Source organism: Cinclus cinclus, chromosome 7, assembly GCF_963662255.1.
Source record: "Cinclus cinclus chromosome 7, bCinCin1.1, whole genome shotgun sequence".
Classification (NCBI taxonomy): Eukaryota; Metazoa; Chordata; class Aves; order Passeriformes; family Cinclidae; genus Cinclus; species Cinclus cinclus.
In genome coordinates this window covers 4448586-4592764 of record NC_085052.1, presented here as the reverse complement: position 1 = coordinate 4592764, position 144179 = coordinate 4448586, and the positions used below count along the sequence as shown (strand labels likewise).

The 144179-nt window shown below is 40.2% G+C and overlaps 2 protein-coding genes across 3 annotated transcripts; both read right to left on the bottom strand.

Annotated features, from left to right (window-relative positions):
- Nucleotides 1-29874: 29874 nt before the first annotated feature.
- ATE1 (arginyltransferase 1) lies at nucleotides 29875-96230 on the bottom strand. The gene is made up of 12 exons (XM_062496324.1): nucleotides 96120-96230; nucleotides 95400-95463; nucleotides 95009-95071; nucleotides 94423-94526; nucleotides 93391-93663; nucleotides 90691-90920; nucleotides 88911-89039; nucleotides 78151-78183; nucleotides 72701-72882; nucleotides 69744-69843; nucleotides 45624-45744; nucleotides 29875-30367 (listed from the first exon to the last, which is right to left on the bottom strand). Exons 1-12 carry the CDS (start codon nucleotides 96220-96222, stop codon nucleotides 30189-30191), a joined length of 1581 nt encoding a protein of 526 aa, XP_062352308.1. The 5' UTR covers nucleotides 96223-96230; the 3' UTR covers nucleotides 29875-30188.
- Nucleotides 96231-97281: 1051 nt separating this feature from the next.
- Nucleotides 97282-106045, bottom strand: NSMCE4A (NSE4 homolog A, SMC5-SMC6 complex component). Of its 2 annotated transcripts, XM_062496332.1 has the most exons (11): nucleotides 105591-106045; nucleotides 104345-104425; nucleotides 103679-103809; nucleotides 102552-102700; nucleotides 102112-102211; nucleotides 100783-100873; nucleotides 100171-100265; nucleotides 99360-99408; nucleotides 98618-98706; nucleotides 97972-98063; nucleotides 97282-97461 (listed from the first exon to the last, which is right to left on the bottom strand). In XM_062496332.1, the coding sequence occupies exons 1-10, from the start codon at nucleotides 105775-105777 to the stop codon at nucleotides 97980-97982; spliced, it is 1056 nt and encodes a 351-aa protein (XP_062352316.1). In that variant the 5' UTR covers nucleotides 105778-106045; the 3' UTR covers nucleotides 97282-97461; nucleotides 97972-97979. The 2 variants fall into 2 exon arrangements, with proteins under 2 accessions (XP_062352316.1, XP_062352317.1); XM_062496333.1 differs by lacking the exon at nucleotides 97972-98063.
- Nucleotides 106046-144179: the final 38134 nt, after the last annotated feature.

The window sequence follows — 144179 nt, the reverse complement described above, 5'->3', positions numbered from 1 at the left end:
AATTGCTCCTAAGCCTTGGAGACCATAGGGAAAGAGAAGGAACACGTTCTGTCATCTGAAAAACCAAATTAAGTGAAATGCTAAAACCACAGGATTTGTTTACTACAGGAAGCACTTACATTTCCAGACCTGAGAGCAGTTTTTTCACAGCTCTGATTAAAATTACTCATCAAAACATTACACAGAATTAACTTCATTTCATATGGTGAACAATTATGCAGCTTGGGTGGAGTGGAAAATCTCCAGCGTGTTATTAGTTGTGTTTAGCAGAGGCATGTGGTAAAATGTCTCCATTTTCCTGTCTAAGAGCTGTGTGCCAATGTAGACTTTTACCAAGAAAAGCAAAGGTGAGTGGGGATGAATAGGAGCTGGAAAAGCTCAGACTTTAAAACAGCAACACAGGAATGCACAGCAGTGAAACAACGAGTTTTTCAAAGACAAGTTTACTCCTTGTTCCTACTAGAAACCCATTTCAGAACCAAACCAGACAGAGAAAATAGGTTGCATGGTGCATGATATGAACATTTTTTTACAGAACAAACAGGTCGTTTTTCACAAACTCTCTTGGATGTTAGAGAGCTGGGACAGGGTTTAGATGAACCCTCCTGTCCTCAGCTCCTGCCCTTGCTGTGATGATGCTCACATGTGACAGCCACACTTGAAAGAAAAATCATGGATTTTGGCTTTGACTAAGAAACTAACACGTCCTCCTCTACCAAAGTCACAAGATGAGGTTCCTTACGGTGCCTTTTAGTGGTGCTAAAGAAAGCTTGACAGGCAGCACATTTAGGAAAGAGAAACGTAGAAAATAGATAGAGTGCAAACTCAGGCATGGCTGGGACCTGACTGTTCTGGTGCTGCTTGTTTTAGTAGCACAGCTTGGACTAGGGCACTGTTTTTCAGCTAACTATTGAAATAAGGCACTGTTTTTCTAATCCAGAGTGGATTAACGTTTTGCCTAAGGCATAAAGGCTTATTGTCATAAATCCATCACAAAATTACAGCAATTATAAATGAGAAATGCACTTCAAGAAAATGAACTTAGTTTAGGAGGGAGGTGTGGGGGGGGGAATATTTACTAAGGCACCACAGCTGAAAAAACCTCATGCTGACAGAGCATGTTAAAATTTCATGTAGAACTCTTATAGCCTGCTCGTGTTTGCACAGCCTTTCAGTCAAATGGGTTTTACTAAAGGGTATTTGAACAAGAAAAGAACCCTTGAATCAGGCAGACACCACAGATGAAAGACTCACAATTTTGACAAAGTTCACACACACGCTTAAAACAAAAGCATGAAACTCCTCCAGCTTTATAGCCAACTTTATCCCTTTCATAGCACTGGCTTTCAAATACTTTGTGAAAAAAAATGTTGTCATAACAATAAAGCGTGAATAGGCAAATCCATGTATTCCCAGTTGTTGTCCCAAGCAAACAAGAAAAACATTTCACACTTCACGATTAATACAATGTCCCTTTGTCCCAACACATGAAAGAGCTATTTAAAACAAATAAATGAAGAGATAGCTACATTTACATGGAAGTCTGGGATTTTTAAAAAAATATTCCATGTATTTTCACATTTTGTTTTGCAATTGAATCCTTTCCACGAGCTCCAACCACACAATACCATCAGAAAATGCCAGAGGAGCTATAGAAGAGGAGTATGTTGTGTGCTGCAGTTGCCTGTCATCAACTGAGGATATATTAAGGTAATTAAAAACCCTGCTAAGAAACCCTGGGGCCTCTGCCCTCGAGTGGTGAAGACCGGTGCCATTGCATTGACAAAATAAAATCCAGAATTTGCCCTGGGATGTCAGTCTGTAAATAGTGATTGATACATGGCTTTATTGACAAACTGGTTCAGATAGAACCAGCCTCAGTCTCTTCCAGCTGGGCATTCCTGGTGTATCCACCACCACAGCATCACCCTAAGCAACACTTTAAAAGCTAGCTTGTCTTCAGCTGGGTTTTTGGAAGACCAAGGCCCCCAGGGTGGCTGACATCCCTGAAATCCTTCCAGCATTTCACACTGTGATCTCTTGAAATGCCACTTTCTGTGCATGGTGTGGTGGTGGTGAATACCCTGGGAAAACTCAGCTGCTCTGTCCCAGGAACAGCTGGAAACACATCAGGCAGCACTTTGGAAAGCTGAAGATCCCAGTGCCAACAAGGACACGGAGAGCTTGACTGGCTGCACAGGTGTTAGGCTTTTCTCCTTTCCACAGACATTTAAATCCAAGTTTTAGTGTTCAGTTGATAAATACACATTGTTCCTTTGTTATTACTCTGTAGCTAAGCCAAATATTGGAAGGTGGATTAAAAGAAAGGGGTTCTGCATTTTTCTCCTACCTCTCCCTTTCTTTTGTGTCTTTGCAAAGCCAATAGCATTTTATACAGCCACAGTGCAGCTCACCTGAGACACAACCAGTGCAGCCAGCTCTGTGTTCAGAACACAGCTCGATGCAGGATGTGTGCATTTCTCTGAAAGCTGTCTTGTTTCCTGATTTTTAACATTTTAAACATTCAGATTTTCTTCCTAAGCTCACTCAGAATTTTGCAATAAAAATGATCTATGACTACTGAGGAAAAAAAAGACTGTTTGATTTACTCATTGTTCTCATTACCTGCCCCTGTGGTCCTTACTTTTACGCTCTACTTTCATGTTTTATGCTGCCCAAACTAGCCAAAAGTTGCTATTGTGAAACTGTACAAGCAGGCAAAGATCAGCATTGATAAAAGCTTAGCCTATAACAATTCTTCATTTCTCATCCATTATTTTCTTGGTCAATGCAACCATTTTCTTCCTGGCATTTTACTCTTACTGTGTGGTTAATGGCACAAGAATTCAGACTTTTCTCCTTGTTCCGACATGGACATAACATAGCACATAACACTTAACATTTAATATAACTTAATATTGCTCAGAGAAGCTGCCCCTGGATCTCTGGCAGAGTCCAAGGCCAGGCTGGACAGGGCTTGGAGCACCAGGGGATTGTTGAAGGTGTCCCTGCCCATGGCTGGGGTGGAATAAGGTGACCTTTAAAAAGTCCCTTCCAACCCAAACCGTCCTTTGATTCCGTGATAAAATAAAAAGCTCCACGAAGCAGTGGAGCTACAGCTTTTGGGGCCGTAAGACTTTATTAATATTCAACACAGATTTCCCCCCACAGTTCCAAACACTGCTCCTCTTTCCCACAGCATTCAGCTTTCCAGAGCTGGCTTAGGAGAATGACACTTGAATGGGGAGAAAGCAGAAACTGAATTTTGAGTCTAGAGCTCAGGGTCTGAGCCAGGGGGTTCTGCAGGAGGCAAAGCAAAGATGAAATGGCTGTGGAAGCACAGGAGGATCCAGGTGGAGGAGTTCAGAAGCTGGAATGACCTAGCACTTTCTGCCCTGCCTGAGCCATATCTACGGGATTTTCTGCTCCTCCTGTTTGAGACAGAAAGAGCAGGAATCCCCAGTTCTCTCCCCCTGCCCCTCAAGGAGCTGTTTATAGGATTACAGGTCCTTCCTCCAGACCTACTCCCATGCCCTGCTGCCCAGGCTGAAGCCTCTATGTGTTAATCAAACCTCAGCCCGGGGGATGTGGAGCACTGGGAGCCCCAGCACCCCAGAGCCCAGCCCCCATATGGGCAGCAGTGAAAGCCCAGCGCTCAATGAAGACACTGGGAGTTCTTAAGACATCTTTTGAAAGAGATTAAACAGACCCACATTGGATTAGAAAGATGATGCCTGACACATTTAGTTTCCTTTACCTTTTGTGTGCCCGCTCAGTGCACGGACCTGCACCACACACTGCATTATAATGCAGATTTCCCCGAATCTCTCTGGGATTTCACAGAATCCCTAAAACCTTCACAGCAGGAATCTCCATTCTTGCTCTTCCCGCACGTATCCTGCTGTAAGCTGTGCCTAAGGGCCATCTAGAGGATGCTGAGCTACCAGAAAGCGAAGGGGTCAGGGGTTCGTGGTGAGAAAAAGAGCTTTAATCTCGGGTGCCAGAAAGTGGGAGTGAGAAAAAATGCCTCAACATTCCTCAGCTTTCCCTATTCCTCCATCTGCTGAACTATGTTGTGGAGAAAATTAGGAAAATTCCCAGGCTGGGCTGTGTGATTAGGAGAAATTATTTGTTGCCAGAGGAATCACTTCATCTAAAAATGACAAAGAATAGATAAGGCTGAAAAGAATAACCCAATAAAATACTACGATGAAGTTCCCTTCAGCGAAAATATTTTAATATACTTCTTTTTTGCAGTGCAAGGAAAAGAAGGCTCTGGTGATATTTCCAAGAGAAATATGTATTTAATAGCTCTCATGCACTTCCTTGAAGGAAACCGCTCAAAAATCTGAACCCTCTCTTTTAAAATCGGGGGAAGGGGAAAGAAGTAATCACGCAAACCATTTATCTCAGATGTGCTGTGGAGAAGGAGCAATTTCTGCCCTCAGCTCATGACCACAGAGTTATTTTGAGGGAGGTCTGCTATTCAAGCCATGCCGTTCTCTTATTTTTACTGGCACGGGGGAGGCAGGAGGTTGTGTGTGCAAGGCAAAGGCTTTTCTGCCTCTCTGCAAGTGCTGGGAGAGGAGGCACGGCCGCCACGCAGGCTCCAGCCCTGCTCCCACCCGGCCAGGCTGACATCCAGCCCTGGCCCCAGGAGCTGATCAAACTCCATTTTTGTCAACCAATACACTCACGAAAAAAAAGGAAAAAAATGTAAACCGGCTGGCTAAATCCACGCATAACCCTCAGCATCTCCAAATTTTCTCCCCCAAGCCCCCAGCCCAGAGGGAATCCAAGCCTGGTGGGAGATGCTCCACAGCTTTCCTGGTGAACGTGCCAAAGCAAACAGGGAAGGGGGAGCTTGCAGTGCCCTCCCCACAAGCCTTGCGTAGGGCACACAAAAACAGGTCTTTCTACACACCTAAAAATCTTGCTTTTCAGAGTTTCTGCTATTCTCTCTTGCCCTTGATTCATTTCACGCTCTAAGAGATGCTGGCAGGCAGAAATGTTAGTTTAGCTGTCATACCTTGCAGGGAAAATAAATTTTAAAAAAAGGCAGAGTGGTTCATTTTCTCTACTCAAGACACAGAGATCTTGCCACAGACAAAGCTTTAAAAATAAAGGAGTGGACAAAGCTTTATACATTGATTCATATTTATTCACTGCCATTAACTGAATTCAATGAGAAGTAGAAAAGTTCATTTTCCAGAGCAAACCCTTCAAAGCCTAGGCAAAATCTGACAGGACAAAACAACCACAGATTTCAGTTGCTTTGTAAGGGACACTTATTGCGTCTTCATTTGTTGATCCTACTCCTTTTGTACACCTTCATACACACATTTTGTGTTCTTGCTTGGCTACTTGGCTTTAGAGGCTCTTGATCTACTGAAACCTCAAAGAAACCAAACTGAGTTTAGGTGTAGTCTACAAGATAAACATAAATCTCTTAGATAAGGTGGGGTTTGCATGCTCAGAAACAAAACTTGCTGTGTCTCATACTACTTGGCTCCCTTTAATAGGATGCTAATAAAATACAAAGAGATGGGAGGAGGAGAATTGAAGGTATTTCTTCTGAGCCAAAGAGTGACCAGAGGTCAGAAGACATTTATTGCTGTATCTCTAACCTCATGATCATGACCATTCATGGAAGGAGATTTGGCTCTGCAGTTGCTTGTACTGCCTTCCCATGCCCTCACAAAATTCATGAAGTTTCCTTGATATAAAAGCATCATGCATTCACTTTATAATTGATACTAATGTAGGTCCTGTGTAAAGATTTTCCTTTGATGTGTGTTTTTTTTCTGGGTGACTGGTCTTTGTGAATAACTCTTGAGCAACGTTGCCCTCCAAATGCGGATTTTGGTTTTTAAGCTATAATGCATTGCAAATTAACCCAGTGGAATTCACAACGGGCTTACAGGAGGTGTCAGAAGCAGAGCTATTGTATCTGAGTTGATTTATGACTATCTTTAAGCCTCCACCTTGGCTGCACTTTGCTTAGGGAAACCTGCTGTAGCAGGGAATCAAACAAGGATGTGAGCAGAAACCAAAAAAAACCCCAAGAGTTGTTACCTAACCTAATTTGATCCATTTTACTCCCCACAAAATCAAATAACAAAATGTGCATATGTGGAGGCTCTTTTTACTTGTAAGTGCTTTGCAGGTACAGCAACACCATCTGGGACTGATAGTGAGTAGAAAGCTTTTGAGGATAACAAATTTTACACTAAGCAGATACTGCCAAAAGATACAAGAATTGGTATTTCAACCCCTTAAAGTGCTCAGTAGGATGGACAAATTATCTGTACTAAAAGAGCACCTAAACCATAAGTCACTTTTTCCATCAATATCCACAAGACCTTTCCAAGAGAAATCAAAATAAGCATCCACTTGTGACGTGCAGGAAGGACCACTTGGCAAAGCAGAGGGTAGAGGGTAAGTGGAACTCAATTCCCTGTGAAAGTCAACATCACATCTCCCTTCCTACATTTAACTGAATCAGGGCAGCTTGGTTTTCCATAAGAGGTTTCATACTCCTTATGGAAGACTCTGTGTTCCTGAGCCCACACTTTGGGGCATTGTGGAGCTCTGCAAGAAGAGGGAGGGGGAAATGAATAATGCCTTCCTGGGACAAAGGCCACGGTTTATTTCTTACCCTGGCCAAAAGGCAGGAAGAAAACTTGCTGTTACCGAAGTGGGCAGTTCCACGGGGACATGGAACTTCTGCCTCTGGAGGGAACCAAACCAGGATGCCACAGTGAGCCACACAAATTCCACCTTACTTGCTTAGTGATGCACGTAAGTCCTGATCAATTCACAGAATTTATTCTTTTCTCTTAAAAAAAAAAATATATATATATAGTAATGTTCATCTGAATCCTGTTTTAATTTTTAAATCCAAGCAATGCAGTGGGAGAACAAAGAGTACCTTCATGGTCCAAGCACTGGGCAAACTCTTCCAGATCAGTGGTTCAAGGAAGAATATAATTCCCTTTCTCTATCTATAGCTCCATTGAAGACACCTTTAGCAGCTCAAATTGGAGGGAAATGTGGCATTATCTGTGCATTTTCAAGGAACATTTCTCCCTTGTTGCCATGCTACTCCTTTAAGGCGCCATGGATGAAAGAAATACAAAGAAAACTTTAGTCCAAATGGACTCTCGAGTTCACAGAATATGTCATATGCACATTACTATTTTAAGGCTTATTTTTTTCCTTAAATAAATTGCCCTGTGGGAAAAGCTGGCTGCAACTCAACACCACAGAAACCTAATTTTAACTCCAATGAATACAACTATTTACAAGGCCCCCTTTCTGCAAAGGAAAAGCCCTGCCATTGCTGGCAGTTTTGATGTGATATGAACACATATTTCTAAGACATTCAAATGGACTGGGCTTAACAAAATACAGTGGTTTTACTCATGCATCTTTAATATTCAAACTGTTCTTGGCAGCTCCCAGTCAGAAGCACTGTCATTCAAAAGAAGAGAATGACAGACATTAATATGGAAACATTCAAGCTCTTAACTGAGCCGGAACAGTAATTATGCCATCCAATTTTATTTTGAAGAGTATCGACCTTGGTCTCCATGAGCAGAAAAAGATCCAAAAAGCAAAGCTATAAAGAGGTGTTCAGGGAAAGAGAAATAGAAGCTTTCTGAGCATTGCAGAGCATCAGAACCCTTGTTTGAAACTAAAAATATCATTTCAGGGGCTACCAGGGGATTCATGGCATGACACAACAGTGAATCAAGTCTTTACTACAGGAAACACTAAAGCTCTGCAAACACTGTGCTGACACATCAGGGAAGCAGCCGTGGAGAGGGGAATTCAGTGCTGCACAGCCTACACCATGCCTTCCCTAAATATAAATAAATTACAGGAACATATGCTCCCTACACTGCTCCCAGATGCTGGAAGTGCAAGGACCAATAATGAGGAGCAGTGCTAGCAGGGAAAATCTGTCCTGAAATGCCACGTTTGGGGAGGGGGGGGATGGCTTTTAATGGAACAGCTCACAACATTTTGAGAGACACCAACAGGCACAGGGCATGCTGGAGCTCAAAATCCAAATCTTTTCAGGCACAGGTAGAAGGAAGGGCCACAACCCCTTGCAGACAATGAAACTGTGCTTTATTACAGCTATAAAAGAGTGCAAATCTTTTTTCAGAGATTATAAACAAACAGATGGTTGTCTTATGCTCAGAGGCAAATGGGATCGGGTTCTTTAGTGCAGGCATTGGATGCTGATGATAAGATAAATTATGATGTATTTGTAGGAGGGTTTGGCCAGCCAGGGTTGTATCCCAGTGAACAGAACCTTCTGCAGCATCAGAGTGTCCATCACACTCCCCTTATCAAGAGGAGGGGGGGACAAGGGGCAGGGGTATCCAACATGCAAAAGTAGCAAGGAAAAAATATCAAAAAACACCAGAATGATTATTCAAATCTGACTTTAATCACCTTTATGAAGATGATCTCCACTACACCTGCCTGTTCACACAGTCCAGTGAACTGTCTCAGCTCACCCCTGCAATCCAGCCCTGAATGACAGCAAGTGGCATTTTAGTGCCAAGGGGGAAAAAAAAAGGCTTTCCTCCAGGGCATTTGCAAACATCCTGCTTCATTTGTGGCCCTAGTGACCAACAGCCACCTTATAAACCTGAGGATAAATCCACCAGGTAAAACAAATGGAATTTTCCCTCTCTGGCTGCATATGCTACTGCATATGTGTGTGCTCACACTGATGCAACAGAAATCTATCAGGATCAGAATTATATTTCAAAGTTGCAGCACACATTAATTTGTCAGGATTTGGAAGCAGGCACTCGTCTTGTCTAGACTAGACTATCATAACTCTCTGACAAATGGCATTTTTTCCAGCTGCTTAAACAGCCTTCACAAAAAGTCTTGTCCTCGTGCTTTTCTCCATCCAAGAGAAACTCGAAAACACTTCTGTCTCTCCCCATTTTCTTCACTTTTAATCTTTCAGTTTGCAGACAGCCACTTGAAATTGCCACACCGGCATATGTGCACAAGAAAATCACCAGGAGTCCTAATACTGAATATCTTTGTCCTGGGTTTAACCCACAGCACAGAAACAGCAACATTTCCCTGAAGGACATTATTCATGCATTTAGCATGATTAAGGATTTCCAGGATTGCAGCCCAAAGATGCAGCCTGTGCACAGGCTTATTTTTTGTCCACACACCCGAAAGAAACTCAGGAGCTGTTGCTCAGAGAGGCTGTGGCTCAGAGCTGTTGTGGCACAGCAAGGCTGGGTGTGAAGAATCATAAAATCAAAGAAAGGGCAGAGTCAAGGCTGAGACTTTCTTGGACTGACCTAAAATTTTTGGGAGCCCCAGCCATACCATGGTGCAAGTTATCACTTTCTGGATCTGCTCAGCTACCCCTGCTCTTTGCCAGTTCCCTGGGGAGTTGGTGGCATCCTCCAGGCAAAGCATTTCCAAGGCATCCTGGGTTTGGATGCAGGATGTGAGCAGAAGTCAATTTTCATGTCTGGAAGTCTCTCTGGAAAGGTTTCAAGTCACTGTCATTTTTTTTTCCCCCAGACTGTCCTATCTAGGACACCTCTAGGGAGTTTGAATAATTTTCTCATCATTTACTAATTCAAATGCATTCTTCACCTTGATGTGCAGCCCCAGTGAAATCTTCTCTGAATTCTTAATTTCCTTTGAAGACATAGCTCTATAATCAGCCTAAAAAGTTTCCTGACTTCTCCATGAGATGCCAAACTTTTTAAATCAGCATTTCTGTCTGAGATCTCCATTGCAGCAAGGCTGGAAGGGAAAAGAAAAAGCCTTTGCCAACATCCCAGGAGCTTCCCACACTATAAGAATACAGTCACCTTTTTTTTTTTTTTCCCGCAGTAGAAAAACATTACCAGGAACAAACAAATCAGAGCTTCATCTTCTAGTAGGTGAGTAAAACAAGTGCAAAAGAAATCCAGGCAGAAAAGGGAGTGAAGAGGAGGAAACAACATAGAATTTTGAGAATTTGAATTGTCAGGGTGGGCAGCATTACTGTCTTTTGATGAAAAAAAAATCAAGTTTGTCTGTAAGGTTGTACTCAACAATGCTACAGCAGTTTGTCACAGAAGTTTTTCCCCAAAATCCCAGCCCTTAACATGGTTTGGATTTGACCTGCTTTGTTCAGCAAGTAATTCTTTATTACTGGCAAAGAGCAGAAGATGCAGGAGGTGGAGAGAAGCAGTATTTTTAGGGAATGGGCATCCAGCACCTTGCATAAAACCCAGCTGAAGCACCATTAAAGTTGCAATGCTGTGCAGAGCATCATAAAACTCTTTGTTTGGAAAGGACCTTGAAGACCACCCATTTCTCTGGGGATGGAAGGGTGCAAACCCTGGGTCAGAGACAGTTGTGTATCTGCCTTTCCTGCTCCTGAAAAGCACCGTGCTCCAGGAGAGGAAAAATTCTGCAGACGTTCAGAGATGGAGGTGCATAGAAAAACAAAAACCAAAAAAACCCACCCCCCCAAAAAACCTTAAAAAACCCCTAATAAAATGAAATGAAATAAAATAAAAACCCCTAAAAAATGCTTTAACCTGTGCCAGTTTCCTTTTTTTCCCCTGTCTCCTCTGGCCTGCATTTGGACACTTCCATTCTCCTCCGGGTGCTTGCATCCCTTGGCAGGCATCCCAAGACAAGGCAGGGAGGCTCCTTTCTGGGAAGGAGGCCGGTTATTGGAGGATATCCTCCTGCTTTTGATGTGCGGGGCAATGAGATCCTCCACGAATAGAGGAGAAAAGGAGGCATTCGGTGTCCCTTGCAAGCAGGGATGTGCGGTGCCATTCCCAGGCACCGGTGTGAAATGCAGGAGTGCAGCCCCAGCCCTTTCTGCAGCATCTTATTCCTTTGCACACTTTATTCAATTCCCATTCTGACAGTTTTTGGCTAACTTTTAAAGCAGCACTTAACATACTCTGAAACAATGTGTTCAATTAACTGAAAGAACACAGTTCACTCTAAAATTCACCTTTTTTTTTTTAATCCAGTCATATTAACATTTCCAAGAAGAAGAAAAACTACCTGCGATTCTTCCCACCTTCAAAAGCTGTAATACAAAGGATTAGAGGAGTGTTAGCAAATCCTGATGCTTTCTTAAATACCACAGAGGTTTACAGAATGGTGTTTAAGGAAGATGTAGGGCCAGCTTCCACATTAAAGGAAAGAAATGGGGGGGGTGAGGGAAGTGGGAGGGATGGCCGAAGGAATATGGGGAAGGAAATGCATAGGATTGTTACAAGTTACTTCTCAAGCCCATGTGTGATGTGGCATCACAGGGCAGATGAGGTCTTACATAGGAAGTTATGAAAGTCAGGATTATGCTGCCTACAAAGAGGCCAAATTCAGGTTTAGGGTAAGCACAGTCTTTGGAATAGGACAGGTAAGGAGAGCTGATTTTGGCCTTTCTGATTTGAGTCTGATTTAAAAAAAAAATAAAGAAAAAGCAAAACAAAAGATATTTTAAGTGTCTGACAGATTTAAAAGTGCAAGTCCCATTCATTTCCAACCACTGCATGCTTTCCCAAATCCTGCTCTGAACCGTGAGGATGAGTGTGAATGTGTCTCAGTGTAAAATCAGATTTCCAGTCAGATCCACATAGCTCCAGCTGCCCAGGTATACAAAGTTAAGTGAATTTGCACTACATGCCATGAAACACATGATGTTGTATCTCTCCTTTCTAAAACATTTCTCTAACAAAGTTCAGTTTTTACTGCACGACTCATGTCCTGTTAATATAATTTATTTTTTTTAAAGCTGCCTCCATCTGCACTGTTTGCTTTGAAAAAGCACCCAAATCTCTTTACAAGTCAGAAAACCAGGCTGTGACAATCACATCACTGCTGTGAAAGCATCCTCGTGGGGAAATACAGCTACAAAAAACACCTCTGGAAGTCAGGTAATGGTTAAGAACTCACTAAGGTCGTTTTAAATTGGTGACTGTGGGGCAGGGGAGCTGTGAAGGATGAGGAAAATGGAGCTGTGAGGTGGCAGAGGACACAAGCTCAGCCCATCCTGCTGTCCCAGAGCTGGGCTGTTCTTTGAGTGCCCTCGAAACCCAGGGCAGCTCCAAGGAGAGAGTCACACGTGCCAAATCCCTGAGGTGGCTTTGAGTCAACACCAAGCAAAGCTGCTTATATAGAAAGAGTCAATTCACTTACCAGGGAAAGAAAAAAAAAAAAGTATTTGTTCAATTCTATAAGGATTGCAGAGTTTGGGCTTTTAAAGGCACGTTAGCACTCTTATAGGAGCAAGTGTTTACTTTTCCTGTCCACCTCATTTTCTCCATTATTGAAGATCCCCAGAGTCTTATCTAGATCCCAGTAGGTTTATACTTTAACTCTCAACATTCCATTTTAAAGCAGCCTCTCCCCTCCCTCTATACCAGAGCCAGGGCCATGAAGAAATGCAAGTGTGTAACTGTGTGAAAAAGCTTTGCTTCACAGAAACAACATATTCCTGCTTCCTGACCTATGAATTTGAATAAAATCCCATGTTGCATTTTGGTACCATAAATTCTTTATCACCTCTTGAGAAAGGACTGCTTTCTTTGAAGCATGGCTTTTCCAGTGCAGCCCAGGGTTTTTTCAGTCAAAAGTAATCAAGTACTACTTTCCAAAGCAGTTGCAATGCAAAATTTATGTTAGGACTGTAATTCAGGAGCAGCACAACCTAAATTAAAATCAATGCAATCAGACTACTTGATTCATATGCTATTGCATACCAGAAATGTAGCATTCAATAATTTCATGTATGTACCATGACGTCCAAGTAAAGCACATTGTCCATGAGAGCAGTGCCTAGAAAAATCACTGTAAATCCAGTATTTGGTAACATATTACTCCCATTTCATATTTCCTTTCTTCCCTTGAATCATTTACAAATGGTTCAATAGTCAGTAAACAGGAAATACAGATTACAAATCCAACTTGCTATTCTGCATAACATTTTATCCATCAATTTGTTTTAAAACAGCAGAAAAATAATTTTTCATGACCTCATGTTCTACATCCAAAGTGACAGGCTTGTTGGCCTATACCCTACAACCTACCTAAATTTTTCCTCTCAAGTATTGCCAAGGAGGTATTCATACTTTTCCAAAAGTGCACATCTCAGGCCTTTGACTGTAAGGCTTCATGCCCTGGTTAAATAAAATTAGAAACCCAGCCTAAAAGAAATCAAACATGCCACAGACATCTAGACATGATATTCCATTACCGAAATTACTTGGAAATGCCACAGTTTGATGCTGTGGTTTCCTTCACTTAATTTAAAATTACCTCAAGAATGTTAATCATCTGACAGCAGTAAATCCTAAGGGTTTTCCAGAAGACCTGGAACTCTTTGTTCAGCTGATTGGGATCTCCAGGGGATTAGGGGGTCTGTCCATAGAAAGGAAAAAGGAGAATCATTCAAACCAGTCTTTGAAGATCACAGTTCCTCATAATCTGTCATTAACACCCTGAGTGGAAATCAATAGTGAGGATCCACCCAGGCATCATTTAGGCTGCTTTACCTGGATACAGGTGTTGTAGTTATTGACTCAAAGCATCACCTGAGGGCTACAGCTGAGCCTGCCCCCCAAGGTGCTGCACAAGCCCCTGGTAAGGCAGAATCCCTGCCCTTGAGGGAGGTGAAACATCTCCCACGGGTGAGTTGGCCACAGTGGTCACTGAGTAGCCAAATTCCTTAGCTGCTGCTTGTGGTCACACTGGCTGATGCAGGACATCCCATGAGGATTGATGGAGCAGGATGTCTCATGGAGCTGATGGAGCAGGACATCTCACTGGAATTATGGAGCCATTCACCTCACAGGGCTGATGGAGCAGGACGTCCCATGGGGATTAATGGAGCAGTTCACCTCACAGGGCTGATGGAGCAGGACATCCCTCTGGACCCCAGAGCACAACAACCTCCTCCCCAGCAGCTGAGGTACACAGCTCGCTCCTCACACACTTTTATCCCACAGGAAAGGCAAAGTCCTAAGAACTGGTGAAACACCTCAGTGCAGACCATGCTGAGATGAACTGCACCATTCCTGCAGGGGGTCAGGAGCAGAGGTGAGGCTTGTTCCCAAATCCCTGCTGACACAGGGAAATTAGATGGTGTGTTGGAGCCCTGGTTCTCCTGTGTATGGTCTGTGATTGTGGACTTCCCTCTCACATCTGTCCCACATCTGAGGGGTCACAGAGGCACAGGGATAGCAAAGACTCTAACTATTGCATCTCATAAAGAAAACAAGTTTGGACACAGCCACGTGGACTCGGACTGCCAAGGAACTGGAGTTTCCTGAGTAAAAACACTTGTGCAAGCAATGGAAGCAAGAACTGAGTCTGACTTCACAGCTTACCAGGAGAGAAATAAAGAAGAGAAAAGGAAAGTAAAATTTCTTTCTATCTCATGAGGGAAAAGAGAAAAGAAGTGGATGATGTGCTACTGCCAGAATTAATGAGCTCTAGAACACCTAATAAAAGTGTTCAGGGATTTCTGCAACCTCAAGGAGAAAGGCTGTAGAGAGATTTCACTCTGTTCACACATCCTACAGAAAAATCAGGAAGAAAAAGGGGTGAATACTTGCACTGCAGAGCAAAACACGCTGGGGCTCTGTGTTTAATTTGGAAGACAAAACAGTTTCCCATACAGGGGTGGGAGCATTTGTAGGACACAGGAACAGTCTTCAACAGAAGACATTTCTAAGAGAAACTGTCCCAGGCTGAGAGCAAAGTGTGAGAGCAGCTGGGTGACACAGGAGTGAGTGCCAGCAGCCATCAGTGGGAACAAACTGTGGGGAGCTGGGATGGAGGTTTGTGGGTTGGACACACATGGAGCATGAGTATCATGTCCCAGTAGAATTTTCCAGAGTTGGAGAAAAGGTCTGGTGAAGGACTGTCAGAGCTATTTTATGGAATGAACCATAAACTGGTTTGGGCTGGAAGGGACCTTAAATCCCATCCATTCCCACCCCTGCCATGGCAGGGACACCTCCCACTGTCCCAGGTGCTCCATCCCCAATGTCCAACCTGGCCTTGGGCACTGCCAGGGATCCAGGGGATCCACAGCTGCTCTGGGAATTCCACCCTGTGCCAGGGCCTGCCCACCCTCCCAGGGAACAATTCCTTCCCAATATCCCGTTTATCCATCCCTGCCCTCTGGCAGTGGAAGCCATTCCCTGTGTCCTGTCCCTCCATCCCTTGTCCCCAGTCCCTCTCCAGCTCTCCTGGAGCCCCTTCAGGCTCTGAGCTCTCCCTGGAGCCTTCTTCTGCCCAGGTGAGCACCCCCAGCTCCCCCAGAGCAGAGGGGCTCCAGCCCTCAGAGCATCATTTCACAGTGAAACCAGCACTGGAGAGAGAGGAAACTCTGCTGGGCAGAGCTCCAGTGCCAGAACTGAGCAGACACAAAGAGCCTCGAGGTGCCTGCCCTGGAGGGGACTCACAGTGAACTCACTGGCACCAGCAGGTCCAGGGGAACAGCTCTGAACAGCAGCTCCAGGGCACAGCAAAGGCAGCCACAGACTCCTGCTGGGGGGAAGGAGAGGAGGGGGAAGCAGCAGCAAGGAGAGACAGGCTGGTCCCAAGTGAAGAAAACACCTGGGATGCAGCCAAAGCAAACAGGACACAGATCTCCGGGGCTGTGGGAGCAGAGGGGCAAAACAAGGATGTGCTCAGGGAGCCTTTTCCAGAGGCTGGGAGAGCAGGGAGAGGGTGCCATGCAAACAGCCAGGGACTGGCCACCTATTCCCATATCTGCCCATCACAGGGAAGATCCAGGCAGCCCAACAGCACTTCACACTGAGCAATAGAACAGTAAAACATACTCTGGAACAGGCCAAAACTCATCAAGTGCCATGAGAGCACGAGGAGGAGCAGCTGCACATACGAGCCCAGATGTTATTTGAGGGGATTCTACAGCAAGCTCGGTAGCTGAGAGAGCTGACAGCACGATGCAGAGACACCACTCAAACCTGAGGGGAGCCCGAGGATTTGCCTGCTTGTTGGTCAAGCAGGCAAGAAGCAGAAAGTGGATGTGCAAAGGGCAGCAGGACTGACAGGAGGACGAGTCTGGGCAGCTTTGAAATACACAGCCCCAGAAAAAACCTGTTTGTTGGGATGGAGCCTGTTCATGCCCTCACAGCTCAAGGCTATGGCACAAGGGAACCAGCTGGAGCATGAGTCACAGGGGACAGGTACCGACCCACAAAAACCAGTCAAGGTTGGCCAAAAGATGGCACAAGGGGCAGGAGAGGAAAACCCAGCCCAGGTGGCACAGCAGGAAGGAGTTAGAAGACACAGAGGGAGCTGCAGCTCCACAGGGAGTGGAGCTACATGATGGGAAAGCAAACTGGGCAGCCTAGCACAGACAGTTCTCCAGGAGAGGCTGAGGAATGAATAAAAGAAAGTCACTTTCAATCTGCTTCCAAAAAGTCCTTTTACAGCTCCGTTAAAGCAAGTGCATCTCCTCCTTGGCTCATAAGTTTTGAGAAATGAAAACAGCATTGTTATGTAAAACGGACTACGTTTATATATACATAACTGTGGTATTTTACATAGAACACGTCAAGAAAAAAAAAAAGAGAAGTGAGAAAAACATATTGTCCACACTGTACCAATAGCAGGTGGCCACCTGACATTTCTGGAAATACCTTTAATTGCACCTAATGCATGACAAAGCCCTCGAGCTTGTTGTGTTTTGTGGCTGGGCCTCCCCTATAAAGAGGCATAAACCTCCCCAGTTTTCAGCTATTCTGCAGAAAAGAGCCACAGCATGGTTGAACTGGCTTGTGTTCATTCCTGCCGACCTCACAGGGAGAATAAATACATTGAACATCAAGAGGAGTCCAGGTATTACTCTAAGCAGGCTCTATATAATTACTAAAAATAGATGCTATGGAAAATCCCTGTGCTTTAGCCACTGCAGCTTTGGGCCAAATTCCAGAGGCTGTCACAAGTGACAATGTGCACGTTTGTTCAGCAGCAGCACATCGAGCTGATTTGGGACATTATAATATATGTTTTGCTAATGAATTTTATGCTGGCTGTGCCAAATCAGCAAGTTTATTTGGGCACTTTCCTGCAGATTGTACATCGACTTGGAGCAGAAAGGAAATTCTTCACTTTTCCAGCACTGTGGAATAAAGGGGATGTGTTCTCCCAGCCGAGGAGCACATTTGGCACACTGAACAAGGGTCTTGAAAGCTTTCAGGAGGGTCTACTACAGCATGATTAGAGTCCCGTGCATTTTGGAATGGACTCTTTGGGGAAGAAAATATTTATTCTGTTATATTTCCTATATAATAGTGGGGCAGGGAGCGTAAATAATAGAAATAATCATTTCTGCTCCCCAGAAAATGTGTTAGGAGCCCAGTGTGGTGTTGTGTCCATTAAGGAAGCAGGAAAGAAAGTTCCCCTCACTGCTCCTGCCCATCACTGCCCCCCTCTTCCAGCTGTGGATAAAAGGTGATTGTGTCACTAAGGCTGCATTGGGAGCTCTGTACTGGGGCTCTCCTTAAAGCTGGGCAATGACCCTGCTCCCTTGGCTGCTTCCCATCTTCATCCCTTTCCAAATCTTCCTCTCCTGGATGTCTGATGGCTGCAGCCTCCCACTGAGCAAACCAGGGGAGCTCCCATTGCTCATCTCACCTGTGCTAGAGACAAGAAAATCCAGAAGTACCTGGGCAAGCAGGAACGAGCAGAGCAGGGATCTGCATTTACAGCTCCGTTCCCTCTCAGAGCTCAGCCAGGAGAGAAAACACAAGTATTATTGGGCTGGGAGAGGAGTCAGCATTTCCAAGTGAAAACTTGTCCTGTAGGCACAGTGTAAGCAGGGGAGAAAATCTCATTTCGTACAATGTGTCACTCTGCTTTGATTAAGTCTTAAGTTTTCCATGTTTTTCACCCTCTGTGCTTCTCCATCCCTCTCTCCCCTCAAGCTGCCCCTTCCACAATTCCCAGATTGTGCTTCAAACAACAATACCCCATCTGAAAGGCTATTATGCAGATCCATGAATACATAATTCAAAATCGAGCTACCACAACAGTCGTCCTTAACTTTTTTAACCCCATTGTGGGCCGGATGGCGACGTTCAGCTGCGACAGGGGAAATATGACACACGCAGGTTTTCCCACAGCCTTTCACCCCTTACCCAGGCTAATCCCATTGAGAGCACAATCCATCCCCAGCACAATGCAGGGATCCCCTGCCACGGCTTGGATTTGGGGTTTGGGAGGGCAGGAAGAGCCTCTGAGCAGGGATCCAAGTCTGGCTGCGGACGGTGGAGCCGCTGCGTGAGTTTGGATGTGAGAAACATTCATGTGTGAGCAAAAATGTTTGCTGTGAGATGAAACGCCAGGAAAACCCCACTGAGTGAACATCCCAGTGCTCACACTGGCTTGTTTCTGCCTGTTGCCTTCCTCCTGCCTTTTCGGAGAGCACTGAAAAACAAGGCTTTAAAATCAGCATCCACACACCTCCCAACCAACAGCAGTTCTTGCAGGGGTAGCTGGGTGTATTTTATCTTTGTAATCTAGGTAGACTGGGCCAGGGTGTCACCTGAAATCTGGCTCTGCACAATCTGCCACCCTTGTCTGACAGCCCAAACACGTCCTCAGGATCTGTGGGACAGCCCCTAAACAACAATTTCTGATTAATGCCAGCCCAGCTCAGTGTTCTCAGTACTTTTGCAGGGGTTTCTCAGGCAGCTCCATTCTCTGAAGAGCAAACAGTCCCTCCAAGGTAATTTTGGCATTTAAATTAAACCACACAGTAGCTGTGAGCCTTTTTTGCCTACTTCCAGACAACTATAGTCAAAGCCAGTACAGCTACTCTGTGCCCTATAAAGATCCCACACAAGAGAATGGGATAACCAACTCTTCAGCCAGTGGATTAACAGATTGTGAAAAGCCTGTCTCTAAAATTCACCACAAGCATTTCTAATGATCCATGGACTGATTTTTATTAAGTTTCCCACAAAGGTGAATTAGTGTCTTTCACTATGGCAACGGCAATAAAAGGATGTCGAATGAGTCCAAAAGGTCCTGGCTGCTGGGGAAATTGGTTGACATTTTGCAAGCCTATTCAACCAGGAAAGGGTTTCACTACGTGCTCTTCCCCCATGTTGGTGGCTCCCATCACGTGTTCCCATTCAGCCCACAGCCAGGAATGGGACAGGAAGAATCCATCTTAGAATTTCAATCATAGAACTGGAGATTATTTGAGGTGAGGAGGGAGGACTTTCAGAGGACAGCTGGTCCATCTCCCTGTTATCCAAATATTTCCACTCAACCATGTTTTTCAGTCATAAACATTCTCTCGAAATTTGTCCTCCAGCTTCATCCTTTCTGTCATTTTCTTGATAGAGCAACTCCTTGCTGAGCTGTACCCCACCCTGCAGCACTCACAGTGGTTCTTTGCACTTACAATCCCTTCACGGAATTGCAGAATCACTAAGGTTGGAAAAGCCCTCTGAGATCTTTGAGTCTCTCCATCAACCCAGCCAAGGCCAGCACTGCCCCACGTCCCCAAGTGCCACATCCACACAGCCTTTGAATCCCTCCAGGGATGGGGACTCCACCTCTGTCCTGGGCAGCCTGTTCTAATGCTTGACCATCCTTTCTGTGAAGAAATTTTTCCTAAATCCAATCTGAACTTCCTCTGGATAATCTTGCAGTCGTTCCCTCTCCTCCTGTCCCCGTTCCCTGGGAGCAGAGCCCTGACTCCCCCAGCTGTCCCCTCCTGTCAGGGAGTTGTGCAGAGCCACAAGGTCCCCCCTGATCCCCCTTTTGTCCAGGCTGAGCCCCTTTTCCCAGCTCCCTCAGCCCCTCCTGGGGCTGCAGACCATTCCCCAGCTCCGTTCCTTTCCCTGGACATGCTCTAGCTCCTCAATGTCCTTGCCCGAGGATGTCAGAGTTCCTGGTGGGGCCGATTAAATATCCTCCTCTGTTTTTACAGGAGGAGGAATGGTGCATCCAAAGGATTAAGTGGCTCAGCACATTCCTGGTGTCAGGTTTGGCCTGAACACAGCAAGATGGAACATCACAACAGCTCTGAGGAGCCCTCACTGCCAAAGGGGAATCCAAGCTGCTTCATCAGAGCAAACACCAGCAGCAGGGAGGGACCGAAGCAGGGAGGAGGAATTGTAAGGAGTGCTTGAGGTCACAGCCTGAGAGCCCTAATCGATAAAAATAAATGGTAATCCTCCCCCAAGGAAATGTTCCGTACCTTTCAACCTCGTTTTGTCTGGAGTGGATCTAAGCAGAGGGGAAAGGCATTGACTTCTGTTACTTTTATTTACTGAAATGCCCTGTGTACTGACTGTCTTAGCCCCGACTTCATCTTACCTTACTTGAAATTCTTCCAGTTTGATAAATGATTCGTGAAGTGGTTCAGCATCACTTCTTCCTTCTACAGCACTATCAACAGAATATTCTCTTAGAGCACAGATCCCCCAAACACCAGGGGAAGAAAACCTTTCAGGGCAGCAGCTGCACACTGCATATGTACTGTGTTTATGGAAAGAGTAAACATGGAAAACAGACACATTTGGTTTTAATTCACTTTGACTGACCCAAGGAGTCCTCCCCAGAGATAATACTCAGGTCAGCACATACATTTTCAAGTAAGTGCATGATTTTCACTGCATGTTCAAAAAGTCACAAAGATGTGTGAGGGGAAGGATTTCTGAGTAAAGACACTGACTAAAACTGGTTTTATTTGTGGGCTAATTCACTGCCATGGCACAGCTCAGCCCGTGTGAAACTTGCTCCTGCAGGCACAAGTACCTCGTGTCACCAGAGGCAAGAGCCAGAGGCTCAGACACAACACATGGAATAATCTCCTACCCTGCAAAGAGCCTCACTGCAGCCAAGAGATGAAATCACAGGCTCAGATATCATTCAACACCGCTATCGCAACTTGATCCACGATTACAGCTTCTGGGAAAATGTTCCCACTTCTCCCATCCAGCCAATTTTTAGGTGAGTTGAAGGCACTTTGTCACTGAAAAGCAAATTTTATATTAGTTTTATTTTATATTAGTCCTTTGTAGCAATGAAAATCTGGAAGCCGATGCCAGAACACAGTCCTTTTAATTATAACCAAAATGTTGTAATGTTTTACATCCTCTGCTGCAAGGCTGGACCACACTGTGGTGTCCTGGCTCTCACGGAGTCCACCTCATCAAAACATTCCTCGTGGGCTTTGCCTTAAGCATCTGTTTATGTGTTCTGCTGAGCCCAAGCCCTGCAAGGCAACTGCTCTTTTTGTTGATAATGGTGACAATTTCAGTGCTTTTTAAAAAGGAGCTTAATAGGCCCCCAATTAAAATCTCCTGCATTGCTTTGAAATTTGAAAATCCCAAATTCCCTTCTAACAGAGATGTAGCTGGAAGCACAGGAGGACAGCCCTGATGGCCACCAATTTATCTTAATTCTCCAAATTCAAACCAACTGCTCGAAGTATTATTTCACTGAGGAGGTGATATTGATGAAACTCAGGCAAATATAAGGGCAAAATCCCTTTTTTTCAATTAGATTTTTTTTGACATCTCCAAAACAGAGTTCCACCGTGCGACAACATCTTGAATTAATTGAGCTATGGGCAATCCTCGTTCCTTTTTGTGTACTATGAAATGTTGGAAACACAGATGCTGCCTGTTTAAACTGTCAAACAAGTTTCCTGGTGGTAGTTCTCGTGTCTGCTACAGACTTGTTGGTTTTACAAATGTTGTGAATGCAAAGCTGGAACATGTGTGTAAAATATTCCAAGCTACAAACATCAGGATTGTCAGAAACTTGGTGAAGGTTTGTACCAACTCTAACAGCTCCAGATTTCACCATTTTTTATTTCAAACACAACCACACTTAACTGTGAAAAACCTTGTCACCCAAAACAGGAGGCTTGCACAGATCTGCAGGCAGCTAAGTAAATAGCTGGCACGTAGAAAGCCTTCCATTTTTCTTAGTTCAATTTAACAACAAAAACAATACTGCAGGTAATTTATGGCCCTCCTTACTACTACAGTCCTTGAAAAACAGGAGGATTAACTCGGTGAGAACATGGTGATATCTCAGATAATGCATCTAATGGGCAGATACCATCTTTCCACACACATTTCCATAAGTAGAATTGTTGAACAGTGTGCCAAGCATGAGATCCTGAGGGACCTGAGACACCAAAGGAACCAGTGCAGGTGTGCAGCAGGACAAGGGACAAGGCCATGGGTGAAAACTCTCAGGAAGGGGTGAAACCACGAGAGATGTGGTTATTCTACCAAGCCTGTGATGTCAGAGGTAACACAATTAAGACAAACCATTGAGCTTATAAATTCATGTTCCACCCTAACTTCAACATTTTTTTGGAGAACAAGTGTTTACAGTTTGGCTATAGTACATGGCTAGGTCTCGGTCCAGAGGATTTTTATTTCCAGTAAAAACAAGATGTATAGACAATTATTAGCTGTATTTTTAGTATCACCAGAAGGTTCAAGAGATTGTAAACCTGATTTTACTTACTATAAAATACAGTAACGAACATTGGTACAGAGAGGTTTGGGAAGAATCCCAGATGTTGGCTGGAAGTGGAACTGGGGGACCGCTTTCTTCTTATGTCAAACTTCTTATTAAATATCCAACTATTAATGTCAGAACTGAACTTTTTATTAAATACCCAGCTATTTATACACGTCACCAGTGACTGCAGGGCTTCTAATGAGGATGGACTGCTGGCTCTTAGAGCACTTCTGCTTGATGCAGAGTAAGAAAAAATGAACATGCTCAGTGAAGCCCATTCATGAGGAGCTTGGTGAAGGCCAAATATGGGTGTATTTGACTTCCCTGACCTCACTTTTAAGAAAAGTGGAGTCACTCCTAAAGGTCTCAGCAAAAACAGAAGGGGAGGAAACCACTCCCACTCAGCAGCCTGGATTTTAATCTCTTACCTGGCACAGGGTGACACTCAGGCAGAGCGGTTCAGTGGCGCTGGGATGTTGGGAGACTTCAAAGCACTTTCAAGAACCAGCAAATTAAAAAACAAGGTGCCCGTGGGGAGAGTCATGACATTGAGAAGCTGCAGCTCCGAGGCATTTTTGGATCAATGTACAGAGCGCTGCTCATGGGGCTTAATGAAACAATTACAGCCCTGCTGCTGATTGCCTTTGTTTTGTCCCACGGATCAATAGATTATCCACTGTAAATGTCAACGTGCTCTGCTCTCCCAGGTCACTCTGCAAGGCAACGATGAACAGCACACAGCACTTGGCTAAACGTGCTCCTGAACTCCTGTCACAGAGAAATGTCTCCCTTTCTAAAGACTAAAGAACTGAAAGATGCTCGGATGAGCAGAAGAAAAACTGAGGGCACGACAACAAAAAAGAAACTCAGAAGTGTGGATGGAGAAGCAGCTGTTTAAAAGCATCAGAATCTTCAGTAATACAATGTGCATTCCTCTCTGCATATGGGAGGTGAATTTTGACAACTTCACTTCTTTGGATTGATTGTTTTTTTCCTTTTTTTTTTCTTTTAGGAGAGTTCTGTCTTTTCAGGAATTTCCATGTTTAATTTTAACAAATCTCATTTTTTCTATTTAATTGTTCTGCTTTCCCCCCACAGTGTAAATACTAACTATTTTAATTTAATAGTACAAGGCAATAAAAGAAAAATATGGATTTAATGTATTAAAATACAAAGAAGATGCAGAAGCTCCAATTCCATCATCCTGCACTGGGTTCCTAAATTGTCTCCATCCTGTTAAAGAGGATGAATACAGGATTAAAACTTCCTGAACACAGGAGGCTTGAGAGGATCACCTGGGCTGATTTGAGGTGAGGGGTGTCAGGAATGATCCAAGGCTGGATGGGGCTTTGAGCAGACTGGTCTTGTGGCAGATGTCCCTGCCCAGGAAAAGCATTTTCCACTCCCCTTACCACAGCCATCTTAGGAAGGAGAATGTTCAACACATCTGGGATTTTATGGACTGCAAGAATTTCAGGGATGAGGACAATCTCAATTTGAGGACACACGCAGCAGCTGCTGCAGCCAGGCCTCCTCCAGGCTTCTGGGCACTGCAATACTGCATTTGCATGAAAAATAACAATTAATTTAAAATTAGGAACCTTGCTTTTTCAGCTGATGTGTCTTTGCTTTCACCTTGAGCAACAGAGACAAAACTAGTCACAAAACAAATGGGTTGCAGTGCCCTTGGCAATGAAGTGTTGCAGCCTCCTGACCTCTTATTTCACCATCAGAAACCTTATTTTGACATCATTTAATTCCCTGCAGAGGTGAGAAAGAAATCCTTGTATCAAAGTAAGTTTAAAAATGAAAGAGGGATATGGAGAAAGCAGAAAAATAACGCACATGAGACATCATGAATGCTCCAGCTGCACATGGTTTGCATGGAACATGGAAAGGAGCAGCACCAAAAGCATTTGGGCACAGGCAAATCTGCCAGCTGACCCCTCTGCAATTGTCCTATGGATCTTGATTTCAGTAATTTACTGGTAGTATAACACAACTAATAAATTCAGTGTCATAAAATCGAGATTATTTATCTTGAAACAACTTTTAATCCTGATTTTTAACTAATTTGTGTTTCATTCAGCTAAAAGACCACTGGACTTTGTCAACACCACCTAACAATTTCGGTTTGTTTTTTTTTCTGATAGACCCCATTTAAAAGCAGAGCAAAAAATTGAACTCAGAGTGAGATGTTAATAAAAGAGGACTCAGAAAATTTGGATACTCAGACAACAAGTAACTTTAATGCTGCAATGACCTGTGCAGGCTGGAAATGCCATCTGGTGGTTGCAGGTTCAGAGCAGTTAAGGAGAGAAAAATTCTGTTTGCTGGGACAGTGAGGGTTGGATCTCCACTATATTTTGCTGAAGTGTGGCAAAAAAACAGCAAAGAGGGATCTGTATTAAAGAGAAAAATCAGTTAGAATAGTGATTATAATTTTGAAAAAGTAATATTTATTTGCCAATATAAAACACTGAAATAATTATTACTTTGATTATTGGAGCAGCTGGCACTAGGGCAAGCACTAAAAAAGTGGATCAGTGGGACAATACTTAAGAAAGCTCAATAAATTATCTTAAAACCACAAATGTTACCAAGGTAACTGGGATTTGATAATTTAGAAAAAACACAGCAGGTTGAGTTGGCAACAGTCCCCAGGAAAAGTCTGGTGCTGCTGCAAAGAGGAACCTCAGTGATGGCTCTGCACGGGCAGGACCATCCAAAGCAGGCTCACTTGCAACCAGAAAGATGAAAATTAGATAGAAGAATTAAAAACTTCCAATATTTCAGCATTTACTGCACGGAACCAGTCCAAGGAGCTTTGTTAGAGATGAATGCACACAGTGAGGGAGGGTGGATGTCTCCTTGCTCTGCTCCAGCCTGGAGGAGGCAGGGGAAAAGCAACAAAACACTTTTGGAAAACCCCATCCAGCCTCCACTCTCCTGCTCCTGTGCAGACATGGAGCGAGAATTCCAACAGAATTTATGTTGGATTTCATTCCTTAACTCAAGCTTTCTGCCATAAATGCAATGCACTGCCCTTCATCTATTTTTCTGTTCTACAATGCCCCATTGATTCTTCCTGGACAATGACAATCAGATGTCACAGACAAAGGGAAATGAATGAAATCTGACACATTTATTTAAGCCTGCAGCAGACTAAATTATAAATAAATCCTGCTTTTTCTGCAGCACAAAGGTTGCAGACTGACTGTCCCTGTGGACTCTGCTCTCTTCTCACTACTTAACAGACTTTCCAACACTTTCTTTTGTCCTGATAGCAATCTCTCAGCAGGACTTTTGGCAGACACATGTATTGTGTGTCAAAACTGAAATGGAAGTAACTGATGGGAAGCACAAAAATATGATGGGAATAGTTATAATAAGGAAATAAATAAACATAAAACAGTAAAACAGAAAGAAAATGTAGTCATACAGCCAGAAAGCTTCTGAGCTGCTACTTGTCTGAGATGAGCAGTAAGACCATTTCCAGAGTTGACTGCTCTGCATTAATAAAGAGAGAATTAATATATGCTGTACACAGGTTTATATGTTAATTTGATGATTTTCCACCCTTATTTTAATGCTGTTGGAAAACAAAGCTCTCACAAGATGAGCTTTAAATGTACTATAAAATGCATCTAAGTAGATTAAATTTCTAACTTTTGTTTAGAAACCCACTGACCACAATTAGCTACATTTAGGATGAGTTACTATTGCACATCTGCTCCTGTGATCCACCACTTTGTCTAACTTTAAAAACCCAAATCCATTTGGCAAGTGCAAAAGTAATTGAGCATTTTACATTCAGTCTGTGTGACTGAAGGTGCAGCTTTATAAATATATTGGTACAAGATGTGGCTAGAGTGCTTTGGGAAACACTGATGATTTTTGGGAAAAGTGGTGAATTCTGCCCTGAAAATTGCCTCCACCCTTCCAAATGCAGACTCCTCCTGCAGCAGGGCTGGGATAGAATGAGCAGCAAGAGATGTGAAGGCTTGAGTGGAGGTGGAGAGTCTGAGCAGGACAGCACATAATACATGTCTGGAGGATTATCTGGGACAACCAGGATGAGAAGGAATTCAGAAACACGTGGCTGATCAGGCTGGAGCTTCAGAGTGATCACCTGGCAAAGAAATTCACAGAACTTCAAAAAGATTGATGGATGCACACTCGACAGGAATGATGGAACAGAAAAGTCCCACCAACATTTCAAGCCATGCTGCTGCTGGGCTTTGGGAAGAATCTCCTTCAGGAATCCAGAATTAGCTGGAATTCTGCCTCATCCATTCAGAAAATGATACAATGTTTGGTTATCTTTATGCACACAACCCAAATTTCTGCGTTGCTGGTTTGGCTCCTCAATTCAGAGACAGGTTTTTGTTCAACCAAGCTGAACTCAAATTAACAGCTAGTCCTGTCTAGTCTCAATTTGTGAAAAGTCTCTTTATTTTATTCTACTCAGAAAAGAAGTATCAGTTATATTTCATGTAATCTCTTCATTAATCTAGCTGAGTGGAACTAAACAGGTAATTTTAAACAGGTAATTTTAAACTTGCAGGTATCTCTTTTAAAGACTGCTACCCTTTGATGGATTCTTTGATTTTTGCTACTCTCCAGGCTAATGAAATTCCTATAAACTAATGCAGAAATCACATTCAGAGCTATTAGTTCTTATAATAATTCACAGAGACTGGAAATAACTTTATTTTCTACACTTGCAAGTGAAACAGGCCTGCTAAAAAGCAAGTACAAACTCAACATGCAGATTCTTGAATTTACTGACACGTGTTGACGCTGGACATGTGTAAGCTTCCCACTTCTTTCAAATTAAAACAAAAAATAGTATTTTTTAGCACTGGTAACAACTCTGCATTTTCTTACCACTGTTTTAAGCTCATTTATCAACAGATGACAGAACAAGGCAACCTTACATTGGGGCTTACAAACTGGCTACACAAAAAAACCCAACTTTTATAAAATGGTTTGTGCTAAATACTTCTAAATTCAATAATTATCAATGACAATATCTTAAATAATGTTGTAATAGTGGTGAATTTTCAGCTCCACTGAAGTCACAGGCAAAATTTACAGAACTTCATCCTCAGCCTCTGTCCCACTTCCAAAAACAGGGATAGAGGTATCAGTCCTCAAAATACTGCACCAGTTTCCTTCCAAAATAACACTAAAGTGAGTCAGATCTCAGCAAACCACAGGGGATGAACTCAGTTTTTGAGTTAATCTCAGTGTCGCCTGGTTTTGCTTTTTAATATAAATCCATATTTGAGTTGAGTACGAGCCAGGAGCTCAGTCTGCTGTGGTGCTGCAGTCCCAGTGCAGGTCAGAAAGTGAAAGCACCATTTCAGACTCACAGGAAATGGTCATTTACCTCCAGTGCTCACACCAAGGACAGCTTCAAGCCGTGCTCAGTTTTCAGGTTTGTACTTCTCTCACTTTCCTTTAACTGCAGTCCTTAAAAGCTCCCCAAGAGAAACAGAGCATCAGATAAAAGTCTAATCCAAGGCATATCAGTAACAAACACGGGCACAAAGAGGTGGAGCTCTCCAGGAACTCTCAGAGGGGACATTAAGTCTGCTCCCCTGAAATTTAACAGAAACTTTAACTTCTCCAGGAGCCCAGCGAGGCCGTCATTAAATGGCTTTGATAACCTTTGAGATTTTGCAATTCATAGTGAAATTCCTCAGTGCCTGTTAACTGATTTCCTATCACATGAAAAGGTTTTCTCATTTATTTTGGTTGCAAGCCATATGGGCATCACCACATTTCAGCACACTGCGTAGGCAGAAAATGTTACACTGCTTGACAGAATGGTAGAAGTATTTTCTCCACAGAAAGGAATTCTTCATAATAATCTTCATGAGGATTATTTAGTGGTTCTCCCCATGGCAGGAGGCTGAGGTAAGGCATGGACAAACTAGAAGGTACAGTGCAAAGAAATTTCTCAGTACCAGGCAACAGATAAACACACAGCAGATATGAAGCTGACGTGAATGATCACTTCTGCTGCAGACTGGGAGTAGATCAATACTATACAGCCCAATTAACAGAACATAAAATTACTTTTTAAAGTTGCTATTGAAGCTGTACTATCAATAATATTACAATATTACACTAATTTCATATCAAACAGATATGAAAAAGAAAGTTAAATCTGCATTGCACTTGATTCCTCAAGTTCTTACGTCTGCTCCACGTAAAAAAATAATGTTTAATAATATTGGCCAGGTGTTTAAAATTTAATCAATCAATCCATGAATGACAGGAGATGTAACCCTCAGAGGGTAAAACTGAATTTGTTTCCTTTCTGGGGGAAAACCACCCACATATCCTTGAATGAGAATCTTTGTTCAAAGGCTAACAGGAAACTCCAAGTCGATTTAAGGTAAATACCAGGCCCTGTTATCCAAGAAGATAAGAAACACAAATGCATTGGTAATGTTACAATGTTGTAATACATTACTGAATTATACAACATTGTTATTTCCCCAAATTCCTCCAACTTATATGACTTAATAGGGACACAGACAACGTTCATATATGAGATAATAAAGTGCTTTCAGAAAGGATCACAACTTCCTGTGTTTCCAACAGAAGTATTTACTAAAATGTTATTAAAGATGTTAACCCATGAGCTGCTGCACCAGAAACAAAACAGTCAGTAAAAAAGCAGGAATATGGTATTTAGGTGTTCCTGTACAATTCTGCAGAAAAAAAAGCACCTGCAACAAAACCCAGCAGTGGTACCTTCTGTCTTTTTTTTTGTTAGCATAGTTCTGAAATGTGCGCTGAGAGCTGCAGGATAAACCTTCCGAGCTCTATTTCACATTAGCCATGTGCATTGAAATACCCACTCTTGTTAGACAAAGGATAAGGCTTATACCAAAAACCACTCTGCCACTTGGCTGCATATCTTTGGTATATTTATAGTGCAACTGTTCTGCTTCTTCTCTGAAGGGGAAGGTTTTCCAAAGCACTGCATCCCCTGCCACTGAGAACCTACCACGAACTCCTACACTCACTAGGACCTCTGACACCAACATACTGCTTTAAACAAGTGAAGAATGTGCAGTGAAAATAATTCCTTCCTGTTTTTTAAAAGTACTGCTGAAATAAAACTGTATCATGCTGGAAAGTAATAGCATGTTTCAGTCCTCTTGCAAGATTTTAGGAGCATACAAATGCGAGCACAAATTTCACAGCAATTTTTAACAGCAGATATCCAAGGTGCTATTTGAAAACATCTGTAATTTAATGATTGTTAATCTAGATTTAGTCAACCTTTGTCTCTACAAAAAAAAAAAAAAGAAGACACCTGTTTTTCATTTTGCTTAGATACATAGAATTATTCATAGTGCATAGAAAGGCTAGAACTACTTAATTAAAATATACTGCAAGCGTGTTTTTCTAAACTTATATTGCTAAAGCCTTGCTGTACTGTAAGATTTATTGGAGCTGGCCTTTACACACAGCACCATGTACTGGCACAAGCCTGGCTATATACCTGTGTTTCAGCCTATCTGAGTGGGCACACCAGCACACGACTATGGTACAGAGCATCCAGTGGCAGTGCAATGAAATGTAGAGCCATTGAAGTGCCATCTCCTGGGCCTTCAGCTCCTGAACAGCAGCATTCTCTCTGAGCAGGTCTGTCCCACCAGGCTTGCATATTGCTGAACGCTGGCCTCGTCACTTGGCCCCTTCCTCCTCTTCTTGTACACGCTGTAAGGCATCACGGTTCTCTTGTGGAGCACTCTCACCCTGCCCAGCTCCTTCAGGCGACCTTCATCCACTGCAGAGGCAATCAGAGAACACAAAACCAGTTATTCATAGTGTCCACATCACCTGAATTTATGCCTCTAACCTCAATATGCATAATGAAAACCGCGTGAAGTAAGAGATCTGCAGATGAAAGCTGAGCTGAGCTGCAGCGCGTTCTTGAATCATGGCTGGCAACAAAACCCAGCCTGTAAAGGAACTGTGTCTGCAATGTGTGGAAAGGTAAATCATGCATCATATGTTTCTAATGGTGATGGGTGGCATTTCTGAAAACAACTCCACTGCTGTATTTAAAAAGTCACATTCATTTAGTGCTCCTGGAGCCAGAAATCAAACTCTACCTGGGAGAGACTCAAGCAGAACTGACCAGGAGAGACTTGTCATTACAGAACCCCTTGCAAAACCCACCACACCAGCTGGGACACATGTATTAAAACCAGCAAGAAGCCTCCAGGCTGATTCCTTAGGTAAGCATCAGGCAATAAACCATCTTCCCAGGTGAAACCCCCTCCAGCTCCAATCTGTTTTTCCCTCAGTTATACTGGTTTCTGAGTTTCATTCTAGGGGTTACACATCCTTAAGTCTGATCCCTGAGCCCTGTAGATCAACAGGGTGAGCAGTGCAAGTTGTGGGTACAACACAATTCTTCTTCAAAGAACTGTATTACAGTTAAACCTTATTTCCTTCACATACAGACCTCTTGTGATTTAATTTATCCAGAATCATACACGTAAGAGTGTCATGGAACGAGCTAAACCTTCCTTATTTTAATGAATCCCATTGATGCTCCTACTGCTGAACAATTATGTTATATAGCTGCTGTGTGTCAGAAAAATGTGCACTGCAGTGCTAGAAAACTCTTCAAAGAAAGTCAGAGAATGTGCCACACATCTGAGCCCACTGCAGGATAAATTAGCAAAATTATTACAAAATAGTGGGAAAAGGAATCTTGGGTTTTTCTGAACTTTAGGTTCAAAAAATCACCAAGAAGAGTCAATGCAGGATCTGAAAGAGGAGTTTGAGAAGAGAAGCATAAAAATGTCAGTAATAATAAAGATGCTTACTGGAATGTCAATATTTTGGGACATGAACTATGCAAAGATTTCCTTTTGGACCTTCTTTCTGCTTTTAATTAATGTTTCTTTATGTTTTAAAGGAGGCCATGAAATGCTTTTCTGTGCAAGACATTCTGAAGAACTGAAGACCCTGCCCCTGTTCATCCACAGAAATGGCCTATAAACTTTTTTCTGCTGATTGCCTGAATTTAGTATGTGAAACTTAATGAAGGCTGCTTTACCAAGTTTGGAATGACTTCATTACTTTTATCTGTGTTTTGATTCCCGACATGAAAGCACAATGTGTTTCTTAAGACTTAACTGGGAAAACATGGTTTGAAGGAAGAAAATCTGAGCAGTACTTGCTTAGATTGTGCTCCCCATTAATTATTGTTGGCAATTGCTTTAGATAAACACCAAGTCAAAAACATTTTATGGCTTTCTCTCCCTCTTTGAAATCCATCAGGTTTTTGATGTGTGGCCAACACCTCCCTGATATCCCAATAGGTTGGTTTTACTACCAGCCCTTCTGCCTCTTCTCTTACATCCTCCTCCTTCCCAAGAGTTCACCAAGGAAAAAATCTGCAAGTTTAGCTTCTGGAGGTGACACAAGTGTAAAGTTATTTTAACTTCTTAAATTGGCAAGTTTCTATTTACTGCACCTCTAGACTGACTCCCAATCCGTGGCCCGAGATGGATTCAGGCCAAGCTGAGCCCCCACAGCTCCATGCCTAAAGCACTTCGGAGCTGTTCCCTGCTCACTGTCTGATACTCACTGATTTCAAATACTCCCCAAGCCTGATGCTGTGGGTGAGTTCATCTTCTGGCTTACAGTGCTGCTGGCCCCAGATTTGATTTCTTTGAGAGACTAAAGCTATTGTGCCCTTGGTTTCACTGCAGCCTTCCTGGCTCAGCTGAACTCTGTTCTTTGCTGCTCAGCATTTGTGCCCTTCCTCCACTTTTACTCGTTGTTTCCTTGCAATAAAAAGTAACATTCCATATTTCTACAATGATTACCTGCTCTTCCACTGACTCCCCTCAAAATCAAAGCTTTAATAACAAAAAAACCCACCTTCTGTAAAAGTACTTAAATTAATGTAATTTAAACTCCATCTGTAGAAGAAACCTGTCACTGAGATATTAAGTATAAAGTAAAATAATCTCAGGTACATAGTTAAGCTTTTAGACATGGCAAATAGGAATTTGTGTCACCAACGTAACAAATCTGAAAGTCAAAACTCAGCCACCTTTCAGTTGCTGCTGGTCTGGAGGCAACATCATGGGAATTCAGGAAACTATCCCCTTTAAACACAATTTAAATATAAGCAGAATAAATTTAAGATAATTCAATGGAAAATGAAAACAGATTAGGCTCTGGCACACTTTAACAAAGAAGTTACTCTCTCAGTAAGAAAAATTAAATATCTGCTCCTGTTGAGTAGCACATGGTAAAATTTGCTTTCTCTTCAAGATGATACCAATTGAATTCTAACAGGCCTTTCCTGTGTGGCTGATGCTGGGACACAGCAGCAATCACAACTCAAAATGAGACCAAATGCTTTATTAAGAAAAGGTTCCTTGCTGAAAATAAGAAGAAAACATCCTTTTATTTCCAAGCTTTATGAAGAAATTTTATTTAGTGACTTCCATTTCTGGAAAGACCCTGACTGATCAGATAGTGGAACAGTATATTAGGGCAATTGTAGTCATTACTGCAATTACTGAATACAGTACTGTTACCACTAAAAGGTTTTTAAAAAGTGTTTATTTTTTCCTCTTCACGCTTTCTCATTTTTCAGCTCCTGAGATGTTGATTTATTGTAGTCTGCAAAAGAGACAGTCATTTGACAAAAAATATACAAGGTTTCATCCCTTAATTCAGTCACATCTATTAATATAGTCTGCATGGTAGATACACAAAATACAGAACAATCAACTATGTAGACTGAAAGTTCCTGCAATTTTAGGAAACTGGGCAACTGCATGTATCAACTGAAAATAGAAATATTATCCAGTAAGTCTCACAGCTAAAAATACAGGTGAATTCTTGTTGAATAAATGTTACTGTTAATTCTTTCTTTTCTCCACTACGTTCCTAAAGCAGTGAATTATTTACGCTGCAGTTGTCTATTGAAATCTGAATATAGGAGAGATTTCACTTCTAATTCAACCTTGCCACTGTGACCCCATGAAGACTGTTCCCAGCCCCACAGCACAGTTAAATGGAATCCACATATGGAGGATTTCCTTTCTGAAAACACAAGGCGTATCAGATACGTTGCTAAGTACAGGCAGAAAACAAAGCAAGAGGAGGAGTGACCCAAAGCCTCTCCAGGCAATGGGGTGTCTTGGCACTGCTCTGAGCTCCTGACCCAGCTCACACATCCACCTTCCCCAAAAGTGCTCACAGGCAGCCTCAGCCTGCACTCACTCAAAAAAAAGGCTCCCACACTGCAGGGGTGAGGAGGAACGTGAGCAGCGGGAAGCCCAACACACTCCGGTACAAGCCAGCCCTGATTTCTCTGCACACCCCAAATCACAAGCTGCCTCCCAAGCCAGAACATCAGTTTCAAATGCTGATAAGCATTGCTGCTAAAATACCAGCATGAAATAAAGAGGAGTGATTTCACCTTTTTATTTGCCTTTTTATTTTATTCAATAGGAAGCAGTGTGTTTTTTAAAGAAATACAGAATTTCATGGTTAGGATCTTTTCCTTACAGCTCAGGAGTCAATTAGCATTTTTCTAATGTTATTTGGGGAAGCCTACATCCAAAATCTTTTATTCTTCACATGCATTAACCTTTATTATTACTCCCTAATATAAGCTGAAGTGAAAAACAGCTCCATCTGGTCAGAGAGCTGGGTAAGCACGTGCAAAGCTGGACAAGTGAGACATGGAGTGGAGAGTGAGCTCTGCAAAAGCTTGAGAGCCAACACCACGCTGAAAAAATGGGTGATGACTCAAAGTTCCTGAAAACTATAATAGAAACTAATAGAAAACAATTACTAAATGAGTTTTTTGGTGGTGGCTGAGTTGGGCCAAGCTGGTTTTGATCAACAGTGATGTGGAAGGGCAGCCTGAGCTGCAGCATCCTGTGCTGCTCCTCTTTATTGCCATGGTTCCTCTTCCCTCCTCCCCCTCACAAAAATGATATTTTCTCATTTATCAGGGGTATAATCTAGAGATGGAAGCAATCTAACTTTCCTTTAACGTGCTTTTATCCACTAACAGGAAAACAAGTGAAGAAATAATTACAAGTAAAGTGACAAATTTATTGACTTTCCTATTTTCTAAATAGGAGAAAGGACAACTGCTAATTTCCGAAACAATCCACATTAGTCACAGGAAAATATTTCTTATGTTTTCTGTACAGAATGGACTCAGAATTAGTAAGAAGCCTAACTGAGGACTGGCATTTCTAACTCATAAAGAGAGACGTGGTACTCTTCCTAAACTCTGAAATTATTCCGTTTCTGATTACATGCTTAATTTTCTTTAAATGCTCCTTCAACTCCCTGGAATAATGAAATTAACTGACCATCATCACTTTGTGATTATGCATCCATACCCCATAGAGAACCTGGATTTTCTTCCCCCATCACAGCAGGATAAAAAAGTGAAAGAAAGAAAGGAAAAGGCAAAGAATCAACACTAATTCAAAAATTAAAATATTTAAACCTGTGTCATGAACTGAAACCTGTGATTCACTTTGAAAGCAGACACTGAAGGAAACTCACGTTATAAATTAAATTTCTGTTTTGCTCAAAAATGCAATCTCAAAAGAATTATTTTTACCTCTAGGCATTAAATCCACAGAACAAGAAGTATGAAGATAAACACTTGACAACTGCTGCATTTCCAGCCCATGGATGTGTTGGAATTTTGATTATGTTTCAAGTTGCTTGTGGTTTCTAAACTTCAATTTTGAAGCACTTAGGATTTGCATAGTCTTTAAAGAAGAACAGAATGTTCCCATTTTTACAATCATCAAAGAAAAAAAAAATAAAATTCAATTTACAAGGAGATTAAAAGTTTCATGATACTCAGGCTTTCATCCTAGGTGTAAAAATGATGAAAAGAAGCATCATCCCTTGCTGGTTACACTATGATGATGTTAATTTATATGAGAAACACTATGGCCTTGTTGATTTTTTTTTTTTAAAGAAAAGCTACATCTGGTTTACATGACCCTGTCACAGTTAATGATCAATGATTTTAAAACAAAGAAACTGCAAAAGGAAGAAACACATTAACTTTTCAAATTTTATGACTGAAACATAGGAGATATTAATTACTGGAAATAGAAAATTATTCCACCACAGTCAGAAGCCAAATCTTTCTGACCTTTGAATTTAAGCTCATTTCTTACCCAATTTAAAGCATAATTTCTTTTGTTCACCAGAAAAGTACAGGAAGCCATGCTCAAAAACAAAAAGGCAAATCAGCAATACCCATTAGTAGTCATATTTATATAAAACAGTGAGCTGAAATGTGCTTTTTCTCATATTGCTTCTTTCAAGCTAGACTCATACATTAAGGGATATTAAAGACCCCTATGCCTTGGGATACAAAAATACTAACTCAAACCAAAATAAGAGCATAGTTAAAACGAAGCATAAACAACAACACACAAAAATTCAAAGAAAAGAATTCTTAATTAAAACCAGAAAGCACAAGTCACAAAGGAAGTACAGTAAAATGCTCAGGATATTCTCAATCAGCCAAATCTTTGCAGTTACTCTAAATAAAATAGGAACTTTTGAAACCACTGTTCAAAAAGAACATGTTTGTAAGTGGAAAAAATGCACCTTTATCAAAACATTACCGACGATCCCTAAAACAGGGGAATTTTTGTTTTACAGGTATAGGGATCCTCAAAATGGGCAAAGACAGGAGGTTGCAACAGGGGAAAATCCTGAAGGCATCTTCCAACCCAAACTTTTGGGCTTTGTGCCTGAACCCCTACAACTGGTTTACGATGTGGAGCTCCACGCCGAGGAACGGCAGAAACAAGAACTCATTGTGTTGGGACTCCCCTTATTCCTGGAGTAAACATGAGCAGGGAACAGTGGAAAATGTTTCCAGTCAATGCAGCAACTCTCTGCAGCTCAGGGGCTCAGCTGTAGTTCACAGCTTTTGCCTTACCTGGAAACAATCCCTGCCCGTGCCACTAAAATCCAGCTGGACGCTCTTGAAGGAGATGAACATAAAACAGTACGTGTAAAATTCCTCGTTTATTTGAGGAGCTCTCATGTAATACAATTATTCTAGCCTACCTCAATATATTATCCTGTAAAAAGGTGACTGGAAAATGTGTACTGAAGGACAAGATTTAAATCATAGAATGACGGAATCGTTCAGGTTGGAAAAACCCTCTAAGACCATCAAGTGCATCCATTAACCCAACACTGCCAAACCCACTAATCCATGTCCACACGTGCCACATCCACACAACTTTTAAACCCCTCCAGGGACTGTGACTTCAACACTGCCATGGGCAGCTGTTCCAGGGCTGGACAAACCTTTCCATGAAGAAATTTCTTCTAATACCCAACCTAAACGTCTCCTGATACAACTTGGTGCTGTTTCCTCTTGTCCTACCAAGGACTGATACTGACATTTCCCCAAGGATTTGCTTTTTAGGAATGCAGTGCAAAAAAACCTAGTGGTACCTGGGAAAATGTTAGTTAAATGGGACTGACCACTTCCCATCTGAAAACAGCATCCAGTGCCTCCAAAGTCAAGATACTATGACAACAACAAAAAAGGAACATAATCTAGTCAATGGCAAGTTGACAAAGACTTTTTAACTTTTTAACTTTTAGATGCTCTTCCAGAGGACAAAATGAAGTAGTCACTTCAAAACAAGTTAAAAGAATCTTTCACCATTCTTGATGACTTCAAATATGACAAATGAGAATGTAAACTGCCAATGAAGAGCATTAATTCCACACCCAGGGAACTTCAAGTTTGGTGGGTTCTTTTCTATTTTAACTACACTTTTTGGTAAATCTAATCAACTTCCAGCCTTCCGTTTAAGTGCACTGAGCAGACAAGGGTCTGAAGCAGGACCACAGCAGGCACAGCTCTGTTCAGAAGGCAGGGCACCGTGAGATGTTCTCACACTCCTGTGATTCTCTCATCCCTGTGCATTCTCCCTCTAGCCCAGGTTTCCTGACTGCAGCTCCAGGCCCTCAGCAGCCTGCACAAGGCAGTTTTGCAGATCAGAAGTAGCAAAGTCAAAGCTTTACAGGTTCATTCATGGCCTGACCCATTTTTGATGGACCCCACAGGCATTTCTGACTCTGATTCCAGGGAGTTTTATTTGCTCTGAGTCAGCATTGGGGAACCTGACCAAGCTTTCTGCTTCATCAGATGTGCGACCTCTACACTCCTCAGAGCCTTTGATAGCTGAGCTTTTCTGTTCCTTGAAGTATCCAAGTCATTTAGAAGAACACAGGAAGGTTCTGAATTTTGAGTTACTCATTTCTCTTCAGAGACAGAAGGGGAAATCACAGTTAAAATCCAACAAGCACCTGGAAACAGCACATGAAAGCAACTCCAAGTCACTGGCTAGCAAGGAATAAAAACTGCACAGGTATCTTTGCAGAGGCTTTAGCCAGGAACATAATCAAAAGTGACTCTGTTACTGGTGGGAGAGACACATCAAACACATTATTAAATTTGTGAATTAATGGTTGAGAATAGCAACGCATCTTAAATGGGAAAGATCAGGGATGGTGACGATGGTGGAGATGATAGGACAAGGGGGAATGGCTTAAAGCTGCAGGAGGTTTGGATGTAGATGGGATGTTGGGAAGGAACTGTTCCCTGGGAGGGTGGGTAGGCCCTGGCACAGGGTGCCCAGAGAAGCTGTGGCTCCCCTGGATCTCTGGAAGTGTCCAAGGCCAGGCTGGACAGAGCTTGGAGCAACCTGGAAAAGTGGAAGGTGTCCCTGGGGATGGCATGGGCTTTAAGGTGCCTTCCAACCCAAACCATTCCACGATACCATTCTTCTATGAAAAGCCAGTACAAAAGACAAAAGTTAGAGATTATGCTTTAATGAGTTACCGCTCCAAAACAATGGGAAGGAAGCAGGGAAAGAATCTGAAGGAGCAAAAGGGTTAAATACTATTCATTAAAATATCTGAACTGCATGGAAGCGAACGTGGCAGAAAGCAGCAAGAGGATCTTTCAAAAAGAAGGGCAAAGTCCTCATTAAGACTGATATGTAAAGGAGGCAAAAAAAACCAGAGACGAGAATCAAGCTGGGAATTACAAACGCAAACATTTCCACGAAATAGGAAAAACTGAAGCAATTGGCAGTAGCTTATCAGCTAAATAAATCAGATTACAGCAATCAATTTGCTGGCTAAATTAATTAAAACATGGAATCAATTACATTCCATGTGAGGAGCTGGGATGATGTCACCAGGGCAGGGAGTGAAGGAGGATCATTCCAGAAGGTCTGACCCTGGCACAGGATTCCCTGGTGGATGTTGGAGTGTGGCTCAGCACATGCCTGTGGTGTCCCTTCCTTGGCTGCTCTGTGCCTGGGCCTAATTACAGCTGTTAACTTTTATCACATTTGGAAACCAGTCCCACATGCTCATTGTCTTCAGCACGAAATAAATCTGCACCATCGCTCTACTAGTCCCACATTACTGAACTTCTAATTCCTGCTCTTGTGCTCCTAACACCTTCTGCATATGGAAAATGATTCCTACAGGATTTGGCAGTCCTCGCCCTTCCCCACATTCCCCTGAATCTTCCCCCCCCCCCCCCCCCCCCAAAAAAAGCAGAATTATTCTGCTGGAAAATCAAATATCACAATGTTCAAAAGGTGCAAGAGTACCTTCAGCATAAACCCATCTAAGAGTGATCTCTTCAGTGCAAAGAGAAGTATGCCAAGATATCTTTATTTTTCAAGGCAAGTCCTCCAAAAAAAAAAAAAAGTCATTTCAAAATACATCCATTTGTTTCACAATCTCTATGATGGTCATCTCAACACATTTTTGAGAATTTTGCAGTCCAAGCCAAAGGTTTCATAAACCACAACAGAAATCAGACAATTGTGCTGCTTGAGGGACACTGGTTTAGTCTACTCGTATGTTAAAAGCAGATATATTTAGAATATCAATAAATCCAAACTTTTAAATCACAAATATTTTATTAAAGTTTGCATTTTCTAGCCCACATGCCAATTTATGCCATGGCAGTTGCTTAGGACCAACAAATTAAGAGAATAACATTTCCTTTGTATTACAGAAGCACTGCATATGAGGCTAAAACCCCATGCCAATAATTTCAATTTAATCCAAACAGTAAAAAGTGAGGGGAAAATGTGCCTGGCTACACCTTATTGGCATTATCTTCATTGTTTAAACATCTTGTACACTCAAGGATCACACTGGATTTAGAAAGATGCATTCTGATGGCTCTAAGTGTTCATCAGTTTAATTAGAAACAGGCACTCGTAAGATGTGCCTGTTCAAGAGAAGCTGCTAGAAAAAACTGGGATGTCTCTCTTTTTCTTGGTTACAGAATTCAAATTTATTACCTATGGCTGTGATAATAGTGGAAAGTTGCTTCTTTAGAAGACTTTAGCTCGTGATCTACCAGAGTTTATTTAAACTGTTTCCCAGCTCTCTGAAGCACACAACACTATCTTTAAAAAAAAGTAAATTATAAGCAGCAGTTGTTTTAGAGCAAAGCAGCAATTTCTCCCAAATCAGATGATTGCAGAGATCCAAACAATTGGTTAAATGTTTTCCATCTGTGATAGTTTTGTGACTACATTTCCATCATCTCAAGAAGTTCAGTGCATTTATCCTTGCAAACATTAATCTGCATCACAGCACCCTTATAAACATTAACATATCCTGGCCTATGCACTAATCCCTCTGCCTACACCCAAATCCCTCTGCCTACATCCATCCCACAAGGACACAGCCCTTTGCCAGGGACCTGAACCCTGAGACGTGACCAAATGGCAACCACAGTTCCCTTTCAGGACACAAATATGTGATCGTGGCTTTTCTGTTAAGAGAAGGAACAAGACCAGCATCACGTTAATATACTAGAATTTTAAAATATATTGTAAAATTAAACAGTCTCTGTACTGGGTTGGGGGAAAAAAGTCAACAAAATACTTGTGTTCACATACACAATAAATATAAAACATGTTTGAAATACTCTTTGATAACAAAGTGCACTAAAAATTGTATATTAAAGAAAATGTTTTAAAAACACACCACTAGAAATTATAGTTATTGAAACAGTTGTGACAAATCATTTTTCTAGTGGAAGCATTATGCACAAAGACATACTTAGACAGTTTTGTATAACTGCACACGTCTGTAGATTTCTGGCTTTAGTTAAGTTTTACTTACTAGAACTAATAACACTCAGTTGCTTGCAGGAAGCATTAAGACACATAATGCAATCACTACTAAGAGGATTCAGTAGTGGTTAAGTACTGGGATTTTTACTTGCACTTTACTACTCTAGCTTACTATGAGCAGCAAAATAGATATAAATATACAGAAAGATATATTTCTAAAGAAAAGTTTTTTCAGCTAAAAGCTTCAGAAATCTGGTAAAAACATGTAAAGAAAGTTGTAAGATTAGTACAGAGAAAAACTGAAATCTGAAGCAATTTTCTTTAGATCAGTAACTCAAAAATGAGTGATCTGCTATGAACTCAGGAGTTCTTGCATGGAATGGGTTTTTTATAGAGTGATTCTTGTGAGTGTGAAGTGAGGATTTTCTGACGTCTCCAAAGCTTTGTGTGCTGTGCCAGGACTTCCTCCCGAAAAGGGGAGCTCAGGCACTGACTTTAGTGTTGGTTTGGGTTTCAGTTTTGCTTTATTCTGATGGCTAAGGCCTGCATGTGAACACAAGGCAATTTCAAAGGCTCTCTGGATGTCAACATCTGTCCTTTGTGCAGCCACAGCCTTATCACTGGAAAGCACAGAACAGACAAACCCTCTGCTCTGGATTCCACTGCCTATCATCACCTTGGCTCACACCAGCTGTAAGCAGCCAAAAGCCTGGGCTCTTCTAAGGACTTCCACTCTGCTGGAAGAAAAAAGGTTTTACTGCTGTGCAGAGGTGGCAGATGCAAAGTCTGGTCTGCAGCAAGAGCAAGGACTGGAAGGTGTTTGCTGAATCATTTGGCTTTGTAATCTCTTTAGATGGTGTACCCCAATAACAGCCTCCCTTACCTCTACAGGTATCTACCAACGTGCTCAAGTTTGAATCCCACCATCACTTGTTTCTTGCTCTTGTCAAGCCCTTCTTGTCATTGTTCTACCTCTATGAACTACTGAAAAATTCTTCCTGACTTCTATCCGTGTCTCTGCCAGCTACCCGCATCCTGATCACATCAAAGATCCTCACATCTAAAGCTTCCCTCACTCTGCTTCACTCCATTCCTAGCACCTGTAGGAAGCAACCTAAGTTCTGACTATAGGATCTTATCCCAGACAAATTAATGTTTTGAAAATTGCTTTGTGTCACCATATTCTTAATTTCTTCTACAACTCTCAGGCTGCAAAAGATTTCTCCGCAAACCCTGAAAGACAAGTAAGAAACTTCCTTAGATCCCTCTCTTTGAAACTCTCCTTCACTGTGATGTTTACAAAAAGATCAGTTTAGTCTAATACTATTTAGTCTATTAATAGACTATAATTTAGTCTACTACTACAGTTGACCAGAAAACCCAGAAGTGCCTCTCTCTGCCTTTATCCCACCCTTTTGCATCCATCATGATTTCTGTTAACCATACCCTCTGGAGCAGAGTGCCTTGTCTCCAAGAACACACAAAGGCAGAGGAGCCTGTGTTATGCCTTTGTTATGTGATTTTTTTTTTTAACGGGCTGAAGAAAATACTTCCATTTTAATTAATGTATTCCATTTGATGCCATTTTGATTCCACTCTATTATTAGATCTGCAGGAAGCTGAACAGATGTGTATTAGCTTAGCCAATTTATCAACTTCAGCAAACAAAATGGTTAAGACAAAAAAAGCACTGAAGTCCTTTTGAAGTGCAGCTCTCAAAGTTGTGCTCACACAGTTTCTGCAGACACAGGAAGGTGGGAAGCAGCTTCCATCACTGGGATTGCTGTGGGCCATGCCAAAAAATTTGGATAAAACTTCTTTAACAGCCCCATGTTCACCCTGGCTGGCACCCCACGTTGAAGGTTTTGAAGCCACCACTCTCAGACTGGGATTGTATCTGACCTCATCTGAAGCTGCTTTTTAAACATCTTGACAGTCCAGCACTGATGGGGAGAAAGATTTGAAGTTTCACACTTATTTAATTACCACCCCAAAAGTAGGTGTTTTACTTCATAAAGATACTTTTCCACAGACTTCTCCCAGGAGAAACAAACTGAAAATCTCAGTAGATATTAGAAAGAGAAAAAACATGAGACTGTGTTAGTCTAGAAAATGGAAAGTGGAAGGATACAAATATTGCCAGGACACCAAATAAATGATTTATAATTCTTTCCACACTGCTCCTGTTTCATGGGTAAAGCTGTTAGGGAAGACACCAATGAAGCAAAACCCTGAGGAGCAGTTTTGGGAGGAAGTCAATGGGTGTGGCAGGCAGACCATGCCCAGGAATATTTCAGAAAGGCCATCATGTGACTGACTTTGCTCATTAGTTGGATATGTTATCAAAGTCACTGACTGAAGAGCAGCCTTTTAATTAGCTACTTCTTTCTTTAGCATATCTCCATCTGTACTTACAGCTAATGGCTGTTAAATCAAGTTCAGCACTATCTGAATTTCCAGACTGCATCAGTACCCAAACGCTCCAATAGTGCACCACCTCACAAACTCCTTACTTAGTTCGAAATAAATTCCTGGCCACTGGTTATTAGTATCGGAATCTTCATAAATCTCATTTATAATATGATGCCAGGTCTTCTAAATTTTTCAGAGCGAACAGACAACAAAAATGAAGAATCTGTTCCAAGGCATGAGTTCTACAAATTAATATTTTCTTATGGTTAAAAAAAGGCCACTTTTTATGAGTAACTTTTAATTTTTATTCCAGAAAATTAAAAGTATATCTTACTTAGGAAGGAGCTCTGCAATGAAATGTGTATGAATACTCAAAAAACCTTTTCATATTACAAAGGCATGAAAGATCAAAGCACATAACACTCTCCTGAACCTGCAATTGTTTATTATGCAAATTTTTATGATTTTTTTTTTAAATAAGGGAAAACACATTCAAAACTTCAGGAAAATTATGACCACATGAATTATGTCTCATACTAATTATGAGCAAATTAGTATGAGACAATATTTCCCAAACTCTCTGACATTACAGACAGCAATAGAAGATGACCATTGCCAGTGACTGCTCCACTGCCCCAGGCAGCAATGAAAGTCACACCATTTCTCCCAGCTGTTTACTGGATCTGGTTATTTATTACCCTTGGTTTCCATGCTGTAAGTCCCACTCCTGATAAATCATGCCCTATTTACCCAACATAATTACAGACTGTGCTACAGAAAGCTGATTCAAGAGGAATAAAGCACACGACCATTTGTACTGCTCTTCTTAAAATTCACTGTAACTTCATTAAACAGTGACTGTTGGAGAGAGCAAAGGATGAGGAAGGGAACTGATTTCTCTGGTGAGAAATGGCTTCCTCTGAGCAGCAACCCAAACCTCCAGTGCCAGAGCATCCCAACGTGCAGCTATGTTTTAATTTCCTTAAACCACAGGACACCAGTCACAGCTCCAGCAGTGAGATATTCTGTGCTGATAATGGTGCAAAGCTTTGTTTCCCCTGGTTTCCAAATGCCTGCTATGCCACAGGGATTTCACACCATCCACAAGATGCTGCCCCTCTGCTTGCACGGGGTTATTAACACCTTCACAGGCACCAGTTTAGCACTCCCTCTTTTCTGAATACCAAAAGTATCCCAAACACCACCAGCCTCCAAAATCATTCCCTTTTCCTCCCACTTTTGTTATTTTTTTCCAATTTCCCCTCACCAATCTAACAATGATGGGTTTATTTGAACCCTACTATTGTAGTTCTTATCATTATCATTATTAGTGTTCCTGTTGAGCAACCAGGTAACAGGCAGAGGGTGAAGAAAAGCAAGGAACTCAACAGCATTTCCAGAACTTCACAGTCCTGCTTAAGCAGCCTTCAAATTCCTTTAATTTATCTACATCCTGCCCTTTGAACAGTCAACTGCCTAGGGAATCCTACTAAACTACAGTAAAAAACAGAAAAAAAAAAGGTAAAAAGAGTAAGAAGAAAAAATGTAAAAAGTAAGAAGTAGCTGCTGAAGACTGCTGAGACTCAGGCAGGTAAATCTGTGTTTTGGTGTCTAGAAACAGACCACAGTGTTACAGGCTCTCGAGCTGAGTAATGCCACACATCTCTGAATAATATCATAGCCACACTCAGTTGTTACTCACAGCAGAAAGAAAACTCCAGAAAGAGGATATTCAACAAGCTGCAGTTAACAAAACTGAAGTTATTCCCTTTCCCCCCAAGCAGCACACCAAGCACGGTCTAACACAGCTCCCTTGGGGCCTGCCATTGGCCCAGAGAGTCAGCAACTAAAGCAAATTCATGGATTTCTTTCCCATTTGATTGCCTTGTTTTACAGCAGCATCACTGTATTGTGCTCTGGTCAGTAACAATTTCAACCAGCTGGTACATCACTAAGTACCTATTTTACACACGGTGTAAAACTATGTCACTATTCCATCAAGATGTTTAAGGTGCTTCTGCTGTTTATTGTGTTCTTCACATCCACCGACTGTTAAACTGAATATTTAATTGATTGTAAAACTAAATCTGCCACTCTGTTTCTTAACAAAAGCACCTGATGCCTTTAAGCTTCTCCAGTCTTTCCACTTCAATTCCTTTACGCATTCATCCAACAGGAATATAAGTGAGCAACAATTATTTTATTGGTTTTGTTCACGCTCAGAACAGCAACTATAGTTTGAAAATAATCTGAAAGGCAGCAGTATGTGTTTATTTTGAACTACTTATAGTCTACAGGACAGAATGTATTTATTATGTGCATTGCTTAAAGGATAAAAGTCTCTATTTACCAATGTTTGCTGCAGGAGTTGTGAATTGTACACTTCAGCAGCAGATGGTTCTGCTACATTAGACACAGACAGACAAATGACAGATATTTGATTTTTTCTAGCCTCACCTGCTTTTCCATCCTGGATCAAGCGGGAGTATTTGGAGTGCTCGAGCAGGGGCAGGCATTGCTCAATGGGTCTCCACATGTAGGTCTCTGGACACAGCAGGTCAGAGGGTCTGTACTGACCCTGGCAAGGGGAAAAGATGGGGAAAAAAAAAAAAAAAAAACAACAAAAAGAGAGCAGTCATATCAGTTGCACAAGAACTCTGGCTGCAACTTGATTTTCCAAAGAGAAAGGAATAGTTTTTAATCTAATCTACACCAAATGAGTGTTCAGTGAAATCACAGGCTTTAGTCATTTTAGCACCATCTCAGGAGCACAAACTCAACCTTGGCACGTGATGCAAAATTAACAAAACACACTTCCACGACATCCAAGATGAACTAGGAAAGTTTTGGCTTTGCTTACTGGAATTCTCTGCTTAAGTTATCCTCTGGAGTTCTGCTGAGCTGGGGCCAACACTAAAAAACTCAGCACCTCCAAAAGCAGCTCATCTCGAGTGTTGGTAATTCTAGCAAATAATGGAGACCAAAAAGGAAAAAAAAAACCTAATAGAAAAACCCCACTGAACAGTAAGCAGGACACTATTTTTATTACATTAGTGATGGAGCTTTTTGTTCATTGCTATTTAAATAGTAACACTTTAATTCATGGAGCTTTTCCTGGATTAGCTTACAGGTAATGATTAGTGAAATTCTACTATTTCTGGCTGATTTATTAAGAAGATATTCTTTGCAGACATTCCCAGAAACTAAACAGCCTTAATTATTTTCCCTCCAGCTACACAGAAAATCACCACCTCAGCAATAATAACCTCCCCTAATCAGATCTTCATTTGATTTAAAATAAAATTATTCGGTGGCCTATAACTTAAGTCAAAATTCTATCTTTGAGCCATTACTCATGCAATCCATACACTCTCAACATTCAGAGCCATATGGTGGCAATAGCAAATTAATTTTTAACTTGCACATTCATTATACATCTCGGCTAGAAAAACAGCCATACAGTAAAGAGAATGAAAAAATTTGAGGATACAAATTAAAAATGAAAAAACTGGGCATTGTCAGATGTCACCCTGCAGTTGATGCCATTAAGAACTTCACATCAATTACATTAAATGGATAATTAGGATTATCATATTGAGATGGAAGTTGATTTACTGCCCAGTATCTGCTCTGAAAAAAGGCAAAGAAGCTTCCCATGAAGCTGAGCCAGGTTTGGGAAGGGACAACATAAAAGTTGCTGTGACTGCAGCCTGGAGGTGAAGACATTCCTTAGGGACACATCTGTGGGCAAGAACACCCCATTCTGGAGAATGAGAACCACAGAAATTCCCAATTCTTTTTGTACTCTTACTGTTCAACTCTTCATATTTAAAGAAAATTTGACTTTTTAAAAATATTTCCCACCAACAGTAAATTGCTGAGTAGGAAATACAAGAATTATCTCTGATAAAAAGTCATCACAGTATCTGTTCAAAAAGATAAAAATAACTAAGTTTCATGCCAAGCCTTGTCAAATACCTGAGGCAGATTTCTGAAGAAGTATGTATGATTATCTCATTTGAGAAACATCCACAATTGATGTTCTACTACTGTTGGTTTTGTTGGTTTTTTGGTTTTTTTTTTTAACTGAAGGCAAATATTTTATGTTAAATTAAAACAATATTCCTCCAATTCTATTCAGAAACTTAAACCTCAAGGCCCTAGAAAATCCTCTAAAGCCAGAGAATGGAAGTGACATTTTTAAATAAACCACTTTGAAATGTTATGCTCTCGAAACAGAAAAAGTTGAAAGCTACGTGAAAGTAGTGCTTAAAGAACTTTTAATCATCGTTACTCAGATGAAACAGTTCAAGAACTTGGGGGGAAATATGCCTTTTCAGTCATATTTTTTAAAAATTAGAACTAATTACTTGTTGATTTAAAGATATTTTCTCAACTGGCCAAGAAGGCAGAAATCGCCAAGGAACTGTCTTTCAGAGCTGTTGCTTGAACACAGAAAATACAAGTGGCAAATTAATCTTTCCTAGTAGCATGAGTTTAACTCATGGCTCTAAGAAAAGACAGCCCAGGCACTCAGTTTTCCTGGAAGATCCTGCTCCCACATCTTGAAATGTATAACATTTGTGAATCCCACACACGAAAATCTCTGTGCAGCCCTATTCTAGATTTCCCACTTACTTGTGTAACATTACAGTCTGTCATAAAATGGGATGCATAAAATTAACTGCACTGCAGCACTACTGGTTTGGTTATAATTTAAAAACCCATATTCCTCACTGAGCAGCACAGTAACAGGAAAAACTGATTATCCAAACCATCAATGTAATTCAATATTTAGTCTGGGCATCAAAAATACCATAATTTGGAGAGGAAGAGGAAAAAATAGTTCTGAGGTGACTTCCTTTAGATGTTTTCTTAGCCCAAAATTTAGGAGCTTGTTAATAAAGTTCCCTGAAGTTACAGGAGGCTGGGGGATGACACATCACTGACCCAGGACACTCAGTGGAATCAGAGGCAAAAATGCAAGAAGCCCTTGATTCTCTTTGATGTCCTCCTTCCCCTGAAGTGTTTCCAAAGACACCAGAAGGAAGATGGTTCTCGTGTAAAGATGTTTTATTTACACTGCTGGTCAAACCCACATCCCATGAGTCATTCCACAGAGGAGAGGGGAACACAGGACGTACCCAGGTGAGTTCCCAGTGAACAGTTTGCACTGTGTCTATATTGAGAGAATTAAAAAGGGAACCCACAGGACTTCATTAAATAAAATGAAATTATTTCTAAGGGCTTTTGCCTCCCCCCACCCTTTCCATAACCACTTACTTTCCTCAGAATACTTAAAACCTCATACTTACTCATATTTAAAACCTATGTATTTATTTATTTGAAAATAAATCACTACAAATCCAACTCCTACCTTTTTCCTTTCTCACTTTATTCCTGGACTGCAAAAACACCTAAACCTGAGAACCCACACAGATTCTGCCTCATGTACATGAGCATCTGTACTTCAAGAAAAATGTTCAAATTTCATTACTCATTCTAAAATTATTACATCATCTAAATAAATTGCCTCTGAGCATACTATTTATATTCCTTCTTATTCTTAATATTGATTTGCAGCATACATCCAACATAAATCCAAAACAGAAAGTGGATCTCCTAAAAGGAGGTGCTGCAGTGGGATTTATCACAGTAGAACTTAATCAGACTTGCAAAACAGATTTTGAAATTAATTTCTCTTTGGCTTCAGATTAAATCAGCATTCATTTCAGAAGTGATCCTGTCTACGGTAAGAGTTCACAACTGAAAACATTTTGCTTTCTTTTATCTCATTATATACAAGCTCTTGCACAGTAGAACTGTTTAAGCTGTCCAGACCATCTTGGGAATATTTAACTACAAGACTTTCAACAAAAGCTATCATCTTACAGACCATCCCTAAGCACTTGTCTCAGGTTTCAGCTTCTCAAACCCAATGCCACCTGCTGATGAAATGAACTCTGTCAATAGAAAACAACTGCACATATTTCTCTCTCTGCATCTCCATTTTGCCAAGAAATATCCAAGAGACAAAATCTGCTTTTTGAAATGTTTTTGGAAATAAAAAAACAACCCTAGTGGCAGGGGTCCCTGTCCCTGGCAGGGGATGGGACTGGATGATGTCCAAGGTCCTTTCCAGTCCAATCCATTCTGTGGTATCTCCATCAGACTGAAGGGAATTAAATTCTTTACAGCACTACGACGTAAGGTATTCCATACCTTTAGCCATCCTGTCCTTTTCCCAATTTTGCTTTTTCTTCTTTGAAACAGGGGAAAGAGCCACCAGGGGAAACCATTCAAATTGCATTGTTCAAGGAGCATAACAACCCAAAGTGTAACAAAGGCACAAATCAGATTAAAGGTACAAATTAAATTAAAGATTCGAACTTATTAGATAAACTTACAGAAAAGATAAACATCTGATTAATCTATCAAATGGCTTGACTAAAAAGCAACACTGAAAATTAATATGGCTGTTTGAGTACATGGTTCCTTATACCAAGTCAACTCATTGCAACATAAACGTGACAGGATTTTAACAGAAGTACCTGCAAGATATTTTATTGTCACTAATGTTTGTGGCATTTTTCCTCCTATATACTATAAAAGAGAGAGCCTTCAAGGTGCTTCCCCTTATACAATTAGACATGCTGCATTTTAATTGGAAGCTTCTGGAAATAAATTTTACAGAGAGACTGCCAAGCCTAAATTAATACTTCACACCATGATGGTTTTCGTTTTATAGTTTTCAAATTACAATCAAACAGAACGTCTCTGAACTTTTGTTCCACAGGAAGGGCAAAGGTTTTAATGAGACTTTAGTCTGGAGATTACTTTTTAAATATTTTGCAAAATCTGAGGGATTTGGTAAGCACTTGAGATGAAAAACACCAGCAGAGTTTGTTTTTGTAGCCTAAGTAAAACTTAGAATGTAAAACTACCAAGAAAGACAACAGTCTCAAAAAGTCAAGCACCAGTAGCACTAAAAAAACAAAACAGGAAGATTAAACTCACATTTAATTATTTTACCAGGTACAATTTACATCTGTATTCTATTTTTTCACAATAAAGCCATTGATCTTTTATTAAAAGTGAATTAAGGCTGCCTTCATCTCTGTTTCCAGCCAGCTGCCTAGAAAGAAGTGCTCTGGCTACACAAACAAAGCAACCCCAAGTTATCAACAGTGACCCATTAGAGCTGGGCAGCGCAGCCTGGCCAACCATGGGTTTATGGAATTCAGCCTGTCCCCTAAAGACAGCCCCTGGAATCCCCCAGCAGAGTGCTGCAGCAGACCCCTGCTGCTGATTTTATCCCATAAACAGAAATAAGAGTTTATGGATCCCCAGGAGAGCCCTTGGCTGGTAACTCGACCTGCTGCGCTCTCCCAGGTCGGTGCCAGCCCTGGACAAAGAGCTGCACATCCCAAACTCCTCTGTGCTTCCAGCCTCCCACATGGCACCCAGCTGTGCAAGGCCTAAAAGACTTCAGAAAAACAACAAGATCCCCCCTTCTTGTCCCAAAACGACGTCCACAAATTCACTGCTCCCACCTCACAGTCACTGCTTTTTTTTAAACAACCAAAAACCCCGTAAGCAATAGGCACAGATTGAAACAAGCAGCTCTGTTTATCCAGGAGAGATGGCTGGAGACTTCACCTTTATCATCAAAAAGTACTGAGCTTACAAGAAAATGGATATCAAAGAGGAGTTACATCACTGGGTAACTCCATTAACAAGTTGGATTTCAGCAGGCTGCCTGAAACTCCAGTGCCAGCATCAAACGAGCCAATTTTGTCCAAGCTGCAAGCTTTGAAATAATTATGGACTCCACATTTTTAGGATCCCAGAGCTGCATTCTTGAGAGCTTAGCCACCTTTCTGTTTCATTAAAGAATAATGTCCTGTAATCCTTAAAAGATGTTACGAATAATAGCCAAAATTTATTTTGCAGCTCACGGAACTCGAGTGCATGAAGTGTCAATCCTTGCTCTCAGAAAGATGTGTTCATTCTCATTTAGTTACATCATCCCAAAATCTGTGTAATGGGAATTTTACAGGCAGCCAGGGAGCTGTAAGGTGCCTCCCAAGGCACCTCAAACATGGAAACTCAGAGCAAACACCCACCTTCTCCCATATTCTTTGGTTTCCAGTAAGTGAAATGTAAATATAATTTGATGATGTATTTCCAACAGAAACATGGAATTGTAGAATGGTTTGGGCTGGAAAGGACCTTTAAGGTCAGCTACTTCCAACATTGATCTGGATCAGTTAATTTTGTCACTATTACTTTTGATTGTCTTTCTAAATGTTCCTCAGTGGTGCTTACACTGACAGTCCAAAGCAAATTTGTATATAATTTGCCAACTTGCACCTCTTTTTTGTTTATTTCCCTAGTCCATGTAATGTATTAAGAGAACTGATGATAAACCCCAAATGAAAATATTTATGACATTTGTTTCTACATGTCAAACAAAATAATTTCCTACAGTTATTGACTACATATTCGCACTTTGCTGTACATCACTAAATATTAAAAAAATAGCATTTCAGAAGGTTTTCATAGTGTGCCTGAGGTAAACAAAATATTTCAGGTAAGTGTAAAACAGATTAAGATAATGAGTAAAAGTCAAAAAAGGAAGGCAGCCAAGTTTCACATTCAGCATCCTACAATTATCATGCAATTATTTGGTCATTAACTGCCTACATACTCTTAACCCACCACAAAAGTGGAATTAAATTAAGTTTATTTTAAATTTCACTGAGATTGAAGATAAATCTCAGTACTTTATTTGCCTAAAGTGCTCTGCAAAGAAGTACTTTAAAAGAAATACTCTCCACAAAATATCTTCAGAAACTCTTACTGTTTCTTTGTTTTCTCAACCTGTGCTATTCCTCACAATCCCCTGAATTGTTTGGATTTTGCTATCGATAGCTTAGTATGCACTCCAAATAGCTGTTTTCCCCTTGTCCTCTTTCCTAGAAATTATCTGAAATATTGAACTTTCAAGCTTGTTTTTGATACTGGGAAACAGCCAACAGGTGTCTGAAAAGGCTCATGGGCTGCGAGAGAAAAAATTGCTTTCCACTCAGGCAAAAAGGGAACATTTGGGATAGGTTATATTTTTTTTTTTCCTTTCCCCTTTAGTCTCCAAGTCCATGCAGCTCTTCTTCCCCCTTTTTTTTTATAGCAATATTATCTTTCCCTCCACTCACTGAGTAGAACATGCCAAGGGAAGCTCTGAGTGTTTATGCTGAGCTCCAAGCCACGACCTGCAGCACATTAATATTCCAACACACCATCCACAGGATCCAAGAAGCCAACAAAGTGCTGCTTGAGATAAAGCACATCCATGCCCACACTCCAACAGCTCTCCTCTCTAACACCACTGCATTAATCAATGAGATAATTCTGGTTTCAAGTTGAAAAGTGAGCAGTAATTAGCATGGTCGAGAGCCTTAGAGAGGGCTGCTGCATCATCTCTCCCTTATCAGCTTGGGATGCAACTGCCCAGAGCTGAAGATAAGACACAGCTCTGGGCATCCTCTCACAGCCACTCTGAAGCTCTGCTCTCTCCTCCAAGACTTCTTGCTGAGAGTTTGTCCTTTCTCATTTATACAGAGCAGTAAAGTGAAAGTTTTTTGTTCTAAGCAACTAAAGCCACTCTCTTAAAAGTCACAGTGTCAAATCACTATGTCCAGAATAAAGCCACTGATTAGGCTTGCACAAAAGAGGAAAAAAATCCATATGTTCAGGAATTACATCATAAAAATTTGATGGCTAGATGGACACACACATATTTACATCAATACTTATGAAAATTTAATTTAAAGATTTGCAGGGGGCAGTTGCCAATCTTTTATACTCCTGTTTTCTGCACTTAGGGATTTACTCAAGCCAGTATGTGTGCAGTGTAAATTTTATTAACTCAGACACACGACATTAAATAACTGTGCTTATTCCCACTCTATTCCTCTTACTCTCAGTAAGAAAGATGGATAGATATATACACAAATTCTACAGCTGTGATTCGTAGGATTTCAGTGGCAGTCACAGTTCAGATTAAATCTACCAGAATTAGCTGTGGAGATGGTGTTTCACACTGCAGAGCCAAGAGTACAAACATGACAAAATAGTCCCTTCAAGACCAATAAAGAGCATTATTTACCCTGACACTGCTATTGTACCCTGGTTCCAGACCTTTGATGACAGCGACAGCAAATTTATGGATTCTGGGCTGCCCTAGGGTGACTGTTTATCCAAAACTGAAATAATGATACCCAAAACACAGATGAATTTGAAGACAGCTCTTGAAAATGAGAAACAAAGAGAAACACTACAAGTATGGAGCTTACATAAAGTTAGGGCCACTTTTAAAGCACATTTCTAAATAATTTTACATCACCAAACTATGATGTGTCTATTTTGCCTACTTTACATATCCCAAGGTTCCTTTCTCTTTTATTTTTTGTTTATATCTCCTAATCAGTGCTGTACACAATGGCATTTTATTAAAACAGACAAAGTTTACATTTCAATGTTGTTACATAAACTTTGCTTGATGCGCACAAAAAAAAAAGAGGCTGATATGAGATGGTACTTACAGGAAAACTCTAGTGGATGGAATTCCAGAGATTGCCACCAGAATATTAAGAACATTAGAATATTAAGAATATTATTAAGAATATGAAAACTTGCCATAGCTTCAAATATTGCTATTTTATCTCTTTCATGCACTAATATTTAGTGTCAGTGACACTAAACTGGCAGAACAGCAACTTCCACACAAGACTGACATTCCAAGGAATGTTTCTAATTCAAGGTGTATTTGTGCACATCTAGAGACTGAGACTCCCTATAAACTCATAGGGCTGTGTGTTCAAAACATTTTACAGCAAAAAAAGTATTTTGTGACTGTAAATAAAATATTTAAAACCAGCTAACATTTATTGGAAATTGCCATCCAAAATTCAGTTGGGAACAAGCTAATTAAAGACAGCACCACACAGATTGTTCTGGAGCAGGGAGCCAGAATCTGTCTTATCTGTAGAGAGGCTACTCAAGAATGCTAAAAACAGCAGCACAATCTGAGTAACTTAAGTGGAAAACAATAATAAAGAAGAGTTAAGCTTCTACATTTGAAGGCTATTAGCTTCCTTGAATTTTAGCCAATTTTTTTCAACAACCTGATAGTTTCAAAGTAAAAAAAAAAGAAAACAAAAGTAATATCAATTGCCTTTTTACTGAAAAAAAAAAAAAAAATCAAAGAGTTTGGGGAAATAAGAATCATACGATTACTGAAATGGACCTTGTTTACTTTGAATCTGCAGCACAAATTCTTATGGAGACCCTAGCATTAAACTTGGAAAGGGAGATTAAAAAGAACTATGACAAAAAGATAAAACCCAAGTGGAGGCCTCAAGAAGAATGCTTCATTAGGGACACACCAACTCTGCTGACTTAGGTCTATCTCAAAAGGAGTTTATTTTGGCAGCTGGGAGAAGCAAGAAAAGAGAATCCCCAACCACCCCTATCTTCCCCCCCCCCCCAAAAAAAAAAAAACAAAAACAAGAAAAAGAAATTAGTGTTCCAATCATGTGGATTCCATATCTTTCTCTTGAAGGACTGCCATCAACTGAGTATTTTTTGAGTTAATTAAATTAAATGGATGAAATTAAGTGTTAAAGTTTGTTTTCTTGTATTTAATGTAAGGTGAAATAATCACAGGAAAAAATATGCACAACCTAATAGATCATACCCATGCTTTACCCTTAGAAGCACAAAATTGCCACACTGATATCAGATATCTTTAAACATTCATTAATAGCTCACTAGCTGGAGTCACATCTAAAAGAACAGCTTTCATCTGTAGCTTATGGACATTTGCCACAGGAAAACTAAATTCATTCCCTGTCAAAGGGCTTCTGCTGTGTAGTTATCAAAGGAAAAACACCACACACCATATGTACTTAGTAGAAAAAGAAAAGATAAACAAAATTAAATTTAGAGAATTAACTTAAAGTGAGCATGTTTTATTTTTTTTTCTGTACGATGCACAGCCGGAAGCAGAAAATTAAAATTCAACAGAATTAAAGCACCAGCATGACAGAAATGGGCATGAGGGCAGGTTGCACAAGCTTTTATTTTCAATTTTATAGAAACACTGGCTGTGGTTATGATGTGCCCAACAATGAATCAATGTAAATTAGTTTCTTAATCTTCTGTGATAACGACAAGAAATTATTTTGTGACGTAAGACTCACTTCAACCCGACTTCTCTCACCCTCTTAAGCAGCAATTCTAAAGGATGACACAAGAGGAAAGCAGCTATATTCTGTACTTTCACTTTTCAGGCATCTATGAAGTCTCCGTTTACTCATTTGATCCATGCACAACACATGCACTGCTCTTGCAACTTCATCCAACTGCACATTCCCAGCTCCTGGATAAAACTGTCCAGGACTGTGCACCAACAGGGCACATGGAAACCTGCTTTTCTTCCTGCCCACTTTTCCTGGATTTTTGACAGTTTTGACTCTTCTCTGCCTGCACGTCTACCTCCAGAGATGTGTTTGCTCTGTGCTTACTTACTTCCAAGTATCCATCAGTGCCTGAGCCTTCCCCATCTTTCCCAGTGTCTCTCCAATGACTCTTCAAAGAGTTTTGCCTGAAGCCCCCAAATAGTCCCTTCTCCCAGCTCCAAAATTCAACTTTTGATCCCACTCAGAGCTCCTTTTCCAGCTCAGCCTTATGGATCAGCTCTCCCTGTGTGACTGCCCAGACCATCACACACCACTGGGAACACCACTCCTGTCCTGGACACCCCCAAAGTCCTGCTTCAGCCTCCAACAGGGCTTTTAAAAACCCAGCCAAAAGCACACAGAACTTGTAAAAAAAATCCATCCAGACTCTAAGGGCAAGAAACTAAGACCTTCCCAAGGAAGTCTGGGTGAGGGTAGCCTTATACTGAATAAATAATTTCATGTTTCTCATGCCCAGCTACTGACTCAGCCTGTGGAATATTTCAAGACATAATAAATAATAGACCAATTGACAGCTTTGCAAATTGTGGAACACTGATATTCACAAGTTGAAATATACTCCTAATTAAGAATTCAGATGCACAATGTTGGCTTTAGATTAAGATATCCTATGTGGGTTTTTCAAACTTTACACAATTAGATCATGTTGAAAAACAAGGTCACTTTAAACTGTCAGTCCAGCTTTTTTCATTTCTTGCTTCTTTCATACATCTAAGAACAAGAAATAATTTTCTGAAGACAGTAATTCAGAACAGTACAAGATTTTTAATTTCAAGGCTTTCTACCAATACATGGTACACTAGACAAGTCTTTTTCAAGCCTGGCAATGGAAAAATTAAGTAAAAGACAAGTAATTAATCTTTAGTCATTCAACACTGAAATGCACATAGCACAGCACTGAAGAAACAACCTCAACACCAGTGGCACATACAGGCAAATAGATATTCACAGTAATTTAAGGATAGAAGAAAAAGAGTAAAGTTGTAGGACAAAGGGAGGCAACAGCATAGGAAAGTTCATTAGGAAAACATTCATTTTTGCAGTATCCTAAATAATACTGTGAAATTCATGGTAATGGATCCTCAATGCACACACAAACATGTTATTCAGATTAAAAATCTGAAGGAGGAAAAAAGGCAATCCCAGTCTTTCAGAGTCTACAATTTGTATTACAAGGATAGAGTAATGCACCTCTGCCAAAAAATCTAAACCCATTTGTCTCCTTGCATCTGCAGATTAAAAACTGAATAAATAAATACAAAGGCTTGCTTTACCAGTGTTCCAAGCATGTGTTAGAACCTAAACCTTAACAGCAACCAAAGCAACAGCTATCTGCACAAAGGATCAACGAGTATCTGTACAAAAATTCCAGACCATCAAAACACGTGTGCTTTATAAGAAGTTTCTTCTATTGTCCCTAAAAATGTTTATTTTCATAGTAAGTTTTTGTTCATGAAACAAGCATTCTAATTTTGGGTCCGTTGTGTTTGTTAAACAAGCCTGCTTTGTTTGCTGGGAGAGGGGGATTTGTAAACACAGCCTCTGTGTTCTCCCAGGAGTCCCTTCCCAGCAGGAGAGCGTCCGACCACCTCGGGACCATCCTGGCACGTGCAGCTCCAAGCACAGGGCTGAGCTGAAGCCATCCCTGCACCAGGCTCAGAACAGACAAAAGCCTGGCGTGCAACAACCTGACACTTCTGCCACCCCAGAAGAGATGGCTCCTGGCGTCCCAGACTGGAAAAGTGGGGACTGAAGTGGGACCACATCCGCTTCCAGCCCAAAAACATCTGTGAGGCAACAACCCCAGAATCTGAACTGCCACCAGAGCCCCTAGCAGCTTCCCACCATCCTGGAATCACAGAGCCATGGAATGGCTTGGGTTGGAAGGGACCTCAAAGCTCAGCTCATTCCACCCACGTGCTCATTCCACCCTTCCCACTGTCCCAGGGTGCTCCAAGCCCAGACCAACCTGGCTTGGAACTCCCAGGGATGGGGCACCCACAGCTTCTCTGGGCAATCCTACAGTCCTCTCATAGTGAAGAATTCCTTCCCAGTATCCCATCTAACCTTGCCTTCTGGCACTGGGAAGCCATTCCCCTTGTCCCAAGTCCCTCCCCAGCTATCCTGGAGCCCCCTTTAGGCACTGGAAGGGGCTCTGAGCTCTCCCCAGAGCCCAGGACATTATGTTCTCTCCTCTTCCAAATTGAAAACCAGGCTGCAGCTACATTAGTTTTCAGAAAAAATACTGAACTGAGAGCTCCAGGGCTTCAATGCATTCCCGCTGAGACCATGCTAGATGTAAGAAATTGATGAAAGAATCCAAGAATAGGGACACTGAACAAATGTAGAAATAAGGCACTGGAAACATGGCTAGATAGAGATGTATAGAATTTCTGTAAAGCTGTTTTGCAGGAAATAATAACTGCCTGAGGACACAATACAGTAAAAATAACTGCATCCTTTCAACATGTTCTTTCTGACACTGACTTGTTTGCAAACTCCTCCTTATGTTATTAAACTCTGTCTCTGCAATTATAAACAAAAATATTAAACTTCTAATCCTAGAATTCTTGTCAAGTAAGCTCATTTTTATCATACAAAGCTGAACAAGATGAAATTATAGTGGGAGGTTTTGGAGCAGCCATTCCTTATGCAGTTTGGCATCCATTAAGCTCGTGGCCCTGTAAAAGTGCCCAACACTTCTCTTTGTTGGGCAGAACACATTCCCCATTATGCTTCCATCTGAATTACTGCCATTTAAGGTACACAAATGTCTACTTGCATGTTTAGGAAAACAGACTGTTTAACATTATGTATCCCCAAAGTCTTTGAGCTGAAACATCAACACTTCAGTTTTCTCTTAATGCCAGATGTTTGGAAACTTTGCTTTATAAACACCTTCACATTAAAAAACAAGTTTGGAAGCAAATGGACTGGAATTAATAACTATACTATAGGCTAAATCCTCATCGTTCCAAAACCTGGTAATTCGAGGGTGTATTAAACATCCACCCAAATACAGGATTAGGGGAGTATTAAATTAGAACTGCACTTACAGAAATCAAGCACATTTTTGCCACTTTAACAGTTTACAGTTCCCACTTTTCAGAGATAAAAATAATTAAAAATTGCCCAGGCAATCACCCTGCTGTATTTTAAAATCAATAAAGCTGCACCCTGTACTCACATGCATGCATATCTTGAAACAAGAAAGCAGCTTCGTGCATTCTCTACACTTTTAACACACTTCTAAAATAGACAGCAAAGTGCTATAAACACTTATATGCTTAGCATACATTAGGTCAATATTTACTGGCATAATATAAGTTTAAATGACTAAAACTTGAACCAGTTTGAGTCACATAAGTTTAACTGAGATCTGCACATCTAAAGGACAGCAGCCAAAAATGATCCTAAGCATTTCTGCCTCCAAAAATATACTGTAACACTCTCCACCTTCCTCCTTTTCTTTTCCCCTGAATGGAAGACAGTTAAAAGCAATTAACAAGCCACACAAGGCCAACTGGTAAAGACTAAAATGGAAAGAACAGAAGAAAAAGATATTAAATAAACCACGAATGTGCTGCCCATACTATCACTAAGCACCCCTTGAGAATACTAGCCCTAATAGCTTAAATAAATAAATAAAATCAACAGATCAGTGGAACAAAAAGCTCATCTTGTCTTCTGTCCATTCACAGAACAACAGTGCATTTGTGTTGGGACAAAGACAGATTTTGGGTCTTATGTACTTTTGCTCCACAGACCCATTCTTTTTTAATTAATTAACAATGGAGCCATTTCACACCCTTTTTTTGTCATCCCATCTCAGTGTTATTTGTGAAAACACTTTTATTCTGAACAGGAAAAGGGGAGGAAGCAGATAGTATCCTACGCTATTAAAAAAAAAAAATTAAAATTATCTATTCCCTTGAAACTTTTCTAGTAAGAATCCCCAAATTATCCATTACATCTAACACAGCAAATAACTTCTCTGAACAGTTTCAGTCATTCCTTTTACAACAGTTCAGCTCCTCAGCTGAGAACAACTAAACAAAATCAAGGTTTTGATAGTGGTTAATTCTCACAGGACAAGCAGAAACCTCAAGGCAGTGTCTGAAAACACCAAGGGGGGATTTGGGGTTGTTGATTTTTGCTGGCTTTTTTAAAATTTTCACTCAAAAAGACAAAACTCATCAAGCTCCCAGGTCTCCACAGTAAAGCAACCTTTGAAAGCCTTCAGGAACTGATCTTATTGGATTAAGAAAAAAGTTGAAAGAAGCTGTAACAAAAATATTTCACTTTTCCACTGCTTGGGCCCTGCTCTGTGCAGCCTCTCAGAGCCCTCAAGGATCTTTGGGGAAAACTCAGCCCCACCCAAGAGCCTCCTAAGTTCCACAAACTTCCACTACTGTCTCCAATACCAATTAATGAGAATAAAAATTTGTTTTAAAATTACTTGCATCTAAGTAACAGTGGTGGCTAGCATAGGATAACCTGAAATAATCTGCTCCCCCAACAGGAATATCTTGGCAGTGTGAAAACAATTCATTACCATTATCTGTAACCCAGTACTATCATAGCCTTGTTCTAGGTTTTAATTCTTAATTTTTTTATTTTGACCTGTCACTCCAGGTACTTATTATAATGCCATAAATAATAATTTACTACAATAAGGAAGATAAAATTAATCCAGCAGATCTCTATAAGTACTGGAAGGAAAAACCATAAAACCCTTTATGCCCTGTCAACTAATTTCATGTGATATTCTCTCCTGAAAGAAAAATGCAAGTTTTAGCACACACTTAGCTAAAGCAGAATGGACAGCAGAAAAATTCAACAGCATACACACATTTTCTTTCATAGTCACGAACCACGACACTAAAAATAACTCAGCTCATTTCCCAATTGAGCCCATTCTGAAAACTTTGTAGTTGCACAATTCCCTTTTCTTCTCCTTTCCACCCTTTTTCCTTGCTTCCAGAGGTTACCATCTTCTTTAGCACAATGAAGGCAGTAACTCACGTTATACAAACAAATGCTACGAGCTGACCTCAGCATCTGAGAGCCTAATTTTAGCCACCATTCTCTAGGACAAAAATATATTCGGTTGATGAAAATCTTCTAGGCGACATAAAAAGAATTACAAAAAGCTTTAAAAATGAGGCTTGGAGAAAAGAAGGAACTGAGGGGTATTTTTGGTGGATGGTTGACTGGCGTTTTTAGAGAAGTCCATGAAGAGACAATGCTGGTAACCATCAGGTTTAAAAAGAAGGGCATTGCAAAACAAATTAATAAAATTAAACACAACAACAAAAAAGAAATAAAAATCTTATTCTTTAGGACGAAAAGCTTAGGTGAGACATTAAGAAAAATAATTTCAGTGGGATGACCACTAAAGAACAAGAATATATAAGAATATATATTCCTATATACTTTCACCAAGGTAGAGATGTGCATGAGTGTATCAAGGCAGGCCTGTGGCACACATGCCCTACAGGTTTTAAAAGTTAACACAAATATAACTGAACCTGTATTGCAGTAAAGGGATGGATTACACAATCCATGATTACACTTTTCCCTCCTGGCTCCAAATCACTCACCTCTACAGGATTCTGGGACTCTCATTCCCATCTAAGTACTGATGTTGAACTTTTTGCAAACTAGAGTGTGTTTAATATCAGGGTTGAGGATAAATAATAGAACCTCATTAGTATATTCTGTTCATTAATTACACTTTTACTTGGAGACTCGGTACAGTCAGCAGCTAAACAAACTCAGACAAAGAAAACAATTATTCATAATAATGAATTGTCATCTAGATTACATGTAACACTTCAGGAGTGTACTGTGATACCTCTGTAAAATCAATGAGGTCTTAGTTAAACCAGGCTTCATTAAAGTATCTCCCATTAAACCTTTCCTGGAAAATTGGAGAGAAAACATTTCTTGTGTAGATTAACTGGCTTGTCAGCCAGCTCCTACTGTAAAGGCCACGAGTGAAATACGGCAGAGCCAGGAAAAGCAGGAGCTCCAGGCTTTCAGACCAAATAAATTCCACTCGACAATATTGCCTAATTAGAGCTAATATAATCAGTGCAACAGCAAAAATAAGAGTAGCTGGATTTGGAGGTAAATGAGAGATCCAACACTCCAAGTGTTGCCATCTTCAATAAAAGTGGTGCACAGACAAAATTAACCAGTTTCAGTGACTCGCACTTTGGCGACAGATCTGACTTTTCTGCAGGGCACAAGAACTTTAATATTTTGTCCAACATCTGAACTGTGAACAGTTTTACACAGGGACTGTGTCAGGAAAAGTGAAGACAACTATCTTCATAAATATGTTTTCAGCTTTTCTATCACAGCACAGTGTCTATCTCTGAATATTCAAAATAACTCACTTTTGGTAATTCTCACAGACAGACAGTTGCAAAGACAAGAGTCAGAAGTACAGGGTGTTAAGTACTGTTTGAGGACCATCCAAAATTATTAAATCAACAAAACTGAAGTGAAGCTGATGAAGCAGTATTACATCAATTCGTTTGCTTGATAGAAACCTTTAAAATCCTCTTAATTCCATGCATTCCTAACACTTACTAGCAAGGACTAAATGGGCTTGCAGAACTATAATTAGAAAATTCTGGAATGGGAATTTTGACCTCATTTCTCACATGAAGGAAAAAAATCAAAAGGCATATATATTATTCTCCCTCGAAAACATAACAAAACACAAAAAAACCAAAAAAACAACCCACCAAACAAAACAAAAAAAAAAAAAAAAGAAAGCCACTCAAAATTCACAGTTTTGTCTCTCTATTTCACAATTTACAGTTCTCACCTTAACTGCCAGTGGTTGCTATGGAGTCCCCAAATGAGCCTTCAACTAAGATTTAGTGTAAGTCAGAAATAAGCAGGGAATTTATGACTATGCTGAGTCATGAATTAGACATGATAAATTTCCACCAGCTACCATCATTCAAAAGATGGCTTGCCTCAGGTTTATCAACATGATTCTGAATAAATCCTTTCAGCAGCTCCTTTTTACAGAGACAGGCAAGTTACCTCTAGTAACTCTGAAAACATCCAGTAGCACAGAACTGAGCAGCAATTTACCAAACTGTGCCTCTTGGGTTTTTAAGGTGGAATTTTAGCTCACTTAAATCTTACACAAATTAGCAAAATCACATTTATTTTAAAAAATTATAGTGAAGTTGTCCCAAGTTGACAAGATTCCTGTAACAAGATGCAGAGCACATCCCTACTAATGTGCAATTGTCAGCAATTAATGCTACATTAATCACATTTCTATGTCTATTCTTCACAATATTTGAACTGGGAATCCTGAATATACAGAATATGGTTGGGTTTTTTAAGGACCACACGAAAATGATCCAAAGCAAGTTTATTTTCTCAAGGTGCAATAATGAGAAAGAGACTTGCTGACTTCAGAGGTCAGCTGAGACCTACTAGAACAAACCTCATCTGCCCTGACAAAAGCCTAGAAATAATACCATCAAACATAAATATACATATCACTTTCACTTCATTTCTGCTACAAATTCAGTCATCTTAAACTCCATAAACAAATAAAAAGAAACACATATTTCTAACATTAGGAACATAAACATTTCGAACATTAGAAAACCAAATTCCCAGGGACATGTTCACTTCTCTCCCAAGGAGTTCTAACTGACAGAAAAAATTAAGTCCCCACTGAAAATATTTTACAAGGAGAAATAAATTTAAGCAAAAAGACGTGGCTGGGGTCTGTGTCCGTTTCTAGAAGAAAAATGGGACTGCAGGAAAATGCTGTGTAAAATTCAACACAGCCTCAACACCTGTACTGAGGGAAACCTGTAATAATTTACCAACTATACACAGTAAAAAACAACAGCTTAGGAAAAAAATGAAGAAGCAATTGGGTAATTGCATTCATTATCTTTACTTGCTATGAAAATATGGAAATATACATGGAAACTGATACTTTAAATAATTATATTTTCTGTGAAATCCCCTGTCAGCATTCAATTATGGCTGTTGCTATCCAGAATGGAGAATTCTCTTTATTCCTGCTTGCTGATGCTCATAATAATGTGATTTTCACATCCTCTCAACGAGAGTCTTGAAGAATAAAAAAAACAACTAGAAAGTGGCCTCAAACACTTTGTAAGAAGCTGTTAAAAGTAAAGCAGAAAAGCTTTTAAATATTCATCACTAGCATGACATCAAGAACTAAAGAACTTATAGTTCTTCACCCATGATGCCTTTATTCTGTCCCACATTCTCACAGTTGTTTATTCCAACATTTATGTTAACATTTATGTTAAGTTCCATTTATTTGGCACAGGCTCTCAGATAAGGAAAGGTGAAATGAAAAAAGCTTTTATGGAAGAAAGAAACCAAAAAGAAAAAAAGATGCAAAAAAAAGCTGTAAGGGACTCTGCAGTCCTAAATAGAGCACCTGTTTTCTCACATCCAAAAACCAGACATCCCTCCTAGTCAAAACATATTTGATAAAATACATGTAGAGAGTGAAGGACTTTTTTACACCAGATATACCTTGAAGGAACATTAAAGCAGCTTGATTTTCAGAGGCATTGAACACACGTACATCAAGTCATTCATGCAAAATCCTTCTGGGAGTCTTGGCCACTCAAACAGACTTTTCAAACTCCCTTTGGGTTTTAATACCCAAAACTCCAATAGAATTCAGAGTAGTTTTTCTCCTCAAGCACTAACCTGACCCACTACAAGGAGCAGCTGGGCTAAGGTCAGAGCACTGAAGAAATCAATGTTCAATTTTAGCTGCTGGTGCTCATGAGGAGGATCCCAGGAAGTTCAGGGAGGAAACAGAAGGAAGGAGGGCAGGAGAAGATAAAAATGATGTTAATAGACACACACAAAAACAGGGATTACCTTCCCACTTGTGGAACTTCTCATTCTCAGGACTTTACTACTATATGTTTTTTCTCTATTATTTGCTGTTTGTTTTTAACAGTCCTGCCAAAAAAAAAAAAAAAAAAAAAAAAAGCAAAACCATCGTGGTGCCAAAACTTTTATTGCTTTCTTACAGTAAATAATGGTTTTACAATGCAGACACTTCAATTCTTTATTATCAAATGGTGCTGCAAGCAACAACTTGGCACTCTGTAACAAGTACTGACTTTTCAGGATACTTAGTTGCCTCTTTATGACCTGTTTACATAAAAAATTATTTTGTACTAATTGCAATGCAGATTTATTCTTACAAACTTACAGAATTAATCCTGGAAAAGCCACTAGTTTCAGGGCAACTTCAGTCCTCCAAACTACTCCTAGCTAATCTTATTTTCCCTTTTTAAGGTAAATAGTAATACCAGTGAGAAAAGGAGGCTGAATAAAAAGATGACACATGGTGGTATAAAAGCACAGCTCTTTTTTGTGCTAAATGTGTCACCAGTTCCACGAAGTTTTTTGCTGTTCAGTGGCAGAACCATAACAAGCATGTGCTTACACTCTCAAAATCACAGAGGATCACATTAAAGCACGTCACATTAAATCTCCTTCTCTCACAAATTTCCCTTCACATAGCAAATCCGAGCTTACTGAAAACATTAACTGAATTCCACAGTGAGCAATGGTGAAGGAGTCTGGACAGAGGAAGATGAGCCAGACTCCTGTGGATCTCATGGACATGGACATGCAGGCTACCACTGGATGCATTTCACTGCTGCACGAGGAGTGATGCTGAAATTCCTGAAAGCAGCCAAAGAAATTGGCTCTCAAGTGCCATAAAATTCCAGGGGCACCGCTTATGACCACAATCAGTCCAAGGTATTTAGTTTAAGAATGATTAATCAAAGTTGAATCAGCCTTTTGTTTCTTTTCTGACATTTCAGAGCCCTTTCTAGTATTCCATCTATCTGAAGTCTGGCCATGACTTGATACCAAAGGAGACTGCTTGAAATAATTCCATTTACTTTGGCCTGCATACAAGTCTGGATAAAGGTTTCAGTCAAAACACCTCTTCACATCATAGAATGGTCTTAAAATGGCACACAGAGATAACACAGCACAAAGACATTAAATCTGCTGTGCACTTCTGAGTGCTCTGAGAGTTATTTACCAGCATCAGTGGGGTGGCCTCCAGGGGAAGCACATCCTTGACCAAAACAAGGACTGATCCACGCTCCAACTGCAGTGTTTGCATGCAAATACTGACACCCAAGAAACCTCACAAAATCCAGAGCTAAGGAAACTCACGTAGAAAATGTCACCAGCAAATCCTTTCCAGCACAAGAACTTAGAGGAGAAAGGGATTTCAGGTCAACAGAGGCCAGATGGCTAATGCAAGGCAGCAAATACACTTATTATTTATTATTTATACCAGAAACAACAACCTCAAAATCTATTTAATGTCACCCACCATGAGACTCAAAACCAGTATCAAAGGACTGCAATGGAAAGAACAGAAACGACCTTAAATAGTTCAGAGTTGATCAGAATATTCAAATTTAGTAAGAGAGCCATGGAATGAAATTTTTTACTTGAAGGATGCAGGATAAAACAGACAGAATATCCATTTAGGAAGAAAATCCAAGGTCCTGTCAAGCATTTCTTTGATATGGCTGTTTGCTAAAGGTGCTTCTTTTATTTCTGTAATTCCATAAACATGCTTGTAAATTGCTGCATTTAACTGAAAACATTAACAAGTACACAGACAGGACTTACACACATGAGAAGCAACCCTGAGACCAACCTCATTTTCAAGTGAAGTACTTTCTTATGCTTAAAACTTTATCACACACTCCAAAATGCATTAGGAAAAAGACTGCATCGTATGACTCCTGGAAAAATTTCCAGGAGACTTTTCCAATGTGAGAACTACCACATCTAACAGAGCCTGAGAAGGTTTCCCACGAGGTCATGAATTTCTTCAGAGAATCATTTAAATCTTGTATTACCCTAACCTACCCAGAAAAAATGGAACAAAGCCATTGCTTAAGGTTTTTCACTGGATTTTTCCATATTAACATAATAGGACTACAGGAATCCTTTTGTCTCAATTAAATGTAGATTTTATTTTAGTAGTTTGTAAATATTAACCCATACATGGGAAATCTAAGAGAGGCTGGGAACTAAAACGTATCCTAATATTGCAGAGGAGTCCCTTTCCCCATCTTAAAGTAATTTCACTGGGACTCCACTGTTCTAAAATCACATTGCAATCAATATTGGCTGCTGGGGAACAAAAGGAATGGGAACAGTGAGTCAAAAGGGAGCTTTATTTTAAAAACCTCTGTAATTATGTCTGATCCATGGGTTAGTTGATACTCTAACTATTCATCTTCCTGCCTGAGAACCCAGAATTCTCCAGCTCTGTTACTGTGCCAGAGGAATCCCAGCTCCAGGATCTGCTTCCAGGATTTTCAGGCCTCCAATCTTCCACTGGATTACACCCCGTTCATACACCAAATTGTACCAGCTGTGGAAAGAGAATCCTTCAGAAGAAATGGCCACATACTGGCCCCCAATAACTATTCCCCAAATCCTGTGCCTTCACTGTAAATAAGTGCTTGTGTTTTCATGAGACACTTCCTCATACAGAGAAGTGCTCCTGTCCTCAGCCTCAATTTCTGAACATCCCAGGACAAATAATTTGCAAAGAAAATTACAAGAAAAAGGCTAGAAATCCAGTGGATAGCTTTCCAGCTCCTTCTCTTTCTTTCCTTCATTTAATTTCCTTACCTGACACCAGTCTAACATCAGTCACCCATGGCTCGTCACTCTTCCACAGCAATATCATTAAGGGAAGGGAGCCTCTAACATCTCTATTAAACTGCAATAAAGCAAAGTCTTTGACATGAAATGCCTCTAAGTCAACCAGGCATTACTGAAATTACTTAATTGACAAAGTCAGTACTTCCCCACCCCACTTCACCACTCCCAATCACCTCACAAGAGCAGCAGCATTATCCAGATGCATTTCAGAGCTTAGGTGGATAATTTGGTTCTGGTGTTCAGTTTCAGTGAGGGAAAAGTGGAACTGCAGAATTAATGTCAACCTGATTTTCAATTCCATTATTTTTCTCTACTTCTTAAACAAATGCATTCAGGAAAAGAAATATAAAATAGAACAAAGGACCTTGAAATTCATTTATTAGATTATTGCTGTCCTAGCAGAGAGCATTATCTATGTTCCAATCACACATGTACAGGCTTTTCTTCTAATCCTCCCCAGTCCCTGCTCCAGCTTTAATTATCTAACACATTGACATGTGTAGGTTTCTGGAAGATTAAAATGTATATTCCACCAAATCACAGTAATATCAAATAGTCATTAATTCTAAACAAGGGAAGAAAAAGAGCTTTTGTGAAGGAAACAAAAATTAAAATTCTCCCACTACAATTTAATTAATTTCCATTATTTAAGAATGCAATCTAGAAGCATTGTGGGAATGTTCTATTCTGGATGCAATCATTTCCAGATTGCAGCACAGGCTCAACAAAACTAATGTTTATAGGGTGTGTGTGTGTGTGTATATATATATATATATATATATATATATATATATATATATATATATGTACATCTGTTGTAATAAATAATACAAATGCAGAGTGGCTCCTTTAATGCACTGCCTTATGTATGAGCTTTATTTAATCCATGAACACAAAGTTTAATTTTTAAGTAAAGCACTAGAAGAAGCTGAACCTCAAGTTTCTTAGCCATGACATATTTCAGAAATGGGATTTTTTTGTGCCATTATTGCCAGATTTGTTTCTTAAGTACCCTGGTAAACAACATCCATTCCTTTTACAAGTCTTGAACCATGTAGAAGAGACAAGGGATGTTAAATTGCAGTGTCTCAACATAAACAAATCACCCCAAACTTTTAACTATCTCCAAAGAGTAGAGGAAGTAATCAAAACCTTTGGTTCAGGCTGGTGATGTGACAGCCTTTAAGATGATTCAGATGACAAGAGGGCAGTTTTTTCCATTTCACCCATCTTCTTCCATCAAACTTAATGTTCTTTTTGTTTGGCCAGCAGATGGACATGAAAATTCAAGTTGGCAAAGGGGACACACACACACAAACACATCATCTAACAAAACAAGAGGGATTTGTTATTTTCAGAAGACCAAATCATCATGGTCACCTGCAGCGCAGACCATAATCAAGATGAAATTCCTTCACAACCATCACTTTCATGAGCCTCACAATTTTTGGTTCTTTGAAAAGCAGCTGACAACACTGTGGATTTTTAGCACAATTTGAGAGGGGAGAAAAAGAAATGAAAACACTTCACCTCTTTCTCTAGATTTTGTGAACTTTTTATCTTTCCACATTATTAACAGATAAAAATGGTTATGTGAAAATGTTCAGCAAATTACTATCAATGTTCAGTACTCCAAAATTGTATCATAGAAGATATCATTGATACATTTGAAAAGGTAGCACATTCACAAGAACTAACACCACGAGAGACAGACACTCTTAGGCACTGAGGTCTAAACAAAGGTGAAGCCAACAGGAGTAGTTACAAAGCAGCCAGAGTGGTTACTGTAAATGTTCTGTGGATTCTCCTGATCTCTCCTCAAAATGTGCCCTGCCTCAAAATCTCTGCTCACCTAACTTCTCACTGCTTTTGTGGGCAGAGCAAAATTAAAGAGTAAAATCCAGCCAAGCCCAAGAAGACATCACTGCCTGGAGTCACTAAGCAACAGTTACCAATGTGCCAACCTCAAAAAGGGATAATTTTAGTGTATTGGAAGAGCACTGTAAACACGAGATAGCCAGGTAACCAAATAAACTATTATCTAACAGCCTTGAAACCTCTCTTAAGCCAAGATGTAATAAATAGCACATGCTGCTAAATTGGGAAAAAAAAGTCCCCAAGCCAAGTTAAACAGTAACTTGCATTCAAATTTAACCATATAAAGTCTACATTAAAATCCTAAATGACAATTACAAAATATTATATTACTACGAGCACTGTCAAATGCTTAGAATAATGTCACACAAAGGAAATAAGTGAAAACACACTTTACCTTGTATCTCATTTTGGGGCATGAATGAATGTAGAAACCCATATAATAAAAACAGAGATCAGGAGCTTGTACATAAAGCTGTCTTGTAAAGGCAATTTCCCTGTAAGGGGAAAGAAAAGACTAATTACATTTGAATACAATTCTCAAAGCCATTTTACCTTTTCTTGTTGAAATATTTTACAGCTACCTGGCTCTTAATCTATATAAAGGACTAGACTTCTATAAAATAAAAATTAGGATCATAAACTCCAAACTAATGTTTCCAAAAATCCCAAACACAATAAACTGAAAATTATTACTTTGATACGTAACAAACAAATCACCAAAATGCAAAACACCACGTCAGGCTTAAAGATACTTCACTTTCAGTGTTTTAGTCTGCTAAGTGCCTGATTTGAAATGTAAATAAAAATCACTAAGACCCCCTGTTTAATATGTTTTTTGTCAATATTCATGTACATTGGAATTCTACAGAAACCTACTGGTATTCTGGAATTCTACTGGTTAACAAGGCTCAGGAAAACATCAGAGTGTTTTTAAAAAATAAACTTCAAGGATAAGCCTCTTGTTTGTTGTATCATTTATGCTCCAGCAATTTGCATGTAAAAACATCCATCTTCATGCAACAAAAGGTATTTTTACCCATCCCATGTTTCTTTGTATAACTTACTTATTCTGAAAGAAAAATGTCAGTGTATTCAAGAAAAAGTTTGCTTTTTATTTTACTGGCACAAGGAAAGCACTGTTACTACAAAGACTCAGACAGTGCTTCCTCTATAATGATCATTTTTACAGCATTTCCATTTGTGCAGGTCACTTCTGTAACAAACCTGATAAAAAAATGGATGCTGGTTCTTACTTTCTGTGTCAAAGGGGTAAGATGCTGTCCCTGCTCACTGCAGGGGAGTTGGAATAGATGATCTTTAAAAGGTCTCTTCCAACACAAACCAGTCTCTGATCCAAGATCTGAGTGCATTCAGGTAGGAAGCATCTACAAACACTGGAGGTAATTCATCCTTAAAATTAAATCAGTATTACTCAGTATTTCTTGATTTTTTTTCCCCCCTTGGCAAGACTGGCATTTCCAAGCAGCTTCTTCTCTACTTACATGCCTACATATTTCAAATGATCCTCAAATCCCATCCTTTCTACAACTCAACAGCAACAATTCTCAGAGTGGAATGAAGTGGAAGTGACAGCAATGCAGTCCAACCTCCATGGAGTAAAATTGGCAACAGCTTTGAAGGTATCAGATTCCCTTGCAACTTCCTAAGTCCTCCCTAACTCAAATTTTTTTTCCGCCTTTCTGAAAGAAGAATGAGGTTGGCTCCCTCCAGGACTGTTGGGAACTCGTTTTTATTGCCTTAAATGCTGCAGAATTTACAAGCTGCTGTTTCACAAGTTGAGCCATGCACGCATGGTGCAGCAACAAAGCTTTAAATTTATTATGTAGAAAATTTAAAATAATTTCAAGAATTCCTAAGCATGGATTATATCAGTCTATTATTACATAAAGTAATGTGATTTGTACAAACACAAAAAAAAATTCTTAGGAGAACTTAGTATTTTATACGTTCATCTTGCAAGAAAAGAAAATTAGTCTAATTCCAAATATCTAACATTTGTAGTGGAATAGTTCTAAAACTCAAGACCATTAAGAGGAAAAACAACCACTTCTAAATCATAGGAGACCCAATGTTTTTCCACATTTGTTAATTCTGATTAATTCTACAAAACTGTCATGTCCTAATCAAAATCCAATCAAATTCAGAACAGACCTCTGAGATACTAAATTGCACATGGTTTATTAGTTATAACAAAGGTTTATGTACTAATTGTGGTAAGAAGTTTCCTATCAGTGGTGTTTGTTCTTCACATGGTTCAAGTTGTGCCATTCACCCATCCTTGAGGGTGACACAGAACAAGAGCTGAGAAGCTGCACCTGCAGAGAAGGTGTCTCTCAACAGGAGACCTTGGAGAAAGGAGAAATGTGGATCTCACAATTCCAAGGCTCCTTCTGCACCTGACAGAGTGCAGTGCAAATCTCAACAGGTGAAAAGATTCATGCTGCAGCATCTCAGACTCAGACTTGTAAACAGACATGTCTGGCATGGGGCTCAAACCCAGCTGCTTCATGAGCACCTCCCTGGGAACACCACATTTGTCTGTGGCCAACTTATTTCATATAAGCAGAGAAGCAAAAAAGGTAAGAAAAAAATAGAGTTACACAAGTATTTCCACTCATTTAGGGTTTGTTTTCTTTTGACTTGTAATAACAATAGAATAATGAAATTGCCTATGGAAGAAAAGCAGTAACTTGCAATTTCTCACACAAGTTTTATTCACAGTGAAAAGCAATACCCACAATTCCTACTGTTTTGCAAGGCCATGTTGGATAGTTAATTTAAGGCTTTAAAATTCATAGGATTACTCTCTCCATCAGGCTTTCTGAAGACGAAGATAATGAGATTAACATACCTGAAAAATATATTTAGTGCTAGTACAGCAGGAGAGCACTAATTCAGAAGACAACATTTTTTTAGGTACTCTTTTATTTATGATCTCAATGTGCATAAAACTATAAAAGTGATTAATTTTGTTTGGTGACTGGGCTAAGAAAAAGGTCAAGGGAAAAATTATTTCTATTCAGACAAAAAAGGGGCTTTTCCTGCTGAAACCAAGCAATATTAAATTATTTCCAGGGGCAATAAAAACGAGGCATTTTGTTTCTGCATGTTTTTTTAACCTGTAAAAGTATTTAGCTAACCAGAAAGATACAGCCCTAGTCAAGGATGACAATTAAGAATTTACTTGGAAGGCAACCAACCTCACAACTACTTTGTTAAAGGAAGTGTTACTAATAGCATATATTTAGACTAAAAATAAAACCCCAAGTATAGAAACAAGCATCAATTGCTACTATTCCATCCAACCAGCTAATGAAAACGTCCTCTTACCGTAAAGCAGAGTAGACTCCCAAAGATAAGAAAGAAAAGTCTGGGTCGTAGTACAGATAGACTGAGGACACACAGTAGGGCAGGATATCAATGACACCAACAGCAATTATCTTCCCATCCAGCCAGTACTGCTGGTGGAAGGAGCCATAGCCACATTCTGGTCCGTTTGGGGCATGCTCTGCCTGAGTAAGAACAAGAGAGGGATTAATTCCCTGACAGACTTTCAGTATGGAAACAATTTTAAAGAGAGTTCCAACACGTAAGTCAATACTGTAAAAAATTTTGCTGGCCATCTGTATTTAGAAAAAGGAAAAAAAGGCATTTGAAAGGCAGGGATAATAATGTTAGTGACTGGATCTTATGTGCCCTTCGCTGTACTCATGATGGGTATAACCCACATATCAAACATTCCAAACATGAATCTGAAATTGCCTCTGCCATCCAGCACTTATGGCACTGACAGGACAAAACCAATGTGATTCATCAAGTTATTCATGAATTATTGCATGCCAGCCTGGTGCCTCCAACACTCCCTGTCACAGCAAGGACCCTCCAGGTTCTCTCCTCCACATCCCCAAGCACTGGAAGCACTTCAGCCACAGAAACAGAGTTCCTCAAAGTGGCCATTAAATTTACTTCAGAGAACCATTTACAAAAAAACCGAGCAACTTACTCTTTATGTGATGTTTACTCTCTATAACTAACAAAACACCTTTTATTCAAGAACCTGAAACTGTGTGGCAACAAAATCTGCAGAACCTCTTCTTTTGTCAGCCCACATCAGAGAAAATCCTGCAAGAACACCAAGGGACTGGCTATTGTTTTGTGCTGTGGTTTTGGATGTTCACTGAAGTTTGACTCTGGATGGGGTAAAGCACCTCCAGCCAGAAAGTGATGCTTAAAGTTAAGAAGAAAATTATCTCCCTAATTTAAACCGTATTACACAACCAACTCTGGCATGCCATTTTCTCCCACGTCAAGTTTACTTTAATCCTGAATTCCACTGTGCTCAACTTAATTATCCATCTAGTCATGTTTTTCTCTGCATTGCCAGGTCTTCAGAAAGCTGCTTCTCACTCAATAAATCTGACAATATTGCCTGCTATTACCAACTGTTTTGCATTACAACAGCAGAAGGTGGGTTCAATCAAGTATTTTGATACAGTAGCCCAGACTGAAGAGATGATAGGCAGGAGAAGTTACTCTAATTGGTACCACATGTGTCAAAAGGCATCAACCACGTGAACAAAAATAATTTCAACTGGTTTACCCAACCAGCAAGTCCCAAAATAAATGCCACAAAACAATATATTTGAATTTTTATATAATTATATACTATAAAACTAAATGTGGAGCTAGGAATACTCTAAAATTTGGGAGCTCCATCTGCAGTATGTGAGAATATTAAACTCAGATATTGCATATTAAACTGTACTTTCTTGTTTCTCTTGTTCAGGTAAACCCCACTTATCCAACAGTTAAGGTTTCATTCAGTATCATCAACTTTTCAACAGAGCCAAATGAAATCACATGGTCAGTGGTAACATTTTTAAGCAGGGACAGAGTCAAGTAAAAGGTGTTCCCTAAGGATTTCTCAGCACAGGTTAAGTTCCCTTCTCAGACTGACAGAAAAATGAAACATCTCAAAGCCATAGGGAAATGTGGTTGGTAATAGAACACAGACTAGCTTAAATAAGCTTCAGTTAAAACAGATTTTCTTTCTTTGTCAAAAATTCATCATATAGGATTTAATGAATATTAAAGAGATAGACTAAGCCACCATGGAAAAGATTTTTCACTCAAAGAAACATCTTCTGAAGTTGAACAAATGCTGGGTCTGTGTATGACCCCAAACCTCCAAAGAGTACTGCATAGATTTGGTCACTGGACCTCTGCAAACTGAAGTGTTAAACATCAGTTTAAATTTTTGGTAAAGTACAATCTGCAGTTATTTCACTAATGCAATTACAGTGAAATGCCATGAACATAAGAGAGTCTATGTTCTGGACAAACACAATGAGCACAGCACTGATTTCAGGCAAAACAGTCAGGGATCTCTGTTACATTAAGCAAATAACATTTTAAAAATAGTAAGATTCCCCTCCACCTTCAAAAATTCTCATACAATGTAATCCTTTGTAATGCTTGTCAGTATGACATTTTCTCCCATTTCTGAATGAATACTTGGCTCCTTTAACTTGATTTCCTGTGCACTATCCAGGCAATTTGACCTGAAACAGGTCTAGAATATGAAACATTTTCTTGAAGCAGGCTACACCATTTCACACCCCTGACATCTCCACTGGGACCGTGTTTGTCAAGGGTGATGTAAAATACACCACTGACATCAGGGGAGCAAGCCCCACCAGAAAGGGCTTATCTTATCCACCCCAAATTATACACTACCCCTGGAACCAATCCAGAAGCACCAAAGTGTTTAAAATTAACAGTTGACAGTCCTATTTCAAGACCATTAATTATTACAACCTGATGATATTGAAAAAATCCAGGACAAAATGGAATCCATCATTTTCTCTCCAACATTTACACTCTCATGCAGAGAAAAACACGACATATTCCATTACATGTTAATTCTACCTGTCTTCATATCCTGCTAGCTAACGATTCCATGAACACATTTGATTGCTCACATTTTATAACCCATTATTAAAATTTAAATATTTAACAGAACTGGCATTATATATTGCCTAATTAGTACCTTAGTGTACTAACTGCTTATAACTGAACTCCAATGATGGTGAGAGCACCTGAATTTCTTGAAAGCACATTGGTCAATGTTTTAATATTAATGGGTATTTTGTTTATTATAATTACCAAAAATGGGTCCTGCCTGTATAATGCATGATTATTTTTCTTTGGGAGGTTTAATGAAATTTCTTATTTTCTACATTTCCATCTTACCCTCTGCTGGCATGGAGGGAAGAGGAATATATTGAATTTATGCTGTCAAAGAATAGAAAAAAAAAAACCAAAGCCAGGAGACCCTTGACTTCTCCACTCCAGTGGAAATTATTTACCAAATAAGCAAAGTGATTAATTCCAGCAGTTCTTTTCCCAATGGCACACACACAAGCCTGCCAGATGGTAGATTTCTAGATCTTGGTCAGCAACCAAGTTCCTTTCCAGGACTCTATCCTACTTTCCTTAGGGATTAGTAGGACACTCTTCACAGAGCCATGTTCTGTGCCAGACTGGAAAAGTCTAGAATTTGAGCTACACTGCATCAAATGTGAGTCAAATATCACCTTCTAAGAAGGTGTTCCTGGGAATTACAGGCTTGTAATGGTTTCACTTATTATATCTCCTAAAATTAAAATTCATCAACAAACAAAATAACACGAAGCAGAGGCCAATGTGTTTTTTTGAAGAGCAAAGATCAAAATTCACAAACATCTTTCAGTTCTTTCGAATGCATAAGCATCTCAGCATGGTTAACAGGAGAACAAATGATCATTTGCACAACAGATAACAGACCACTTCCCATCCTGCTGGATCTATTACATTCTCCAGACTCGTAGGTGAATCAGTGAAGACTGAATCATGCAGCAGCAAACCAAGAAGATAATTTTAAAGGATTCAGGGTGGTTAAAAAACAGCTGAATGTACACAGATCCAGAAAGATCCCATAATACTGAGTGATCAAACAGGCAGAGGAGATACCAAATGTTCATAAGCCCATGGAGCATAAATGCATGCTGGAAAACATACTGCTGTAGGCACACCCAAAACAATGGGCATAAATCACCAGTTCTCTCCCAGACATGATTTTGACAATAGTTTCATAAAATTGTCAGTTGAATGCTTAACATCAGTCAAGATGAAAAAGAAAAGTCTAAGCAGCAATTAGAGATTAATTTGAGAACAAAACAAAATTATCCCTTGACTGCATAACAGCATGGCCCATCTGAGTGCTGAGGCTCCTTCCAGCTGCTATTTCAGGGCAAGATGGAGCAACTTGGGCAGGACAAACACTGAGATGGCCATCAGTGATGCTGACACAACTGGCCCACGACATCCCCCTCACTCACTGAGCCCCAAAAAGAAGGAATCACCCTGAACAGTCTGGATTTCCCTTGGAACTTCCTTCCCACCCTGGCAAGAGCAGGGTCCCAGCCCACCGTGCTCTGGCTGAGTCCTGCAGGCTGTCCCCCCGTGCTGAGCCATGACCACCATTCCACATCTGCCTCTGTGAACTGGTAAAATGGCAAATGCTTAAATGCAGCCTCTACAATGAAGGGATGAATAAAAAAAACCAAAAAACCAACACAGACAATTCACTTTACATTACTCTGTTTACTGCTAGAAAACTGCCTAGTTTTCTGCTACTTCGTACTGTATCTTTTCTTTAAAGCATTCGTTTTTTCTGCCAGAGCCCATAGCCAAAACAGAAACTAAACTGAATAATAAAATGAGAAAATAAAAGACAGGAAGAGTTTGGGTGTTCATACTATTTGCAGCTAATGATAACATTAAAATCTCCAAAAATTACAAATTGAAAACATGAAAGGTTTAAATTTTATTTTAAATTATTTTTGTTCAAAAGAGTAAACAGACTGCACACTGCTCGATTTGCTTGTGGCAACCGTTTCAGAATAAAGAATTTCAAGAATCCCTTGGCCTCTGATATATAACCCCTTTTATTTAACTTCATCTAATTGAACACATCTGTAGTGGTGCCACACAAAATTTAATTCAAGCTTCGAAATGTCAATAAAAAGTGTCTGTAAGAAACAATATGGGTATAAACCTGGCAGGGTAGCGTGCATCAACATCTACGTAGCCATACAAAATTAAGAATATAATGGCAGTCTGCTGCACGAGTTGACGAGGTGATAAAAGCCCTTTTCCTATAAAGTCTAATGAGCCCTATTACTCTTCAGCTTTCAGGAATGCAAAGGCCAGTGCACTGAGCAGAGAAAAGCAACGAACTCCCCACACATGGATTCACTCAGGCTGCCACATATCAAATTACCAGAGTAATTACCAGAACCTGACAATTGCACTGCAGTCCCGTCCTCAGCCCTTTCACACTAACACCAGGGACACTGCAAGGAACCCATGGCAGATTGCTCACTCGAAATGAACAGCACCTCTCCTCAACTTTTACCTCAGACTGTAGTCAAATACCAGATTAGCGAGTTATTTAGTAATACGTTCTTTTCTTTTCATAGAAATAAATCAAACCCCCCCAAAGACATGGCCTTTTGTGCTTCTGTTTTTTAATGTAGTGCTACAAAATTCAGCTTATTACCCAGCAAAGGAGTCCTCAGGCTCCTTTGGAAGCACAGCAGAATCTTCCTTACCAGTTGGTGGAGACAGGAACCATCTCCATCACCTCTAACAATGGCTGGCTGTCTACTCATACATTCATTAAACAAAATAAATTAAATACATTCATGTCAAAACTCCCATCCTGAATGAATACATACCTCCAGAGGGGAATCACAGAGGAATCTTGTGAACTGCATCAAGGTAGATTCAGCAGTAACACATAGAAAATAGCCCAAATATGCAAAGCAGAAAAAGAAAGAAAACCATCAAAAATGCATTAGGATACATTAATAGTCAAATACACTCTTTCAAATCCATATCTTTGAAAAGCATCATCAGACTTGGTTTATGGAAATTTCATTTCAACTTTTAAACTCTCACATTCTGTTTAGAAGTACAAATATATATAATAATTAACTGTGCAAAGTACTTTTTTCCCTATGAAATAGGTTTTCAAAAATGTGATGTGAGAAAATTATCACCCTGTAATACAGCTCTGTTTCTGTGTCCTTAATTTTAAATTACACATTACCCTCCTCTGTGACTCCCTTCCAACAGGGAGTCTTTTCCCACTGTTCCATTGATACCTCCCCTATCACCAAAGGAAGGGGCTTGGGCCCTCATACCTCTTAAAAGAAATTAATTAATTTACATTCAAAATTAAAAGCAAGCTCATTTGAAGCTTAAAAAAGATGAAGGGAAAAGAAAAGAAAGAAAATCAACCTCCTGAAAGTGCAAGCATTTCAAACCTGGATTTCTGACTCAATACAAAATGATGTGCTGCCAATAATTACCCAAAAAGGCAATGTTTTAATGATCTGGAGCTTGTCCAAGATTCTTAAAGAAATAAAATACAAAACCTATTTACTCACTGTCATTTACTTATTTGATACAAATACTTCCTTATTGGTGGAGTCCACATTAAACACATTGCAGAGCTCTGGTATGTATTTAACCCCAAACATTCCCTTGTTAAATAACTACTTTAATACACAGTTCAATTCCCCCTCTTGTAATGGCTGGGTGATTTTATAAGTCAGCAGTTCCCACACTGCAAAGTAACAGTAAATAGCAATTTTTAATTATAACTTAGATAAAAAGAATACATATAGACACCTACAAAAATCTGACTCTTGTCAAAATTATGTTGTCAAGAATTCCATTACATTCTGATTAATTAAAGGGGCATACAAACAAAAAAAAATGGGGTGACTGCTTGTCAGCCATCCCATTTTTCCCAGAGAAGGGGAGGAGAGGAAGGCAAGCAACAATAAAAAGTTCCAACAATATCAGCTGCTGCCTCATCTTGCTTATCTTGTCCTGCTGTTCTAGATGGATGAGGAACCTTTGGACACAGACTTTATGGAAGAACACTAGATTTCTATATTTTGAAGGTGAAGGCAGTGGATTGTGCATTTCCTATAATTTACCATTTCAGATCTAGTCACTATCACTCTAAATTACTCAGTTTGGAAGAACAAATGACTGTGGTATCTTAATGAAATTGTAGAATTATTTTGGTTTGGTGGATAAGGAAAAAAACCAATAATATTTAAAGATAAAAAAAAGGGATTAAAATTTTGAATTATTATTTTTCTGAAATAAAAATACAGAGTTGCAAATTCATACGAGTGCATCCATACTTACAGCCAGTGGTTTTAGAAAGTGCAGGTTACAGAACAAATAAATCCTGTGTTATTATATTTAATGTCAGAAGACCCCCAATAGTTCTTAATCAGTAACTTTAGTTTTACAGAGCAAACTAAACCCAATGGTGAGAAAACTGAGCCCACAACACTTCTCAAACAGTTTTATCAATTCTCCAGGCCCTACTGCCCAGTCCCTTGGCTCTGAGGGTGAAGGAGAATTTTTTAATTGTACCTAAGCACAACTTCTGCTGTCACAGCTGCTAGGAAAAAACTTCTTAACTGCACCTGAATTTCTATCACAATCTTAAGGGAAAAACAGCACAAGTCTTGTTATAAATTATTTCACCTGATAATATCTGGTAAAGTTCAGAGGTTGGATATTTTCTTAAATTAGTCTATACATTACCATAAAAAAGAAGAAAACACTAGGTTCAGCTTCTAAATTAACAAACTCATCTAACACTGCAAGATTATTATGAAGACAATTAAAAATTATTCAATAAACCATCAAAGAAATACAACCAAAAGCTGATGTTGATGTAAAATAACTCAGTGTGTCACACAAGCACAATTCAAATTCCTTTCACAAAGCCATGCTTTTCTAATTTTAATTTCCAACTGATTTACATAAAATTTTAAAAGCTATATAATACATTAGACATCCACAATATTTTTACTTTGGTGCAAACTAAATACAGCTGCCAGAAAGAATCATCTCAATAACAGGGAGTAAGTTTAAACATAATTAATAAACCTAAAAAAGAAACACATCACTGAGAATGAAAGGGGAGAAAAAGGGCAAAAAAGGAAAAAAAGAGAAAAGGCAGGGGGAAAAAAAGAGAGAAAAGGCAGGGGGAAAAAAGAGAGAGAAAAGGCAGGGGGGAAAAAAAGAGAGAAAAGGCAGGGGGGAAAAAAAAGAGAGAAAAGGCAGGGGGAAAAAAAAGAGAGAAAAGGCAGGGGGGGAAAAAAGAGAGAAAAGGCAGGGGGGGAAAAAAGAGAGAAAAGGCAGGGGGGAAAAAAAGAGAGAGAAAAGGCAGGGGGGAAAAAAAAGAGAGAAAAGGCAGGGGGGAAAAAAAAGAGAGAAAAGGCAGGGGGGAAAAAAAAGAGAGAAAAGGCAGGGGGGAAAAAAAAGAGAGAAAAGGCAGGGGGAAAAAAAAGAGAGAAAAGGCAGGGGGAAAAAAAAGAGAGAAAAGGCAGGGGGAAAAAAAAGAGAGAAAAGGCAGGGGGAAAAAAAAGAGAAAAGGCAGGGGGAAAAAAAAGAGAGAAAAGGCAGGGGGGAAAAAAAGAGAGAAAAGGCAGGGGGGAAAAAAAGAGAGAAAAGGCAGGGGGAAAAAAGAGAGAAAAGGTAGGGGGAAAAAAAAGAGAGAAAAGGCAGGGGGGAAAAAAAGAGAGGAAAAGCAGAGGGAAAAGACTAAACTGGAATGGGTTTCACCTGGCAGCTGAGGGATTTGTGGAGGTGACAGTTCCTGATATCACAGGAGGACACCATGTCCTTCTCAGGAACCTTCCAGGTGTCATCAGCAGGAACTGCACATTTATCTGAGCTATTCCATGGAAAGGCACCACAAAGAGCATTCACTGATCATTTCCCCTTTGACAGTATCAAGAGTTTGTTCATATTTGCAATTCACTGTCAAGGAAAGTTGAATATTTGCCCTTTTTCAGGGGATACAGAAGGATGAATGATAAGCAATGGATGTGGGATTTGGGCTTTCCTTTTTTTTGGTTTTTTTTTTTTTGTTTGTTTGTTTTTTTTTATTTTTTAAAATCCAATCTCTGAATGGGATTAAAATAAATTAAGGATTTTTGGTGATGAGGTTTTTTTGCTTTGTTTTTCACAGAGGTGCCAGGCTTATAAATAAACTAAAAAATAATGAGGGCAAGTCATAAAACCTCCAAATCCAGTGCATAACTTCCACGCTGCTTTATTTTAATTGAAATAATCTTCCTTACCCAAAACAGATTAGAATCAGTCTTAACCATGCAGTTGTGCAGTGAAAAAGTAAAAATGAGTCAGTGTTTCAGTAAGGTGGGGAGAAGCTGCTAACAACCCTCTCCCATGGAAAACAACAAACCAAACAATAAAAACAAGCTACCTAGGAAAATAAATTGAAATTGAGCTGAAAAATGAACTAAATTCTTCAACTTTCTGTAGAAATCAGGAAAATGGAACAAAATACAGCATTTTTACAGGAAAAGATGGTCCAAAGCACCCTTGAACTGGGCGTTCAGCAGAGGAATCAAAGACTTATCCCAAGGTTCTATTTAGCATTTCCAACAACTGCTTACAAAAATCCAGGCATGCTAAAACAATAGAGTTTCAGAGATATCCACAGACCTGAAGGTGGAGAAAGCCTTCAAAACACAGGAAGAAGGATTTAAAGTTTACAAAGGAAAGAGGGATTTAAAGTTTAAAAGCATGTCCCAAATGTAGTTTTCAGTGCCAGAATGGGACTAAGGAAATAATTGCTGATACATTGCATTTACAATTTCAATTCCTTTATGGAGGGACAAAAGTCACTGTGACTTTCTTGCTCAGAAGAAACCTCCTCTCAGTATACTGGAGGTTTATCAGTCTTACAGTAAAGATTATTTCATTTTATATGGATTTACATAGAAAATGCATTGGCTAAATCAGGAAAAAAATCAGATAAACTGAGATGCAAAAGGAATCTGAGCTAAAATGATACAACTGTGGACAAGTCACTTAATTGAATACCTAAATTCTTCTGCTTTTAGAGGCATTTCATGATAAAACCCATGAATCCACAGCACTGCAGTCATGATGGCCACACAAAAAACATTAGGCTGATATAGAAATAATCATTCTAAGTCTTAAAGTCAGAGCTAGCAGGATGTGAAATCCAAGTTCACTGCAGTGAGACGTTCTGCCATGGCTTCCAGGAGCTGTATAAAGTGTATAGAAGGCTAAAAATAACCACAAAGGCTATTGATTTTGAAGCATTCTCTCACTGGAGTATAAGAAACTAGGTTAGAGAGACCTCAAAGTTTGCAGCTGGCTGCTGATACCAGATCAGAACGTGCTCCTTGGCATTTCTCAGACCACTCACTCAGTTCTCTCTATTAGTTCAAGTGGATTCCTGGGAAGCAATTTAACAAAAAAGAAAAAAAGAAAAAGGGGAGGGGGTGAAAGAAAAACCCCACTCTATGTATTTCAGTAATTTTTTGCACCTTTTCAAACAGTGTATCTTTTGTATGTCCTGAAATTCTTTTCTTCCAAGACAAATATTTAGCTAAGCACAAAGCAAAGAGAGAGTCCAGCTACTTTCACAGAGGGAACACAGATACTGTTTTTCTACAAGTTTGTCATTATGAAAACCTTGTGAAAAGTTAAATAAAACGTTTGCTTCAGGAGGTCTAAACATCAATAAACTGTTCACTCTTGCTCCCTCTGGAAACTACTGTCAAAATTTTATGATCTTTTATGGAAATGTTTTCTAGCTTGTGTGGCAGCCACATAACTTGTTTCAGTTACATTTCAGCTGTGTTTCCTAAAGACAAAGACTGCTGTAAAAAGACTTGAGGATCCTGACACTGGGTCAGAAATGTGATGCCTCTGATGAGATTCATTAAGAACTGCTAAAGACCCCCTTTATTCTATCTAAATTAGCCAATGATTATTTCATTGGGATCAAAAAAGTTCCTTTTTGGCACAAAAAGGCCAAAAAATGTTTTGATTGTATTTGTGTCACCTAAAATCTTTGATCCAGACTTGCACAGTTCCAGACCTGTACCCATCATTTCATCTACCATATCATTTCATCTGAAACACAAGAGATTCAGGTGGCAAAATGTTCTGAAATATCTATCTCCAGGTATTTTATAAATCATCCTGAAGCTGGGGTCGAGTTGGATCACAGTATCTTCTAGGTGATTTGTATTCTGCAAGGCTCTGCCTGCATTTCTTACCCAGAAACAGGGATTCTTGCTGCTGACCAAGAGTTAAAACATTTGCAGATAAGGACTGCTCTCAGCAAAGCACAAAAAAGCCATTACACAGCTTCCATAAATCCAGTGCAGTTGGATCATCCAAAGAGCCAAATCTTGGGATTATACAAGACACGAATTCATTCTTCTTAGTCTCAGATCATCCTTCCATATATTAATCTACACATTTTCTCCCAGAAATATAACCAAAGCTATTAAAAGTTACTAAGTTTTTAAAATAGACTCCAAATCCATATTTATCTATTTTTCTGTGCATTAATTATTACAACAAAGCTGTATTAGCATTTATTATTTTTCTTATGAAAAATAAGGTAAAAAGGTGGACAAACGCTCACCCACATGATTTGTTTGCATAATTATTTCACTCTTGATATGCTGATCTATAATTTATGCTTGAAGCAATCTTTCTTTCACTGATGCAACAGGGAACCAAGGTGTTTTCAATATAAGGATGCTCAGCCTACTCATCTCTCTGTTTATTAGAGGTCTCCATTCCTCAGTTCTTCTTAGCCTTCATGATTTCAATTTCTTTTCCTTATAGCTTGACCCATTTCATAAAATAAATATAACCACCACCAAGCCAGGAAATAACCCAAACAAATAATTCCTTGCAATTGATTACATTTGTGGGGGTTTTGTACATTCCAGACACAGCTCCTCATGCTAAGCACAACTGCATCTTCCATTAATTTAAAAACAACCCAATAAACAAGAAAACAACAAAACTAAAAAAGCCATTGAACATCAGCTCTGTTATACTGAGAATGAGATATGATGACCATCATTTTGGACCTGAGATAAAGGTCCACATAAAGCATTTTCATGTAAGGTCAGAAGAAGAGCAAAGCATGGGACAAACACTAATCCAGATTGTTTCAACAGCTTCCAAAAATGAGCAGCTCAGGAACTTGGCTAATTCAAGAGCAGCCTTGGATAAACTCCTCCAACAGGCAGGGATACACCTATCTCCCTATTTTCCATTATTTTATCTTAACTCTTTCTTAGCTCATCATATTTTAACTTCACATTCTGTTCAGGTTCCAGCTAATTCATCTCATTTTTCCCAACAACTATACCAACAATACAGATGTTCCTCAAACAGTGGATGCCCATACATTTACACAGTAGCTTAATAAAGTTTTGTGCTCCCACAGAGGAAAACTGAAAAATCAATTCTTCCTCAGCACTATTTAAGATCAAGTATTATAAAGTAACCTTCAATAAGAAAATAGTCTGCTAAGTTTTTCCTTAGGACACCAATTCCATACAATACAAACATGCTGACATAAACATTCTTAAGTGCTAACAAGTTTGTGTAATATCAGGAATTTACTCCAATCCAAAGCACAGAAAAAAACAGGTCAGTAAGTGATCAAAAGTTTTTGAGAGGAATGAGAGGATTTCCAGGGTAAATTCAACTTATACCAGATAAACTAAAAAAAAAAGAAAAAAAGAAGCATAATGAATATTTTAAAAGACTATGCAAAAAACAGTTGTGGCATTTATACCAAGATAAAAACCAATTTGATTTTTTTTTCTCTTGCAAGCTACATTGGTTTTAATTCCAAGAGCAAGGAAATACTTCAGTAGAATAGTAACATATTTGGCAGAGAGAGAATGTATCTCTACCTTACCCAATCCTCTCCTTGCCAGTGAAAGGGGAACAGAAGATTGTGGGGATGCTTCCACTGAAAGGAAAGTTTCATCACAAACCTGGAACTTGGGAAAAGCTGATTTCACAATGAATTCCACTTTGCCTTTTATTAAAACAAACAGAAGTCACTGCCTCACTCAGGAATCAGTTCTGCATCACCAAAATGTGCTGCAGGATTCTCCCCAGCAAAATCTCCAATTATTTTAATGAACACACCTGTAATTAGTGCTGTGTGGTCTTCAGCAGAAGAAGGAAAGGAGCAAAAGGCAAAATTTAAAACAACTCAGCATCATAAAGGGCACAAAAAAACCCCCAATCATCACTGATTCTAAACTGGCATTAACCAGAAAGTGCCCAGAACTTCAATTCCACAATTCTGCCCTGAAAATCCTCTGCTCTCCCTTCTCACATGAACTCCTGATGGAAAGCTGTATTTACATTACTGAGGTGCAAAAAGGCCTTCTCCACACTCACTGAGCAATAATCAACTTCATTGTTCACATACTTTTTGTTACTATTGTGAACATTCTTGAAGGTTTTCCCATTAGTGTTTTTCTCAAATAACCACCAAAATTCTACACTGATTCTTAGAATTACCTTTTAATATAATAAGGTTAATATTAAACTAGCCTAGCAACAGATAGTATACTGTAATGCCAACACAATCTGAGAATATATTCCCAAAAGTGTTAACATGTCCCATAACAATCTTTGTTGGATTCTAAATTTAAATATAGGCAGGTTTCTAAATATGTAGTGTTCAGCCAAATATAAAAGTCACAACTCTTCCCAAGCTAGAAACTTTCTGAACATAAAAATGTGCAGGACCCTCCCTGAAAAAAAACTTCAACAACCTCACAGAGTAGTTTGCACAAATTACAAGTGAAAAAATCCTGGATAATTGCCAGTTTAAAGTGCAAAGCAGACTTCTTACTACCCTGACAAAAAGTGTATAGGGCAGAATTTTATTCCCTTTGCTTAAAAAACTCATTGGTTCCATAATGTCTGTATGATATATTAAAAATTCTGAAAAAGAAGAAGAAGTTCTGAGGTCTTAGAAGTAGCATTTTCCACCCTTCTGCTCAATAATTTGGATCAGTTTTACCCTTGGTACCTTAAAAGTGACTCAGATAATTCTCTTCCCATACAAATTCAGTATTAAAAAAAGGCTTCTAAACTACATGAAAACACATTTTTTGAAAACATTCTTCAGTTTATTTCCTGCAGAGATGAAATACAAAATGTTGATTAAAGTGAGAGCGTTAGTTCCTAATTGTGAATAAAAAAGCTTCTTGGCAAGGCAGTCTCATGGACACAAAATATGATTTATCAAGGATGAAAAAGAACCTAAATTCAAACCCATCAGCATCAGATATTCAGAGAAGGTTTTATGTTTCCCCTGGAATTATCTAAGCCTGCACAAACATGAGGCCAAAGAGGGGAGATAAAAGCACAGAAGGGAAACCCCTGTGGCAAGTAATAAGGAAAAAAAGGATAAAAAATCTATTACACTATTAGCAGTGAACAGAAATCCATCTCCTTCCTATTCAACAGCAATTCCCAGGACAGCCTTTACACCTTCAGGTGGTGGAAACCTGACTGTCCCCAGCACATCTTTCTATGCTGAAATACATCCATCACAGCAGAAAAATCAAGTTTCTAATTTGACCAGGTAATGCTTGGTACCAATCTAGTAAATAGCTCAGTCTCTCTTGGCATGCCTCCAATTTTTACATTATTTTAATTAAACCCCCTTATGCCAGCAATTATAAAAAGAGCAGAGACTACTACTTATTGTTATGAGACCTATTATTTTACTAAACAAAGTGAAATGGATTTTATGACTTCCCAGAGTAGTGTTACAGACATCTCACAAAAAAAAAAAAAAAACAAAACAAAAAGCTCTCCTTACACTCTTCTGAACTAAAGCCAAAAATTATGATGTGGTTTTACAATTCTAACTGGAAAACAGCCCCAGTTTACAAGGTTGCCCTTCTGCAGGTAGTTCATTCTCAGGAACAGAAAATCCTGACTAGCTGACCAATAACAGAGCTGCACATCTGCAGTAGATGGAAATGACAGAGCTGAGGTGGCTTTTTCATTAATTCTGCCAATGAGGAGGTTGTGCCACCTGCCAGAGAAATGGAGAACTGCTGCTTGTTCAGAACCCCACGAGTGTTTTTAATTACTTTTAATTAATTAGATTAGGATTATCCTCTGTAAACATCCTTTTAAGAGCAGGGTTTATCCATATGCAACATATTCTCTCAAGCCTCAGAGGATCAGCTGGTGAGATATTCTTGCATTATTCCTACTGTAAAGATGAGTTCCAGTTGAGCAGTGTGCTTAGCAATGGAATGGGAATAAAATTGAGATTTTTTTAAACCTTCACCTGTTACATAAAGCAAGAACACAAAAAATTATGTTGAAACATAAAAAAGGTACCCAAGAACTTTAAGGCAGCAGACGATTTCACCACCAAAAAAACTCAGCAATGGCAATTTCAATAACTTAATATTTAGATCAGCTCTAAGAGACACCATTTAGCTGTGCACTTGAAGAAGCTGTTTTGAGAAAGGTGCATGCAGTGAACTGTACCTCATTCTCCCCACAGTCAGAAGGTGTGTCCTTGTGTACAGACATCTGATACTTGGCAAATAAAGTGGCAGATTGGTTGAAGGATGATTTGAACTGGGGGTCCTCAAAGGAGACAGGTACTAACCTCACCTTCAGAGCAAGGGAAATACAAGCATTCTGTTTTGAGTGCATATCATCAGATAATCTGCTTCTGAAGGTCAGGCTAGTGAAAGATCTCCTCCTATCCACTTCAAAGCCTCTGAGGTCAGTTTTCTATCTTAAATATAATAATAAGACAGCTTCCTACTTTTACTGATATCTAACAAACCAACGACAAAGTTTAGATTTATTGCACAGTCTCAAGGACTTCTTAAAATGTTTTCTTTTTAATGGCACATTGCTCATTGATTGCTCTGGTTCAACAATTACTTGTTCTTGCTAGGTATACATGCTATTTCTCCAAACTCATGATATTTTTTTTCCTTACAGAATAGAGATACAACACATCTGACAGTTCACTCTTTACACTCCACCTATTCATTGCAGAAGCAGCAAGAGTGTGTAAATTCAGATGGAGTGCACAGGTTACCTTTTAAAGGCTTAAACTGAAACTGAAGAGAATCCTCTCACTCTGGTGAACCTTAAGCCAAAAATTTGTGTGTGTGATAAACTTTTGCTCACATGTTGCCCCTGATTATTGTATCCTTATGGAAACATTCAAAGCAAAGCCTAGGAGAGCAGGCTGAGTGTCCAGCTGGATTTAGTTTTTGAGATTTGTATTTCTAAGGCCCATCTCTACCTCCAAGAGCTTCACCCTCTCCATTTCTTACCCAAAAACATCCTCTTGTAGCACCCAGAACTTTTCTGCCTGCAGCTAAAACCCAGTATTTGTGGCACCCACAAAGAGGTATCAAGAATTTGCACTTCCAGGATATTGATTTTATTAGGTACATTATTTTACAAGCTCCTGAATACACAATGGATATAAAATCCACATTTGTTTCTCCTAGAAACAGGACACATGAAATGGAGAGGAAGCTTTACATAAAATTAAATTTGGCCTTCTGACCTGATTTATGGTTGGTTTATCAGGTGGGTCCTTGTGAATAACCATCTGGTAACGTTTATAGACCTGGTAAGACTCCTGAAATGTGGCTTTGAACTGTGAACTTGGTGGAGATGATCTCACCACCCTCACCTTCAGAAGAAGTTAAACACATTTATTATTAAAATATCATGCAACAACTGTACATTTACACATAACACAAACATCACAACAGAGAGAAATGTTACCCTCCTGCACAAGGGCCATCACAAATTAATTACTATTAGCCAATAGTCTTCTAATTATCCAGCTCAATTTATGCTACTGGAGGCTTTCATATTTACACTGAATGGCATAGAAGTTTTACAAACTGCAAATTAACTAAAATAAACTAATAGAGAAGAGCTACAGAATTTTCAGGAAATAATACCAACAAATGGTATGCAGATCATCATTTTAAAGAGATTTTCGTGCTCCTTAAATATTCCCTCATAGTCTCACACTACACTGAAAAATACTTGAAAGGCTTGGAAGACTCAAATCTCTACTCTTCATCCAAAAACCGTGTTTTTAGGGCAATAATCCCAAGGGGATTTCCAGGTATTTTTCAAACTGAAAGAGGAAGATGAAGAGTTTCCACACTCAATTATGAGTTAATCATAACTCTTTACACCATCACCATTAGACATACAAAAATAATTTTTTAAAAATCTATAATTTAAACATTCTTCTTAGTAAAAATGATTGCTCCCTAAGCAAAAGAATGCATATAGGTAGCAGTGCATGTCTTTTGAAGAGTATTTAAGATCATATTAATTTCAAAAACTACGTAACTTTCAGAATGGTGACATTTTCACAAGGAGTAAATTTTTTTTTAATCCTTCTAATTCTCCCTGCATCTTCTAAATGAAGATGCTCAGACAAAGCCATCATGCTTCTGTTACACAGTTCCTCAGGAAATGTGAAGGAGTTAGGGAGATGGATCAATTTTGGCAGCAAATATTTTCATTTCCAGTACCAGCACTGAAAATATTCAGGAAAACATTCAGTTAGTTTTCCATCTTACTGAGAAAATAACAAGAAAAATGGCTTTATGATTATCAAATGTTAGAAAGTCCAAAAGTCTTCCAGATTATTGTCTCTAGAAGATGTACTGGCATTAACCAGTGTATTAAACAAACTTTTTTACTCTCATTTTTACAGCTTTCAGAGACATCAACACGTACCAATGATGTGTGTAAAGAGCTACTATCTTGTTATCTGATGAATTTCATCAAGCTCCTGCTACCTTGGCAAGTTTCATTAGCTTAGACCGTTTAAGTATTTATATACTGCAGACCTAAATAGTGAATTTCTCTCTTTATTTAACACTCAGTTAATTCAAAGCCTTTCATTTTCAAGTAACACTGTATGAAATTAACTTGCAAGTTATTTTAGTACTGAACTGGCCTCTGCTAGGACTGACTGCAGTGCAAGAGTACCCTCCTGTGGTTAAAAAGAGCACAGCTGCACCATAGGTGTGCAACTTATATAAATATTATATATATATACACACCCCCCCCTATGATGCATATATATATAGTTATTATACATTTAGTTATTTATAAATATATATTTATATATTTATATTTTACATTATATAAATTTATATTTATATATAAATATACATCATTCAGTACCACACATATTTCAAGATTTAAGCCACAATCATTCTAAAGCCATATATACAGACCTAAGCTTTTGAAAAACTCCTTAACTAGACCTTTCCTTTATCTGCCTCCAACAACAGTGAACGAGACATTACCTCTAATTTGTGCTGTGCATCATCAGGCAGAGGGACAAAAACAAAGTCTTCAAGGTTTTTAGGCTGGTTTGTTTTAGATTTAGAGTTCTGCAAGAGGAAAGCTTGATCTCCTTGAAGTTGAGAGCCTTCCACTGTGCCCATCTGGTTCTGCAGGAGTTTCTGTAGTTTTCTCTCTTTCCTTATGTCCTTTGCTTTCCGACACAGGGGCTTGCTCAGATCAGCCCCTTTCCCTACAAGGGCACAGGCAAAGAGTTAAACACCACATCTGACACCAGGCCAGCAGCTCTCACCTCCTCACTGCAAAGAAATGGCTCAAATCACCATTTACTGCAGACTGTGGTCTGAACTCAGCATGGCCTTTCCCATTTACAGCCACCACCACCTGATGCCAGCTAATGCAGTGATTCTTCCACAGCTATTTACTGCAGCACTCTAATCTGCAATCACCTTGACCATTTCACCCCAAAGCCAAGGGTGTATTTAAAAACCTGAAATACTGAAGGCCAAAAACACCACCACCAAATCACAGAGGATTTGCCATCTGCATTCAAAGCCCATGTGGCTATACCTCAGACTCCTGTAAAGACACACACCCCAAAACAAGGCATTTACTTTTTCTCACCTGGAATCCATAGGCAGGATATGGAAATGCTGTCAATGCTACTATGGTCATGTAATGGAAGAGCAAAAGATCACAGAAGTTTGCATCTTTGCTTAAAATCATCTTCAGATTGTCTGTTTTAATTAATAAATTCACTTTTTGCAGTTTACCTCTACCTTTAACAGATCGAACATTTATAGAATTCTATTTGTGAAATTATATTTGCTAAAAACAGAAGTCAAACCTATGCATTATTTCCCATCTTGATCCATTTGTTTCTTACTAATACAAGAACTGCAAGTTGTAAACCAACACAAATCCAAAGCCATGAGGAAATTACAGACACTGTGTGACCTGTCCTCAAGCAAACAAGTCAAAGGAAGAGTTTATTTAAAACTCTCATGATATATCTGAAGAATAGTACTTCATCTGTATGGGGATCTGTTTTTTGTCTCCTATCTTCTGTAAGCTGTAAATTAGCAAGAAAAACTTCTTAAAGCAGTGACTGTGCCTACACAGATATAAGCAAACCTTCTCTTCTATCTGAAACTGTGCAGAAACAGACCATTATTCCTAGAGGACAATGACCTGTTTTGTTTATAAAGGAATAAAAATGCAATTAAACAATCCTATTACTGACTAAGTCTGCATTTTCCGAGATGAAAACTAAACATCTTTCTATCTGGAAAATTTTAAACTAAATTTGACCTGTGACACTAGCTAGCATTAAAAAAAAAAAATAAATAAATAAGCTTTCTGATGCACTTATTATTCACTTCTATCTTTAAAAACACCAGACAGAGGCACAGTAATGAATATTTCTGCCCTGTAAACTTAAACCTTTTTTTTTTCTGAACTGCATTACAATGTTACTTTGTTACAATGTTGCATTTCCAGTGCTTTAATTTTGACCCAAAGCTACTCTTAACCTAACTGAAGACCTTACCTCACCTTTTCCAAAGCACTGCCAGGTTCTTACATTCCTATTCTTTACCCAAGTCTGCCATCTGCTGTCAACAGCCACTTCATTTCTTTCCAATACTAAGTTTACATAAGACAAAGTTTTTAAGGCATTATTTAAAACCAGAGAGGTTTGAAAATTTGCAAAATGAAAGTCATATAAACAATAAACGATATAAGGGCTGTAAAGGTTTGTATAAGATCAAAATATAAAATACAGTTTTAAAAAATCTGTAATATTTCCATGCAACACTACTGATTCTCCGATCAAACATTTCTGAAAATTTGCCTTTTATTTAAATGCAAAAGTTGCTCATTAAGCTGGTAAAAATCAGATCCAATAGGAATGAGTGGTTATTCAGGAAAAAAACATTATTTCACTTGAAATCAGCCATGCTACAGAAAGAGAAAAAAGTACTTTGCTCTCCTAAATACTGGCACAACATGCAACAGATGAATGAAATCAGGACTTAGCAGGGTGTCCCAACATAGGTAGAAACTCTAAAGCCACAAGTTTTCAGTAGGATTTTCCCTACCATGTACCAGTAAACCACAAATTCCCTTTATTTTGCCAGAACAAAATGGGAAACATGATCTGTAAGACAAGGCTGCCTTACCTGTAGCCTCTGGACCACAAAGTGTCTGTCAGCAATTCTACCTTAAATAAATTATTTTGGCAATAATCCACCTACCCCTTAGCATCTTCTTTACAGAAATCCCCCCCCACTTCCCAAGAGAAGGCAGCCATTGAGTGACAGAATGGTTTGGGCTGGAAGAGACCTTTACAAGGACACCTTCCATTGTCCCAGGGTGCTCCAAGCCCCATCCAACCTGGCCTTGGACACTTCAGGGATTGGGCCTCCCCACCCTCATCATAAAAAATTTCAAATCTGAATCTCCCCTGTTTAGTTTCAGATCCTAGAGATTCAGTCTTACTTAAGGTGAGGATAAGAAGATTAACATAACTTCTTAATATAATGCGGTATAAATTACAATATTACAAGTAACACTCAGCACCTCTCAATTTTTACACACTAATTCCTTAAATTGGGAGGAGTTTTATTAAGCAAGCTAAAAAGAAGGGATTTCAAGAAGATGTGAAATGATGACAGCATATTCCAATTATTACCAGAAATTACCTGGCTTAGGTGGTGCATGAGCAGCTTTAGCTGAGTGTGATGGTTCTGCAGGGACTGGTGTGTCTTTGTCTGTACAGATCTGAACAGAATCTGATTCCACCTTCTGCACAATCCCCTCTTCCTTTGTGTCTCCTGAGTCCTTATCTTCATTCTCCACCCTCTCAGCTTGATCCACAGCCAAGGGAGTCAGTTCAGACTGACTGACCTGAGACTCACTTTTGTATGGAAAATCACACGTGGCCACATTGTCTATATGGGAATCCATTGGCTCGTCTGTCAATAATTAAAAAGTTCATGAGTTTTCTCTGTACAACCACAGCTCACACTTTCCACAATTCAAATTAACATGAACTGAACTACCTTCCAATTTTACAGGTGTTTTCCAATAGATTTCCAATAGATTCCAACTGCTGCAACAGTCTGAAAACAAACTTTATCACCCTGAATTACAATACCAACTCATCTATGAGAACAATTTTATTTTCTCCACTAAATTTGGACAGTCAACTATTTCAAGCCATAACTTCAAACAAACAACAAAAAACAAACCTAGCATACCACACACACAAGAGGCAGATTATGATTCAGAACGAATGCAAGTTTCACCACCATGAAGAATTGCTGGGTTTGGTGCTGGATAAATGGAAGGTGACTGTTCAATCACCTGGAAAAACCCTCTTTGTTTGCTCTTCCTTTTCTCTGCCACCAGCTGCTCTAGTTAGTCCTTTCCAGATAATCAGTTCTATGATAGAAGTAAAAACAGCATCTAATTCTCTAAAGCAGCCAGCTAGAAAGTCAGGACATGCCCAGGAAAATAAGCTAGTCTATGGAAAAAGTAAGGAAATATTTTCTTCAACAACCCAAGCCACCTGAACAATTTGCCTTCTGGGCTACTGAAGTGCTCAGGACACAGCCCAGCCAGGGGTCTACACACAGAATTCAAAGCCCATTTGCCATTTGACCACTCCAGCAGGTATTTAAATCCTCCTTCCACACACCAGTATTGGTTTTCAATCACTCACAGTTACTTACCTTCACTCGTTACTTTGGAAACATCTCCTTTGGAAAGAAATTTCAGCATTTTCTTCAGAACCTTCTTGTGGGACTTGGAGGCCTGAAAACACAAAGCCCGGCACCTAAAAAAGGGAAGAAAAAAAAAAGAGCATTTATTTTGTGAAAGATTTCTTCAGGAATAAAAGGTTAAGGAACCACTTATAAAAATTACATTATAATTTCTTTTTATTTATTAAGTTTCCTTATACTGAGTGTTTAAATGTTTTATCAATGCCTTTGAGATAATGAAGTTATGTTATCTTCTACTGAATAATATCTGTCCTTATGGTATGTTTTTTAAGTGTATGTCTAGAATTGGTAAAATACAAGTGTAGGCCTCTCTTCTTTGGGCTAAAGCAGTATTTGTAGGTTAGAGACAAGGTTCCTTACAGGAAAATATCCCAGAGCTGCTGATGTCCCTATGCACAAACCCAAGAGCATATATTAATTGTTGAAAGTATCATTAAACATCTCAAGTGTGATGAATATAAAGCAGTAAAGACAGACACTGGAATTTAATTGAAGTGGTCAAATCCCTTACAAAAGTGTATTTTGAGTTTCTTACCTTATTGTGTATTGAGGACAACATGTTTCATTCATTATAGGTTTGTAGACATATTTTCCACTTCTGAAAAGAGTAATAAATAGCATTTTTTTGTTGTTATTTATACTCCAAAATAAATGAAGAAGCGTTTTAATTAAAATCACATCAAAGCATTTCATTATGAGTAACAAAAGAGAAAGTTCTTCAGTTCTTTGCTGACCATATCATCCTTCTAAAATCACGGAATATTTCCTGTTTGACAGTGTCACGTTACAAAAGGTCACAGAGCACTAGACAAATAGTTCAATTACTCACGGATATGTAAGTGCTTCTACAGATGTAAATTTTAAACGTGGATTATAACATTTATCTCAAATGACAACATGGTTTTGTGCTTTCTTTTTGAATGTACCTTCGCCATCCTCGGTCTATGAGATCCTGATAATCTTGAACTGTCATCGAATGTGCCCACATACCTGAAATAAAGAATGGCAGGGATGGATGGGATGTTGGGAACTGGGAATTCCTGGCTGTGAGGGTGGGCAGGCCCTGGCACAGGGTGGAATTCCCAGAGCAGCTGTGGATCCCCTGGATCCCTGGCAGTGCCCAAGGCCAGGTTGGACACTGGGGATGGAGCACCTGGGACAGTGGGAGGTGTCCCTGCCATGGCAGGGCTGGGAATGGATGGGATTTAATTTAATTTAATTTTCTGTGGTCACTGCAAATCCGAGTAGCTAACGGCAACTTCTGCACAGATGTCTTTCAAGGATTCGACATATTCTTAAATATCATAAGCACTGATTTCAATAACCACATTAAGCACAAAAACTCTAAGCCCAACACAAACCTTGAGATGCAATCAACCATATTTCTCCGACCATGCCAGCGCTAAGTTCCCCTCTGCACCTCCCACCTCCCCAGAAATATAACAGAAGGAAAACAACACAAAACTGTTGCTTAGTTCTGTCACGCTCATTGGGGAGCACCGTGCCCCAGGAGCCGTTCCGAGCTCCCGGCGGGGCGGACGGTGCCGAGCCGAGCCGAGCCGAGCCGTCCCCGCCGCCCTCCCCGGCCCCGCGCCCGCGGCCGCCGCTTCTCGGCCGGCCCCGCTCGCAGCCCGCCCCGCCCGCACCGTGCGACACGTTCCCGGTGTCGCTCCTGCAGTAGCCGCAGCGGTAGCCATCCTCCCCGCCGAAGAACTCGACGATGCTCGGGGAGCCGCCGCCCGCCGCCATCCCCGCGGTGCCCGCCCGCCTCAGGTCAGCGCCCCGGGCCGCCCGGAAGCCATCTTTGCTGCGGGCGGCGCGCGGGCGGCGCGCACAGGAAGCGGCGGTGCCGCCATGTTCCGCGCGGGCAGCGCCGGCGCCAACGGAGGAGTTTCCCTGCTCCCCTCCGCCCCCGCGACCCGGCCCGGCCCCGGCCCCGGCCCCGGCCCGGCTCACCCGCGGACACCTTGCCCCGCGCCGAGCCGCAGTAGCCGCAGCCGTAGCCCTCTTTCCACCCCTTGTACTCCAGCACGGTAGCGGGCATGGCGCCGGCTGCCCTGCTGCGCCCCCGCCCGGCCCGGCCTCCCCCGCGGGTGGATCGGCGATGAAACGGCGCCGCCGCTCCTGCCGCTCGTCGCTCCGTGTCCCCGCACAGCCGCACGGCCTGCCCAGCTGCTCACCCCACACACACGCTCTCACAAGCCTTCCGGGGGGATGGATGCCTGTGTACACCCCGGCGGCTACAGGATAAAAGGATGGAAGAAAGCCTGAGCTCTTCCACAGCGGAACAAGACTTCATGTACTGTTAATAAAATACTGTTGTGGCCGCATGGAGCCTGCCTAGTGCCCAAGTTACCAAACAAATACGGGAGGAGTTTGGAATAAAGGAAGGAGGAACTGCTATGTGTAATTGAGACAGAATTTCCAAACTCAAACCTTTATTTCCAGAACAGCAAAACGAGCAGGGCAGTATCAATTCTCCTGCAGCACCCAAAATCCCGTAGGATAGCAAGGTTATCCCAGCAGGGATGTTTAACCACGTGAATTCCGCTCACTAATGCTGGGGAGAGACAAGGGAGGAAAGAAGGGACACAGTGTTTCACTTTTACCTTTTTCATGAGTGCTAGTAAACTTTATACGAATTGGCAAACTGAGCCCTAATATATAAATAACTCCCTGACAAGTATAAAATTCCTCATGTTGCCCAGAGAAGCTGTGGCTGCTCCTGGATCCCTGGAATTACCCAAGGCCAGGTTGGGCATTGGGGCTTGGAGCAGCCTGGGACAGTGGAAGGTGTCCCTGCCCATGGCAGGGGGTGGGAATGGATGGGATTTAAGGTCCCTTCTGACCCAACCCATTCCATGGTTCTAAACAAAGCAGCTCGTATAAAGCATTGAGATGTTCCGGAAAAAATAAATTTAATTTTACAACATATACATATAAAACAACTGTTGAAACAAATGTGTTGAAGTATTTTCTTTAAGGCACCTAAGAAAAGAAAGAAAAATAAAAAAGAGAAAATAGTAAGACAATATGCATTAAGATCTGGAATTGACCAAACAACTGTGACAGTAAGGACTTCAGTCCTATCACTGAAGAATTTTATGGAAGCAGAAGGGAAGACAGCCTGGTTCCCTCTAAATCCTTCTTCAGAATATTTTATTAACAACATCAGCTGTCAGGAAGTTAAGAAACCAAACAAAAACTAAGCTATGATTTTTTGTAACACTTCATTGCAAGTATAAAAAGTCCCAAAAATAACTTATTGCTTAACTGACTGTCAAACTCAAAAATAAAGGTTTTTTTTTTCCCCCAGTCAATCATTGCATACAAGGCTAGAATACATTTTGTTTCATGAAGAGGACAAGAACACAGCAATTCCAGATGTCACAGTCACCTTGCTTACAGTTTTGCATTTTTAAGTCACACGTAAGTTTCCCTTAAGTTCTTCCACATGTATAAGGAGCTTACTGAGTTTGATTTGTTAAAAGAACTTACTTGAATATTTACTCTGTCTCTATTTCCTCTTCAGTGCTCTGAGAAAGAGGGGTAATCATGGCTTCTCTTATCTGAAATGTTTCTATGACCTCCTGGTTAGAGATGACAGCAGTGTGTCAGTCAGCAGAGCTGAATTATTTCAATTAAATACCACCAAACAAGTAATCAAGTTTCTGATACTAAAGCACTATTTCAAATTCCTACATTTCTCCTGCACATTCTGAGTGAGGGACAAAGGAGAAGAGCCATATGCGTGCTCAAAACTACTTTTTGTCTGAGATTTATTACAAACAGTGAGGAAATTACATAGAGAACTTCTCCTCCAGAGACAAGTATTGTACATAAGGCAAGAAACAGATTCCATATTTACCTAGGCCTTGTGTAAAACAGTCAAGTCAGTGCACAGATTAAAAGCACTTTAACTGACCAGGCTTCAGGAATCAAAGATGGAATTGCTGCCCCAACTCTCAAGTTTTCTTGCAGCTACAAACATCCCTTAGATCTGTGACTGTTCTGGCATTCCTTAAGGTCAAATGCAGTTACTGTACACAGAGCACGTGCCCTCCCCAGAGCAGGTAAGAGCACAGCTCTCAGAGGTTTAAATAAAAAACAATTGATCCAAAGTATGAAGTGCTCTCTGTGGTACCTGCCATTCTTTCCGGTCCAGACTTAAGACCACCTGGTTCCGTGCTCCAGCTCTGCTGTCCTCCTCTCCCCCACTGGGTTTTACAGGCTCTGATCAAAACACAGCATTTTCAGGATTTACACTTGTAAATCAGTTGCCATCAGAAACACAAAAGCTCCACAAAAATCAGATCAATCGTACACGTTCCACCCAGTTAGTCTCTATCAGCAGCCTGTACCATGTACTGCTTAAGATACTTCCTTAGCCTCATGTCTTAGAAATTTAAGAACTCTTTTCAGAACGACCTAAATATTTAATTCCTTACAAAATCCCACCAAAGTTCCAACTCTGCTGATATCCTATGGGAATGAAAGCCAACCTCATATGAAGAATGGCATTTCCCTTCCAACTGTTTTGAAGCTGCAGCAGTTCCCAACTCTGAGACAAGAGAGTTCTTAGACCCAAAAAATACCTTTATTCACCCAAGTCTAACCATGTTCATGTACTTATTAGCAAAAATGTAACTTGGAAGGTAATAACCTATTAATAGAATTCACTTTTATAAATCAGCATAATGATCTTTTTCCATACACTGATATTTGAAAAGACTCAATCCTTTCAGCTGCTCATAAATCTCTTCATGCCTTCAATTACATTCACTGCATATCCCCAGTTAAAAATATACCTAAACCTTTGTGAATGTGTAACGTGTAATGTTGTTACAAAAAACAAACAATTACAGTATTTTAAAGCTATATTTTACCTATTATTGGCAATTCATCTTCATCCATCTTTATATTTGCAAGACCATCCTGAAAAACAGTGGGATTTAAAGTTTCATAACTTAGAGCTTTCAGTTAGGATAATGCACTGAAATTTCGTATTTTCACTTATTACATAATCATGAACAAGTACATATCCTGATAAAGAATCTTCATTGGCATACTACAAAAGAAAAACTAATTTAATACAGTATTTATGCATAAAGAAGACAGCCCATATAGCACAGTGTCTAACTGTTGGATTATAAAAGTTTTCTTTATTAAAATCATTATTTTTCTTCAAATATACTTGAGCTAACCCTTCATAATAACATCTCTTCAATATGAAACCTGATTTAGCCAAAATATCCTTGCCAGTTTCCATCTTATCCAGAATTAATTTTGCTTATTAGATGAACCAGGCATAGTTTTGAAGTGCAAATCCAGGGATTCAAAAGAAAACCTTGCACTAACATAATTTTCTACAGCCTCAGTAACTCTTCTAAACTTTCTGGGAACTCTTATACATCTAAAATGTGAGCTAGAATCTGTTTTGAAAAACATATTGAATGCATGAATATCACTACTGTTTTGTTGGTAAATTGACTGCACTACAAAAAAATTAAGTCAGCCAACTCTCTTTCCTTTTCTATTAGATTACTAAAATACCACAGACTGTTTGCAGAAAACAAATTAGTATTCCTCATATTTAAATTCTAATTCTTCAATATTGAAGCTGGAATAACAACAGGTCAGTATTTCTAGGTAATTCTAGTACCTACAGTGATATTTCAAGCAGATGTCATGCCTTACCCTGATAAGGAAGGACACATGAAACACGTTTTCCACAGTGCGTGCAAACGAGTTCGGATCAATCACAAAATCAAAGAAGGAAATGGGTGTGTTAGCTGGGGATGCAAAAATGGCTTTGTGAAAACAACCAAACAAACAGGTGGTATACACAGAGCTAACAGATGTAAACACAAACTCAGTAGAGCCAGTACACCTTTCAAAAGCTAAAGGGATATTTGTCAATTTAGCTACAATGCTGAATTTTGTATGTTCTATAAAGTAGATTATTTTCTTCCATCTTTTCCCCCACACAGATCCACATATTTGACTGTTTGACTGCCATCTACAAATGGCAGCCTTTAATCAAGAGAGAGGATTTACATTTACTTTGCAGTCAAACAGCAGCTGATTAGTGTTCATAAAAAATACATCGTTGGTATATGTGCTTCACCAGATTTCTAGAGAATCAAAGAGATTCAAATTTTGAAATTTTCAAATTTTCAAATCTAGAGATTCAAAGATTTCTAACTGCAGAATTCACCTCATTTTATCTCTATAGTTTTACCACTCCCAAGTGTAGAAGACAGAGAATATACATTTTCTCTAGTTAATGTTTAATTTAATCATACTTACGATCATTTTCAAAATGAGTCTGCAGTATCCCCAAGACCCTCTCTACTTCTTTTTCTGTAGCTTCTTGATGGGACTCCTCCATTTTTTTTAACTGGGAAAAAGAGAGACTCACCTCAAATAACTATTGTTGAATTACCAGAATATGCAAAGGGTCTCTTTTGAACATGTACCATAAAAGTTGCATTTTTCATAACAAACACACTTGTGCAGACATGAGACAACTTTGAAGAGCTTTAGGTTTTAATTCCCACCTTACAACCTCAATCTGAAAGGCCATGGCTTGTATGTTTTGAGCCTGTGTACAGGTGCACAATTACTTAATAGCTCTGAGGAGTTGGGCTACACAGTGCTACAATCTGTGAGTTTAATAAAGATGATAAGCAGCTCACAAATCCTCCAGCTCCTCTTTCTTCCCAGTACAAACTATAACAAATCCTTTCTATCACTATTTGGATGGAGTAGGCTGCCTTTTAAAAGGCAACAATAAACCATTTGCCTCTATATCCTGGCATTATCACAGCCTCAGCTTCCCTGTGGACTATAACAACATGGACTACATTTGCAGTTTCAGATGTAAGCCTATTTCAGTATTCCCAGACTTTTACTTTTCTGCCAGTGAATGACACAAACAATAAGGAAACAGCACAAAAACCAGAGGTTATGTGAGCTAATTAGCTTGCTGCCATTAAGCACATTTCAGTGTAAATGCCACACCCTGTTAGACACTTTTTGAAGAAAAAATGGAAACCACATTAATGTAAAGAAGTTTCTTGTTTCCTTTCAAAGAAACAGGCAACAGAACAAGTAAGCTCATAACTTGAAAAATCAGTTTGTAAACTCTATTTCTGAACACAAAATTGGTCTGTAAATCCTATTTCCTTCTACTCAGTAAAATACTGCAGTCCACACAAAACAAATGAAGAAGGATAATAATGGAGTCTGAATCCTTTAGTAGAAGCTCAGAAGGAAAGGGGCTGCTCTGTGTCTCTCCCAAGTCCAGCTGGATGATTGTGGAGACAACCAAGGATTGTTGGCAATAACAACCAAGGAGTGCTGGTGAGCACACACTGTGAGAAACAACAGGATATAGCTGCAGAAAGAGCCATATGGTTGGGCAGCACATTTCTGGGACAAATGTCCTTGTTGTGGCTCCTGGAGATAAGCACAGCACAAGCATCTGTGGATGCTCCCTTCCCCTTAAGGGTGGGATGTCACAAATACTATACAGTTTATAATTACAAAACCCAAAGCAAACTAACTAGAACATTTAGAATGCTTTGTAACAACTATGCCAGAACAAATGATTAATAAAGGTAACACTTTACAAACCTGAGCAGGCATTGCCCGTTCTGCTTTTCCTCTGCTAGCTTTCTTCTGCCTCTCAATCCGTTGCTTTGGTACAGGAGGCTCAGACTTGAAAGATCCCATCCTAACCAAAACACAAAAAGCACATACATGCAAATCTGGTTTACACTGCACGCTTAGGAATCTTTACTCTGAGCAGTGGATCTCCTCAAGAAAGTGCAAAGTGATGACTAAAGATAAAGCTCTGTCACATTTAGACATTTCTGCAAAGAACCAGCCCTAAAAGTTGTTCCAGTATGTTGATAGCCTCATACCTTGTCAACAATCTCCTGTGACTTCAGATTAAACTCAGTTCAAGCCAGGGCATCGAAGACAAGAATCAGTTAAAGCCATTACCTTGAGCTGCACTACACACTATTTCCTTGAAAAAACGTACATGTAGTGAAAAGTAGGAATAAACTTACATGTAGTGAAAAGTAGGTGCTCTTCTGAAGTACTTGAGTGCTTCTTCTCCCATTGTCTTCCAGGCATCACTAGGTAAAAAAGCTCCTGGAGCATCCTCAAAGTCATCAGTGTCTTCTACTTCTGTGCGATTTACACCCATGAAGGTCAGCTACAAAACAAAAAAAAGCTGCAATAAAAAACCACTCAGAGGTAGATACATTCATGGTGAACCACTGCATTGTAGTGTTTGCCTGATGACTTTGTATTTAATACCACTGCCTAAGAACTTTGACTTTCCTGAGGATACCAAGAAAACAAATGCTCAAATTCACCCTGTGTTCAGCAATCAATGAAAGCCACAAGTAAACAAAACTGTTTAGATTCCAACACATTTTCAGCAATGTATGAAGTAGCAAAACATTATTTATATTGCACTTCAGGGCTCAGATGTCTCACCGTTTTTGAGCACCACACACCCACAGAAAGCCCAGCCCCTCAAATATCATAGAACTTATCTGGTCTATCCCTGCATTCACCAGTCCACACCAACCCAGAAAAATTTCAAATTCAACTTTTTGTTTTTTACAGACTTGAGCAAGATTCCTTGTTATCTGCTGTAACATAGGGGAGCATTTTCAAGGAGCAAAAAAGCCAACAGCCAGTTTAAAAGCTGTTCTGATCTGACTCATCCCCCTCAGTCACAGTACAGAGACAGACTATCCAGTCTGAAAGCATTCAAGTGTCCCGAAGTCCCATTTCATGTCAGTGACACAGGGCCTCAAGAACTCTATCCAAAAACACAAAAACCAGTGGACAGGATAAAAAAAACCATTTAGCTACTGAGAAACTACAGAAGAGTGACAGAAAAAAGAGCGGAAGACCTTAAGAGCACAAACTGACTGAATCATGATAAAGCAGTAGCAGAGCAATAATGGGGGAGGTGTCTGCATTTTAAGTCAGATTCTCCCCCATTGCAAGTGCTTAATAAGTAATTTAAGAACAATTAACAACAGTAACCAGAAAGTTTATCAGAGAAATTCACAGGAAGAGCATTAAATTCTACCAGTACTGGCTGACAATCTGGGCCTTTATGGTTCTGTAAAACACGGGGCAGAAATGTTGTCAAAATTCAGAGCCTGGAACTCACCAAGTCTTCTGCAAATGCTGTTGAGTCAAACGCTGACATCTCTGAGTGTAACTCATTGGCCTTCTCCTTTCCTATATTGGATGCTATAACAAGAAACTGGGCATCCAGTGCAGCCTCTCGTGCACAGCAAACTGTTACAGGAAAGATTTTATGGTGATTAATAGGAAATTCTCACAAATATAATTATCAGATTCAGCATAGGGACTATCCTTCTTTGGAAATCCTTTTACTGCAATGACCTCTAAAACACTTACATAATCTTTATAATAATATTTGCGTTTCAAAAAAGGAAAGAATGACAAACCATGGAAAAGTAACACATGATCTTGAACAACAAACACATTTTTTATCAACATTTTCCACCTTTCCAAGTGAAATGAACCCCTCTGCACTGATGTCTTTTATGTGTATTAGTGAGACACATTGCTCCAGTCTATCAAAATAAAGTAAGGAGTTATTTCTAAGAGCAAATAAACTGCAATGACATTTATTTTCTCACATCAACTTACTCAACCAACCTGCAACTTAACATATCTGTTTTAAGTTATATAAAAATTCTGGTTAAGTACTTGGACCTCAACTTCACTCTAGTCCTCTTTTGTTTGTAAGGCATCATCACCTCACGCTTGGCCAAACATCAGTTAAAGACCACAGAATTTGTTTTACCTCCATCAAAAAGTCTATTGGCTTCTTCCAAAGCTTCTGTCAGTCTGTTGCTTTTTGAATTCAGCATAGCCTCTCGATTTTCTGTGGGAAAAGACACAAAGGAAATCCTGCAGTACTTAAACATTGAAGCACTGAGAAACACTGCACTTGTTTGATGCTGACTGGAGGCCAGGTGCCCACCAAAGCACCATCATTCCTCTCCTCAACTGGGCCAAGGATAGAAAATAGAACAAAAAACTCATGGGTCCAGATAAGGGAGAGATCACTCACCAGTTCCAGGCAAAACAGGCTGGACTTGGGAAAATTAGTAGATTTTCCATGACAGAAACAAACCAGACCCTAAAAATGTATGCTTGGTCACTTCTATAGCAGGCTGGATCACCCATAAACGGCACTGCAGCCTTTTGTAAAACAACTGCATAAATCTATCAAGTATTCACAAAATAGCTAATCCCACCTGTTGCTGAACATGGCAGTGCTACTCACACAACCACGGCCACATTTTTGAGGAAAACAGCACAACTCACTCAAATGCACATAGCAGAAGGATTCACACACCTGTCTGGAGAGACGTCAAAAACTACAGAGCGTTTTTTGAAAGGCCAAAGAACTTTCTGGTCCAGACATGATAACTGCAGTTTCAAACTAAAGCTCAGACACCACGAAAGCAAAATTAAAAGTATTTCAATGCACCTCCAAGTCTAAAGTCAACTGTTCCCCTGAACCAATGCAGGCACCACATGTGTGTTAGTGCAATTAAATCCCTCTTAACCTCGCTATCCCAGGGGATGCAGGAGGGGCCTTCCACAGGACAAGGGGGAATGGCCTCACACTGAAGAAGAGTACGTTTAGGTATCAGGAAGAAATTCTTCCCTGTAAAGCTGGTGAGGCCCTGGCACAGGGTGCCCAGAGAAGCTGCGGCTGCCCCATCCCTGGAAGCGTCCAAGGCCAGGTTGCACAGACCTTGGAGCAATCTGGGAGAGCGGAAGGTGTCCCTGCCACGGTTGGAACGAGAATAACCGTAAGGTCCCTTCCAACCAAACCATGACTTTGCGATCCCATGCTTCCTGGAAGTCGAATTTCGATCCAACTACAAACCCAGAGCATCGGGCAGCCCGAGGAGCCCGAAGTTGCCAGAAACGCTCGCACAGCTCCTGGGAGTTCCAGGCTCACACGCCCAGGACCGGCCGCCAGCCCCGGACCCTCCCCGCCCGCAGCCCCGGCGCTCTCCCCGCTGCCTCCTTACGCTGCACGGTGGAGATGAGCTCTCGATACTGGCTGCGGATCATCCTGTTGTGCTCCCTGTCGTCGCCCTCGCCGATGTTCAGCCGCCGGAACCTCTCGCCCGCCGCCTCCGCCGTGTCCTCCTGGGCGTGCGGCGGTGGCGAACGGCGGCCCCGCGAGGACCCGCTGCTGCTGCCAGTCCGCGACATGGCGGGCGCGCGGCCGCCGTCACCCACAACTGCTGGACGCGGCCGGGATGACCCCGCCTCAGCTGCGTGCCGGGCTCCCCGGGATGCACCCGCCGACCCTACCCTGCGCACTTCGCCTCAGAGGATCTTCGTGGATGCCTCCGCGGGCACCGCCGGTGGTCGTGGAGCCGCCGCACTCTCACCGTGATCTTCCATATCGGCGTCGCTTTCCGCCCCGGTTCTGCAGGCTGCGCCGCCTGTTCCACAGCGAGCAGGGCCGGGCCTTTCTGCCCCGCCGCAGAGGTGCTTACCGCTGTCTCAGGGTTCCTTTAGAATTGACTTCCTCCCTCGGAAGCCGCTCGCAGCCGAGCCGCGGGCTGTGAGCGGCGGCGGGCGGCGCGGGGAGCCCGGCGCGGGTGGGGCCGCCCAGGCCGCTCCGCTGAGGGCGCGGCTCCGGCGCCGCCAAGGGAGGGCGCTGCGGGCGCGGAGAGCCGCGGAGCGTGACGGAAGAGGTGGGGACAGCCAGCGCCTGAGGGGAGCGGGGGAAATGGAGAGACAAAAAGGGGTGCTGCGCTTGTCCCAGCGCCTCTAATGCATGCGTGCCTCAGTCGCTGAGGGATCTGTGCTCTGGCGAACGAAAAAACTTATAGGGCTATAGAATAGTTTGGGTTCGAAGTTAGAATCGTGGACTTGTCAGGGTTGGAAGCGACCTTCAAGATGATCCAGTCCAGCGGTGTCACTGTAAACCCCTAAACCACGTCACCCAGCTCCTCCGGGGATGGTGACTCCGCCACCTCCCTGGGAACATATTCCTACTGCCTAAGTACCTGAACAGTGAAAAACCCGATTCTGACATCTAATCTGATGTCCCCTGTCTCAGCTTAAAGCCAGTTCCTCTGGTGGTCTCACTGCAGGCACAGCAGGGACCGCTCCCCGCTCTCCGCGCCCTCCTCTGAGTCCGCGATGTGAACAGCGATGGAGACCCCCTGAGCATCCTCTCATTGAGGCTAAAAGCCCTCAGCTGCCTCAAAAGAGTTCTCTGGAATCTCTCCAGCACCTCAAGGTCCTTTTTATTGGAATTGTCCTTTTTTGATCGCTTGTGAGGGGCCCAACACTGAATGCACCACTTCAGGTGTGGCCCCACCTATGTCGAGAACAGGAGGATGATAACGCTCCTGGTCCTGCTGGTCCCTGCAAACTATAAATCATAACACTTAACCCTTTATTGTTGATTAATTATTATGTTGCTCTAATCATCGTGGTGGGAGTTTTAAGTTATTTTTGGGAGTATTGTCTTAAACACCTTCATAGATCAGCTTGACTCAGTATATAGACATGGATCTACTTTTGTTTCCTCAAACCAGTACTTCAGTTGGGCTACAGACTGCAACTATGCACAAGTTATCTTTCAAAATATATGTTTAAAATATGTAATGCTTCAGTTGAACATTAATAAATAATATTTGAAGAACAATTTTCTATCCTTTGTGGGACTTTTATATTGCTGTCAAATTTGCATTGCAAATTCAGTATGAGTAATTCACTTTTGGATGGTGACACAGAAAGGCTCAAGAGAGGATCCAAGGAAGATTGGGGCCATTATACACTGCAGGACACAGATGCATGGTAAAAAATCAGGATGCAGGATGCAAATACAGGCTTAGCAAATGTGAGTTACGGTTTTTTACTGTCATCTCGCTATGCTTAATAGGAACTCAACATTCGCAATACTGCAAGAATGCAGTACTTGTTTTTGAGAGTTCTGCTTGCCCAGATGATCAGATCTCTGCTTTCCTAGCTATTACTGTGCATCTGTCAATTGTTACTGTCAACAGTGACAATGGTAAGTGAAGAAAATGTCCTACGTGCAGCTGACTGCAAGATTTTCCAGTTGTCTTTGCACACCAATACTATTTTTTGTCTGATGTTCATTCAGTTCTCATAAAACCTTGTTCTCATTGAAGTGAGAAGACTCACACAGAGGAATCCTAAAATAAACATTTCAGATCTCATAGAAGAGTGTCACTGTGTGCACATTTCACCATTATCTCTTTTGTTCCTCTCAGGGTGCAGAAATTAATGTAGAGTTTCTGGCATTTATCTAACTCCTAACACTGTACAATTTGTCTATACCATGATCATACAGGTACTGTATTTCAGCAAGCAAAAGTCAGTTTCCATTGTCACCAAATACAGAGCCATAATGTGTTTTTTTAATGGTGCTGAGCAGTGAGTCACAGGAGGGATTCACAGTGCATCTGAGCTTGGGAATTGCCCAGCACACCAGTGCTCTTATCTGGAGCCCTTAAAATGTGGATCTACCCCTGCTTCATTTACTATCAAGTCTAATCACTTGTCCAGTTCTGAAAATTTGCGTCCTGGTGTGAATGTCCCTATTTGCTAGCAGATGTTCCCAGGCATTAATGGAAAAAGATTTGTCTTTAAATGAAATCTTTTAGTCGTGGCCCAGGAGTGTTGCTTATGATTTTAAAGCACAAACCTTTTTGCATTTCCCTTGATTACACCAAAATAAATGCTTCTGTTCAGGATGGAGAGATAAAGCAAGAAATTAGTTGTCTAAAAACACAGCAACACAGGATCTGTTGCCCAGTGATGGCTGTTCCTGATATAAAGTTAATCCTGGTATCTGAAATGGGGCCTGGACTAATTGAAAACATCAGAAATAAAGCATCTGAGATATTTGGCATTCAGCTGCCAGCTCTGCAAGCAAACACAGATGAGAGGAAACTCTTTTAATGAGTGTAGCCAATTAAGAAAAAAAAAATATCAGTGCAGAAGTGTGAATTAGTATATTTGGTTCTTGCAGCAGCTTTTACTTCTGTATTTACACATAATCCTGTGGGAGGTGAAAATCTGGCACCAGATATTCCCTCAGCAGTGTGGATTAGGTTACAGCCCATCACATCACCATATAGATTGTGCCAGTCTAAGAAGGTATTTTCAGAGAAATATGAAAGAGCAATTATTAATAGAGCTATGAAAAAAGCCACAGGGCCCATTTTGCTGGGATGTTAAGGAAAAAAGAATCCTGGTGGATCAAACCTTCACTGGCACCAAAAACTCCTTTTTAAGGACTTGGAAGGCTTCGTTAAGTGAAAGACTGACACCAGATTGCTGCAACAACAGCATGTGGAAGTCATGTTGCTGGAGGCCAAAATGCTGAAAACCTTCCACTTTTTCCCTACAATCAAACAGCAATGCAGAAAAATAAAATAAAATAAAATAAAATAAAATAAAATAAAATAAAATAAAATAAAATAAAATCCTTACAAGAAGAAGTAAGAAATATATATTCATATACCAATGGTGCCTCAGAGTGGAGAATAGCCAGAAAAGCTGCAGCCTTGGTGGTCCATCCAGCACATCCTGAATGGAGGAACAAACAAATTAAAAGCAAATGGGGAACAATGTAAGATTTTTGCAAAAGCAGAAAGCTGATAAGTGTTCTAAAGATTTGTGTACATATTTTGCATAACTGCATGGCAATTTTTTGGACATACATTTTTTAATATGTGAATCATTTTTGTACTCACAGAAAATTAATAAATTAACTACTTCGTATAGCAGTCTCCAGAAACTACCACCTCTCAGACTTTGCCAATACCATGCAAACAACTGACTTAAGCCTAAGCACTTCTGTGATAGGTTTAATCCTATCCCAGCAATCATTTCTCCATATCTTGTGCTGATGTGGATATATTTATATTTATGTGTTTAAAGGCCCGTAACTCACAACCTGTTGGGAAAGCAATGGTTTGTTTCCTTTCTGAACCATGTATTCCAAGGGAGGATTTTCCAAAAGTACCATGTAAGTGAAAACATGCTCTACTTAAAAGACATTTCTGTGATTGGTGCGGGTTTCCTATTGCAGTGACGTGTGCTTTGGGGGTTTATGGTTGGGAGAGCTCTCTGCTGAAGTGGCATGGGTTGGTTCCCTGCAAAGCTCACACATGTGGCACTCCAACTCCAACCACTCCATCCAAACCAGTGGCTAAAAGCTCCAGCTCATCCCATGAGGGAAGAGGCAAAGCTGCAGTCTCTCTTTTCTGCCCATATGGACAAGCGAAAACTGAGCACAGGCAAAGAGATGAAGAATGCAATGGAGGCAGAAGACTCCTTTTCCCTTCTCTCCATCCTGCCAGGTAATCTGCTAGCATTCCTATGCTTTGAATGTTTATCCTGAGCTCTGGCAAGGCATTCCTTAGGAAATATGCAGAGCAGCTCTGGCTTGCAGTGGTTTTCTTAATGCAGCTGTCACTTCCAGCAGTGCTGTTGTTATTTACATTCATCACGTGCAAAACTGATCCATTTTCCTAACCTTTGCTTGTGAGGTGAGGTGAAAGGCTCAGCCTGATACTTGTGAGTTACAATCCTGGAGTGAAAAGCCAGAGAGTAAAACTCCAGTTACATTGGTTTAACATGGAACTTGTCTCCCTGCCTTAGGGAATCCATATCCCAACAACAACGACCGTGCCAGCGTGCTTCACCAGTGTACAGGACCTGTCCCTTGTCATTCCCATCCAGCAACTGAGAATTCCTGTGAAGAACTGATGTGTCATAGCCCCACAGCTCCCTGGGTCAGATTCCTTACACTTCATAGCTCTCCAGCATAGTGTTCTCAAACATCAGCCAATTCACATTAATAGAACACTTTCATGTGATCCAGGGAGAAAGGGGATCCACACAACAGCTAGGAGGGAAGCAGTGCAGAAGGTTATAAAACTCAGGGACAGAGTGGTGCATTTTCATTTTTGGTCTAGAGGAAAATTGGGTAAGTAACTTTTTATTAGTTCTTTAAATTTAAAAATGTCTAGACTCAAAACAGTTTACTAATTATGCTTTAGACATTACAAAAAGGCAAAGGGAGTGTCTGACAAATAAAAGAATTTTTTTCTCTCTGTACCAGAGAAAAAGAGTGTCTCCTTTGAGGTTCTGTAGTTTCCTGATCTCTTGTATAACTTGTTTTACAATCCCATACCCTATATAGTGTGTCTACAGGATGATGTCTTGTTTAGTCAGTATCTCTCTAAGACCAAGAGACTGATCATTAAATGTGCATGTCCTAAAATAGCTGTTTTAAAAACAAGTTACAACATTACAGACTGTCATAACTATTTGCAAATGCTGGAGTTGTTAAATGTGGCTCTCTTCCACTTTTTTTTTTTTTTTTTTTTTTTTTTTGCAGAAACAGTTCTAAGGGTTTGTGTCAGAAAGTATTGCTTGCTGTTTTGAAGTTGCCATGTAACAACAAGACTGTGTGTTTCTCATGCAGAATTTCAGGGATGAAATGTACTGGCTGCTCACTAGACAGATTATGCAGAGGTTTGATGATGTTTGATGAACTGTCTATGATGTTTTGTCTTTCATGCAGAGCAAAGTTTGTTTCAGGCTGTAAAACACTACACTGAGCAGTTGTAGGTACAATATTGCCTCTAGTGACCCAAAACTTGTACATCTTCAGGTAGCTGAAGTCACTTTCAGTCTTACACACTAGGAGAACCAATTAAATCAAAATAAGATTAGCAAAATTTTGATTGTTCCTGTTTTTAACATTGATGACACAATATTGAAATCCATTGTCAACATGTAAGTCCATGGCCACTTCAGTTATTTCTGGATTTTATTATTGAACAGGGTTTATATTATCATAATGTTTTAGAAACTTCAGGTTTAAAAAAATGAGTTTATCTTCAGGGACAGGATGACAATGGCAAGCATGCTTTTATCTGTATTATAAAACAGATATTTCCCACAAAATCTGATCTTACCTTAAAGACAGGGTGTTTATTGCTTGAATTTTGTCCTTGTGATGTAACTATTCAGGATCAAGCTCCTAACTACATAGGAGCAGACTTTTTTTCCTTTTCAACAGCCCAAAGGATGGATTAGAAACCTACAATGTACATACAGGAGTTAAAAAAAAAATTCCATCCCTACACGTCAAAATGTTTTCATTACAGATTCAAAGTTTAATTCAATGTCAATACATAGAATCTGTAAATCCTATTTTATGAGGATTTTGGACAGGAAAACGTGCTGGTAGTTGACCAGAAAAGTCAGATAGGCCTACGGATGGATGATCTAATCCTCACTGACTTAGTTTTAAGTAACCTGACATCTGCATCTCCATCTGCATCTGCATCACATCCAGTCATTCTTCCATCTCTAAGGCAGAGTCCTGTGACAATGATAGGCTTGGGTATCCTGGCCTGAGGAGATCAGTAGGCACTTTGCACATGCAGGAATTACCTAGTTCGTGTTTTCATCAAGCATTTTAACTATCTGTGGGAAGCAACCTAGTCTGGGGAAAGGCCAATCTAAGCTGATCTAAGTTACATTATAGTTGGGGTTTTATCAGTAAAGTCCATAACAAGTCTGGAATGAGAAACATTTTACCCTACTTCTTATGATCTAGGCTTAGTGGTAAATGAATGGCTTAAGTGCAGTTAATTGATACCACATTTAATTGCAGAAACTAATGGTTTGAAGAGCTGAGCCATCAGAGAGTATAGTTTTTATTTTTCTAGACATAATCGTTTTTAAGTACTGTCTTCTAAAAATTACATGGTGAAAGAAAGTTTGATTTAAATTTTGTACATTTTCATTAGAAGGTCTTTAATGCAGGATCCTATGAAAATACAGCAGTTGGTCAAGACCCATATACAGACTATACAAGCCTCAGCAAGCTTGACAAAATACTGAACTATATATTCTTGCCAAATTAAATTTGTCATTAAATGCTAGTTAAGACTTGACAGACTCATTTACTTCCCCAGTCTCCCAGGAAGCATAAAATCTAACCAGCACTCTTTACTCTTGGTCAAACCCAAGCTTCAGCCAGCTCTGAGTCTTGCAAATGGATTCAGATATTTATATTTATATTTATTCGCTTCATGTGTGAACAGTAGTGTGCTGCAGGAGTTTTGTAGGACTTTAATGGCTCTGTGCACAAATAAAAGGTAAGAATGATTTATTATATTACCTAGATGAAATCTGCTTTTCTGATTATAAGTAATCAGAAAACATTTGCTGGTTCATGGCAACCTGACTGGGTGAAAACAGTTTTTTTCTTGCTACCAAAACATAATGTGATTTAGTGCTAATATTTTTGTTTTGATATGAACAGCTGCAATATTTTCTACAGGAATATTTTAGAAGGGAACGGGACCAGTAGAATTGTGAGTAAGAAAGCAGAATGATGAGATAATCTCCCTAGAAACAATTAAATAAACCAGAAAACGTTATCAGTGAACCAACACTACAGACGTTTCTGCAGAATAGATGTGACAAATTGACCAAGTGAGGTGAAGGAATTATTTGGTAAATACTTCAGAATGTTTTGTCCCATTCCCAAAATGTGTTTCCTCCAGCAGTCCTGTAAAAAATACCTCTTTTGGGAAGATACTAAAATAGGGAGGGATTTGTTCCTCAGCTGTGTTTTCTGGGACTCTGTGAAGTGTCAGCCAAACACCACCATTTCTGTGCACTATCAGATTTTGCCAAACCCTACAAAAAAAGGCAGAGGGGATCCTTCTGGATCTTCTGAAGCACAAACAATTTTTGATGTTGACAAACTGACATTGTGAGCAGCTCCTGGTTGAAGCCAGAAACACAATTGCTGCAGTAAGGGAAGGGAAGGGTGGGGAAAGTACAAGGAAGCTGTTCAGGAGTATCAAAATCCCTGTTTTTATGGCACAGCTTCATAAATCTGCAGGTTTTGACCTTATCTGCCTAGATTTTAGTGTGTGCCTTTAGCATGAATTCTCCAGCACTTCAGGGGGATGTGTATGCTCCATTATTCAAAGCTGCCAGTTCTAACAGCAGTGTGGTCTGATGCCTTTATTTCTGTGTCTGTGTTTTATATCTACAGCATATTGACACTATTGAAAATACAGTAATTATTAGTATCTGTGGTGATAAATTGCATGCCTACTTTTTACATTGCCTGTTACTCACAGTTTCCATGCCACTTGCAACTATAAACTGAAAATTATACTCAACCACTTTCTTGATGAGAAAGACCTGATTTCAGCCACACTTTTGGAGCATCACATGGTTTTATTGAACCCATATGAAAAGCTCTGCATGATACAAGGGGCAGGAGGTTTAATTTCATGGTCTACATAAAGTAGGGTTTTTTTTTTTTCAGTTTCTTTGGTAGATTCTTAAATCACACAGTGCTCACACCAAGGAGTGAAATGTGTCAGGAGCACTGACTACGGAAATCTTTTTGCATTCTAATACAAGCCTTAATATATCTTAATTGTCCTACGTGCAATATTTAGTTCCTGCATGAAGACTCACCAGCCCAAAACAATATTTCAGTCATGGGCACTACTAAACCATTTCTACTGGTAAAAAAATTTCAAGAGTTTCAGAAGTTATGCATGAGCTTTTTGCACTAATATATTGTACAGTCTCATAATGGCATTTTGTGGCAAGTTCTGTTTTTACATATGAAGTTTAAAGAGGTTTGAATCAATCCATGGGCTATCACATTTTCCAGAGAAGAATATTACTCTTTTCTAGATGCACAGGAGTTCACCAAGTAATCTTTAAGAGTTTACTCAAATTAGAGGAAAAGGCTCACGTTTGGGTACAAGAAGAAACCTAAATCTTTATTCACACGAACTTTAAACTGGACAAACAATTGTAGGCATTATTTTGTACTTATTCCACTGACTTGAAATATTAAATATCCACATTTTGATGCTAGTGACTGGTACTTAGTTGCCTGCATGCTGTCATGGTTTTCTGTTTAAAGTGAAATTTCATATATTCAATGTTACAATCCCTGCTTCAAAGTGCCAATGCATAATTATGTATAACAACTATTTTGTGAGTCTGGTCTCCAGAAAACCCTCCCCAGACCAAAACTGAGATTGAGTTGAGGTACAGTAAAGTCTGCAACTAGCATATTCCCTAATGATGATGAAATGCCAATGAGAAGATACACCTGTAAATTAAAAGTGAACTTCTGAAACTGGATATTGTTCATATTAGTGGAAAATGAGAACATGAATATAAATAGTGGAGACCCAGCTGGAGAAGGCAGTAAGTTGTAAGAGTTTAAATCTGTCATTAGGTGAAGCTGATTAGGTTTAGATCTGTCAGAAGGATGAAGAGTTGTGCCATCTGTAACAACAGTGAGCAGCTTAGGTAACTTTATCTCCACCAACCACCAGGGATCACCAGGACCACTTCCCACCAGAACAGTATTAGATCATCTTCTAAAAAAGCCACTGCTGCAAAGGCAAACATCAAACCTGGTCTAGAGGGGGATAATGCAGTTCAGGCACCATTTGTTGTCACCAGGTCATCGTAAATACATGTAAGACTGGCTGTAATTGACTTCTCTCAGTCTTGTGTTGCAATTCTGATTAGTTGAATCAAAGGAATCAAGGGGAAATAGGTTTATAATTTACACTCAGCTTAAAGATTAATTCATTACATTAGTTTTAACATGGAAACAGGTATGAAACTATGGTAATGTCTGTAAGGAAGCATTCTTAGTAGTATGCAATTATTATCCTTTGAGAAAAAGAATATGAATTATTTTAGTCTTACTGTTGGGTTGTTTGGGCCATTTTTATTGATGATATCTTGGAGGATGATGTTACTCTGCACAAAACTGCTCTTGGCTGACTGTACAAATAAGCCCGATGAAGAACTTTGGTCCTGATTAGCCTTGAAATTTGGTGGAGTCTTTTTGCACAGGGTTAAATCATACTTAGAAAAGTCCATAATCCAGAGAATATTCAATGTAAAATATAACATCTTCTTTTAGAACAGTGATGCCAAATCAAACCAGTAATCATCTTCATTCTGTATCATTATTCTGAGGGCTGAACACCAGCTGTACTTTCCTTCAAAGCCCAGGATTACACAACATATTAATGGCCTGATCACTCAACTCCCCTGTGCCTCAATTTCTGCTTTACTAAAATGTCAGCAGCATTCTCCTGCTTTGTGAATCGCTGAGGAACTTGCACAAGTAATCCAGCTAAATGCTTACAGTACATCTAAGTGTTGTTCACTTAATCTAACCATTTTTAAGGTGCAGAGGACTGAGGAAACTCAATAAATTTAGTTTCAAAGTAAATATTTTTTATCCAAACTCGGGAATCTTTGTAAACAACTTACGAGCACTGTCTTGACTACAGTTTCATAGGTCAGTGACTCAGTTCCCAGAGTTAGTCCTGCAAAAACCTAATACAGTTGCTTGGACTAGAATATGAAATCTAACCCCTGCCTGGCTATTAACAAGTTGTCTTGATATGCAGCTCTCCTGAGAGATTTATTTTCACAGCCTGCTCTCACTACTGATAAAAGACAGCATTTCTGGAGTAAGAGTATTGACAACTGCAAAATATTCAATAGCTGAGTTTTTGTCTAATTTATTCTCACTCAGTGATCTAACAGCTATCAGGAAATTATTAAAAACCGCCTCAGGCTAAAAGGCCTCTAACTGAGGACGAAGGATATAATCTGCATAAGATATCTGCATTTATATATATGTAATGTGTAATATATGCATGTGTATATATGTGTGACTGTGTGGTACGTGGCCGTGTACCTGCGTTGTGTCAGCAGAAAGAAAACCAATAAACATCCTCCCCTCAGCCCAAGGAGAGTCTCTGGAGACTTTCCAGGAGCCCAAGAAGGAATCCTCCTCTCCTGGGATGTTTGTGTGGGCATGGAGGGTGTGTGAGCACAAAGCCCAGAAAGAAGCTGCAACCTGCCAACCCTGACATGTCAACACACACCTCCAGCCAGGAAAGGGGGAGATTAAATACTGCTGCCATCCCCAGACAGGGAGAGACTGTTGCTGACAGCTGGTTCAGAGCCCACAGCTACAGCAGAGCAGGCAGGAAGGAGCCCCTTGCCCCTGAGCACCTTCAGATCTGCCTCCTCCCTGCCTTCCCACCAGCTCTCAGAAAAACATCCCTGGGGCAGCTCTGCCCTCCCTTGTATTTCCACTGAGTCTCTTGGAGAAAAAAGGGAATGCATGAACAGAGAAACTGGTAAACTCAGAAAGGAAAGCAAGAAGAAGAATTTGAAGGAGGAAGGACCTGAAAAGAGGTAAGAAATAATTCATCCTGTGATGCATTCTTCCCAGCGCCTTCGTGTGCCTCTAGACATGTTAAGCCAACGGATCGCCACCTTGTTTCCTCCTGTGCCTCACATAACGTGGATTTTTGTCTCTCTCAGCTGTATCCCACCATTCCCAGTGCTGAGACTGGACACCAGAGCAGGCAGACCAGCTCGAGGAGCACAGATCAGGTCCTAAAAATCCTCCCCTCTCATCAGACTTCCCACTGCTACTTCCAGAGTTTTGCCCCAAGTCAGAGGGCATGTTCTTCCTGCCTCAGCTATGAGATTTAGGAACAGAAATTCCTCACTTTGACTGAATGATTGTTTGCATTTAGAATGTGAAAACACATGTAAGCTCTGTCAAGTTGGCCATGGGCCTGACTTACATAGTCATAATACAAGTGTTGGGGAGTTATGGTTCATAAATCATAATTAGCTGTTTATAAAAGGCCAGGAGTAATAATAAGGAAATATTTTGCAGTCCTGCACAATGATAGGCACAGATTGACCAGGCGAGCTATGTAGGTCAGCCTCCCCTATAGCTCCTGAGCCCTATTAGCTGGTGGTGGTGATCAGAACTTAAATAGGAATCTGTGTCCAGCTCTCCATAGCTGGAATGTGCATGTGGACACAGAGAGGGAGTCAGCACTCAGAGCTCTGTGTTTTGTCTGAATTCACAGCCTCCCCACTGACTGAAGTGCTGCATATGGAATCTGGTGAAAAACTGCTGGTATAAATGTGGTTTGGAAAGAGAAATGTTCCAATACTTGGATATTCTTACTTGGATCATATATATTTTACTAAAAGCTTTTGGCATCACTTTTAAGGACTGAGCCCAATGCAGTACTTTGACATCTGCAAACAGTGCAGCAGAAGGGAATGTACGTGACCTGAAAACATTTAATGCTCAATGCACAAGGGAAAGATTATTGAGATCCACAGATGTAGGCATTGAGCACCATTTTAGGTACCCTGGGGTGGCCATGATATCCTCATGGGACTAGCAGATAAAACACAAAATTATCTGAGACCCATGTCTTCCAGAGGGGCAGTTAAGGGATAAGTAGAATACAACAGAATCAAACTTAAGATTCCCATAATAACTTTTATTTATTATTGCTTGAAACTATATAGTATTATGAAAGTTCTGTTGAGAGCTGGAGTTATAGACTTTCTCTTTTTAGCTGCAAAAATATTACTAGATAGAAAGTAAACCAAAATTATTTAGCAACCCCATGTTTCCTTAGGAAGGGCACCTCCTGATGGTGATCCTAACATCATTAACTCAAATCCCAGCAGTCTGGTACCTGGAGCAGGCTGAGGAAGTCAGTGCTGACATCCTAGTTCTGCACTTGGTGAGCTTTCTCACCTTGGGCAAATCCATTAATCTCCAAAGCAATATGCTGTGCCTTCTTCTGCACTTTTGTGCCATAAAACATCCCTTAAACATCTGAAGGATGTATGAGTGCCTTGAAGTTCCATGTGGGGCTGATTAGAAGCAATGGAAGTATGTCATCAATTGGATTTTTCCAGGCCAGGTTGTTATCCAGATTGAAAATTAGCCAGAAATGGGAAGAATAATTTTTAACTTTTGTAACCTGTTTTTTAAAACATTCTTTCATGTCTTAGTTCAAGTATTCAGCGTGCCCTTTCTTTTCTTTCACACTTGTACATGAAGTGGGGCACATCAGCCAAGGCTGGGCTGCATCCTCTGCTGTCCTCTGAATCTCACTCCTACATGGGCTCAGTGATGTGCTCTCCATAGGCAGTTCCTGGTTTTCTTGGGGGAAGGGCACAAAAATACTATTTCAGAACTCTCACAAAAATCCAGCTCAGCTCTCCGTTGCCAAGCGACATCACGGTTTTACAGCAGATCCAGCTGCTGATGCTACCAAGCAACGTCCTTCCCATCAAGTCGTGCACTTGAAAATCATTACTTGTTTGTTAATTCTCACGATGGGATATGGTTTGCCCCCCAGATCTTGGTATTTGCTCTTCTAGCATTCGTGAGAAAGCAAAAGCCAAAAGACTGTCATAGGTCAGTCGTTCTTGCAGATGTCTGTGATATTGTTGGAATATGCAGAAATTTGGAATGGTTTTGCACTATTACATCAAGATCAGAGAAAAGTAAAATTCTGAACACCTCCTTCTTCTCTTTCCTATGGGAATAGCTGGTGTGTAACAGTATGCTCAGTGCTTCAGCAGAGCTTTGCAACGCTTTATGTGTAGTATCAATCATGTGAAAGTAAGGAATATAAAACATTTTTTCTTAAATTTATGCCATAAAGTAAAATGACCTCAAACTAAATTATCTTCTGCAAATACCTAAGGTAGCATGTCTTCAATATACAAGAAACTAACATATCTGTGTGGTGTGTGGTTGGTAAGTGTACCCAATACTGTATATACTGGGATTAAATTTGATCACTCATGACAAATTATTTGAATCTTATTGAAATACCTAACTTACTAACCTACTACATAGCTTATCTTTAAGTCTGAGCTGTATTTTCCCCCAGTTTCAGTCCTCCTGGGGTAAATCCTGTTTTGATCAAGAAAAGACAATCTCTCTCCGGATGAGCATGAAGTGTGGATGAGGAGCCACAGGGGAAATTCCAGCAAACAAGAGTAAAGCAGCCTGACGTGAGTACTTCTTCCCCCACCAGTTCCATCATAAAATCAAAGAGAATAAATAGAGATATCAGAGCATGTGGAATTCTCTCAGAGCTGGTGATTTACACTTCATCCTGGAACAGAGCAGAAGATCAGCCTCTGCAAAGGTGGGAACAGCTTGCAGTGAAGAAGGGCAGCTTGGGATAGCTGGGATAAAAGTGAATTAGTGAGTCCTAATTTAGATATGAGAGTGGGTCAGAAAACTGACCCAAAGACACAATGGCAGTGCTGTCAGTCAGGGTCACTGTAGGCCCAGAGGTCAGAGCACAGGGTGGCGGTCACTGTGTTGGTGTCACTGCCTTCCTCTCACAGGGCTCACAGTTCTGGCACCAGTGCAGGAGCTGCCTGTGTGGTTTTGCAAACCTTACACAACTGAGCCGAACAGAGGGATTCTGCTTTGCACGCATGTTGATAAAAATACACAATCAGAAATCATCATCCACCAATTACTGAAGGTCATTTTCCCCAGAGTTTCTGCCAGACAATTGTTTTGCAAGGCAGCTTCTTCACTTTCACTTTGTGGCATTTTCTGGCCTTAGCTTAGAAATGGAATAGCCCCAAATGTGAGTTCAGTTTGTTTTGATGATGAAATAATGCAGCTAGCAGAAGTGAGGGTGTATTACCAGGCTTGTGTTTTCCTGAGCTCCCACAGGATGCTAGCTCTTAAATTCATGGCAGAGAGCCTAAACAAAAGACCTTGCATAATTTGTTGTCTATAAGACACACAATTGTGCAATGCCCCCACTTGGCTTTTAAGGAAGAGCCCACTAAAATTTTGAATTTATGAACTTCAGATTTACTAGATTCTGAACTGGGCTGGGGAGACCAGAGAATGCCAGATCACCAACTTCATTTTAAAAAAGGAAGATTTAAAAGGCAGAGCTATTCATGTAGCCCTTGATCTTGCAGTTGTGCATTCCAGCTCATCACAGGCTTTATGCTTCCAAGTCAGGACTTTATAGATCAAGATTTTGTAGAACAAAAGTCAGCAGACAACATATTGCTCCCCTATGAAATCCTGCCTTTTAGCCATGTCAGATATGACTTTTCCATGCTGGATTCAGCAAAGCTGCCTCACTCTTCAAGGTGCAATAAACCCACAGTAGACCATTCCTTTGGTTTGTGGCCCCAGAAAGCACCACTGGTGTTTACAGAAACTCGTTAATCCCTTGGAGTTGCCACTAATGATAAATACTCTGTCTTTGGTTACCAGCTGTGTTTCTGAGCACCCCTTTGTGGAAGCATTGCTGGAACGGACAATCAGAGTTAATAATAACAATTAGCTCGCCCATAAACCTGTACTTCTTGCAACATCACATTTCAAAGGGTTTTTGTCACGTCTCCACCCTTCAGGATGATTAAATGGGAAATGATTTCACCATAACCTGAACAGGCACATCAACATTTGCTGGCAGGTATTTCTGACAGCTTTCAAGGGTAATACGAGAAAATGAAAGATGAGTTTAAACACATCAACAAACCTGGACACAAAATGCAGAATAGATATTCCCACCAATAGTAATTTTCCCTTGAAAACAACACATGCATAACTCCAGTGTGTTATTGACACAGCTTCACTGCACAGTTTTTGCAAAAAGCACTGCTTATACCACAAGCCAAAAACCAGAAGTGAAATATGTTTGACCCAAAATTGATGTTCTCTGGGGTTGCTTTCGTGAAAAAACATTAGTAGTGGATTTATGGCATGCAGAGAGCCTTGGCAGCCTGGCAGGAGCAGGGGGAGGCCGGGCTGAGGAGGTGTAACTTGTTTTCTTTCTGCCTGGGGTGGAGGCAAGTTGGTTGTTGAGCAGGTTATGAAGGTGGGTCCCGGAGAGAAAGCCTGCATTTCATGAGTCTGAGGAGAAGGAGCAGGAAAAATCAGGTGAAAACTGCTGAGGTGAAGGTGGAAGGAATGATTTGAAGACAGGCTCTGAAAGCGTCAGTGAAGCCAAAGGTGCCTGATAGATGTTGGAATGTAAGTGCAATGTTAAACACCTTCTTGTTTGCTCTCAAAGAGAGAGGTTGTTCAGCTCAGAAAGTCTCTGCGGGCTGAACAGACCAATTTGGTACCAGTGAGCTGTTCTTGATATGTAGTGTTCCAATAATTTCAATAATGACATGTAAATTGTGAAAGATACTATAGAAAGATGTTGAATATTATCTTTTGGTTAACCTATGTTTATTTAATGGATGCATTTTTAGCATGTTTGAAATGTTTATTTGAAAGTCTATACGCACGATAAAGGGCTTGTAGTTTGCAAAGTAATGCTTGTGCATTGAATGATTTAGAAATAATATATGTAAAAAGGATTATAGTAACACTGTAATCTTAAACATTATCTTAGTACTCTGCAGTGTAATTCACACTTTAATATTATTATCGTTTTTTCCATTTTTGGAGAATCTCTAATGTCTTTATTTCCTATTTATGACATTTATCGTCATTATTAAGCAGATGGTAATGTGAGAATTGTGTGAAAATTGTGAAATTTCATGCTCTAGGGAAAGAAAAGAGTGGGTAGACAGCATGATATGATGTGTTAGTGGAGATTTTTGACGGCTGGCACATCTGCTGTGTTCTTGTCATTTTCTACTTTGATTCCTGTGCATTTTCATTAAAAAAAAAAACCCTGTAAATAAAGTATTGTTATCTTTCTACTCAATATTATTATTTTGGCCTCTATTAGCAGTTGCTGTCCTTAACAGTCAGTTTGGCTGAGCTGGTGCAGAAATACTGACTGTATGTTATGCACTGGAGTGAATTTATTCTAAAATAAATGGGACAACCTTATGATATACATTGGCTAATCTATTGAAGAACTGGATGAGCAAAATCTGCATTTTGCACAATTTATATATGAGACCCCACCCCAATTAAACCAATTAAACGTAAGCATGGGGATTTTGGAGAGTTTCATTCATTCCCCAGTTTATGTTATTACTGCAAGTGCTTGTAAGGGGACAGTTTAGAGAGCTCTGAATTCTCAGATGATGTCTGTTTTCACATGATGTCTGTAGGGACAGAAAAAGATCTGGGAGGAGAAAAGCTAGGCAGGTCAGAGGAACAGAAATGCCACAATATTCACTCTTAAAGAATTGTGCTGGCTGTTGAGGGAAGCACATTACTATAGTGGAGTTACTCTTTCCCTCCTGTGCATTTAACCCTCAGTCAGCAGCTCTATCACTGTGAGAATGTTTTATTACATCAATATATACTTAAAATATTATAATCTTAATGTGTTATCTTGGAACATTTCACTGGGTAGAGACTGGGAAGATTTGTGTGTGTACATTACTACATGATGGAGTACTTCATCCTTGGGAAACAGTGATTTTGAAAATGTTATATCCAGTCTTCAGCATAGCTCAGAACTGTTTTAAAACAGTTTTAAAATTGTTTAAAACAGGAGAGGATTTGGCAGCAATCTCAGCAGATAAAACCTCACGTTGCTAATTAATCACAGAAAGTGCAATCCTGGCCCCAGTGATTTCAACAGGAGCAAGTTCAAGCACTGCTGTATCCCCTGAAGACAATCAAGTTTAAACAGAACAGAGCTTAAGAGCACAACACCAAACTTCTCTCTCCCCAAGCCTCCTGTGAAGAAAAACAATATTTCAGGTTTTTAAAAATGTACTGTAGTAATAAGTAACAACATTCCTTAAAAGCTTGTATGGTTTCCTTGGCATTCAAAGTGCAATCTCCCTCTTACAGCCTAACTTTAATGGAGTTTTTCTTGACACATGAAGCAGAAGAGACTGTATAATTTTCACCTATTCACTATTACAATAAATACAGTGAATTTCAATGCATGAGGCCCCAAATAAAATGTTTAGGACAAGAATGTACAGAAGTGAATCTCTGGTGTGGACTTTTATTATTGAGTGTCCTTTTCAAAAGAAATATAGAAATGAACAGTGCCTGAGGAGACAATTAACTCTAAAACTGCTCAGAGATTATTCTGAAATTAAATAATTAGAGCTGAAACTAGTATAAAACCAGTAGTTACTATGGTAGGCAGATCCTGTTAAGTCTAAAGAAGGTGTTGGGAACACAACATCGTAACAGAATAATGCCTAAGAAAAGCAGGGAACAATGCCAATGATCAGGATAAAAAATCCATTTACTCTTTCTCTGAGTGCATTGACTGAAAGTTGATTGTTTCAGTGATAGTTAGGTTTAACACCATGGTTCTGACAATGTGAGCAGGCAGCTTGGTCTAGGAATTTCAAGACATAAAAGTGGTTTCAATACAGTTAAAACTGTAAGGTTTTCCTATGGGCTGTCTGTCCAAAGTGACTTTGGTGAGGAAAATGTCTTTCTGTTCAAATGTCATGGGACAAGCCAGACAGAGTAACCAAGCTGAGTTTCAAGGACTGTCTTTCGGGAAGACAGCGGAGAGACTTTAGGAAATAAAAGCATTAAGAGTCCTTTCCCCTCAATTTATGACTTAAAATCATTGTAAAGACTGAATGTCAGGAGGGGCAGCTGACCAGCTGGCTGAGATGACAGTCCTCCAAAATTTCCAGGCTTTTTGTTGTTTCATATTGGTTTGGTTTTGTTTTTTTACAGCATATTAAGAGCTTTTTCTTTTCTTCCAGTGATCTTTCTTTACTTGCTGTGTGATCCTGGACATCAGAGTCGAGATGGGCAATGAGAACAGCAGCGCAGAGAATGAGGTGAGTGTGACAGGGCAATTGTTTTTCCTCCCCTCCTAGCCTAGAGCAAACCTTTCAGAAACTGCTTCCATGGGCCACTCTACCCCATATTTATCTTCTGCTCCTTGTTACACTCATATTTAAGTGCCATCAGTGGTAATTGAAAGCAACTTGGTGTGTTTGTTCCCTTTGGCAGTGGCAGCGCTCCAAAGCATCAGGGCACGGTGGTTGTTCCCTGGGGAACAAGATCCTGGGGGATCCCCACGGGACGAGCAGTGCTGGCTCATGCCAGCACCCCAGCCTGGGAGCAGGGCAGCCATGGGCAGCTGGGACATGACCCTGAGGACAGGGAAGAGCCCAGGGTGGCAGTCAGGGGCAGCCTGGCTCAGCTGGCAGGGCAGGGCAGGGCAGGACCAGCACCTTGTGGCAGCACAGGGATGACATCCCTGGGGAGCTGAAATAGGGCCCGGGGCCATGGGCAGGGTGGGGGCAGCTCCTGGGATCTGGGCAGTGCCCGGGGTGGCCTCAGAGCCCCAGCACACAGCAGCTCCTCCTTGTTCAGAAGTCACCTTGCACCGTCTGCGTCCCCATCCGGGACTTTACACCCATGTTCTCAGGGTGTGCTGTTAATGCATGGCGGTGTTTGGTGGTTTATTTTTAGATTTTTGCAAGGAAGGCAGTGAAGTGCTCTGGCTACTGGTGTACAATTATATTAGAAGTTACTATGCTGATAGAAGTTTGAATAAAAGTTGCAATTCATTAATTTCAACAATTAAAACACCGGTATATATTTTATCCTCTCCTCTCCCATATATTGTGGTAGCTGCTAAAATGCATTGGGATTCATTTTGCTTCCACTTCAGCCATCAGCAGATCTGCTGCACCTTCTGCATTGCAAAGTGGACCCTCTCAAGGCAATCAGTATTACAACTATCACAGATTTTTTTCATAAATAAGTTTTAGAAGAAAAATCTTCCATAGTTTGTGGCTATTCTTACCAAGATTTTTGTTAGGTATTAACTTATCTCAAGGTTGGGGAAGATGGAAATGTGTTAATTTCTATAACTAAGTAATGAGAATTTCTTCTCCATAGAGTACAGCCTCTACTCAGGAAGCTTCTGGAAGTCAAATATATTTGTTCAGGAGTCATCCCGAGGCTGAGAAGACTTTACTTAAAAACTACTGAATTTATCAAGAAATGTAGCAAAAAACTCTTCCAAAAGGAAAGAAAGCTTCTGGTCTCCTTCTCAGTCTGTAAAAACCAAAACAAAACACAACCCAACCCCCTCCAAACCCAAAGCAAAACAAAATATGCATAGAAGCCAAATTATTTTTAAAACACTATTAACAGAGAGATAACAAGAAGTAGCAACAAAACTAAAATATTTTGATTTTCAGTCAGAAATTCCCCAGTGTCAATAAAGCCATCCTTATACCACCAAGCCAAGGAGCACAGCAGGTAGTGGATGATGAAACTGCTTTGCGTGGTTTGCATTCAGAATGTCAGCACCAGGCTTGGCTGCTCTTTTTCTTTTGCATCTGCTTCTGGCTTTTGGGTTTTGTGACACTGACTGAACATTTGCAAGGCAGATACATTTAAGTTTTCAGCACGTTGTAAAAAAAAAAAAAAATCTGGTTTCTTTTAACTTTTTTCATAAGTAGCAATCTATGCTCTAGAGAAGCATCCTATATTGGACCCCCTTTGCTGTCTGCCTTTCCTCCCAACCCCAGCACCATTGAAATAGCTCAGTTGGTGTTGTTCTTGTGCTCAGAACCAGTTGGTCTGAGTTGTTTTTGTTTGTGTGTTTATCAGAGGACACCACTGCACGGCTCATACTCTCAGTGAGTCATTTGGAAGCCTCACACATGGTTTGCATTAAAGCTGGGAGAGCCTGTGCTAAGTTTAGAACTCATTTAATATGAGTGGGAAGATCTGTGGAATAAATGTGCTACTAGGAAAAATGTAGTAGACACTTGGAGAAAAAGTAAATACCCAATCTGTCTTGTAAAGACCAGCCTCTGAGGAGAATACCATCTAAATTTAGTGGCAATGAACAAAGATAATGCTTGAATAAAACAAGGCTGGGGCCAGCAGTATGTTTAATGAAGTGATTTCACATATACTAATCGTGTTCTGTTTTGCTGTAAAGCACACAAAGTTCAAACTGCTGAGAGATTTTAGGATTGTGCCCTGCCCTATTATAGTGGCACAGCTTGTTGGGCTTATGCTGAAGTAAATATAAGCTATTTATATGATGCATTTTTCTTGAGTAGTGAAACTCCACATGAAGAGAAAGGTCTTTAAATTGAAAAAGAAACTTTCTGGAAAAACAGATATTTTGACCCAGTTTGATGCTTGAGATCCAGCCTTTAGCAGGCAAAATGCAGCTGAAGTAATGGAGGTGTTCTTTAATGGGAAGCTGTGGAAAGTACTGCAGTTTATGAAACTGCAGAAGGTCTCAGCTGTTGTGCTGCCCATTAAACAGATCTTGCTTAATCCAACCAAAAGATCTGGGTATCATGGAGGAATGACACTGTCTTCTTTTCCTTGCCTTTTCTGGATGGCCAAATGTCCAAAATCATGAACATGGCCTTAATACAAGGCAAACACTCACTTTCACAGAGGCTGATGTAACTGCACTTCCTCAGCCCTGCACCTCTGCATGGTTTGGACTCAGGCGCCAGCTCATAAAGCCACACTTAGAAATGAGACCAAGCTGAGCAGGACTAACAAATCTGCTCCCTAAAATATCAGACAGAGCAAGGCACATGGTCTGTGGGATGCAGAGTGATCCCAGATGTATCTCAGCCTCATCCATGCTGCTCCAGGGGTTGTGCAGAGAGCTCAGGGACAGCTCCCAAAGTGACTGCACATTGCAGGATTATTATTGAATTCCCTGGCTGAATTTTATCTTTATTTTAACTAGAATGATGTCATTACCAGGGTATCTTTGCTCTCATTTTAAAGGGGTGGGTGGAGGATGTTAAAAACAGAAAGGGTTCTATATAACTGGAGACATGGGTATAAAATTTTGTAAAACTTGAATAGGCTGGACTTTCTAATATGGAATACTTTTAACTCAGGGTTTTAATTCTTGCCACTCAGAGCTCTGAAGAGGAGCACTGTCATATTCCACAGCCTTTCTCATGACTACAGAAAAGTAGAAGTCACCAAGTGATTGGAAAGCTCTTTGAAGATTAAAACTGCTGCTGCTGAATTGAAGTTCTAGTAATGCATCTTTTGCCCCAGAACTGAGGAGGGAATTTCAAAGCCAATTAGACATAAGTTATTTCTACATATTTTACTTTATCCTTTCTTCCTCTTGCTTTTCTGAACAAGCCAAAAAAGCAAACAAAGCTGGTTATTCCACATCTCTGTTATTGTTCATTTCTCTTTAAACATAGATCTTAATGTGTGGTTATCTTTTTGTTCCTGTTTTCTACTGTGAAATGTATAATGTTGCCAGAGGGGCCACAACTTCTCAGGAGTCTGGTGGTTGTCTGAAGTGTCGTGCTGTGATCCTGCTCAGATTTCTCCATTTATATCCTCTGAACAAATCTGACTGCTGAGCATCCTGCAGCTAATATTCTGCACTATTACTTTTCCCATCTTTCAGCTGATTTCAGTCTCTCTGAACTGATGGCTGCTGTGGTTCTCCCCTCAGATCCTGGTGCTGCAGGGATCAGCAGAGGCTCAGCAGCAGCCCTGTCCCAGTATTCAGCCTCCATTCCCACAGATGGGAGCTGGGCAAATCCCTCTGAGCTCTGGGGCTCACCCTGGGTGTTTACATACTTTCTGAGCAGTGCAGTAACATCTATATACATTCCATTTTTCATGGTCAACTGGGAACAAAAATGCATTCCCAACTTTCAGTGCAGTAATTTTGCCTGCAGCATTTTAATGTGATTTGCTGTTATCCTACACGGTCTCTTCTCTGGGTTTGTTGTATCCACTGGGATTCACAACTTTTACTCCCTGAGTTATGATTCTCTTTCATTTTTCCTTCCATTTCATCCAGTGCATATCAGGATGTTGCTGTCAGTTGGCCACAGTCTGTTCCTGATCCTTACATAGTCTTAACATACCTCCAGCCACCACATTAATTAATTCTTACTTCCAGCAGTAATTACTGCTGGTCCAATAGTCTATGGTAGATAATGTCAAGTAGTTCTTTAAATTTACTCAAAAAGAACATTACATTTTTTCAGAGAATTATATGTCCTTTTATGCAAATGCAGCAAATTCTGGGACACTTCTCACTGCAATGAATAATTATTATTCATATTATTATTTGCATCTTTCCTGTGAGTGACGGAGAGGGGATGAAAGAAGAAGATTCAAAGTTATAGCAGAGTTTTTAATTTGAAAGTATAGTGAAAAGGAAGTTGGGGGACTGGTCTTTCACTTTTGAATTAATGGTTAAAGCTTTCTTCACAATTGGAAAGCCATCATAATTTCTCATGGGATGTGTGAATTTATGGGTAGAGAGGAAAAGGAAAAATATATTATATTTATAATGTTCCTCTGTAATTATTTACTACATTTCTCCATTTTAAAAATAGTGTGAAAATGTTGGACCTGTATTTTCCACAGCTGTGAAATTGCTAGGCAGGCAAACACTGTTGGATGGGAGCATGACAGAGTTTGGGACTCAACTTGGAGATTGTTTTCCTAATAGTACTTTATTTGACTCTAACAGCATCTTCTCAAGTCATTTATTGTCAGGCTGCTAAGGACCACTCAGCAGAAAGCTGCTTTAGCTAAAACTATACTGACTGAAAATTGGACAGGGGATGAAGATTTTCTTCCCTTGTTCATCAGCTTTATTCTCCCTCTCTCTCTCTCTCCTGCTGTATCTCATACACCTGCCATCCTTAAGAAAATAATACAGGCACTCACCAGGCCTTCAGCAAACAACAGGAAAGGGACAAAGGAAAACAACTGCAGCCAGACTAGTGAAGATACAAAGATAACTCTGAGTTTTCCTTTGCTTGCTGACCACAGATCACATTAAACAGGTGGGAAGGTGAAGTCAGCCATGAAGGAGTTAAACAGCCATGCTTCATCAACTCAGTGCATATTCCTCAAACATAGCAAGGCTTCCCAGCTTGTTGAGAAGACACCCATGTTGACATTACAGGAATCTAAAGATAAACAATGTGGTGCCCTCAGTGGACTGGAAGAGTCATAAACACAAGCACTGAAGCCTGAAGGTTTGAATTGTTCCTGCTGTGGCTGAGAGGAGACCATGTATTCTGGGAAAAAAAGCTAAATCAAGGATAAGATGGTGACTATAAATATATAAATATACACACACACACCTCTCCACACAGCAGTGTTTATTTTTGTGTTCACAGCCAGAGCCATTTCAGGAGGTGTTTCTCAGGAGGAAAAACAACCCTTTATCTCTAAGAGAAGGTCATAGGTGCCTACAATCAAAAGCTGTAAGAATTTTTCAAATACCATTGTTACCATATCACAATTTACTTTGCTTCTCGTATTTCTGAGAAGCGAATTAAATTAAATGAGAAGCAAATGCCAATTTTTGCATTCCTGCCCCTTTGAGGGTTTTAATTAGAATAGGTATGAACTTAAAATTCTACTCCCGTGAGAGACAAATAAACCACGCCAGAAGCAACAGCAAATTACACCATTACTGATTAAAGAAAATATCTACTGTAATTGCAAAATTCTACACAGAGACTCCCTTAAGGATAGAATCTGCTCTTCCTATCTGATCATGTCATAATTACATCCAACTGATAAAGCAGTCACGATGTTTGGGAAGAAAAACAAGAAGTGGTCATGACAGGCATTCCCTCCACACTGCTGTACCCCAGCCACTCTCAGAAAGGGGTAGCAATGCACCAAGTTGTTTGCTAAAATTTGGCTCTCTTGCAAGGTAACAAAGCCAAGTTTTAGTGTAATTCTTCAGATCTAAAGTGTCACATATAGTCCAAGCTTGGTTCAATATATTAGGTAGCAATTTGTTACTTTTTTGGGATGGCTCACTGGTTTTGCTGACCAGTGTTCACTGATTTTAATGCAAAATTCCAGCAGTTAAAGCAATATCCACTACTTATTTATTTTGGTACCACTCCTCCAAACAAGGGAGAGACAACAACTCTCCAAAGACATGAAGTTTTACAACTCTAACTTACTACTTGGCTACTGTTCCTGCAGAGCAACAACAAAAGCCAGCAGAGTGAAAAGGTGGTGTCAAAAAAACCTGTTCTGTTTTTTAAAATTTCAAGAGTCATTTAAAACTCCTTATTTCCCAACCATGTGAATAACCTCTAGCAGGCAAACTTTTTTTTTTTTTAAAAAAAAAAACCTCTTCAAACACCTCTCTTCCCCCAACTTGCAATGGAAGACATGGAGAAAAAGGAAAGGCAATTTCTGGTTTATTGACTGAGATTTGTAAAGGCTTGCTGCAGCTTCCCCTCTACTAAACCAGAGGGAGTTAGTGGGAATGGAAACTTAATGTAACCCCTTGAAGATTACCCTGAGCTCTGGCGTGTCCCAGCAACTGCTGTGAAAGGATGTGCTCAATGGGGGAATGTGGCAGGGGGCAGATGGAAGAGGAAGCAACTTTTAGTGGAGGAAGGAGGAAGGGGAGCCAAGCCAAGTTCACCTTTCCGAGGGGCTTGGGTGGGAATGCCAGATGCTGAAAGCAGAGCTGTGTTGTGCTCTGTGAGCTGATGCTGTGCTGGGAACTCCAGGTCTGGGGTGGGAACACGAGGCTGTGGCTGTGAACTGGGGTTTTGGGAGCTGGGCTCTCCACAGGCAGAGTTAAAGACATTTCTTTGTGCTATGATAACTCCAGTGCAGCAGTGCACAAAATCCTTTTGGCTACAGTATTAATGGAGTTCTCTTTCTCTTTTTTTTTTTTTTTTTAGCATCCTGTTCAAAGTCATTGGGAAAATAAAGTGATGCCATAGATTTACTTTGTGTTCTTGCAGACTCCAGTGTTTCTGGAAGTGTTTAATGCAAATTACATTTCATATTTCAGGAGAATCAGTTGTATTCATTTAAATACTGTGCTGCCTTAAAGGGAGAAAAAGTATGAGCTGTTTAGTTTTCCTCCTGTTGTTTGTATGCTCTCTGTGACAAAGCTGGTTGGTTTGTTGTTGGGGGTTTTTTTAAATTATCCTAGACTTAAAAATGCTGAGAACCTCCGTGTTCTGGTTTTTATTTTAATTATTTAAGTCTTCCTGTTAACTAACTCTTTATAATGACAATCCTTTTCAAATAGGAGTATACTATATAGTATACTATACTATACTAAACAAATATAGAACAAATTTAGCTGCAAGCTTCTGTAGTCAATCACTTCAGAGGCTGTATGTATTGAAATTCAAAAGTAATTTATTTAACTGCAGCTTTAGGAAGGTACTTGTGAACAAAACATAGTCTTTATAATTGTGTTCACATATGTTAATTAAAAATTTTAAAAGTATGCTTTGCAAAGCTAGTTCAGCACCTGATTTGCATAACTAGCCTAAATTGAAAAAATGAATTATGTTTTTCTGCTGTCTGATTTAGATTCACAAAGCATATTCTTTTATGATGATTGCATGAATACATTAAATGTAGAAAACCAGTATATACAGATTTTCTATATGTTGGCATATTAGTAGTTAATTTTATATGTAAATATCTACATTAGGATTTATTTTAGACCATTTCTAAAATACTCTTTTGAGCTTCTTTTGAATATATGTGTGTGTATTAGGGCAACTTTTTTGATCACTCAAACATCTGACAGCCTGGAAAGAAATAAAGAGTGTCCACAGTTCAAACTCCTCTCTGCTCCAACAGGAGTGCTGCTGAGACTGTTTTAAAACGTGTTAAATTTGGTAATGAACTGGAAGAACAAGAGTCAGATTTTTCTGTGGCCAAAGTCAGTTACTTAGGGGATGGTTTGGAGATGAACTATAACTTCTTAAACATTATTTTCCTGAAAGCACAAAACTATTTCAAAACAAAACAAAAAGAGTCAAAACCAATCAGCCCAACAAAAAAACCCCCACCAGTCCCCAAACAATCTATGGAAAATATTAAATTTGGTTTACAAATGCGTGCACATAACTGACTTTGTTTGTTGTGATCTTTCTCTCCTCTGCTGAATCCACCCCTCACAGTGTTTTTGTTTCGATATAAAATCCAATTTTTGGTGTAACAGCTGATAAAATCACTGGGACATGGGCCCTTCTCTGTGGCTAATACTAAAACATCCTAATTTTGATAAGCTGGGGTGTTCAGGTACTGCAGGGACATAAATGTCCATATTCTGCAGCTCATTTGTGAATTCTGGAGATGAATGGCAACAACAAACTTCTACCAAATTATTCTGCCTCAGAGTGTTCTGTGACTCAGGGAGTCAGTGACAAATTATCCTGACTCCATGCTAAGGTTTTGAAGTTTCCTCAAATAGCTGTACTGCTGCTTCGAGGTTTTTTCTCATATTTGTAGGACTCTTTAAGCCTGGTAGCAATGAGCTGTTGGGTTTGTGATGTGACAGGCTGGTGAGGAGCTTCCTTCTGTGCCACCAATGAGCCCATGGGGCTGACTAGCTCCTGGTTATCACCTGGGTCATGGGGTTTGTCACTCTGGATGACAATCCAAAGGATCCTGGATCTCAGGGGGTTTTACTTTAGAGATTTGTGTGCATCCCCACCACGCTGTGGCTGCACAAGTGGGATGGCTGCAGGTCAGGGCATTGCAGCCTCAAGGAGCCTTTGGGGTTAAGTGGCTGATCCTGTGAAGGAAAGACTAATGAGAAGCAACGTGTGGCTACTGAGACTGCACTATGTAAATTAGTTAATGACTTAATTGCTGTGCATTTTCTGCTTTGGAACATGACAGAGACTTTAGGAGAAGAAGACAAAACACACAGCTCTTCATCTCAGGAGAGATGTGAGGTGTTCCTCCTGTCTGGCACCTGAAGTGGCTGAAGAAAATTTGAGGTGGTAGTAGTAGAAAGGAGGAAAAATGAATAATTAGTTCTCACTGCTCTTGCAAGCTGCTGGAGGCACCTGGACAATTTTATAAATGGCTCTAATTTCTTGGGGTTCTCTGTGTGGTTCTCCCGACCTTGCCTGCCCTGCTGGGTAAGGAAAGTAGGTGATTTCTGTCTGCAAGGGGCCTGAAAATGGTTTTTTAATTTGGCTGCTACTGTGAGGCATTTGTCTGTGGCCCAGCTCTGCCTCTGACCCACCTGTACCTCTCAGGATAAAACACGATACAGGGACTGAGCAAAAACCCGGCACTGCCTCACCTGGCTTGGTGGGAATTTACCCACCCACTGACTGGGGTTTTTTCCTGGTAATTCATTTAATAACACATAATTTCATAGCTCTTTCTCTCTGCATACTGAAATAAACTCTCCATGCAGATTTCTCGTGCAAACAAAAGCGAGGCTGCCCAAAACTCTGCACCAAAATCAAAACAGAGCCCTGTAAGCTCACTCAGCTCAATTTCTTTTCCCTCTGTCCGGAAGAAATAAATTTCCTTGTATAATTCTTGATGTTCTAGTATTTTTTTGCCATATATTCTGGGTTTGCAGCCAACATATATGCTTAGATAAATATTCTAAATGCCAGATGTCAGCACATGCTGGGTAAGGGCTTCACAATCACGAAACCAAGAGCCCTTGGTCTCTCCCGGCAGAAAGTGGTAGGATAGAGGAGAGTCCTGCAAACAAAGCTGTAGTGAAGGGGCTCCTCCAGGGAAAGGCAGAGGATATGAGAGTTAATCAAATTTGTCTTAAGTACAAAGGCAGTATTTTTGTATTTTCAGTATGCCCTGACCTTTTCAGTTGCTCGTTACACGAGCTTTGCTTGTCCACTGGGTGTCTCATTCTGGCTCTGAGCATCAGGAGATTTTGGCTGTGTGGGAGCACACCATGTTCACACAGAGCAGTGCAATTCTCTCAACAATAGCTCTCCACAATTTATTGACTACTGCTAGAGCAAAATAAACATTATAATGAGAGCAAAGACCCCCAAGAAATGAGTTGGAATTGTGTACTGTGCTTTTAATCTGTGGAGTCACCCTGCAGTGGTTCTGCCATCAGTAAATACAATTATGTATTTATGTCTTCAGGTTAAATGTGCCTTAGGCTTTTCACAACTACAATTAAGAACTAAAACAACAGTGACTTCATGTTAAGGGTGATTTAATGAAGCAGCTCTCCTTCTTTTTAACTATTGCTTGATGTGCCAGAGGATTTGAAAAAGGCCTTCATTCAGACTTTTTTGCTTTTCACTTGATTGTTTCTCTCCATTACTCCAGTTCTTTTGCTACGCTCAGAGAACATCCTCAGCTACTGTTCAGGACAGCCTTTTCCAGTTCTTCTTCATGTTCTAAAGATACTTCCTCCAAAAAAAATTCAGTAGGAAGGTGCCACTCACCACCTGATGTAACCCTGGTGCTTGCACAGGACTCTCTTCATCCCTGCAGCAATAATTTGCAATTAAAAAAAATAAATAAAAAAACCCCCACTCATGTAAGGGCATATCTCCATGGATGAAGATCCTGGGTAATTATTTCCCTTTGAGAAGAGGTGATGCAGCATAGTCACAGTGTGTAACAGCATTTCTAGCTGTCACTACAGAAACTACAACATTTCCTGTAGCTGTTATCAGAGATGGGCAGCCTGGTGAAGAATCAAGATCTCTGTTTAAATTCAGAGGCATTCTGAGCTTTGTTGAAGTGGGAGGGAAGGAATTTGGACTTGGAATCAAGTGCTGGGTCTTGAATGACATTGGATTTATCTCTAACTTAACTCCAAATATGCTGCAAATATGAGTGTCCAAGTCTCTAGCCTGTTTCCATCCTTTCTCATTTTAAACTTGCTTAGCAAGGAAGCATTTCCCAGGCTTGGAAGAAGAGAAGATGGAACCTTCCTTGGGTCAGTAATGGCCCTGGCTGCTTTAGAACAATTGTTGCATTCTTCTCTCCCTTTTCTTTTCCTCATACTTATTTTTTGCCCAACCACTTCCTTCTGTTTTTCTGCTATTAAGGAAAAAATGGCTTGGCTTTAGAACCTGCAAGTTCCATCAAAGTAGTGAAATCCACTGCAGAGGTTGTCTGTCTGTGGGCGGAACAAAATTCCTTAAGCTTATGCATTCTCCAAAAGAGCAGCAGCTATTCAAATTGCTCTCTTTTTTCATTCTAGAACACTCCACAAGACTCAGAATTAGGCCAACCTCCTGGTAATGGCCACAATTTAAAATGGAGCCCTCAGAAAAAGAGCACAGAAAAGTCTGGAGGTGAGGACATCTCAGATCCTCTTGCTGCTGCTGTGCCTCTGGCTGAGAGCTTGTCCCCCTCAATTCCAGGACCTACAACTACAAGGTAAGACATGAAATTTCTTCCTGTGAAAAGAATTGAAGCCCTGATGCTGTTGGTAGCTGGGACCAAGATCTGTCATCCTGATGATGAGGATGATGATGATGATGATGATGATGCATTCCTCAAAATAACCTCACACCACCAGACTACTCACTGATCACCAAACTGACTTTCTTTCTGATTTTACTGCATAACAATAAACCAGGCTCCAGCTGTGGCAGTAACCCTTGACCCAACCTTTCTGTGCTTTTTGCTTGTACTAATAAACTCTCATCTGAGACAGAGCAACATTGAAAAGTCTTTATTTTAACCTTGGGTCAGCCCTGGAGTGCTCAGGCAGTCAGATCATAGTGGGTCCTTTCCAATTTCTATTCTATTCTATTCTATTCTATTCTATTCTATTCTATTCTATTCTATTCTATTCTATTCTATTCTATCCTATCCTATCATGACTAACATTCCTGCAAACTGGAGTTGTTTGTGGAATTTCACAATAACAGACATAATTTGTACCAGCATCACCTTGTACAGTGGAGACTATTCCTTTGGGCTTGGAATATTTGTGGTTTGCCTGCAGCAAGTGCAGACTTGGGGGTTTTTTGGGTTTTTTGGGTTGTTTGGTTTTTTGGGGTTTTTTTTGTTTGTTTTTTTTAACATTACCATAGTAACTTTATCCTATTCTGTAACTAATTTGCATTTTTTAAAATGTATTGTTCAAAAATGGCATAAGAGCAGTTCTGTAGGGGTTCCTTTTCAAAATGTGAGCACCTAGAACACTTAGATTTATATTCAAGCTGGCTTTGCACAGCAGCATGCAAAATTCTGACTCGTGGGAGATGAATGTTACATGGATGAGTCAGCTTGAAAGGATTCATAGGATTCTTGTTTCAGGAAACTTTTTAGATGGGTGGGAGCTCAGGCAATTACTTGTTCAGACAATTACAATTCAGCCTTACTCCTGAACTGCTGGCACATGCCTGTTTTGGGTGTCTTTTAAGTTACATCCTGCCAAAATAGAAACAAAGACAATAAACGGAAAATCTTTGAAGTTCCACATTCCAGCTGTTTATTTTTAACTTGCTCCCCTATGCTGCTTTGAACGCATCTTTTCCACCCTGAAGTGACCTCTGAGAGTCTTAAGAACGTGTGACCCTTGGATGGAGGATCTCTGGGTGGAAAATTATCACGTTTCCTTTTCCTCTGGGTGGCTTTCTTCTATCCTCCACAAATCCTCACAAGTCACTTTTAAATTCTTGTCTTTTGGAACCCAAATTATCTGTGGGTCTAACTTTATCATTGTCTGTTTCAGCCCAGTTTTTTCTTACCTGTTACTCACTGGTCCTGTTACTTGCTTGTACCAATAAACTCTCATCTGAGACAGAGCAACATTGAAGAGTCTTTGTTTTAACCTTTGGTCAGCCCTAGAGTGCTCAGGCAGTTGGATCATAGTGGGTCCCTTCCAATTTCTATTCTATTCTATTCTATTCTATTCTATTCTATTCTATTCTATTCTATTCTATTCTATTCTATTCTATTCTATTCTATTCTATTCTATTCTATTCTATTCTATCCACTCTTTGTGGATGACCCTGGCTGCTGTCCCACCCGGAGTGCAGAACACAGATCCTGTGGGACCCACAGAGCCACTGTGGGGTTACAAAGCTGCCACACATCGTGTGGGACAGTGTGTCAGTGCCCTTCTTCCTGCTGACACCCCAAAATCTCAGATGGAGACCAGGAGGAGCCACTCCTGGAGCTGGAACAGGAGACCTGGCCATGCTTGCTTGCTACAGCAGTAGTACAGCTTACCTCTTTAATGTTAGAATAATTTAGTTTGGTCATACTTCAAATACTGCAGAGCCTGTGTTTTATTCCGTGTATGGAACAAGGAGGTGAAAAGTGACTGGGGGTGGGGAAGAAGGGGAGGAAGGCTCCCCAGAGGGTGGTACAGATCATTATTCCTGCTTCACTCTTTCCTGAAAGCTTAGATGCACAGGGAGGGTGGGGAGTCTGGCTGCTGTTAGCAGCCCTTTAGCAATGATGGATTTCTCATGTGTTTGTTTACACTGAAAAGTTCAAAAAATGAATTGTTCTGTCTCTAAAACTGTCACTTGTTTTGTTTTGTTTTTGAAAGGGAATATGGAAATGCATTCCATGTTCCTCAGTAACTATCAATACCTCTCAGGGACAGATTAAAAATGCAGGATTCTTTAACTCAAGTCCTCCAGCACAATGTGTCCAAATGGTAAACTCAAAATGTGGGCGCTGATCTCTCATGTGTCAGTGGAAAGAGAACAGAAACATTTAAGAGGCAGCTATACATGTGCTGTGGTTGCAGAGCTGGCTGTGCATTTGTTCCCCTCAGTGCTTTCTAAATTCATCCTCAGATTTCAGGCTCCTGCTCCTGGGAATATGATCACTCAGGCTCAGGGTTACATCAGTGGATGGCAACCGTATGTGACCTCTGGGATCCAGAGGCTTTGGCACTTGATGTTTTTCTCTCACAAGTGGGACTGGGTTGGGAGGGCTGCTTGTCCTTTCAACAGCTACTGCGTGTTTTAGAATGGGAGAAAAGGAATTAAAAATGGGAATTTTAAATTATCTATAATGTTCTGCTGTGGTACCTTCATTTCTTGTTCTTTATCCAGTACACTTATCCTATTTGGGCATCTAAAACTCCCTCCCTCCACACACACTCCCACTCAGATAGTAAATGCTAAATGCCAGAGATTTTGTCTGGCTGCTGCTGGTTTTATCTCCTGGCCCTTTGTCTTTGCTGTGGATGACAAAACAGATAAATGGGAGTTGTGACATCAAGTATTAATGGCTGATAGATTGGGTATGGCTCTTAATCTGGAAGTATTTATGGGATGTGCACCAAAAGTCATCGATTTCTTAACATCCTTTATAGTTTCACACCCTAAGCACAGAGCAGGCAGTGCTCTCCAAATAAACAGCTTAGTAACTGGACAGAAATAACCACACTTGCCACAATATCTTCTGATGGTAGAAGAGGTTAACTGCAGGTATTAAAAATTAATTGCTAAATTGGCAATGCACTTCCAAACAAGCAAATTGTCAGTAATTGTTCATGCAAAACAAACATTTTAGGCATGTAAAGATTGAACTAGTTGCTATTTGATGATTTGATTTTACTGGAAGTAAAATAGTCATATGCTTAGTATGTTAGGGCCTTGAAATTGCAAATTTTTAACTGTGTGCTTAACTTCTAAGATGAGGGAAAAGTTCCCTTTAGTAACTCTTGAGTGCAGTGGGACACACACATATTTCAAGCTACAGATGCACCTATGTCTTTGGCATGACTGCATTTTCTTTTGTTTAACATCAGCAGTCACATGCAGCAATTATTCACAGCAAAATGACTTCTCCTGCCCTAAACCATACATGAACTATGAGGAACTCAAATGTTCTTCCATGCTTTGTCAGTCACATGTTTTGTTTTTAATTGGAATGAATTTTCCCATTAATAATATTGAGATAGGTCAGATTACCCACAAAAGAGAACATACTTTATCTTCCTGCATTTAAAAATACCAACTTTTAGGGCCATAGCTTTATGTTCATTGTATTAAATGGGTTGTCTAAAAATATGCAGTCCCTGAAAGTAATTATTGATTTAATGTAGATTTGGTTTTACTCAGGGGAATTATCCTCAGCATGTGGTGTAATTTCCCAGTAGTGTTATTCCCTTTAAAAAGGGTGGAAGATAATGGGACTAGGTGTGACCTTAAGAGGTCATCCAGTCCATCCTTCTGCCCTAAAGCAGGATCAACTGTGCTTAAGGCATTCCCAACAGATGTTTGTCTAACCCCAGCATGTTCTTGCAGACAGAAAGCAAGATTGAAAATAATGAAAAGGAAGATGTAGGATATGTTCCCTGAATAGTTTTCCTTGTTAGCTCCATGAGAGGGAGAAACATAAATAGAGATATCCACACAGGTCAGTCTGGGCCTCTCCTACTGAATGAAAACTCAAACCTCTCAGTTGTGTTATAAATAAAACATTGAATAAAACATTGAGCGAGCTGCAGCAGCACAGATAATGAATCTGTGCTACTCCACTCTAACAGTGATAGTTTAACTTGCTGTCACAGCCTGTGCCAGCACTGGCATTTTAATTCCGTTCAGCATACATTAATTCCAAACTTGTCCCAATTCCTTCATCTGCTCCTCAGTAAAATGAACAACTTCTCAGCATTACTAAATACCAGAAAAATTGGTTTGATTGATTCATAATGCTGAACTTAGTCCATAGGATTGTCATCTCCCTTGAACCTGCTAAGTCACAACTTTATTACTATGGCTCTTGGCAAAGTTGCTACCAGCATGGCAGTAGATAGTTCATGGGCCTGGATATTGTAGTCAAGAATATTTAACCACTTCAGACACGTCTGGAACTGTTTCATATTTAGTAGCTGCAAACAGAAGTCTAATGTAACAAAGAAGTCATGTGTAAAAGCCTTAGATGTAATTCAGCCATATGAAATCTGAACAATGCAAATACATGATGATGAATGCTCTGTACAGTGAACATTACCAACATTTCCATCCCAGATTTATTACTGTGCATTTACCAGCTCCGTTGACGGATGGAATTAATAATTAAACAATCAGAGATTAAAAATAAACGATAAGGAACAATTATAAGCGTAGATGTGTTTTCTACTTCTTCCATTGCTCAGTTTCACAGAGGTTAGAGGGGCTTTCCCCCCTGACCCTCCACCTGGTTTTGTTCTCCCCCTGATCACAGTATCTCTGACACCAGCTCAGTTCCAGGGTGAGGAACCCTGGGCATAAACCGGCTAATGAGCACTTTAGTCTGTAAGAAGATAGACCTGCAACACAGCAAAAAGCCAAAGTAACAATTGACTCCCACTTCTCCACCCCCTCCCCAGTTCCGTGTTGTGGTTTCTGTCCCTCCTCTTCTAATTAAGCTTCCCTGAGTGCAAAATTAACGCCAATAATAAAGTGTATTCCTTGCTTAGGGAAAACCTCCTGGCATCTCCCTGCTGTTTGCTCATGTCCTGTCATGCCCCATGTTGTCAGTGATCCAGCAGACACCAAATACTGTATTGCCATCTCAGGTATTCCCAGTGTCAGTAAGCTTCATATGGATAAGTGTGCTAGGGAAAGAAAACTTCCTCCGGGCACAGCCATTTTCTGAACATTTAAATAAAATGTATTGGTGTTATGAATTAAATGTTCAAACCCATGCCAAGCATTGCTGAAACTTGCTTAAACTATATATGATTTAAGTTGTATTTTACCTTAGATTTGAGGCTTAGCCTTACTATAGGAAATCTCAGTGGCTCTTCAAGGGCTAGTTTGTTTTCCACTGCAATGACTCTGAAGAAGGTTTTTAGGACCTAAGACAGACTCATATTCAGCTTTAGGTGCAGCTGTTCTTAAAGAAATTGGGTTTTGGGCAGTTCTCAGAAAAAGGGCCCACCTGAAAGCACAGCCCAAGGTGCTGTGTTTGCTTTAACACGGATCTAACCTGCAGGGACCCCAGAGCAATCACTGACTCACTTCTCCATCAAGTATTTTATGTGCAGAACTTGGGCAGAGAGGCAGAGAGAAGCTTCTCAGATTTCTGGAGGTTACTTAAAATCCAATCTATGCTTGGCCATACGGGAGGTGTTTTAAGCATCTTTTCTAGCTCCAATCTAAAGGGGACTTGGAATTTCTGAAATGTAACCTGCCACTGCTAAGTTGTGGCAAAGCTCAGTCATCTCTCCTTGTGCAACCCTGCACTGACCACCCAGCACTTGGCAGTGTTTTCTGGGTCCTGCTTTGCTTGGGATTCATTATTTCAGGTCAAGTAAACACTGCCCCTTGCACCCAGTTTGAAATATAGGAGAGAAGTTTCTCTCCATATTCCCATGCCAAGGCATGGAAGGTGAGTGAGAGAACAAGGTTAACCTATTTCATCACCTACAAATCTCAGTGTGGAAAACTGAGATCCACACAGTGAAAAATACTTAAAATAACTTCTCCTTCTTGCAGTCCGTCATCTCTGATTCAGCTTTTCCTTTCTTATCTTTATTGGGTGGAAAAAGAGATCACACCAAGGTTTATAGCTTAGATGCACTGAAATAAAACACTGCAATTAAATGAGCTCATGGGGTGTGGATCGTGGCACAGCAGCATCCCACATTGGGCAGGGTGAGCCCTTTGACCTTTTGGTGAGAATCAACTGTGCTGATTAGTTGGAGAAAACATTCAGCAGATGGGCCCTTCTTAATCTTCTGCTACACACTCGAGTACAGCCAGATAACAGCACTTACTGTGAAGCTTTGGCAAAGTCTTAGAAGCAGAAACAAAAAGCCTTTCTTTGAGGTGCTGTGGGTTTTCCCAGTATTATTTTTTCCCTGTTTTTCCCCTGTTGCTCCTTTAGCTCTGTCAGATGCGTGTCCCCTCTCCCCACACTTATCTATGAATTTGGAATGGTTAAAATGCATGCCATGAGCATGGTGGCTCTCAGGTAAGACTGGGAATATACCACACAGAGTAATAAGCATTTACATCACTGTGTCTGATGGTTTAACTCCTGAAAGCAGATTATCAGCTTCTCAATGCATGCACTGCATGGCTTTGAAACATCAGTGGCACACAACGGTTTTTATTCTTTGCTTCTTATTCTTTGCTTCTTTATTGATATGAAACAAATAAACGTTTCCATTGTTGGCAGCATCGGTAAGGAAGGCATCAGTAGCCACAGTGCTGAAGAGCTATCCAGCCCAAATTCCAACCCAAATTCCAGCACAGTGTCTCCAGAGGGGACAGGACAGAACATTGCCTTGCAAGAGCAAGGGGGACAAACAGACTCTGATTTCTTAAAGAGCTCTGCTGAAGCAAGAGAGAGGAGCCTGCCTGTCACAGGCTGTGTCAAAGAACCTGTCACAGGCAGCAGTGACAAATTACACACCTCAGACTGCGACAGAGCACAGCCAGCACCAGGCAATGACAAAGAAGAGGGATCAGCACATGATGGATCTGTGGACAACACTGCTGCCTCCTCTCCCAAAACCACTGAGACTGAGCCCAGAATCCCAGACCTGCAGCCCAGCCCTGCAGCATCGCTCACAGAAATGCAAGGAGCCACACAAATGGGTTTGGGTGAATTAGAATCTCTCCAGCAGGATGAGCAGCTGGGTGGCATCAGGGAGCCACATGTCAGCTCGACTCCCCAGGGTGAAGCAGCAGGAGATTATTTTACTGCTCAGGATGCCGAGCAGGAGAGAGGAATTTTGGAAGTAGGTCAGCTGCAGGCAGTAATGCAGCAAGGTAGACAGAACACAGATGGTGGAGAGGGTCTGCTAATGAAAAAGGAAACCTTAATCCCAAATTATCCAGCAACAGGAGGCTCAGACAGTGAAAAATTTGGAGCAATTTTGAATGCTCAGGGCTTCGCTGAGATCTGTAATCTACAAATGGGGGCTGAAACAACAGCTAAAGAGAATGAGCCAAATCCTGCTCTATCTGGAAGCAAAAGGAAGCAATCAGAATCCTGTACTTTAATGTCAGAGTTGCCTTCTAGCCCTCCAAATCTCTTCCTGGTACCAAAGCCCGAAGAGCCTTCAAGGGAATATATGCCTGGAAATGGTACCCCAGATCCAGCAAGAAGTGAAGCCTCTGAAAAAAACAAACCCCTTTTTCAAAGAGAGCTTCAAAAGGAGGGTGAGCTTGTTAGTGCCGAGCATTTCACTGTGCCTTTATCATTTGAGAAAGAAGAAGAAGAAAAATCAGCTGTCACATCTGAAAGCCCAAAAGAAGCCAATGGCAATGAAATTATAAAAGCTGATGATGTGTCTAGAGAAAGCACCACAGTTTCTGAAATGGAAAGCATTATTAGTCCCACTAAGGAAAATTCACTGGTAGATAAAAGATTATTACTGGAAGAATATGCATTAAATACTTCTTTGAGCAGATCCACAGAGCTGTATGAAAAAGAAACGAGGGCAGATGTAACAAGAAGAAAAAATGGAATCAGAACAGAGAATGCACAAGTGTCAGAAAACAGAGAATTACCTGAGGGCTTGAGTGGGGCAGGAAGAAAATTTTTGAGCTCTGTTAGTAGCCACCACCAGGACATGGAAAATACCCACCTGGAACACGATCCTGAAAAATTCAGTCTTTGTGAAAACACTTCAACAGGTGACCTGGGGGAAGAAGGTGGGGGAAAGCCTCTGAATTTACACAGTAACTTTACATTGCCTGAAGGCTATTCCCAGTCTGGTGGTTGTGGACCTGAGCAACAAATGAGCAAAGAGAAAGCAGCTGCCCCAGATGGCCTGGAGAACAAGCTCGTGGCTTCACCACAGCTGGCAGGGGAGAAATGCCCACGGAGTTCTGATTGCTTTAATGCTGAGGCAGAAGGCAAAACTTGGGACCAGTCAGGCTGTAACAGCACTGAAAAGGTTTGTTTAGATGGTGCACACAGTTCACTGCTCCTCTGTCCTGGGAACAATCATATTAAGCAGAGTAAGCAGGATGAGTCCTGGGAAGAGGCTTTTGCTAGAGAAGCTGTGTTGGAGTCTGAACGCAAAGCTGAGGGTCAAGACAAGCCTGAGAGCTCCAGCAAGTCAGGAGAAAGTGCA

What these genes read in the sequence shown, in the direction of transcription:
- ATE1 (XM_062496324.1), bottom strand. Translation starts at nt 96,222, where the DNA reads ATGGCGGCGGGCGGCGGCTCCCCGAGCATCGTCGAGTTCTTCGGCGGG. An exon ending in GCCCCAAAATGAGATACAAG is followed by an intron (nt 45,745 to 69,743) that starts GTAAAGTGTGTT and finishes TCCCCTTGCCAG; the next exon opens with GGTCAGTACAGACCCTCTGA. An exon ending in GATCCAGGATGGAAAAGCAG is followed by an intron (nt 30,368 to 45,623) that starts GTGAGGCTAGAA and finishes TTGCCTCTGCAG; the next exon opens with TGGATGAAGGTCGCCTGAAG.
- NSMCE4A (XM_062496332.1), bottom strand. Translation starts at nt 105,777, where the DNA reads ATGTCGCGGACTGGCAGCAGCAGCGGGTCCTCGCGGGGCCGCCGTTCG. An exon ending in AACGGGCAATGCCTGCTCAG is followed by an intron (nt 100,874 to 102,111) that starts GTTTGTAAAGTG and finishes TCTTTTTCCCAG; the next exon opens with TTAAAAAAAATGGAGGAGTC. An exon ending in GACTCATTTTGAAAATGATC is followed by an intron (nt 100,266 to 100,782) that starts GTAAGTATGATT and finishes TTGCATCCCCAG; the next exon opens with CTAACACACCCATTTCCTTC.